The 113,631-nt window shown below is 37.0% G+C and overlaps 1 protein-coding gene across 1 annotated transcript; it reads right to left on the reverse strand.

Moving 5' to 3' along the window:
• Nucleotides 1-15,254: 15,254 nt before the first annotated feature.
• On the reverse strand, nt 15,255-91,044 carry LOC150078569 (uncharacterized). Its single transcript, XM_090384614.1, has 8 exons — nt 90,073-91,044; nt 81,134-81,289; nt 76,628-76,699; nt 72,848-72,976; nt 60,336-60,502; nt 44,862-45,163; nt 33,478-33,736; nt 15,255-15,603 (listed from the first exon to the last, which is right to left on the reverse strand). The coding sequence occupies exons 1-8, from the start codon at nt 91,042-91,044 to the stop codon at nt 15,255-15,257; spliced, it is 2,406 nt and encodes an 801-aa protein (XP_090240740.1).
• Nucleotides 91,045-113,631: the final 22,587 nt, after the last annotated feature.

Below are 113,631 nucleotides of genomic sequence, written 5' to 3' on the forward strand. Positions count from 1 at the left end.
CACTTAACATAGATGGGTTGACTATTGATGATCATGCTCAGGTAGCTGATAAAATGAATGAGTATCTTAAATCTACATCACGCATCACGAGTTATTCAATTAGGGGGATGTCAAACGTTTACAAAACTCTAAGAGGGAACAAAGTGATTTTGTAATAACTGAGAGCAAAGTGGAGTAGAAATTCTTAAAGTTAAGCATAAGGAATGATTTAGTCACAAAGGAACTGGATGCAAAGGATAACTTTGATATCATATGTTTGGATCTTAGAAAAACCTTTGATACTGTTGCACATGGAAGACTGCTGCACAAATTGGAGCAGTGTGCATTGGAGGCAAATTGCTGCTATGGATAAAGGAGTGGTTGAGAGGGCGAAGACAAAGAGTGGTAATCAATAGACACTGCTCATCGTGGAATAATGTTATTAGTGGAGTCCCTCAGGGTTCAGTGTTGGGTCCATTATTGTTTTCTGTATTTATAAATAATATTGATGATGGTATATCACGCTTAATGTCCAAGTTTGCAGACGACACGAAGGTTGGCAGGGTTGTTATTGACACTAATGACAGTACACTGCTGCAACAGGATCTAGGAAAGTTGAGCAGATGGGCTGAGAGGTGGACCATGAAGTTTAACATTGACAAATGTAAAGTACTACATACGGGACGCAGTAATCCCAGAGTAACGTATCAACTCTGTGGTACCACACTGACAGTGGTAGAGAATGAAAAAGACCTGGGGGTAAATGTGCAGGCAGATATGAAGTTTTCTGAGCAGTGTAGACGGACTGCAAGAGTAGCTCATGGTGTCTTGTCAATGATATACAGGAATTTTTCTAGCAGGGATAAGGAGGTGATTATTCCCTTGTATAAGGCAATGGTCAGGCCACACCTTGAAAACTGTATACAGGTCTGGAGGCCTCATTTTAAGAAGGATGTAGAGCTGTTGGAACGAGTACAGAGAAGGGCAACAAGATTAGTGAATGGAACAAAGGGTTGCTCTTACAAAGAAAGGCTTAAGTTTTGCAAATTACAGTGTCTGGAGACTAGTCACCTGCGAGGTGATCTGATTGAGGTGTATAAAACCTTGAATGGTTTGAGCATGCTCAATGCTGATGGGATTCCTCCTCTTGCTCAGAATAATCACCTGGGAGGGCCTAAATTCAAATTGAGGAAAGACGGATGTAGGATAGGTGTGCAGAAGTTTGCCTTTAGTCAGCAGGTGGTTGATTGCTGGAACAAACTCTATCAGTCGTTGTAGAAGTTGATAGCTTAAATAGATTCAAGGCAGAACTTGACAAACATTTGGAGCAAGTAGATGGGTGAAATAAGGGTGTTTTTTTTTTTTTTTTTTGGCTGATGGGATATAAGCTTGCTTTCTAGCATCATATGCCTTTGCTAATCCTAATGGTAATGTTAAAAAAGAAGGTACCTGGGTTGGACGGGATCTATCCAGTTATAATAAAGGAGGCAGCAAGGGAAGAAAGCAAACCCTTAAACCCTTAGCCTTAATTATGGAAGCCTCCTTGGACTCAGGGGAGGTCCCTATGGACTGGAGGTGTGCAAAAGTTTCACCAATTCGCAAAGGGGGTTCAAAAGGTGACACAAGTAACTATAGACCTGTTACCTTAACTTGTGTTCCAGGTAAAATAATGGAGTTACTGGGTAAAGAAGCATTTCAGGATCATCTAAACAAGACTGCAGTAATAGTTAAGACAGAATGGGTTTGTTAAAGGGAGGTCTTGTCTGCCAATGATTGGATACTATGATGTATTCACCGAGGAATTGAATGGCTAAAATAATTTTGATATCATATACTTGGTTTCAGGAAATATTTTAATACCCCTACAAGGAACTCCAGAATGTCGCAATACCTATAGGAAAATAGGAACACCAATAGGAAAATCAGAGTTCCTCGACCAACAGTAATACCAAACATAACAGCCGCCTTGTGTACTTGGTAGCAATACCCATCAGGAGGTGGAATCCCCACCCCAATCAGGTAGAAATAATATGAGCAATAATAATAATAATATGATGCAAGAGAGCAAGCTTATATAGCGTCAGCCAACAAAAAAAAATAAGCCTTTCCATTTCACCTATCCGTTCACTCCAAATGTGTCTCTAGTTCAGCCTTAAATTTATTTAAGCTATCAACTTCCACAACAACAACAGTTGGAAGTCTGGTCCAGCTATCAACAAACCGCTGGCGAAAGGCCCAACTATTCTACAACAATCGATTCTCCACACATCAATTCTACAACTGTCTTTCTTCAATTTGAATCTATGTCCCTTCAGGTTCTTAATGTGAGCAAGCGGGAGTATTCCATCAGCATTGAGCCTGCTTAAACCATCCAAGGCCTTATACACCTCAATCTGATCGCCTCGCAGGTACCTAATCTCCAGATGCTAGAACTTGCAGAAATTAAGCCTCTCTTGAGAAGACCACCCCTTTGTAGCTCTCACCAATCTTGTTGCCCTTCTCTGTACTTGTTCTAGCAACTCTAGATCCTTCCTAAAATGAGGCCCGCAGACCTGTACGCAGTACTCAAGGTGTGTCCTGACCATTTCCTTATACAAGGGGATTATTACCTCCTTGTCTCTGCTAGCAAAATTCCTATATATTATTGAAAAAACTCCATGACCTGCTCTGGCAGCCCGTCTGCATTACTCAGAGAACTTCACATCTGACTTCAGAATTGCCCCCAGGTCATTATCATTCTTCACCTCCCTGAGTGTAGTACCCATAGCTTGTACGTTTCTCTTGGGTTACTGCTACCCCATATACAGTACTTCGCATTTGTCAATGTTAAACTTTAGTTGCCACTTGTCATGCAATCTGCCTAACTTTTCTACATTCTGTTGCACTAGTATACTGTCTTTACTGTCATTAACAACCTTGCAACCTTTGTATCATCTGCAAACTTGGACATTAAGCCTATGCCTTCATCGATACATACACAAAACAACAATCAGCAAAGCACCGAACCATGGGAGACTCCACTAATAACATTAGTCCACGTAGAGCACTGTCCATTTATTACCACCCTGTGCAGTCTCCTACCAACCATCCCTTTATCCTTTGCAGCAAATTGCCCTTAATGCCATACTGCTCCAATCTGTACAGCAGTTTCCCACGTGCAACAGTATCAAAAGCTCTCTTGAAATCCAAGTATATGATATCACAATATTTTTTGTATCCAGTTCCTTTGTGACCTGTAGTATCCAATCAAATTGGTCAGACAAGACTTCTCCTTAACAAACCTATGCTGTCTGAACGATTAATGCTGTCTTCTCTATGTGATTCTGCATGGCTTCTTTAACCAGTGATTCCATTATTTTCCCCCGACCAGAAGTTAAACTAACAGGTCTATAATTATTTGTATCACCATTCGAACTTCCTTTGTCAATTGGGGATACATTTGCATATCTCCAATCCATGGGGACCTTCCTTGAATCTAACGGTTCTCTCATAATTATGGCTAAGGATTTGCTAACTTCCTTCGCTGCCTCCATTATAACTGCACAGATTCCGCCCACCTTAATTAAGAAATGTTAATTAAGAAAAACATAAAATCAAAGGAAGTGCACCCAGTTAATATAGATGAACAGTGCTCTGTTGAGTCAGTTTGGTGTGAGATAAGCACTGCGAAAGGAAAAATAAGAGTAGGAGTGTGTTATAGGCCTAATGACTTGAATGAGTACAATGAACAATTGTACAGAGAAATAGAGTGGGCCAGTAAATCAGAATGTCTTATAATGGGGGATTTTAACTTCCCAGATATTGATTGGAACTTGTGGGTTGGTCACTCACACACTAGTCAGACTTTTGTGGATTTATTGGATGATTGTTTTCTGCAGCAGCATGTTCGAGAGGCAACCAGAGAAAGTAACACTCTTGATCTGGTTATCAGCAGTGATCATTCGTGTATTAAGAATTTGCAGATAAAGGAACCACTAGGTGGCAGTGATCACAGTGTGCTGAAGTGGGATTTACTCAAAGAGGTAACTACCGTCAGGGGTAAAGGAAAGGGTTTTTGCTTCCGTAAAGGGGAGTACAGTGGTCTCAGACAGTTTTTAAATTCTGTACAGTGGGATCAACTGACGATGTTACAAACAGTAAATTCTAAGTGGGAAGCATTCAAGGAATTAATCGTGGAAGCTACTAGACTTTATATACCGATTAAGAAATATAGTTCAAGGTTTAGGCCTAAATGGTTATCAAATGAACTAATGAGACTCGTGACAGAGAAGAAAAATGCATGGGATGCATATAAATTATCAGGTGACGCAGAAGCCTGTGGCAGATATAAACTAGTCTGTAATCAGGTCACAAAGGAGGTTCGGCAGGCGCAGGTGGATTACGAGAAATCTTTGGCAAAAGATGCTAAGAAAAACAGCAAGGATTTCTTTACTTATATAAACTCTAAAAGGAAGGGAATGAATCTGATTGGTCCACTTGATATCGATGGTTCGACTGTTGATGATCCTGCTCAGAGAGCAAACAAACTGAATGAGTATTTTGCATCTACATTCACACATGAGGAGTTATTAAGGTTTGAAAATGCCACAAGGTTATCAAATTGTAACAGACTGCTTAATGATTTTGTAATAACTGAGAACAAAGTGGAGGAGAAATTGTTGAAGTTAAACATAAGAAAGGCACCTGGGGGTGTATGGGATCTATCCAGTTATATTAAAGGAGGTGGCAAAGGAACTAAGCAAACCCTTAGCCATAATTATGAGAGCATCCTTGGACTCAGGGGAGGTTCCCACGGACTGGAGACGTGCAAATGTGTCCCCAATTCACAAAGTTGTATCGAAGGGTGACACGAGTAATTACAGACCAGTTAGTTTAACTTCTGTTCCGGGGAAAATAATGGAGTCACTGGTTAAAGATGCATTGCAGGATCATCTAGACAAGACTGCAGCAATAATTCAAACACAGCATGGGTTTGTTAAGGGAAAGTCTTGTCTGACAAATTTGATTGGTTATTATGATGTGGTCACAAAGGAACTGGATGCAAAAAATAATTTTGATATCATATACTTGGATTTCAGGAAAGCTTTTGACACTGTTGCGCATGGAAGACTACTGTACAAATTGGAGCAGAATGGTATTAAGGGTAAGTTGCTACAATGGATAAAAGGATGGTTCAGTGGAAGAAGACAGAGGGTGGTAATCAATGGGTGCTGCTCTTCGTGGACTAATGTTATTAGTGGAGTCCCACAGAGTTCGGTGTTGGGTCCACTGTTGTTTTGTGTATTTATCAATGATATTGATGAAGGTATATCAGGCTTAATGTCGAAGTTTGCAGATGACACAAAGGTTGGCAGGGTTGTTAATGACAGTAATGGCAGTGTACTACTGCAACAGGATCTAGATAATTTGGGCAGATGGGCTAAGAAGTGGCAACTGAAGTTCAACCTTGACAAATGCAAAGTACTGCATATGGGTAGAAGTAACCCCAGAGAAACGTACCAACTATGTGGTACTACACTTAAGGTGGTAGAAAATGAAAAAGACCTGGGTGTAATTGTGCAGTCAGATATGAAGTTTTCTGAGCAATGCAGACAGGCTGCTAGGGCAGGTCATGGGGTTTTGTCAATGATATATAGGAATTTTGCTAGCAGGGAAAAGGAGGTGATTGTCCCTCTGTATAAGGCAATGGTCAGGCCACGCCTTGAGTACTGCGTACAGGTCTGGAGGCCTCATTTTAGGAAGGATGTAGATTTGCTTGAGCGTGTACAGAGAAGAGCAACACGATTGGTGAGGGGAATGAAGGGATTCTCTTACCAAGAGAGGCTTAAGTTCTGCAAATTGCAGTGGCTGGAGACTAGGCACCTGCGCGGTGATCTGATTGAGGTCTATAAGGCCTTGAATGGGTTGAGCACGCTGAATTCTGATGGGATCCTTCCACTTGTTCAGATTACGAACCTACGGGGACATAAGTTCAAATTAAGAAAGGACAGATGTAGAATAGATGTGCGGCAATTTGCCTTTAGCCAGCGGGTGGTTAATTGCTGGAACAAACTTCCATCTGTCGTTGTGGAAGTTGATAGGTTAAATAGGAGGAACTGGACAGGCATTTGGAGGGAATGGTGTGATTTTTTTTTTTTTTTTTTTGGCTGATGCTGCATAAGCTCCTACACTTGCTTTCTTGCATCATGTGCCACTACTACTACTACTACTACCTCAGGTGCCTTTTTTATATTTACTTTTAACAATTTCTCATCCACTTTACTCTCCGTTATTTCAAAATCATTTACACTGATTGATCTCTGAATTATGACCCCCCTATGAAAACTGAATGCGACCCGTTAAACACGTGAGGTACGAGTTGTGCAGTTAGTCGACTTACGTAGATAAGGTGTCAATGGTTCAGTAGGTAGTAAAATTCCGCGTGTGATGGGTAAAAAGATTTATTGGATAAAGGACTTTGTTAACTGTAAGAAAGTGTGCTGGTCAGATGAGTCACGTTATTTACCCCACACCATGAATGGGCGTGTACGGATTTGGCATCAAAAACATGAAGCTGTTGAGCTATCATGCATTGTATCAAAAGTGCAGACCGGTGGAGGTGGTTGGGGCATGTTTCACTGGCAGGAACTTGGATCCCTGGTGCATGTGGAACAACGTATCAGTGGTGTTCGCTATCATCAACTGCTTGATGACTGTGTACATCCCACCATGTTACACTTATTTTCCGAATGGCGATGGTATCTTGCAAGACGACAATGCACTGAGCCATCGGGCACTTGCGCATTAATGGTTTGAGGAACACAATTCTGACTTCCAGCATATCAATTTGCCTCCGAACTCCCCCGATATCAATCAAACAGGGCACTTGTGGAACACTGCAGCATAAGCCTCAGGCTTCCTAGCACCATATAGCTAATAATAATAAACTATCGAAAGGCATATCAGGCGTCTGGATACACCAATCACCTCCATACTTGCATTGCTGATGGTATTACACACCTTGGTTGGCCATACCTCCCGAACTGTTCAGACATCTTGTTGAATAGCTGCACCTCGGATAGCTGCTCTACTGAGAGCGAAAGGAGGACCTACGAAGTATTAGGTAGGTGTTCATAATTAAGTGATCACTCAGTGTAGATCCCTATTAGTTTAGTAAACTTGTCCTCCTCTTCCTTAGAGAATATCTTGTGTGAATGTATTCATTCAGTTTGTTAGCCATCTGAGCAGGATCAATGGTCGAATCACCAACATCGAGTGGACCAATCTGCTTCAATCCCTTCCTTATAGTTTACCTATGTAAAAAAGTCCGTTTTTCTTTGCATCCTTTGCAAAGGATTTCTCGTAATCAGCCTTCACTTTGTACCTTGATTACAGACTAGCTTATATCTGCCATAGGCTTCTGTCACCTGATAATTTGTATGCATCCCACACATTTGTTTTCTCTGCCACAAGCCTCATTAGTTCATCTGGCATCCATTTAGATATAAATCTTGAACAGTATTTCTTAGTTGGTATGAAAAGCCTAGTAGCTTCCAAGATTAATTCCTCGAATACTTCCCATTTACAATTCGCTGTTTTAAACATCATTTTATCCCCATATAGAATTTAAAAACTGTCTGAGACCCCTGTATTCCCCCTTTACGAAAACAAAATACCTTCTCTTTACTCTTGATGGTAGTTACATCTTTAAGTAAATTCCACATCAGTAGACTGTGATCAGTCACCTAGTGGTTCCTTTATCTGAAATTCTTAATGCATGAATAATCACTGAATTTTTGAGCACTGAGAAATTAACATGATTGTCCTATAATCAGTACAATTTGCTGCATTTTTCTTCTTTTATAATGGGATGATTATGGATTTGAGAAAGCCTTTGAGCCAGCTGCTACATTCATATTTTCTCGCAAATCCCGAATAATTCTTTCTTTGCCTCTGCTCCAAGTCCTTTTATAATTTCTCTGGTATATCATCCAGTCCAGCTGTTTTCCCTCTTTTTAATGTGCCCGCTGCCTTTTCAAATTCTTCTCTGATTAATTTTTTGCCAAGGTCTCTTCTTCAACATCTGCTGCCACGGGCCAGACCTTAGATTTATTTATTTTATCATATAGCTCCTCTATAGGAACTATATGATGGTCAGTGTACGTGAACAGACGAAGTTTTTACGGCTCCAGCTAATAGAGAAGTTTATGCTTTTTTATTGACTTAAATTGGCATAATTTATTTTTTTAGATTTGCTTTATATTCCTAGTAACAATACTTTAGTTTAATTTGAATTTAGATAGATTTTGTAGGTTATTACTTAGTATCGGTAAGGGTATCAAATCCACGTGTTAGGACAAGTTTTGCAGCTCCTGCGAGCATTTTTAATTATATTTAGCCACTTTGACTTAATTGTTACATTCTAGATCCTGTTGCAGGGCATACTGTCATTAATGTCATTAAGAACTCTGCCAACCTTCGTATCATCTGCAAACTTGAACATTAAGCCTACCATTATCAATATCATTATAAATACAGAAAACAACAATCGACCCAACACTAATGTTATTAGTGGAGTCCCCTGAGGGACTCCACTAATAACATTAGTCCACGAAGAGCAGTGTCCATTAATTACCACTCTGTCTCCTCCCACTCAACCATCCCTTTATCCATAGCAGCAATTTGCCTCCAATGCCGTACTGCTCCAATTTGTGCAGCAGTCTTCCATGTGCAACAGTAACAAAAGCCTTTCTAAGATCCAAATATATGATATCAAAGTTATTTTCTGCATCCAGTTGCTTTGTGACCATAACATAGTATACAATCAAATTGGTCAGATAAGGCTTTCCCTTAACAAACTCATGCTGTGTCCGAGCTTTATTCATAGAACAAAATCTTCCTCATGAGTATCTCTGATGTGGAGATCAGGTAGGCTTGTTATTCAGAAATATGTTTCCCATTGGCAAAATACTGTTGTGGAAGAACAAAAACATGCATTTTTAGTGAAATGGCATGGATAGTGAAAGAAGAGGTAGTGAGTGATGGCTCTGAAAAATGGCCATTTTCAGTTCTTACAGATTGCAGTAATCAAAGTAATTCCAAGCCATTTCCCATTGTGGCAACCTACTGTAATGAAAAATGCTGCGCCAGTTATGGTGGGCCTAAAAACTGGAATAGTGGAATATTAAAAGAGATCGAGCACAAGGCTGTCCAAGTAATAGCGGCATACCGTCCAAGTGAATGAATATTTGGTGGAAACTCACTATACTCTATAGTGAAATGCTAAATGGAAAGATAGATTTAAATAATTTCAGATGCTGCATGCCACTGAATTAAAGATTTTAATGTGTGTACATGCGTGTGTGTGTGCGCACGCACATTGACTCATTGGTTAACAGTGGCAACCTTTGACAAGTCTATTGAAAGAAGTGATGAGAAAAGCCATATGGGCACTGTTCAGAGTTACCAAATTGAAAAGTGCAACAGGCTATCACAAGCAAGCAGCACTGACTCATGTTCAAATCCAGTTCATGATCCAAAAGTTTTGAAAGAAGAGAAATCGATGAACTCAAGAAAAAGTTCTGGATCACGAACTTCTGGTGAAAGCAATTCTAAACAGACCAAGAAAGATGTTAATTCTAGACATATTATCCTCACTTTCAAAGAAAGTCTCTTCATGTTCCTGTCCTCCTAAATAAAACAATGTTTCTTTTCAACGTTATGCAGCATTTCAAATTAAAACATTGCTCTTCAATCCAGCATACCTTTCATCCATGTAATGTGGTCAGTACTTCTAGACATATTGAAGACTGTTACAAGCATATTATACCAGTTTTTAAATGTTCCATTTCCACAATGGTAGTTGATTACCACAGGGCCCAACAGCAGAAGGATGATTCTGACTTAGTCATAGGCATTTCATCTGCCCAGGTCATGGAACCTCTAAAACAAGAGGAGATTCTCGGAAGATTGTTTTGTTTAGTGAGCAAGTACTTTATTGCTGCATGTGACTACCAGGTGCACAAGTTCTGACTGAAAAATAGTATTCTTATGAATGCTGAGGCAGCATAAATTTTATTAATTGGCCATGCATCATTTTCAAATTTTAATTTTTTTTCTGGATAAGTTTCCAGTACTCCTTGGCATCAATTAAAGATAAAGAAATAGATGAAGCAATAAATGTTTTTCAGCATCAGTACTGTTTCAGTGTGAAAACCTATCAGATACTATTATGAAAGTTATGAGAGGTGCATGGCCCTTAGTTGGAGAACTGATAAACACAGAGGAAGCTTGTTTGTTTGGGGATTTATTAAGAGCATCAGCAACTATGGCCATAGTGCACCAAACACACAAGAAAGCCTAAAATATGTCAGATGAATTAATAAAACTCGAAGATAGAAGAAGAATGCCTGGGATGCATAAATTATCAGGTGATACAGAAGCCTACAGTTGATATAAACAAACCAGTCTGTAATCAAGTCAGGCAAGCAAAGGCAGATTATAACAAATCTTTGTGAAAGGATGCAAAGAAAAGCAGCAAAGGTGTCTTTACTTATGTAAACACTAGAAGGAAGTCTATAGATATTGATGCTTTGACTGTTGTTGATGATCCTGCTCAGGTTGCTGATACACTGAATGAATATTTTGCATCTATATTCACACAAGGAAATCTTTGTGGAAGGAAATGCCATAAGTTTATCAAACTCCTACAGGAAGCTAAATAACTCTGTGATAAACAAAAGGAAAATGGAAAAGAAATTAGAACATAGAAGCTGAACATAAAAAATGCACCTGGGATAGATGGGATCTATCCAATCATATTAAAGGAGGCAATAAGTGAGGCATGCAGAATTTAACCATAATAATGAGAACATATTTGGATTCAGGGGAGATTCCAGTAGACTGGAGATGTGTATATGTATCCCCAATTCATAAAGGGGGATTAAAAGGTGACATGAGTAATTAGAGACCTGTTAGTTTAACAACTGTTCCCAGATAGTTTTTTAAGGAGAAATCTTGTTTGACCAATTTGACTGGATACTACGATGTGGTCACAAAAGTCAAAAAATCAAAAAAAAAATCAAAAAATTATCAAAAAATAATTTTGATATCATATACTCGAATTTCAGGAACGCTTCTGATACTGTTGCACATAAAAGACTGCTCTACAAATTAGAGCAGTGTGGCATTAAGGGTAAGTAGCTGCTATGGATAAAGGAATGGTTGAGTGGGAGAAGTCAGTGGTAATCAATGGACATTGCTCTTCATGAAGTGGAGTCCCCCAAGGGTTAACTACTGTGCCCATTGTTATTTTCTATATTTATCAATGATATTGATGAAGGCATATCAGACTTAATGCCCAAGTTTGCAGATGATACAAAGGTTAGCAGGATGGTTAATGACTATAACAATATGCTACTGCAACAGGATCTAGAAAAGTTAGGCAAATGGGCTGAGAAATGGTAATTGCAGTTTAACATTGATAAATACAAAGTACTGAAAATGGGTAGCAGTAACCCCAGAGTAATGAACCAACTGTGTGGTACTACACTCAGGATACTGGAAAATGAAAAAGACCTTGGGGTAATTATGCAGTAAGTTCTTTGGGCAATGCAGGCATGCTGCTAGGACAGCTCACAGGTTTTGTCAATGATACACAGGAATTTTGCTAGCAGGGATAAGGAAGTGATTATCCCATTGTATAAGGTAATGGCCAGGCCACATCTTGAGTACTGCATACAGGTCTGAAGGCCACATTTTAGGAAGGATGTGGAGCTGCTGGAATGAGTACAGAGAATGGCAACAAGATTGATGAGGAGAACAAAGGGTTGCTCTTACCAAGAAAGGCTTCAGTTCTGCAAATTGTGGCATCTGAAGGCTAGGCACCTGCCAGGTCATCTTATTGAGGTAGCAAAATGATGGGATTCTTCTTGCTCAGACTACCTGCGAGGGGACACAAATTCAAATTGAGGAAGGACAGTTACAGAACAGAAGTGCAGAAGTTTGCCTTTAGCCAGCAGGTAGTTTATTGCTGGAACAAACTTCTATCTGTTGTTGTAGAAATTGATAGTTTAAAAAAATTCAGGGAGGAACTAAACAAATTATTGGAGGGAATGAACAGGTGAAATGGGAGGTTTTTTTTTGCGAGGGGACACAAATTCAAATTGAGGAAGGACAGTTACAGAACAGAAGTGCAGAAGTTTGCCTTTAGCCAGCAGGTAGTTTATTGCTGGAACAAACTTCTATCTGTTGTTGTAGAAATTGATAGTTTAAAAAAATTCAGGGAGGAACTAAACAAATTATTGGAGGGAATGAACAGGTGAAATGGGAGGTTTTTTTTTGGTTGATGCTGTATAAGCTTGCTTTCTTGCATCATTTGCCACTGCTAATGCTACAACAAATTATCCCAGCTCATTCTCGGCATTTGAACAATTTCTCACAGCAGGATTGAGTGTGAAAGCATATTCAGCAAGGTTAGAAAAACTAAAACTGAACAGATTTTCTCTTTCTGGTGAAGCTTTGGTAATATGCCTGACAGCCAAGTTTAGAGCAATACCACTGTTATGAACATTACTTTGACTCAGCATTTCTCAAAAGGGTAAAGGTCTGAAACAGTAAGTTTCTTGAAACAAATCAAAATCAGTTGATGACTAATAGAATATTCAAAAATAAATCTACAGACAGAAAAATACTAGTTAAGCTAACGTTTAAAAGAATATTGCACTAGTAAACAATCCTACAGCATATTTTGCAAAATATGCCATAATTTCTGGTGCATTACAGACTTTTTAAAACCACCATCTTTTTAAGAAAAAATCTCCTGTTTTTTGGGAAGAACCTTTGCTTTTGTTCAAAAAACCTCTTGCATTCCTCCTGCTTATAAATGATTGATCTCCAGATTTTTGAAAGTCAAAAGCAAACAGCTTATGGTTTTAAGAATAACGTAAATTTTAATAGCCTGCATATAATAATTGAAAAAAGCGAGTGCAGATAAGGGCTAAGGCAGGTTAAGGTGCTTCCAAAGGAGTAGGAAAAGGTTATCAAGAAGGAGGGTATTCACTGACAGAGAATTTTTAATAAGACAGGACTTTCTTGGAAGAGAATGGATTGGGGGGGGGGGTACTAGGCTTCAAAGTACCAAAGAACAGTTTCATGTATCTTCTTGACATGAAGGAAATCTATTGTTGGTGTTTCTTTGAGGCTTTAAAAGATTCAATGTAGCAACACACATGTGATTTGCAAATTTAATAAGCAGTATAACAAGGGCAAAATTTTCAGACTGCTTGACTGGCCACTTTTCACCTTTTGTCACATCAAATTTCTCCTGATATGATGTGATAAAAGGTGAATAATATTAAAATTGCTGCTTCAGCTTCCCAACTCCACCTCTATTTCCAAAGGTATATTCATTAGCTTAGGCGCTAGTACAACAATTCTTAATTGGCTCACAAAGTTTTATCTCCAGCCGAGCCTCAACACTCTGCTCTTGGTGATAGAAAATTGATGACTAAATTTAAGAATTTAAAACCTTTTTTGGTCTTCTTTTAATTTTATATTTTTTGTCATGACTTCTTAGGAATTATGAGTTCTTAAGGAGACTAAAGAGTGTATGATTATCTATGAGGAACTAAAATCATAAAGCAAAAACAAACTAAGGACTTCATTACAAAATATAAGGCCATTGTTAAAGTGACCATATATATATACACATACCAGTTTGATCAAGAAAATACCAGTTTTAGAGAACCTGTCCCCATGTCCCAAAGACTAAGTGAAATATTATGTTTGTACTGGTTCTGTGGTATGACGATAAAAGAACCTCTAATTTTTGTCATTTATTTGGATTTATAAAATTTTTTTTACCTGTAAACATAAAATAAAATGCTATTTTATAATGAATAATTTAAATAGGAGGAAAGTAAACCTAAGCAATGAATTTTGTCAGCTACTCTGTGAATTCACAGTGAAGCCCCCTTTGCTCATGCTCAGTAGCCATAAGTCAATACACTTAGTTTTTTTTAACTTAAGAGTAAGCGAGATTATAAATAAATTTCATTTATAGCTCCCAAAAAGTAGTATAAATTCAATACTCATTTACAGAAGACGTTAATGATGAACACAAAGTGCAATGCAATATCTGTGGAATGAAATTTTCAAATGCTCATGATGACAGCTGTTGATAATGACAAGTAACTGCTAAACTTGATATAATCCTATCTACTATCAAGGGTGCTTGCCCTCCAGATATGTTAGATCTTTTTCAGTTAAGATGCAGTTTTTTGGTATTAATAAACAAGGTTGCGCAATTTCTTTTTTCTTTTTTTTTTTTTCTTACCTGGTTGTTTTATGAGGTCTCGATTTTTTTTACTTTCAAAATTGGATACCATATTATAAAAAAGTATCCAGGTTTGGGTTGCAGAAAATCTCGTCACTTCAGCCATGGTGCAAAAATTCCGCAAAGCAGATCAAAATATTTTATTGTTTGCAATTCTGCACAGACAGAATGGGGAGGGGGATGTTATGTGATGAGAGTCTTCTGATTAACCTTTGTTTTGAAGAGCTCTGCAAGACTTATGAAGATAAATTTTTTCCAGAATTACTCTCCTTAACTGGTAGAAGAAATTTGTTTACTAAAGATTGAATTCATTTAAATAGAGGATGTACGGGGCAGAGGGTATTCACCTGCTAATGTCATAATTTTATTTATATTGTATGCAAAACTTTAAATGGATTGCTATATACAAATTCTGATCAAAAAACCAAAATTTTATCCAAATTTTCTAAATTTCCAGTGCTTTCAATACAACTGCATGTTAAGCCATGGTGCAAAAATTCCACAAGGTAGATCAAAATATTTTATTGTTTGCAATTCTGCACAGACAGAATGGGGAGGAGCCGCCGTAGCCTAGTGGTCAGGCGCGTGGGTGCATAAGTACACGTGCCTTGAGTGACCGGGGTTCAAGCCCGTGACTGCTGAATATGGTGCTGTTTCTTGTATTCTGTCTATCTTGTAAACTCCTCTGACAGTTTGTCGTCCCGGAGTATAAACAGAAAAATTTATTTATTTATTTATATGTTCAGATGATGTTCAGTTGTATTAACATGCAGATTTTCTGCATGTTAACACAACTGAACATCATCTCTCTCCCACTAAAGTTTACTATAAAAGATGTAATACACTCCAAATGTCACTATTTTTTATAATATTTAATACAGATAAGATAAAAAAAAATCAGTAATTTAAGCATTTATTTAATTTCTATCCAAAATATGTTTTCAGACTTTCTTATAAAGAACTACTGATAATTACAAACACTGTTATCAGTTATAATTTCATTCTGTAGTAACAAATGCCTTAGCATCTTGTATGGTTCCAATTTAATAATTACACAGTCTGATTCAAAGTAACTTAAACTCTTCTGAAATTGCTTTTCAATGTCCTGCAAATAGTGAAATGTTCCAGATGGTGACATGTGGTAGGATATCATTTGTTCGATTAAATTTCCAGCTTCTTTTTTAGCTAGTGATAAAAGTTTTATTTTCAGATTTAAACTTTCCTGTGAAAAGTATTTAGGAACTATTAATACATCATCTGGAAGAGCTTCATACAACCAGTGGATGAAAATCATAATCTGCATTTTTGTCCTAAGAACAGTCATAAGTTTTAATTAGCATTTTAAAATTATAGTGCAAAATTATGTGTATAAACATTTATAAAATATATATGTGTAACATCATTTATGACTGTTAGAAAGCACTGCCCAGATTATATTTTTAATTATTAATTATAAAATACAGGGTCATCAAGAAAGGTTATCTGTTTTGAATGCCTATATTTTTTGATTTATTGTAAATGGCCAGCGGTGATAAGCTTGATGTCCTTAAACATATAAGACATGGATTTTTTACTGGTTAGAGATCACTTCTGATGGAGAGGAGAGAATAAATGGGGTTGCAACAGTATTCAATAAACATCAGGGGAATGTGTGGAAGCAGTTGAATATATTAATGATAAGATAATGATAGACTGGTCGCAGAAAGGAGTCAATGTGAACGGAGAGTACCTAAACCATTTACGATTTGCAGATGACATTGTGGTTATAAGCCACTATCCCAAAGAATTAGAGGAAAATCTTAATCAGTTATGCACAGGTAGTAAGGATTTTGGACTAAAGATGAATATGGCTAAAACAAAAGTAATGATGAACAAGTATGCCACGGAAAGGGAAATAATGATTGAAGGAGCAGTAATTGAAAAGGTGGAGTCATATACTTATCTGGGACAAGTTATTAGCTGTAATAATGATAAATGGCTGGAAGTCAAGAGAAGAATAAATTTTGGATGGATAGCATTCAGGAAATATAGTCACATACTGAAGAGCAATATCCCAGTTTGTCTGAAACGTAAAATAATGAATCAATGTATACTCCCCACCATGACTTATGGAAACGAAACTTGGGCACTCACCAAAAGAATGGAAGAGAAGCTGAGAACTACACAGCGAAGAATGGAACGAATTATATTGGGAATCAGACTGTTAGATAAGAAGAGAAACACATGGATTAGGCAGCAAACTCAAGTAAAGGACATTCTTATCAAAACTAAAGAACTAAAATGGTCTTGGGCAGGACACATAGCTCGAAGACATGATGACAGATGGACTAAGAAAATAACAGAATGGTATCCAAGAGGAGCTAGAAGAAAACCTGGAAGACAAAGTCGGAGATGGATAGATGAAATTCATGAGTTTTTGGGTAGTAAATGGATGGCCAGTGCTCAAAACAGAAGGAACTGGAAAGTTGCTGGAGAGGCCTTCATCCTGCAGTGGATTGAAAATGGCTGATGATGATGATGATGATGATGAAGAGGACAAAAGCAAAAATCTAGAGATATGGTGGTAGTGGTGGAGGTATATGAGGTTTGGTTTGGTGCATGATTTTACTGGTTCATTAGCAGCAAGGACTATTATTATTATTATTATCAGCCATACGGTACAAGGAAGTCCGAGGCTTATTATGCTGCACCAGCCAAAAAAATTCCAAGTTACCCTGAGAGAGAGAGTCAGAGAGAGAGAGAGAGAGAGAGTCAGAAGTATACCCAGCTCAGGACCCTGGGTATACCAAGCCCATATTCACCAGATGTGAGCCCCTGGGGTTATGTGCCAAGGCAAGATTATAGCATTTAAAAATAGGTTCTGGTAACCTTTTAAAGAGGTTAGTGATCAAAAAATTATGCAAGTATTTGTTTAAAATATATTCTGAAAATATATGCTTTATTTTATAAATATGTAATATAAATTAATAACTCATAAAAATGTAAAAACAGCTGAAATTTGTCATTGTCAGATAAAATCTGACTGAGTGTATAATGCTCAGTCAGATGGTTAAAAGCAGTAAACTGTGTATCCTTAATTTTTGCACTCTATTAAAATATGTCTGTGAAATAAAAATGTGATGACTCACATAGGAAGGTCAGCAACCCTCACGGATATATATATATGACAACATCAAATTATGAAGAAGAAGAAATATATATAAGGTATAGAAGAACGGAAGAAATAATTAAAAGAGAGAAAAACAATTGTTACTGGTAGTAATGGGGGATTAGAATGCAGTGGAGGGGAAAAGTTTGGAATTGTGTGGGAAAGTATAGAGATTATTATTGTAATGGTAAAAAAATGGTGCAGACGTATACAGCATGAACAACAACAAAAAAAAACAAAAAAAAAAAAAAAACACCACCAACTTTGTTTGCTCAATCACTTCTAATAATTCATCCAATCCTATTTTAAATTTATTAAAAGTAACTACTTCCCCGAAACTTGGTTTTGGGGAAGTGGCTACTTTTAATAAATTGAAAATGAAATGAATGAAAGAAAAATTTACCCAGCAAACAATTGTGTGGATTAGTATTAATCATGGAAAATTAATGCAAGGATTTTTTTTTTTTTGTTAAGAGATGCAACTGAAGGAAAAGTGATGGGTAGCACACTAATGTTTGGTTGCTCTTTTGCTAATCTCACCATTTGAGTTGCCTGTCTTTGGACCCTTTCAACCCTTTGGACATTTGAAAAAAGCCCAATGTCTTTTTTTCAAATGAGGTCTCCATACTTTCACAGTATTCCAAATGTGGCCTTATACAGTGGGATTATGACCCCTCTAAAGGATAATGTTTGATAAATCATCGATAGGACACCGTGAGCTTTCCTAGCTGCTTGTTAACACTGCTCAGAAAATTTCATATCTGCCTGTATTGTAGCTCCCAGATTCCTCTTTTCCTCTACTGTTTTTAATTCAACCCCACCAAGTATATAATTTATTTTGAGGTTGCTATTCCTCAAGTGTAAGACTTATTTTAAAACTTAGCTGCCACTTTTCTGACTATTCCTGAATAATTTTTGAATAATAAACTTTTCTGACTATTCCTGAATAATAATAGTAACTGAATACAACCAACCACCCCATGGACTCGGTACCAGTACACGTCAGAGGGTGAAAAAAATGCCATAAAAGAGAAAAAAAGTCAATAATAATAATAACAGAAAAAGTGGAATTTGAAAAAAAAAAATAATGGAACAGAAAAGCCTGATAGTGAACAAAATTGGCAAAATTATTATAAAACTAAACAGTATAAATTAAATTCCACCAAAGAGACTACTATGTGAAATATCACAATGTTATACCACTGTATGAATGACAGTATTTGAATAGCTACTTTTCACTATCTTTACTATTGCCATAAACCATATTCTGGTGTATTTTTTTTTTTTACAGGTTTAATAGGTACACATTTGGTAATCCTATGCAATCTATCTCATATGTACAGAGTGATTGAAAAGTCTCTCCACCTGTAGTACTTGACACACAATATTCATCTTACTAGCAAATATTTTTGATATATTTACAAACACCCACAATGACTATTTTTAGTTAACCCACAATTCCCTTTTTATTTTTTATTTATTTTAAAATTTCAGTTTTATTATCCACAATTTTTGCTTACTTCTTGTGGCCATTGCTTCTGTTACCACTTCATTTCTTTTTTATCTCTTCCCCCTATTCTTTTTGCTCATGTTTTTTTCTATAATCTTTCCAATATCTCTTCCCACTGCAGCAGTTCCTCTGCACATTCTTATGCAGTCTGGTTAGCCATTGAACTTTGTAATCCTCTTTTGTTTTTACTTTATGTGATAATCTTTGCCATATTATTGCTCACTGCCACATTTTATATGGTGTCAATCACTTTAATTTTATGATATTTCACTTCCTTGGTACTAACAGCTAGTCTCTTAGGTGACTTATAAATTGTGCCTATCAAAATTTTCAGTTTCATGGTCTACTATGCTGTTTAATTTTTATGTATTTCCACTTTTATGTTATTGTTATTCTTTGTTTAATGGTATGTTTATATTCTGCCCATATTTGTCTCTGTCGCTTTGTGCAAGTCTGTATTAGCTATGTATTTCATACTTTATTTCTTCACAGTTTATTCATTCATTCCATTTTAATTTCTGCACGCACGCACGCACACACACACATGCACGTGTGATCAGAAAGTATGGAGACAACTAATATTTCAGAAATCATGAAGCTTACTGGCTAACCACATAGATATCATTTAAAGTAGTCTTCTGACACTATATGGCACATTATGGTCATGGTGCCGTTGTGCGTAAAGCCCACCACAAACAAACAAAAAACTGACATATATACCAATTCCACATTTCTGAAACTTTCCCAAGAATTCCTGATAGGCTTCTTTTGGAGGTGCTAATAGTTTGTGTTGTGTGTCTGATTCTGAATAATTTACTGAGTTGTTGCAAATCTGTGAACTGTCAAGGGGGCTTTAAGCTTGAGGAAGGGAGGAATCACAAGGAGCTAAATTCGGTGAGTATGGTAGATAGGACACAGTAATGGAGTACTTCACAAGAAATTCTTGAATGTAAAATGGAGGTAGAGTCCTTCATCATGTTGGGTACCCATGGTTTACTAACAGCGCAGGTTGTGGGCAGGGTCTTGAGAAATTTTGCGGTTTACAGGTCATGTGAAATTCAGTTATTGAATTTAAATAATTAATATATTAACTTATAAAGTAACTGTTTATATTAATTTTTCTACGTAACATTATTTACTAAATTATGACAGGTGAATTGTTTTTTTTTTTGTTTATGGTTTAAATTACATACAATGTTACTTGACTATGACATGTTCATAAATTGTATACATTTGAAAAGGTACAATTAGTTTTCTAGATTTAAAATTATATTTTTTATCCTCAACCTCAATATTGCTTTGCCAGACATGAAAAGAAGATGACAGCCTTTTTTGATTTCTGAATTATCTCTGATTATGATGGTTGGTTATCGTAGGGTTTTAGATGGATCAATAACTTAGGCCATATTGCACTGTATATAATATATGTCTGCATATTGCGTGCATGTTCTGTGGTCGACTTTCTGTTTGGTGGAAAAAAACCAAGTTTATGGAAGAAAAAACAATCATATCCTCCCCCTGAGACTGACTGACTTAGTCACAGTGTGAAAAAGACTCAGAGAAATTCCTCTCATTATGGACAGGTTTCAAACTCAAGTCTTTTCCACCAGGTGTGGGGGAAGGAAGGTGATTATACCAATTGTGCTACCCATGAGGGCTCTGAATATGATGTTACTGTATTGATATATTATACTGTTTCTGATTATGAACTTTGCACTCAGTGTTTCAGAATTAGAAATCAGATCAATAATAAAAATGAAATCTTTTAGCACAAAACTGAAAGAACATTATTAAAAGTTTCTTGAAAATTGCGAATATAAAGTATACTAACTTAGGATGGCATTCACCACGGTAAATTCAAAATTACTGTATAATTTAAGTTTATTGCCATTATTATACATACAAAATCATCTGGATTTAATTCTTGCCATCCCCTGCTACCGGTACCGAAAGGGTTTTCCACATTTGGATTTCTCATACAAGGAAGAAAAGACAGCTGAACTGAGGAACTGCTGATGTCCTGTTTCCGCACAGTAACTTACTAAAAATTGCAAATTATATTATGAATATGTTTCATTCTTTTTTTGTTTTAATTTATATATGTTTTGCTATTTTTATGTATTATATAAAATACAGTAAAATATTAAAATTATTGATTGTTTTATTTAATTTAAAGCTTACTACACATTATTTCACACATACTAATGTGTAAAAAATTTAATATATATTTTCTTAATATGTCTTTTTTTATGCAGTTTGCAAGTTAGGTTGCAGGTAAAACAAAGCAGGTAAGGTTCGAGCGTGGTTCCAGTTACTGCAGGTGTGGGTCCAATGCAGATGGGTACAAGATTCTTATGTGAGGTATGAATATGTTTGATTCTTTTCTTACTTATATATTTTTTGTTATTGTTATGTATCATACATATTACAATAAAATATTAATAATATTGATTGATATATTTTAATTTAAATGTAACCTATTGTATTATTACTGATGTGTAGAAAATTTAATACAAATTTTCTGATATGTCAGTGTTTTTTTTTTTTTTTTTTTTAATTTTTTAAAGTTGATGGCTGTCACGGATATCCATTCACAGTGCAATACAAAAAGAAACTGCACTTGCATGTGCACATCAGCACCAACACTGAACCACAGACATGTGGAAACTGGTCACTTGGTCTGATTAATTATGTTTCTATACTGATGTATACTACATCTACCATTGTAGGTGAAGAGGTTTTTAGATGGGAATACCAGAACTAATAATGGACATATCTGCATTTGGTGAAAGCAACAATGTCATGGCACCTGGTGCACCTGCTGGTGTTCAGCAGGCCGGAGGCAGTGGTGTTATGCTTCTCTGATTCCCTGGATTCTCTGATCATTGCTAATGAATGGCTCGATGAGAATGCCTATTTTTCTATCATCTCCAACCATCTCCATGCCCCTCATGATGACTTCAGAAGAAACATTCCATGCCACAATGACCCACAAGTTTCAGGTCAACTAGTTTCAGGATCATGGCAATGAATTCTCCATCCTCCAGTGGCCACTCAGTTCACCTGATCTCAACCCAATTTAGCATGTTTCGGACATTCGATGCTACAGCCATCCACCTGACAACGTGTGAGCATTACTGGGCATATTGTGCAACACATGAGTAGAGCTACTACAGGATACCAGTAATTGTTGCAGAGTCCATGCCAGGAAGTGTTTTTTATAGGTAAAAGGTGCCCCCCCATGACATTAGGTAGGTATTGCTAGTGCACAGCCAACTCAGTCTGTACTGCATCTACCATCACAGGTGAAGAAGTTTTTAGGGATGGGAATATCAGAATTATAACTTGTGTTGTTCTGGTATTGGGTAGATTCCTTAAGCACCTGGGGCTGAAGTAAACCTGAGGTAAGCAAACCTTTGGCCATAATTATTAGAGCATCTTTATTTTCAAGGGAGGACATTATAGATTGAAGGTGTGCAAATGTCTATTCTATTTATGAGTGGGAGATCAAAGAGTAAAGTGAGTAAATATAGTAAAGTATGAGTAAAGCGTAGATGGTAGATGACTTTCATCAACCGGTGAAATACCACCACTTTGCTTATTGGAGGCTTGAAGTGGTGAAACCCATGTTTAGTCTCTAGAGCAAAGTTTCCGGCATCCCCCTCCCCCCATACTTCTCCTTCAACTCATGCACGGTACTAAGTACTATAGGTTTTGATACCTTTCGTGTTTGGGGTTTTCATAAAAAAAAAAAAATTAAAAAAAAATATAGACTTGTAAGACTGACTTCTGTTTCAGGGAAAAAAATGGAGCCAAAAAATAATGGTGTTAAAAAGTACTGCAGGATCATCTTGAAAGGAATGCAATTATATAGAAATAAGAGAATGGATCTGTTAAGGTAAAATCTTGTCTGACCAATCTGATTAGTTAACATGATGTATTAACAAAGCAACAGGAGCAAAAATAATTTTAATATCATATACTTAGATTTCTGTAAAGCTTTTGATACTGTTCCACTTGAAAGACTGCTGTACAAATTGGAGCCAGTATGGTATTAAGGACAAGTTACTGCTATAGGTAAAGGAATAGTTGAATGGCAGAAATTTTTTTATTTATTTTGATGATGGCACCACGGCTGACATTAGTGTTTGTGGCACTTATCTTAATTCATATCATATCTTAATATGCACATATATGCAGTTGAGCATCTATCAGCACCTATTTTAGGCAGTGCCTCACTTGTGCACCCCTAGTGACAGATGTCAAACAGTCAAACTGATATGCACACCCCTAGCACCTGTCAAACTGATGTGACATGGATGGCACTTCAGTTTGAAAGGGTGGTTAATGATGAGAATCAAGGCAAACCATTAACTGCATCAAGACCGAAAAAAGGGTTTAACATTCACAAATGCAAGGTACTGCATATGGGCAGCAGTAATCCCAGAATAAACTACCAATTGAGTGGTTCCCACACTCAAGGGTGGTGCAGAATGAAAGCAAATAAGTAATTGTACAGTCCAACATGAAGCTCTCTGAGCAGTGCAGACAGGCTGCCAGAGCAGCTCATAGTGTTCTGTCAATGATACAGTCAGTCCTCGTATAGCACGATAGTTGGGTTCCTAGAAACCCTCGTGCAATGCAAAATCGTGCAATATAAACAACAGGCCCTATGGGAAAAATAGGGTTAGGTGTCGACCACCCAAGATTGAACACACATTTGTAACCAAAACATTACCAAACACAATAAATAATCGTAATAAAATACGTAAGTATTTTATTACGACTATTACGTAATAAAATATTGCTAATGCTTTTGCTTCTATCGTAAGCAAACTTGTTTTTTGTTTGATTTTCTATCCAAACAGATGACAGCCGTTCCATCTGTTCCAATTCTTTGGGCGGATTATGGCCTTAGCTGCCAATGCGCCATAAAAAATCAAATCAAATCAAATCCAATTCTTTGTGTCTTAATCTAATGGATTTTAATTACACTTTGAGCTGTTCCTGCTATGAAAGTTTTTATTTTCTCTGCATTCTTTGTAATTTTTGGCCACATGGTCTTTCATTTCGCTCAAAGCGTTTCACAATTTCATATTTTTTCTCTATCGACAGAGGCGGACTGGCCATAAGCCTTACTGGGGAAACCCCCGGAGGCCGGTGTGATTTTGGCCATAAACCATAGTATGAGGCCACTACAAATTTTCCCGGGTAAGAATTTTTGATCCAGTCTGCCTCTGTTTATCGATATTGCTTTTCTTTTTCTTTCTGAATCTGCAGAGTCTTCACCAGGACGCTTCCTTTTCACACCTTTTAAGTATTTTACTCATTTTTAGGGAATAAAGCACAATTACAAAACGAGGAGGTACGCTTGATACACATAAACAAAGCTGCGCGCATGTAGCAACTGAATAAACAACACCGTAAAGGCAGAGATACAATAAACAACACCGTAAAGGCAGAGATACACTATTAACACCTCACATTTTACTAAAGCACATTTCTAGGGGTTACTACCATAAAACAATAAAAACAATTTCCAGTTGTGTTTCTGCTAGTGGAATCTGTTATAAACTGGTAGTAAACTCAATCTAACTGCATTTGCGATAATACCGATAGCTGGAATTGTGTTGGTTTTTACGTTATTACGGTGAAATGTGTTTCCCCTTCACTGATATAAAACACTTAAATACATTTTCAGGGGCACCTCCGTAGCCAGGTGGGCAGGAGCAGCAGTGCTTAGCACACGCTTCTTGATTAGACCGGGGTTCGAGCCTGTGCCCACCAAATACGGAGGATGCGGAAAGTTCAGGGAATGACCACCACATATCCCCGGAGCAATATGGCCTTAGTTGCTAATGCTCCTAAAAACCAAATAACAAACAACAAACAAACATTTTCAGAATCTTCTCTTCATTCCTATCGTGTTGCATTCAGTTGGGGTGATTTCGTGTTCGACTGCCATTTCTTGTAAACACAAAGGCGAATCGTGCATAAGAGAATTCGGTTCATGTTATATAAGATATCGTTCCCCTATTTATAAACCGTGTATGATCGAATTCATGTAGTGTAAACACGTGTTATACGAGGACTGACTGTATATAGTAATTTTCCTAGCAGAGATAAGGAAGTGATTATCCCATTATATAAGTTAGTGGTTAGGCCACATCTTGAGTACTGTATACAGGAAGCCCATTTTCAGAAGGATGTGGATTTTTGGAACAGGTACAGAGAAGAGCAACAAGATTATTCAGGGGAAACTAAATGTACACTTACCAAGAAAGATTTCCGATCTTCAAATTGCATTGTTTGAAAACAACATCATGGAGACCTGACTAAAGTATTTAATGCTTTAAATGAATTGAGTAAACTAAATGATGATGCATCCTTACACTTTTTTTGGGGGGGGGGACATAAAAAAACACGAGGGGACAAACTGAAAATGGCTGAATACACGACAGATTTGCTTTCAGTCTGAGAACAAATGACTGTTGGATAAAACTTCCACCCAGTGTTGTGGAACTGAGTAGTCCAAATAAATTTTAAGGAAAAAGTATAAATGAAGGAAAAAGAAGGGGGTTGGATAAATGAGGCAAGTTTTTCTTTCTTTTTTTGTTGTTGTTGGCTGATGCTATATAAGTTTGCTTTCTTGCATTATTTAGCACTACTAATAGTAATAATTCACCTTTGTACAAATATTTCTTTCTTTTCTTTTGAAATTTATTTAAATGGATACCATTCACATATTGACCTTAATTAACAGGACATTAATGCAAGTTACTTATATGATGTTAGTTAACAAGCATACTTATAATAATAATAAGCAACAATCAATATTAGTGCTGTTCAGTTCTTATGATGGTTCAAAAAGTTAAAAGATATATTTCAACTCTCAGGTATAATAAAGAAAATTTCTACTCTCATTATTATATACCTATCAGACTAGCATAACTTTCTTCAACAAATAAGCAGTTAACACTTTTTTGTGACTTATAATATTAGAAAAATAGGCTAATCAACTACAGTAGACTCTCAATTTTCCGGGATAGATGGTAAAAAACAAATCCCGGATAATCGATTTCCCGGTTAATCCAAAAATACAGAAGTCCCCGACATACATAAGAGATATGTTCCAGGACTTCTTACATAAGTCGAGTTTTGCGTAGCTTGGTAATGACTAATAACATATTGCTACTAATTATTATTGATAAATCTGAATTCGGTGCGATACTTGTTAATGTTTGACCATTTTCATACATCGTTATTATTTTAATTTTCTGATCCGAATCGATCGCTTTCCTTTTGTTCATAGATTTACTTGTAGCGCTGTCGCTTATTCTCTTAGTCGGCACCATTATAACGGTCAAAATGAAATTTTCTGTAAAGAACTTTACAGGGTTAAGGCGAAAACTCACTATTATCACCACACACGAGCTCACTACAATAAAAACAGTTTGCGCTTTCCGGATTACTGGGCTTTTCTGTTAGTGCATCTAATTATAATTGGGTAGTAAACTCGATCTTATTTCATTTGTGATAATACCAATAGCTGGAATTCTGTGGGTTTTACGTTATTATAGTAAAATGTGTCTCCCCTTCACTGAAATCTTCAGTCACATAAAAAAACATAAATAAATTTAAAAAATTTCTTCTCTTTCCTATTTTTTTCCCTTGTTATTCTGTATCTCACTTGTGCAATTTGTGCGTGCTGTGATCATCGTTATTGATTCCTTTTTTTTTTGTATGTTTTAAATTTTACAATCCTATAAAAAAAAAAAAAAAGTCGGGGACTTAATGATTGAAAAATGTTCAGCAACTATGTAAAAAGTATGGCGATAAATAAAAAATGAAAAACTTACCACGCACTACTCGCGTGGTAAGTTTTGCTTCCCTTTATTTTTTACAATGTCGCGTATGGTTTGGTCACCAACATTATAATGGTTCTTTAGAGATTTAACGGATGCACCATTTTCAAACTTTTGAATAATTTTAAGTTTTTGTTTAACTGAAAGCGCAACTCTTTTGTGTTGCCCATCATTTTCGCGATTTCTAAACAAAAAAAATATTTACTATAAAAAAAAATCCGACATCCCTGACATAAATAACAAAACAAAATTTGTCTTTTTGCTGTGCAGCGGAACACAAGAATCGACGTGATGCACTAAAACAAACTAAACATTTCTTTTCTCTCTCTCTCTTTTTTTTTTTTTTTGAACAGCAGATGTGAAGACAGCGGGGGGGGGGGGGGGGGTTGCAAGATAATACGTACATTATCTCTCAATGACGACTTATAACGCCCCTTCTTGTCACGTATTTACGACTTGCAAAACTTCTGTTTATACCTATTCTGGTTATTACTTGAATTTTATGATTTCTGGTTGATTTTTTTTTTTTTTTTTTAAATTTGGAGTCTTGAACTGTCCTGGTTAATCCGATCCCAGTAAATCGAGAGTCTGCTGTACCTTAATCACTGAGCTTAAATTGCTGCTACTTCCATCTTGAATGTGTAAACATGAATAAATTTATTAATGAGTTTACCAATGGCATTGAAGGCGAAATTCCAGAGCACAAAACAAATTGAAAGAAAGTTTCTCCAAAGCACAGTTTAATGCAGAATTCACCCTTCTTAATGGTATTCACAGAGAACCATCTGACATGTATAGTATATGAACATTAACCAGTTATACTATGTAACTGATGATATATAAAACTTCAATAAAATGCAAAAAAAAATATAAACTCCTTACTTTCTGATGCCAAATGATCATAGAATCAAACTAAGACATTTTTGCCCATTTGAACGAAATTTCATTCACAAATTAACAAATTTGAGTATAACAGTAACACAAATCATTTTGTGTTACTGTTATACTCAAACTATTCAATGCCTGCATCCATTAGTGTTTCCTTCACGTATTGAAACCCAGCACTTACTCACTCCATTTCCATTTATCCTTTTATTTTAAATGTAGCACGCCTTTCTTTCTTGAAGTGGTTCCATGTTGAGGGGTGGCTATGAAATAGTTAATCCAACATATTCATATAAACAATTAAAGAAAATTGCATAATATTTAAGCACATTTTAATAAGTTAAAGAATAAGTTATCTTAATACAACACGTTTCAAAAAAAAAAATTCAAATTAGCACCCTATGCTTGCCATTCCAACTTTTCTACATTCATTTCTATGAGCCATTCTTTAACAACAATGGTGGTATGGCAAGAGACATTACTCAAATGAAACAAACATGGGTCTGCACCAAAGAACAGTTACAATGTAGGAAGCATAGAATTGTCCAAAATGTTAAGACTGGCAACAGTGTTCAGGGAACCATAAACACTGATGCCTATGAGAAAAAGAGCAAGAGAAGATAACTCCACCCTTCTGAACTTCATTGTTTCCACAATACAGATGTTCTCCACACATCCTCCATGCCCATACCTGTCCACCATCTTCTATTCCAATCAGATTGATTGGAACAGGGCAGCGTTTCCCAAACTGTGTTCCGCAGAACACATGTTCTGTGAAAAATCGTAATTAATAATTAAAAAATAAAATAAATGAAGTTTGCATATTTGTAGCATGCATCATTTTTTTTTTTTTTTGTTATTAATTTACTGGCATAGACACAGAACACTATTTTGGCAGGCTTTTGCATAGAGAAGTATGCATAGAGGTAATGACATCTACGAAAAAGTAGCAATGCAGTGATCTAATATGCCATTCGTATGCAATCTAGCCTGAGTACATGGGGTTGAAGGAGAGAGGAAGTGAACCGATATCATAACTAAACCCACTTCCTTGTATAAATTATTTTTTGATAATTATCAGTATTTTGAAATATTATTATTAAAATAAATGACCATGGATTTGTGGTTGAAAAAATTAACTTTAAAATGAGAAGCAAGTACTTCTAAGTATTGCAACTGTGGTTGATGAAAACAAATACAATTTTGTCACACTTTAAAGTGAGAGAGGAGATGGGGGAAGCCCCTGGTGCCGTCCGACAACTAACTTCAAAGTGAGGATAAACAATTGCAGCCTTTTGTTCCCCAAAAATCCAAAGTGAAAAAACAAGAGCAAACTAATAAAAGTATGATGAGAGTTATTTGAATTTCAGCTTTACATATGTTGGAAATTAGATAGTATGAACCAGAGCTGTAATGCTCAATACGTTCTACGTTGATATCGATATTTGTAAAATAATAAGAGAAGTTTACCTCAATATAGTACGTAGAACACTACCGTATGATACTCTGCAGAAATTAAAACGAAAAAAATCGAAAAACTTACATTAGAGTAACAAATAATTAAAAATCAATTTAATTGATTTTTAATTATTTTTTAATTAAAACTCAATTTAACACAATTAAAAATCAAAACCAACAAAACTCAATTTAACACAATTAAAAATCAATTTAACACAATTAAAAACTGCATTAAATTGATTTTAATTGGGTTAAATTGAGTTTTATTGGGTTAAATTGATTTTTAATTATTATTAAAATAATTAAAAATCAATTTAACGCAATTAAAAATTGCATTAAATTGAGTTTTATTGGGTTAAATTTATTTTTAATTATTTGTTACTGTAAGTTTTTCGATTTTTTCATTTTAATTTCTGGAGAGTATCATACGGAAGTGTTCTACGTACTACATTGAGGTAAACTTCTCTGATTATTTTACAAATGTTTTGGAAATAAAGATGCTCCTGATGCACAGTGCGTAATATGTAATAAAATATTAGCGAACAGTTCTTTTGCTCCTGCTAAACTTGTGTTTTGTGTGTTCCGTAAATATATTGTGAGATGAAAAGTGTTCCGTGACTAAAAAAGTTTGGGAAACGCTGGAATAGGGTAATTGTATGTATGCCAAATCTTAGGTCTGTGATAGTGAGATATGTCACTCTACAGAACCTATTTCCATTGCTCTAGGACCAATTACAGCATTCACTCCACCATGCAAGCTGAGACTGCAAGCTGATTGTGGTTGATGATGTTTCGCCTATGTACTGCCATCCTCCTATGAAACTGCAGCTGTGGAACTCCATACACATATGTTCATACTGTCCTATCCCATGTTGAATCTATAGGGTGGCCACTGAAAGACTGAAGGGTTTGAAAAAGTCATAACTTATTCATTTTTAATCTTTTTTATTTTCTTTTTTTTACAGATTATAGAGCATCCCTTGGAGATTAAAATGTGGCCAGTGAAAGACTGACCACCCTTTCAGAATCTTCTGAAGTGATGTTATGGCGATGCCTAGTTGAGCAGAGCGACGACAGGTAGAGGCAGATGGATCCTCAAGGACACTCTGCCGTATAGCTTCCACCGCTGCGTCAGTGTGCTCCGACTGATCCAGTTCTTTCAAACCGGGCGATTAGGTTCCAAATCATGTTATCACTAGGAGGACTTTAAAATGTTGCCGGTATTTTCTCTGAGTTTCAATAATTGATCTTTCACTGGAATAGAAAAACCCAACGAGTTTTACTCGTTGCTGGACATCATACGTAGCCATTTTAATCTCCAAGGGATGCTCTATAACCTGTAAAAAAAGAAAATAAAAAATTAAAAATGAACAAGTTATGACTTTTTCAAACCCTTCAAGTCTTTCAGTGGCCACCCTGTAGAACCCCCGGTTGATTATTTTAGAAGTCTGATGGGACTGTTGTACTACCATTCCGAGAATCCCTGGTCATATGGAGTGAGCTTCTATGGTTCTTTTGGATGATGCAGGCTGTCAGCAACTGCACAAACTAACAAGTCACCAATGCCTCCAACAATTACAGCCCCTCTCATATGTCTTCCTTATATACTGGTTTGAGTCACTTGTTTATCTTTATCTGGGAATGTTCAATAAACCAATAAAGTAGGGGGTCTGGATACATTTTACAGGACAGTGTGTACATAAAAAAACCACATAATTATGACAAAGTAATTCTGAACTGTCTTGTTAAGCAATACAATAACAAAAAAAAAAACATGGAAGTGAATAAGAGATCTGACTTGACTGTTTTTGCACTGTAGTTAATCAGTAATCAATCTCCTTGGTAATTTGCTGAATTTGAAAGAAACTCTGAAGATATTCCTAGGATTTCCAGTTTTAAACATCAATATTTCTATAATAACAATAGTAATAGATATTAAAAATTATTATATATTATATTATAATATACAAGCTTATATTATATTATTATATTATATTGTTAATAACAGTGATGATAGTATGCTGCTGCAACAGGATCTGGAAAAGTTGGGTAAATGGGTTGAGAAGTGGCAACTGAAGTTTAACATTAACAAATGCAAAGTACTGCATATGGGTAGCAGTAACCCCAGAGAAAAGTATCAACTATGTGGAGTTACACTCAGGGTAGTGGAGAATGAAAGAGACCTGGGGGTAATTGTGCAGTCAGATATGAAGTTTTCTGAGCAGTGCAGACAGGCTGCCAGAGTAGGTCATGGGGTCTTGTCAATGATATACAGCAATTCTGCGAGCAGAGATAAGGAGGTGATTATCCCCTTGTATAAGGCAATGGTCAGGCCACATCTTGAGTACTGCGTACAGTCTGGAAGCCTCATTTTAGGAAGGATGTAGAGTTGCTAGAATGAGTATAGAGAAGGGCAATAAGATTGGTTGAGGGAACAAAGGGTGCTCTTATGAAGATAGGCTTAAGTTCTACAAATTGAAGCTTCTGGAGACAGTATTAGTATTGGTCACGGTGCAAGGAAGTCTATGGCTTATGCTGCACTAGCAAAAAAAATAATTAAATAAAAAATAATAATAATAAAATAAAATAACAAAAAATACAGAAAATAAAATAATAAGAATAAAAACAAATTAATAATAATAAGAAGAAAATTTTAAAAAATAATAATAATAAAAATTCATAAAAGGAAATGGACAACCTATGCATTTCCCACCTCCCTTAGGTAATTATCCAGCTGACCTTTGAATTTCAGGACTGAGCCTCTACCACCCATGTAGGTAACTTATAACTCGCTGGCTAAAATAAAACTAGGCACCTGTGAGACGATCTGACTGAGGTGTATAAGGCCTTGAATGGATTGAGCAGGCTCAATGCTGATGGAATTCTTCCTCTTGCTCAGATTACAAACCTCAAGACCTGGGGAGAGGGCATTGATCCAAACTGAGGAAAGACAGTTGTAGAATAGATGTGCAGAAGTTTTCCTTCAGACAGCGGGTAGTTGATTGCTGGAACAAACATCCATCTGTTGTTGTGGGCGTTGATAGCTTAAATAAATTCAAGGTAGAACTAGACAAACATTTGGAATGAATGGATCAGTGAAATGGCAATTATTTTTTGGCTGATGTGTAAGCTTGCTCTTTTGCATCATGTGCCTCTACTAATGCTAATTAATAATAATAATTATTACTATGATATTATTTCTGCCTGATGGGGTGGGGGTTCCAATCCTAATCTTTTCTGTGTAGGTTTTCTGGAGGTTGACAGTGTTGGGCACCACTATGTCAATCAGATAGGTAGCCGTTTCCCTCTCAACGAGGGTTATGTCCGGTCTGTTGTGCGTGATCATCTTGTCGATTATCATGGTGCAGTGCCAGTACAGCTTGTGGGTTGGGGGTTCCTAGTACAGCCTGGGATTGTACTTGTAATATGGTACCTTTCTTTGATCAACTGGTGACCTGGTAGTGCCTATGAGTGTACTCCGTCTAGATGATCGCTCTGCATCTACAGTGATGTCTTGGATCGTTTCTGAGGTCAGGTGGTATCGTCAACACGTGTCATCTGTCACTCTGGGTGCTGATTAACTGGTCTTGGGATGGTGAGCATGAATCTTTAGTCTCGAGGAAGGGTGCCCCACTTGTAAGCCATGCATTGGAAGCAATTTTATCTAAGTGGTCTTGATGGAGGTCATTGTACTGCCCACCTTACTATCTTTGCTTCTTCCATCTGGGCAGGAGTGGTCTTCTTCCTTAGGTTGAGTGGGGTATGCTGCTTGTCTATCTTTCTTATGGCCTGGTAGAGTGGTGGTGCTGCGCTGTATTTCTGTTTTTTCTGGAAGTAATCCTTCAGGTTCTCAACTGCTTTCTTCTGTTGCTTGATGAGGTCTGCAAGTCACTTCCTTCTCCACGGATGACTATGCATGGTGTTGGTGGCTGGCTCTTGGTCATCATTGTCCGTGCCTTTCTCACAATCTCCTCTAGCTCACCATTAATCCATTATATGATTCTGAAAGAGTATGTTCACTTGGACTGCTTAGGTGCTTATAGCTTTAACTGTGTTCCCTCTATTCAGTTTTGCTTGGAGCAGGCTTCTTTAGGGGAGAATCTCTGATGGTATTTTTTTGGTCAGGCAGGCCTTGATTTCCTTGTGCTCTAACTGCTGAGCTGCATTATCCCCAGGTATTTATAGGGCTTCGATCTCTTTACCAGTCTGCATCTGGTAGTTTCGGCTAAATATTATTATAATAAATTTTTTTATAATAATAATATTATATGAATATTGTATTAATAATTATTAGTATACAGTATGATTTGCAATTTACCTGAAGAAAACTTCTATTTCCACAGAAGTAGGACGAGTAAAAACAATAGTGACATTTATTCCATAAAGAGGAGAAGTGTCTTTCAAAAACAACAGTATTCTAGAAGAGCAATAACTAGTAAGCACTGGTGGATCAGTCTGATGGGGCGAAATCAAAATGTGATATATGTTGATTAACTGAGTGTGCAATGATAAAATCTCCAATAAAATAGAATGTTGTTCAATCCTGAAAGACATTAGCTGTTGTGAAAGAGAGGTGTCTGAAATTTAAAAAAGAAAAGTTAAAACATATTGCAAAGTTTTCAATAAAATTATTCTGAATATTAAGAACAGATAATTATTAACATGCTTTAAATATTACAGAAAAATGGATGTTACTAAACAGTCCTCACTGTGCACAGCTACAATTAAAATGTATAATTTTTTTTTCCTGATAATAAATTTGATTTTATTCAGATAAAATAAAGTACAGGTACAGCAATCATTCGTGGAAGCATGGGCACCGGCAGCATGGTGCAAGGTGGTACAAATGCACAACCTTTGGATTTCAAAGTAATACACAATTTTTAATATTTTCATTAATTTATCGAAACATTAAAACAATACAAAGTCTACAAAAAAACCAACTAAAATATTAATTCAAATAATTTACCAAAACAAGAACAAAATTAAAATAACTCTTACAAAACAGAATTAGACCCCGTTAATTTCTGTCATTAAATAAAAAATGCAATATTCTCAGCTTCTCTGCGAATTTTGATATAGTTGCATTCATAAAATCTTCATTGCCATCAATTCTTTTTCTGTGTAAACCTGTCATACAAACTTGACTTAATTAAGATACTGCATGTATTCGAAAATTTTCTGAACAAAAACTTCATTCCCACATCCTGCCGGCTCCCATGAGTGGAAGGCATCATATGTTGGATTGCTGTAACTCAATATAATTTTCCATAACTGCAATGTTATACGAACTACTTTTGTTTTTGATAGAGAGGTCCAAAAAAAAGTGTACCAAATTTATCTAAATATTATAGGCTTATTTTTTACCACAAAATGTACCCTTGTTACAATTGGATCATTCCAATCAACAAAAGAAAGCTGAAAATGAAATAGAGTTTTACCACTCAATTTACAATGCCCTAGTTTGCATCTATAACCAATATGATACACCCATAACAATCATAACCAAATCTCTGCTTATATACCCATTCATTCTCTCACTTATATGTCTAATGAAACAGCTGACAATTACACATCATACTAACTGTAAAAGTAAACAAGATAAGGAATATATAAAAAAAAAAGAAGAAAGAAAATCAGATTGGCCGCTTTACATGGTTGTTGCAAGAAAGCCACTAAAAACTCATCCGATGAATTGAATGGGTAAGATCAATTTGCATTGATCTTAAAGCCTGTTCTGTGGTGGTGGTATGGTCCTCCCACAAGTGGTGGTAGTGTCATATTTCTCATAAAAAGCACCTGAGCACAAAAAGAGCTTTTTGATGAGTATGAAGTTACGTATGCCAGCATAGAATCTGTGTGGTACAAGTTAGTTGGAAGCAAAGATATAATCAGAGTGGACTACTATTCACAATCTGCCAATCTACAGATTGGCAGATTGTGAATAGTAGGTTGAGAGTCTCTACATGCAGATGGAATGGGCAAGCAAGAACAAATGTCTTATTATGGTCACTTCACTCTGCTCCAGACTGATCTGGAATAAGTGGGGGGAGAACTCACCAGGGGATAAAATTTTATTAAATAAACTAGATTATTATATGAACCAGTATGTTAGAGAAAATACTAGGGGTGAGATTATTCTTAACCTCATCATTACATGAATCAGATTACATTAGAGCTTAAAGTACAGGAACCATTGTCAGATAGTGATCATGCAATTGTCAGTTGGAAGAAGAAAAAAAGATGTTACAGGTAAAGGATGGATTTTAATTTCAAAAGAGGGAATTTGACAGTTTAAGGTGGTATGTGGCATCTATTAATTAGGCGAATTGCAGAGTGAGAGCAAATATATTTGAATTATGCAATACCGTTAAAGCAAAAATCACAGAAGCCTTGAACACATACATACTGTTAAGAAAATATTGCAGGAGGATGCCAAAATGGATGAATGCAGAGCTGGCCAGCCAAACAGAGCAGAAAAAGACAGGATAGGATAGTTAGAGAGTGACAAAAAGTACTGAAACCCACAACAGGTACAAACTGATTTGTAACAGTACCACAAATATGGTTATGAAGGTCAAGGCTGCATATGAGAAAACACTGGCTAAAAGAGCAAAGAATGGGGACAAGGAATTTTTCATATATGAATAAAAATAAGAAGAAAACGAATCAGAACAGATCCTTGTGCACTGGGTGCAGAAAGTCTTAGATAATCCAGCTGATGTTGCGGATGAATTGAATAGGTACTTTGCATTTGACAAAAGACCCTTCATGCTGAGAAGAGGCTGAACCATAAAATTAATGATTTCAAAATTACAAACTGTTTACTAGAAAATGTTTTGAGCATAAAGGCAAATAAGGCTCCTGGAGTTGATAGCACATGCCTAGTAATTTTGAGGGAGGCTGCCAGAGAGAGAGTAGTGAAACATTGAGGTTAATTATGAGGGCATCTTTGTCCTCAGGAAAGATTCCTTTGGATCGTAGAACTGCCAATGTATCACCACTACATACAGGCAGATCTAAGAAGTCAGTAACTACAGACCAATTAGCCTGCTTCAGTGGCAGGGAAAATCTTAGAGGCAATGATTAAGAGTGCAGTCCAGACATTTCGATAGATATGGCATTCTGAAGGACACACAACATAGTTTTGTTAAGAAAAATCATGCTTAACTAACTTAGTAGGCTATTTTGACACAGTTATTGAGCTGGATGTAGGGAACAATTTCAACAGTTTAAGTGGATTTTAGCAAAGCATTTAACCCAGTCCCTCATGAGAGGCTAGATTAGTAACGAATGGGCCTGGAGTACTGGGGTCCATAGCTACTGGTTTTGTACTTTATTTGTACTTTATCTGTTAATAAATAACTGGGTATAACTGTATATATCTGTATTAGAGGCTAGATTAAATGCTTTGCTAAATGCTATTCGCTGAAACATGTTGGGATTACTGGAAAGATTCTAAGATGGATTGCTAGGTGGCTGCAGGGCAGAAGGAAGAGGATTGTGATTAATGGATATTCTTCAGTTTGGTGTAACATCAGGAATGGGAACACCCAAGAATCAGTTCTTGGACCACTACTGCTTCTGATTTTCATAAATGACATTTACGATGGGATAGAAGGCACAATGCCAAAATTTACAGATGATTTAAAGGTTGGTAGAGTCAGAATTGATCAGTGCCAAGCACTGATCCTTCAGGATCAGCCAAGCACTCCTTCAGGATGACTTGAAAAAACTTTGAAAATGATCAGATAACTGGCACCATCTTTTAATGCAGCAAAATGCAAGGCTATTAATATCGAATTACTGTGGCACAGAGCGAAATGGAGGCAGAACAAGTTATGATAAGTTTGATAAAGGAAATATATACATATATACAAACTAACACCAGACGATATCTCCACCGCTCTCAGACTGTGCTTAACAGGCGGTGCAATCATGTTTAACGACTCCATCTACCAGCAAGTACATGGCACAGCAATGGGTTCCCCAGTTAGTTCGGTCACGGCAAACATCGCAATGGAGGAGTTAGAGGGTCGTGCATTTACAGACGTACCAGATCCCATTGCCTTTTGGTGTCGCCATGTGGATGATGTGTTTGTAGTTATCCCCAGAAATTCAGGTGACCGAATCTTAGCCCACCTCAACTCTCTGTCACCTTTCATAAAATTCACGATCGAGCTAGAGTCGAACAACACCATACCATACTTAGACACCCTTGTCCGGCGCGAGGGCACATGCTTGAAGATAACAGTCCATCGTAAACCTATGTGTGCTGGCCAATTTACCAACTTCCGGTCAGCACACGTGCGTAGCCATCTTCTTGCCACTGCACGAACCTTACTAACTCGCGCCTGGACACACTAGTTCTGTAAATGAGAGGCGCACAGAAATCGCTAAAGTCAAGGCAGACCTTACAAGGTGTGGCTATCCCATCAATACCCTTGACAGGTGTGACCTACAGGCACGCAACCACGTAGCGACCAACAGAAACATCCAAGGTGGTGACTCAACCACGAGCGCCTTTATCCCATACTACCCAAACCTATCACAACAGGTCTGTAGAATCTTAAAATCACATGGGATAAAGTGTGTGTAACTCCCAGGCAGGAAACTACGATCCCTCATCTCCAAAGTGAAAACACCTGTCCCCACCCTACTACAAAGCGGATTGGTCTACCGCATCTCTTGCCGTGACTGCACTAGTTGCTACTTCGGGGAAACTGGGAGACGGCTCGAAAAACGCCTTTCCGAACACAAAAGAGCGATCCGCTTAGCGGATGTGGAGCACTCAGCTATTGCCGAGCACGTCTGGGCAACCCACCACGACATTGACCCACACCGCGATGTCGTGATTGTGGATAAGTCAAGCCATTATCTGCGCCACGCCTGGTTGGAATCGTTAAACATCAAATGCTCCAATACCTCAGTGAACAGGAACAGTGGTTGTCAAGTCCACCCTATCACCGAAGCAACGATCCCGTCCATTGACAAGCGCTGGCCACGGTCCACATACATCATAACCACAGGCTTCAACCTCAAACAATTAGCCACGCGCTTCACGTACCAGATTGGCAGTACACGCCTCTATTCTAACTGTCATTTCATACCAACTGAAGAAGGTTAACTAGATAACCGAAAGCTTTATGTATCTAATCTAATATATGTATATTTCTTATTAAACCTGTTACAATCTACATTTTTGTATCCGTTTCGCTCTGAGCAACTGTAATTTTAATTTTAGTAATACATATATTAGATTAGATACTAATCTAATATATGTATGTATATTAGATTAATATCTGATATACATCTAATCAAGTATCTAATCTAATATATATGTATTTCCTTTATCAAACTTATCATAACTTGTTCTGTCTCCGTTTCGCTCTGTGCCACAGTAATTCGATATTAATAATGAATCCAGAGCGCACAGGCCTCTTTAATCATAAAATGCAAGGCTCTTACACTTGTTAGTAAAATGAATGAAGGCAGAATTTTCACTGTTATTGAGAATTCCAGAATTCAGGGGTAAAAATTCAAATTACAGTGAATTGTTGAAAATGTTTGTTTTAGCCAATGTGTCGTTATTTACTGGAACAAGTTGCCTTTGCAAGTAGTTGAGGCTGACAGTTTGACAAAATTCAAGGGGTCAACTGAATAGTTACTTACATGAGGAAGGAAGCACATAATTTATATTTTCTTATCTACTTTTCTTTTCTTTTTTTTTTTGGCCAGTGCAACAAAGGTCTCTGGCTTCCTTGCACTATACAGAAAATTCTATTACTACTCAGGTCATCACAAAAGAACTGGATGCTAAAAATTATTTTAACAACATACATTTAGATTTCGTTAAAGTTTGATAATGTACCACAGGTAAGACTGCTACATAAATTGGGGCAATGGGGCATTACGAGCAAGTTACTACTAAGGATAAAGGAATGGTTCAGTGGTAGTAGAAAAATAATGGTTATTACAGTCAGGACTGACACAAATCTGTCGGAATGGTGGTTAGTGACAGAAAGGAATAGCTAAGTGAGTATATTACTTCAAGAAGATCTAGATAAATTGGCAAATGAACTGAAAAATAGCATACAAGATTTAATATTGATAAAATTTGAAGCATGGTTGCAGAATAGATGATTGGAAGTTTTGCCCTTAGCCAGTGGGTGGTTGATTGCGGGAATAAATTTCCATCTGATGCTGTGGAAGTAGATAGCTTGAATAAATTGAAGGAAGAATTAGACAAGCTGCTGTATAGGGGTGAGATTGATAGGTGGAAGGGTTTTTTTTTTTTTTTTTTTTTGGCTGATGCTCCATTTGCCACTACTAATACTAAAATGCAAGGTAATGAGTAGGTAATGCATTTGGGTAGCCTGCAATAACATATATTTCTTTTTGAGCTACCTTAGTTTTGTGCTACTCAAGCACCAAATTAAGATAGTTAGGGGAAAAAAAAAACAACCTATGGGTAACTGTATAGTTCTGATATAAAGTTCTCCAAACAGAGTGTTCAAGCTGTGAGAACAGCTCATTGACCAATACTAATTGACCAATACAGCTCATTGACCAATACCAATACTAATACAAGAAACTGTTAAGAGAGACAAAAAGATAATTATCCCATTGTATAAGGCAATGGTTAGACCACATCCAGGCTTGGAAACCTCATTTAGGATGATCATAGATATGCTGGAAAGGGTGCAGCAAAGAGAAGAGTAACATGATTAACTGGAGCACAAAAGGATATTCATATCAAGAAAGATTGAAGTTTTGTGAATTGCAGTCTCTGCAAGATAACCAAATTAAGGTGTAACTGCAGACACTTGTAATAATGAAGAAACTAATAATGTAATTATTTTTATTAAAAAATAATTTTATTAAAAAAAGTTTTTATTTCATGTGTATTTTATTAAAAAATAAAATAAATTAAAATTTTAAAAAATAATTTTTTTTTGTATTACAAACTGGCCTACTGTATACAAAAGTAGTAGTAGTTCCAATATTAAATTATTTCAAAACAATTATATCCAAAATTCAAAATCATAATAAATGGACAGTGGTTTATGTTAAATATTGATGTTTGAGACCCTAAACAGTTAGATATATTCATTAAATGTAACTTAGTAACTTTTTCTATCAGTTATTTTTATTACTTTTCCAAGTTTAATTAAGAAGATTTAACTTGCTTTGCATATTTTCAGTTCATATGTTTCTGGGTTGTGAATAAAACTGCTTTATTTTATGAACTACAACTTAAAAAATATTTACTTATAATTATATCTATAATTCAGTTCGATAATTCAGATATCTCCCAACCCAGTCCAACCGAGTGACAATCTACTGTATGTGTATGCTTAGTATTCAATAGCATTAAATATTTAGAAAAATACAGTAAAATCTCAGTAATTCAGTCTAATAAGGGAAAGGGGCAGTTGAAATATAATCAACAGCAGATATTTTCACATTGTAGTTCATAAAAATGTATTAACAATCCAGCAAGATATGCTAATTTAGATATTATGACAAAAATATGATGAAAGTAGGTACCTACATGGTGATCTCATTGAGGTATAAGGCCTAGAATGGTTTGAGCAAGCTCAATGTTGATGGGATTCTTCCTCCTGCTCAGATTGCACACCTGAGGTGGCATAAATTCAAATTGAGGAAAGACAGTTATAGAATAGATGTGCAGAAATTTGCCTTTAGTCAGTGGGTTGATTGCTGGAACAAACTTCCATCTGTTGTTGTGGAAGTTGACAGCTTAAAGAAATTCAAGGAAGAACTGGACAAACTTTTAGAGCAAATGGATGGGTGAAATGGGAAGTTTTTTTTTTTTTTTTTTCTCTTGGCTGATGCTGTATAAGCTTGCTTTCTTGCATCATATGCCTCTAGTAATGCTAATGCTAAAATGAAAAAAAAAAAAAAAAAAAAACTTTCAATATGTTTATATGAAAAAAAAAAAATTTTGGCTAAGGTCAACACGAGAACCACGGGAAACTTCGGGAAAACTTACTGGCCAAAATCGTTTCCCGCTACCGCAGTTTCTCTCTGCATCCTTGGTAAACAGATGGTGCGTATTATCGGTAGTGGCAGTAGAAGTCGATAATGATATACTGATTAGTTTTTTCTCGTTATTAAAAGCAGCTTATCAAATTTCATGAATTTAATGCCTTCGTGGCTGAAATTCACTTACGGGTACACCCTCCAGACTGCCTGTCTTTGGGTGTTTATTCACCGTCTAAGAAGTTATACATCGTCTGTAGAAGTTATTTAACAAAATAACTTCAACAGATGGTGCATGTTATCAGTAGTGGCAGTAGAAGTCATTTTGCCCTAAGACTGAGGCAGTTTGGAGAGTGTACCTGTAAGTAAATTTCAGCCGTGAATGCGTTACACTCATCAACTCCGATAAGCTGCTTTTAATAATGAGAAAAAACAATCAATACATCATTATTGACTTCTATTGCCATTACCAATAACACGCGCATCTGTTTACCGAGAATGCAGGGAGAAACTGTGGTTGTAGGAAACGATTTTGCCCGGTAAGTTTCCCCAAAGTATTTCGTGGTTCTTGTGTTGGCTTTCTTTATCTTCGCCAAAATTTTAATATAAAGGTTCTAGAAATTATAGACCCTTCCCATTACAGAAGGGTCTGGAATTTCAGTCCTTTCCCATTACTACTGTAATGGGAAGGGACTGGAATTTTCTGTTGATAAAGATACTGTTGTATTACGGTTCATAATGTTGTTCTTCATTTCTCTTAAGGGATAAAAAAACTGTTTGAATTCCTCTTAAGAATTAGCAAATTTAATAGGTGCATCAAAGCAACTTCTGTCTTTGCATATTTAACTTTTAGTTCTTTACTTTCTTCTTCTTCTTTGTCTTTCCTACAAATCCTTTTTCCCTTGAATTGCTTGTGCCTATTTCTTCTTCTTCTTCTGTTACTATATGATAATCAGCTTCATCTTGGGCTAGATGAAGATGAAGAATCCTTTTTGCCATTGTTGTGCAATACATTTTGATACTCTCCATCTTTGATCCCATCTAAATCAATAAAAACATTGTCAATGTTTAATAGCTTTTCCAGCCAATTACTATTATACTTTGCTTACTTCTTTCCAACGTAAGCAAGTGAGACTCGTGGCAGAGAAGAAAAATGCATGGGATGCATATAAATTATCAGGCAACATAGAAGCCTATGATACATATAAGCTAGTCTGTAATCAAGTCACAAAGGAGGTTAGGCAGGTGAAGGCAGATTACGAGAAATCTTTGGCAAAGGATGCTAAGAAAAACAGCAAGGATTTCTTTACTTATATAAACTCTAAACGGAAGGGAATGAATCTGATTGGTCCACTTGATATCGATGGTTCGACTGTTGATGATCCTGCTCAGAGAGCAAACAAACTGAATGAGTATTTTGCATCTACATTCACACATGAGGAGTTATTAAGGTTTGAAAATGCCACAAGGTTATCAAATTGTAACAGACTGCTTAATGATTTTGTAATAACTGAGAACAAAGTGGAGGAGAAATTGTTGAAGTTAAACATAAGAAAGGCAACTGGGGTGGATGGGATCTATCCAGTTATATTAAAGGAGGTGGCAAAGGAACTAAGCAAACCCTTAGCCATAATTATGAGAGCATCCTTGGACTCAGGGGAGGTCCCCACGGACTGGAGTTGTGCAAATGTGTCCCCAATTCACAAATGGGGATCGAAGGGTGACATGAGTAATTACATACCAGTTAATTTAACTTCTGTTCCGGGTAAAATAATGGAGTCACTGGTTAAAGATGCATTGCAGGATCATCTAGACAAGACTGCAGCAATAATTCAGACACAGCATGGGTTTGTTAAGGGAAAGTCTTGTCTGACAAATCTGATAGTATATTATGATGTGGTTACAAAGGAACTGGATGCAAAAAAATAATTTTGATATCATATACTAGGATTTCAGGAAAGCTTTTGACACTGTTCCCATGGAAGACTATTGTACAAATTGGAGCAGAATGGTATTAAGGGTAAGTTGCTACAATGGATAAAAGGATGGTTGAGTGGGAGAAGACAGAGGGTGGTAATTAATGGGTGCTGCTCTTCATGGACTAATGTTATTAGTGGAGTCCCGCAAGGTTCGGTGTTGGGTCCACTGTTGTTTTGTATATTTACCAATGATATTGATGAAAGTATATCAGGCTTAGTGTCGAAGTTTGCAGATGATACAAAGGTTGGCAGGGTTGTTAATGACAGTAATGGCATTAACAACCCTGCAACAGGATCTAGAAAATTTGGGCAGATGGGCTGAGAAGTGGCAACTGAAGTTTAATATTGAAAAATGCAAAGTACTGCACATGGGTAGAAGTAACCCCAGAGAAACATACCAACTGTGTGGTACTACACTTAATGTGGTAAAAAATGAAAAAGACCTGGGAGTAATTGTGCAGCCAGATATGAAGTTTTCTGAGCAATGCAGACACACTGCCAGGGCAGGTCATGGGGTGATGTCAATGATATACAGGAATTTTGTTAGCAAGGAAAAGGAGGTGATTGTCCCTCTGTATAGGGCAATGGTCAGGCCACGCCTTGAGTACTGCGTACAGGTCTGGAGGCCTCATTTTAGGAAGGATGTAGATTTGCTTGAGCGTGTACAGAGAAGGGCAACAAGATTGGTGAGGGGAATGAAGGGATCCTCTTACCAGGAGAGGCTTAAGTTCTGCAAATTGCAGCAGCTGGAGACTAGGCATCTTTGAGGTGATCTCATTGAGGTGTATAAGGCCTTGAATGGGTTGAGCATGCTGAATTCTGATTGGATTCTTCCACTTGTTTAGATTACGAACCTAAGGGGGCATAAATTGAAATTGAGGAAGGACAGATGTAGAATAGATGTGCAGAAATTTGCCTTTAGCCAGCGGGCGGTTAATTGCTGGAACAAACTTCTATCTGTCGTTGTGGAAGTTGATAGGTTAAACAGATTTAAGGAGGAACTGGACAAATATTTAGAGAGGATTGTTTTGTAATTTTTTTTTTTGGCTGATGCTGCATAAGCTCAAACGCTTGCTTTCTTGCATCACATGCCACTACTACTACTACTTGCAGCCCAGTTACAAACAGCATTTTTTATGCTATAATTTTTAATACTGGCCACTGTATTTTTCTTCTTGTGTCCTGATGACTGTCAGAATCATCAAGAAAACAATACTCTTAAATCAATACAAACTTAAATCTTATTTTTTCTTTAATGCAAATGTTCAGAGCTAAGTATGACATCCTGACCTATAAACTGTACAGTATAAGGCCTATGGGATGTAATAAAAGGCACTTGATATTGCTTCCATTGACAAAATTTCAGAAGGAAATTGCATTATCTAGAAATAATAAACCATATTGTTTTATTTCATTTAATTGTTCCATTTGAATGGTTTTATTTCTTTTAAAGGGTGCATGGGAAACCACCTGGGAGAAGTTCTGAAGTGCATCATTAAATTCTAGTTTAGGGAAAACCGCCATTCTACATAATATATACACATAAAAGCAGTCCAAATATGTGAAGTTTTACTGTACTGCAAATGTTTCAGAGTATGTCAAAATTTTTACTTTCTTTTCTTAGTTCTCTGCGCTTGCTGAAAGCCAGAAAAAAATATATATATACATGAGAATAATATTAATTTGGTCCCTACACAGAGTTATAAAGCATACTTACCTTTTACATACCACTTATGTGTCTTCATGAGTTTTCCAAAATGTAAATTACAACATTTTGAAACCTGCTCTTTATGAGAGTTCCAACTAATAACAGAGCAAGTGCAAAGTACATCTGAAAGAAAGACTGGAACTGGCATGCTAATTACTAATAATACTGTATCTTCAGGCTCTATATTATTCTTTTCAAAATTTGAAGTTTTCACACACGGTTCACAGATATCAAACTGCCTAAACAGTTTACTTATAAACTGTAAAGGCTGTTCTTCGGTGGATGAATAGACTTGAAGGCTAGGCAGAGATCTGAAAGAAAAATTAAATTTGGTACAAATACTAATGGTTTTTTCTTTCTTTCTTTTTTTTTTTTTTTAGTTATCACAGAATAGAAACATAGTTATTATTATTATTATTGTTAGTGCATACTCATGATTAGGGTTAGGTATTTTTCATGGGCAAAAATCATGAAGAAGTAAAAAAAAACAAAACAAAACAATGCAATCATGAGAAATCATGAAAAAAGAAAAACATCACGAGGAGTCATGGAAATAATTTTAAAATTCACAGAAAAATCACAGCTGATTTTACAGCATCTTGGACGTGTATCTGATTTTGTAACAAAATTTTCAAATAAAAATGTCTATTGCTAGCCATGTTACAAATTTCCAAAAAAGTGGTGTCAAATTGAAATTTTTGAGACCACCTATACTTAAGCAAAAAAAATAAAAAAAATAAAAAAATGTACAACAAATTATATTTTGAAATAAGAAATATCATTCCTTCTTCAAGGCAAAACAAAACAGAATATATGCTGCGTGCATGTACATATGAGTGTAATTACCGCTACTATGAATATAAGAATGTTGTTGTCAGTTCATTTTTATATATGCCGACCGGGATAGCCAGGTGGGTAAAGTGCCTGCCTGGCAACCCAAAGGTTGCAGGTTCGAATCCCGCCTCGGGCTTGGATATCACGATGGTGCCACACCTCCAGTTATGGTTGGATTTCACAGCCACGATACATGAAGGAAGCAGGAAAAAACTGGTTCCTTCGTGTATTGCTCACATCATACGAAATAAATAAATAAATAAATTTTTATATATTAGTAAATCTTGATTGCAGTAGTGAAATAGTTACAAGATATATATTAAAACATTCCCTCCAAGGCCCAGGGGATCCACAAATAAAAAATTACGGAAAAAAAGAATGCCATAAGTTGATAGTACATTATTTATTCTAAATAAGAAGTTACTCGTTTTATTTAAAATAAATATTAATAAGATAGCCACAATGAAAATTTTTAAATTAAAATAACTATTGTCAATTAAAAGTAGAAATTTCAGCCATGAAAAGGAAACTATTTTCTGCAAAGTTATGCAGAAATAGAAAATCTCAGAATCATTAAAGTGTAGCTGAAAAATAAAATTTAGTTTCAGAAATTAACATCGTACTTATAAGGAATGTTGGGGGACAGGACCGGCTTTAGGTCTATCAGCACCCTGTGAAAGATTTTTTGTTGCACCCCAACTTTATTAAAATGTTTGAAAATTATATATAAAAAAAAATCCGGTAAGCAGTCATTTTATTAAAAATGTAGTGAAAATCTCACTACATTTTTAATGAAATGTAGTGAGATTTTCAATAAAATTTTAAATTTTTAATAAAATCCTCACATGCCTTCCTCGTGAGTCAGTAGATTAATTAAAATCAAACAATAATTTACTCCTGAGAAAAGTACATGAGGTACGCGTCACATTCTTGGCTATATTTTTAACTGACTCAGCATCCTAAAGAATTTTTTTTTTATTATCCAACTTATCTCATCAAACAAATCTTTCCTCTCATCTATTTTTAAAAAATTATATATCTTTGTTGTTAATGGAAAAATACTTACATTTTTTTATTAAAAAAAAATAAGGTTTCTTAAAAAAGCAAGAAACACGGAAATACGAGGGTCTTTCAAAATATATTATTTTAGAAATAAATAACTAACCAAATTATTTAATATAATAATGTTATCTATTATATAATTAGTATCAACAAAAATTGTATATAAACATTATTTAATTTAAACAAGAAAAAAATAAATAAAAAAAAAAACAACAGAAAGTTAAATTCTTTGGTATAAAAATCAAGTAAATACTCAAATACTACTAAATACTCAAAAATAGGACATCTACTAAATAAAAATACGAATATTATGAAAAATTTACTTATTCTCACTTTTTTACTAGCGAAAGTTTTAATTAATTCAGAAAAATCCATGTTTTGAGCCACATCATTTTCGATCAAAAGGGTCTCTAGTGAAGTTAACATTTCTTGCGACATAAATGAGCACATATATGTTTTTATTAGTTTTGATTTTGAGAAACTTCTCTCACCACTAGCTACAGAAACTGGTATGGTTAATAAGATTCTTAAACATACCCACACATTCGGATATAAATCTTACAGCTTCGTCTTTTTTATAAAATTTAATATAAAAAAGAAAAATGTTGCGGAACACTGCTTTATATGACAAATTTATCAGTTTGTCATAAAGCAGTGTTCCGCAACCTTTTTCTCTTTGCGGCACACCTTAAGTTATCCATGACACAACACAGCACATCAAAATCTTAATCTTCCAAAAAGCATAGTTTATGGCAATGTTAATATGAATATGCTATAAGTCACAATAGAATCAATTATTATTGTTCCTACAATCCAACTAAAATTGGCTCCTGCATATATTAACATTTTTGAACCCTAAATCACTATACAAAAGCAATGCCAAAAAAATAAAATAATAAAATAATAATAATAAAAATTCTATTAGTATTAAGCCAAATAACTACCCATATCTTCGATGTGCTACTTGTGCCTGCTTTACTGAACACAGACGGCTGATGCATGGCAGAATCGTTGACAATGCAAACCTCATTTCTTCATAAATGGATCTCAGTCTCTCCATCTTTGATGTTTTAATTTCAGTCAAGATTGAAAAACCCAGTTGAAAATGAAAATCTAGTTGAAAATGGTAAAAAAAGTAAAAGTAAAGTGCAGCCATTATCAACCCACTGCAGGATGCTCTCCTCAACAATTCATGTTGAGGGAAATGGACCATAATCTGCCACGCTGGTCCAGTGCGGGTTGGCAGATCGACCGTATTCAGCAGTCAAGGGCTTGAACCCCGGTCTACTCAAAGAGCGTGTGCTACTGCACTCCCGCTCCTGCCCACTCGGCTACGGAGGCCTTGAAAATGGTAATAACATATTAACTGCCATCTCGGAGCTAAATTCTTTCCCCAAACACAAAATGTGTCCAATTGCACTTCACAATGTTCTGTCCACCTTCAGATCTGTTAGTTCCTCTTGTACATTCATCGGAAGAGATTTTGTATCTGCAACAAATGGATCATGAATCCAGTCGACATCTTCAACTCTCTCTCCGAAATAATCCTTGAACTTCTGCTGCAAGTTATCTAAATGTTCTTTAATGAAATCCATCACCACATTATTACCAGCAGCAAGTTGGAAACATCTCAAACAATCCATTTCAATGCATTGTATCCACAAATCCAGCTTATTCTGAAAGCTGGAATCTTATCCATACTCGTAAAAAGATTTTCGTTCTTGCCTTGCATTTTTCAGTTCAGCTCATTCAAGTGAACGAAAATATTGGAAAGATATGCCAACTTAGTCACCCATTCATTATCTGCAAATAACTCTGCATACTCATGCCCCTCAACTGTTAAAAATGTCTGTACCTCCTCCTTATGTTCAAAAAGGCGCATTAACACTTTACCACACGACAACCACTGTACTTCTGTATGTGGCAAGAGTGTGGTGTGTTCAGATCCCATTTCCTAACACAAAATGGAAAAAAGCCACGAACTGAGGGTGGCCCCGATTTCATGAAATTAATGACTTTTACTACTTCGTCTAGCACAACTTTCAGAGCAGATGGCAAAGACTTGGCAACAATGGTTTTGCAGTGAATAAGACATCATGCACTTCGTGCACTTTAGCTGCAAAGCCTTTAACTTGACCTGTCATGGAAGCGGCTCCGTCTGTGCAAACACTAACATAATCCTTCCAATTTAATTCATTATGGAGCATATATTCATTAGTAATATGAAATATTTCTTCACTGGTGGATCGCTTGGGTAGTACTTTGCAAAAAAAAAAAATTTGTTGCAATTACATCTCCATCGATGAACCAAATGTTGGCAAGAAGTTGAGCGCGACCGCTAACATCTGTGGACTCGTCAATCTGAAGTGAGAACTTCTGACTGCTGTCGATTTCCTCCTCCATAATGTCTTCAATGTCACTGGACATATCACTGACTCGCCGACTGTGTCAGCTGAGAGTGGAATTTTTGAAATTTCATTAGCAGCTTCTGGACCCAGGACTATTTTCACCATCTCTTTACAAGCCAGCATTAACAAAGTTTCAGCTATTGTGTGTGTGGCTTCTTGGCCTTTATGATAAGTTTGGCTACTTTATAGTTAGCTTCCTGTACTTTTTCTGAAATACGTACCGACAAAGTCACAAACATTGCCTGTTTTTTGTTTTGTTGTAACAACCGTTGAAATTAATTGATATCTTTATGCCAGAGAAGAATGTTTTGCTGAGAAATGCTGTTTCAGTTTACCGGGAACCATAGCAGCATTGCTGTTTTTCTCCGCACATGAGACACTCGAGGGTTGGGCATGTTTTATCACCACACTAGAAAAATCCAAAAGACAAATAATTATCACTATACTGTCTACACACTAATTTTTGTTTCTTTTTTTTGGGCTCGGCACTTTCAGTACTTGCACTCTTGGATGGAATACTCCTTACCAGGAACTTCTCCATTGATAAAAAAAAAGAAAATCAACAGTGTTATGGCTCACGATCACAGTTTTTTGACTATTTCAGAGCGCAGCTGTGAGGAAACTGAAAGTAATAGATGCGGGACCAATACTCTTCAAAGAGAGGGAGGGGCACATCTATCGCTTCAAAATGTAGTCTTATAACAAAGGGTGGGTGCATCGGCACAGGAACTAAGTAATAAAGTTTGAGTAGCATGGATAAACAGAGACAAATATCAAAACAAGCCAATAAAATAGTACAAGACAGGGGATGCTTTGCTAATCCTTACACTTTTAAGGAACAGCACGTAACTATCTAACTTTAACAAGTGGCATCTTATTTCAGTCAGCGCAGCGACAAAACAAGAAATATTGGAAGAGCAAACACACAAATAACTTTAGAAAACGAGTGTTGAATACCCACACAAAAAATAATTTACTGTCCCTCACATACAACATTGTGTTTCAGTAAAAATGGCGTATTGTGAAAAATAACAATGAGTAGCATTACAAACATATATAAAAACTATAATTGGGAGTAAATAATGTACAGTTAATTTCTTACAATACGTAAAAATTCCCAGTTGTCAATTTCTAATCATAATACGTATAGTATTATTTATAGGTATCAGCGAAGTTCGCGGCACACCTGTCATCTTGTGGCGGCACACAGGTTGCAGAACTCTGACATAAACAACTGCCTTCAATATCATTATCTTCACCAACAGTTAATGTCAGTTGGAGATCAGAGCAGTGCTTTTCAAACTCCTCCCTCTTTGGTAGTTCTTTTATTTTGAAGAGGAAACCCCATGTTTCTGCATGCTTGTCAAGTTGCTCAAATCTTTCATGAACTGACATAAGCTTTTCAAGCTCCTCCCTCTTTGGTAGTTCTTTTATTTTGAAGAGGAAACCCCATGTTTCTGCATGCTTGTCAAGTTGCTCAAATCTTTCATGAACTGACATAATAGCTATGTCAAGCAATGTATTGAAAAATTCGATTTCGAATTGTTTCTCGGATATTTAATCTCATTTAATGCATCTTAATCATTTTGTTGATTTAAATTCAGGTTCAACATTGAGAAGGGTAGCAAGTTCACTAAGACTTAAAATAGCTCTTTCCAAATTGTTTTCTTTATATTCTTCCAAAAATTTCAACAACCCTTAGTTAATTCCACAGTACTACATACATCGATACTTTGACTCTGTTTCGATTTACTGATGACATTAATTTGGAAGAGTACGTCGTACCATATGACTAATGAAACCAGAAAACTGAAATCTTTCAGTCGACCACATAAAGTTGTAGCTTCATGTGCAGTTTCAGGCTCATGTTTTTCTGCTTTTTCAGCCGTGATGAGTGCATCATGGATATCACAAATCTGATATCTAACAGCTCTCACACTGGAAAACTTCGCCTCCCAGCGCATGTCGCTTAAGTAGCTCTAACATGAAAAGTTTAATGCGGTCAATTAAAATCGGCCAACGATTAACAGAAGCAGCAAATAGAGCGTATAATCTTCCTAAAATTCCAAATAGCAACACAGATTTGACAGAATATTTTGCAGCATCGCACAACACAAGGTTCAGATTAGCATTAGCATTAGCATTAGTAGAGGCATTTGATGCAAGAAAGCAAGCTTATGCAGCATCAGCCAAAAAAAAAAAAAAAAAAAAACCCACTTCCACTTCACCCCTCTGTTCGTTCAAAATACCTGTCCAGCTGAGCCTTAAACTTATTTAGGCTATCAACCTCCACCACAAGGGATGGAAGTCTGTTCCACCAACCAACCACCCGCTGGCTAAAGGCAAATTTCCGCACGTCTATCCTACATCTGTCTTTCCTCAATTTGAATTTATGCCCTCTCAGGTGATTTTTCTGAGCTAGAGGAAGAATCCCATCAGCATTGAGCATGCTTAAACCATTCAAGGCTTTATACACCTCTATCAGATCACCTCGCTGGTGCCTAGTCTCCAGACACTGTAATTTGCAAAACTTAAGCCTTTCTTCGTAAGAGCACCCCTTTGTTCCATTCACTAATCTTGTTGCCCTTCTCTGTACTCGTTCCAGCAGCTCTACATCCTTCTTGAAATGAGGCCTCCAGACCTGTATCCAGTACTCTAGGTGTGGCCTGACCATTGCCTTATACAATGGAATAATCACCTCCTTATCCCTGCTGGAAAAATTCCTGTATATCATTGACAATACTCCATGAGCTACTCTTGCAGCCCGTCTGCACTGCTCAGAGAACTTCATATCTGCCTGCACAACCACCCCCAAGTCCCTTTCATTCTCTACCAATGTCAGTGTAGTACCACAGAGTTGATACGTTGCTCTGGGGTTGCTGTTTCCCATGTGTAGTACTTTACATTTGTCAATGTTAAACTTCATTTGCCACCTCTCAGCCCATCTGCTCAACCTTTCCAGATCCTGTTGCAGCAGCATAGTGTCAGTAGTGTCCTTGACAACCCTGCCAACCTTTGTATCGTCTGCAAACTTGGACATTAAGCTTGATATACCATCATCAATATCATTTATAAATACAGAAAACAATAATGGACCCAACACTGAGCCCTGAGGGACTCCACTAATAACATTAGTCCACGACGAGCAGTGTCCATTGATTACCACTCTCTGTCTTCTCCCCTCAACCACCCCTTTATCCATAGCAGCAATTTGCCTCCAATGTCACACTGCTCCAATTTGTGTAGCAGTCTTCCATGTGCAACAGTATCAAAAGCCTTTCTAAGATCCAAGTATATAATATCAAAGTTATTCCCTGCATCCAGTTCTTTTGTGACTGCATCAGAGTATCCAATCAAGTTGGTCAGGCAAGACTTCCCCTTAACAAAACCATGCTGTGTCTGAGCTATAACTGAAGTCTTGTCTAAATGATCCTGCAGTGCTTCTTTAACCAGTGCCTCCATTAATTTTCCTGGAACAGAAGTTAAGCTCACAGGTCTATAATTACTTGTGTCAGCCTTTGATCCTCCTTTGTGAATTGGGGTCACATTTGCACATTTCCAGTCTATGGGTACCTCCCCTGAGTCTAAGGAAGCTCTCATAATTATGGCTAAGGGTTTGCTTACTTCCTTTGCTGCCTCCTTTAATATAACTGGATAGATCCCATCCACCCCGGGTGCCTTTCTTGTGTTTATCTTCAACAGTTTCTCCTCCACTTTACTCCCAGTTATTTCAAGATTCTGTAGCTTACTGCTAGAGTTGAATACACCTCTGGCATTCCCCTTGCTGAATAACTCCTCATGTGTGAATGTCGATGCAAAATATTCATTTAGTTTGTTAGCTACCTGAGCAGGATCATCAACAGTTGACCCATCAATATCAAGTGTACCAATCTGATTCATCCCCTTCCTTCTAGAGTTTACATAAGTAAAGAACTCTTTGCTGTTTTTCTTTGCATCCCTTGCCAAGGATTTCTCGTAATCTGCCTTCGCCTGCCTAACCTCCTTTGTAACTTGGTTGCATATCAACTTGTATCTATCATAGGCTTCTGTGTCATGTGTTAATTTGTAAGTATCCCATGCATTTTTCTTCTCTGCCATATGCCTCATTAGTTCATCTGACATCCATTTTGGCCTAAACCTTGAACAATATTTCTTAGTTGGTATGTAAATCCTAGTAGCTTCCAAGATAAGTTCTTTGAATGCTTCCCATTTTGAATTTGCTGTTGGTAACATCATCAGTTGGTCCCACTGTATAGAATTTAAATACTGTCTCAGTCCATCGTAGTCGCCTTTATGGAAGCAATAACCCTTCCCTTTACCCCTAATGGTAGTTACCTCTTTGAGTAAATCCCACTTCAGCACACTGTGATCACTGCCACCTAGTGGTTCATTTATCTGCAGATTCTTAATGCATGAAGAATCACTGCTGATAATCAAATCAAGAGTATTACTCCCTCTAGTTGCCTCCCGAACATGCTGATGTAGAAAACAATCATCCAATAAATCCACAAAAGCCCTGCTAGTGTGTGAGTAACCAGCCCCCAAATTCCAGTCAATATCTGGGAAATTAAAATCTCCCATTATAAGACTCTCTGATTTACTGGCCCACTCTATTTCCCTGTACAGTTCCTTATTATACTCATCAGAGTCATTAGGCCTATAGCACACTCCTACTCTCAATTTTGATCTCCCAATGCTTATGTCACACCAAACTGACTCAACACTGCACTGTCCAGCGATGTCGACTGGCTTCACTTCCTTGGTTTTTATGTGTTTCTTAACTAATAGCATAACCCCTCCCCCCCTTCCTATCCTGTCTATCCTTTCTGTAGACGTTATACTCCCCAAATTGCAGTTCTGCATCCCTTATATCTGTGTGACACCACGTCTCTGATATCCCAACAATATCTGCCTTTGATGTTTTGAGCAATACCTCAAATTCATCAAATTTATTTACTAAACTCCTAGCATTGGTGTACACGCAAGTATACCTGCACCTGTTTCTATTCTTAGCTACCCTAACACAACCCATGTGTTTACTTGTATTGCAATGGCTCCCAGCAGTCTCTGAAATACCATGCATCTTGTTTTTCAGGCTTCTGCTCATTCTAATAGAAGCAGTGCAAGAATCTCTTTCAGCTCTGCCAGTGGCTACTGTCAATCTATTGGTCTTTGTCTCCCCCCAAGCTAGCAGTTTTCCGACCCACCTAACAGTGCCTTGATAGCATCAGCAAATATTCTTGCACCCTTTCTATTTAAGTGTATCCCATCCCAAAGATTATAGCATCCACAGGGAATAAATAATGCCAATGGATTATAATTCAAGATTCTCTTTTGAACGTCACTATTTCTGCCTTACATACTGGCTCCATTGTTGTAACCCTGACCCCAACAATGTTTTAACTTGATTTTATTTTTTTCCAACAACTTCATTATATCATCCAATAGTCCTTTACCAGTGGAGTCCACTACAGTAGTAAATCCCAAGAATTGTTCACAGATCTCAACATCAGTATTGATTTAATCAACAAATGTATTGTCAAAGACAATTGTTCTATGTGACTAATATCTGGTGTACAGTCAGCTATTATAGAAAAATATTTTGCATTTTGTATGCTTAATATTATTCTAGTGTTCACTTCTTCAGCCATTAATTGAATAAGTTCATTTAAAACACTTCCTAGTTCATTCACAAATATAAGTGGTCTCAATTCTAATCTCAACGATGTCCATTTCTACTTGAAGCTGCCAAACCCTATGTACTTTTTCTGACAGAATCTCAGTTATCAGTTAATTCAACTACTGCTCATCTCAGTTGCCCAAATTATTCACTGTATGATTCCTTTCGCCTCAAAGGTGGTACTTGTGCATATGTCTGTTCTGATATTCCCTGTCAGAGAATTGGTAATTTGGAATCTCCTCTCTTCGATCTTCTCTGGCTTAAAATCTCTCTACCTCACTGTGTCAAATTCATCTGTTGTCTCTACCGTTCTTCCAATTCCACTAATCACTTGGAGCTCTTTGACTTCCTCTCTTCGCAACTTGACTTTCTCCAGTCCAACTTTCCTAACAGTGAGGTAATTTTCCTTGGTGATTTTAATGTTCACAACTCCAGCTGGCTTCCGTTTTCTAGTCACACTGACCCAGCTGGTCGAGATGCTGAGGCTTTTGCAATTTCTAATGATCTTGCACAGACTGTTCATTTACCTACAAGAATACCGGACAATCCTAACCATACAGCCAACACGCTTGATCTTTTTCTCACAAACAACCCTTCTAAGTACATGGACGAAGTGAGTGGTCCTTTATGTACCTCAGATCACAACTTTGTGATTGTCTCTTCACCAATAGAGCCTTTATCTCATGGCTATTTCCAACCACGTGTCGTTTGGCATTACAAAAATGCAAAATGGAATGACCTGCGAGATTTCCTTTCTTCTTTTCCTTGGTCGGATTACTGTTTCAAAACTTCTGATGTGAACATTTGCTCAGATCATGTCAGTGAAATTATTCTTGTAGGAATGGAATCCTTTATTCCACACTCCACTCTAAAATTTCGTCCTTTATCTAAACCTTGGTTTTCCAATAAATGTGCTAAAGCTATTCAAGAGAAGAATGTTGCATATCATAATTGGCTTGTTTCCAATTCTTCAGTTTCATTTTTTGCCTACACCAAAGCTCGCAACAAATGTAAAGCAGTTATTAATCAGTCCAAACTAGAGTTTGAACAGACTAAGAGTAGAAAACTTGCCGCTTGCCCTAATGGTAGCCAAGCATTCTGGTCCCTTGCCAAAGCTATTGGCCGCAACTTTTGTCCCTCTCTGCTCCCACCTCTGTCAAAATCAGATGGTTCTGTTGTCACTTCAGTCAAGGATAAAGCTGACCTGCTGGATTCCCATTTCTCTTCCAACTCATGTATTAATGATCTTGGTAAAACACCTCCCACCATTCCTAACACGCTCCATTCAATGCCTTCTGTGGTCTTCCGTCAGAAGGATTTTGACAAATCTCGATGGTAGGAAAGCTCCAGGTCCTGATGGTATTTCTCCACTTGTTCTCAAAACCTGTGCTCCTGAACTTAATCCTGCTCTTTGCCACCTTTTTTCACTTTCTTATTCCAAAGGTGTTTTTCTTTCTGCTTGGAAATTTGCCCATATCCAGCCAGTTCCTAAAAAGGGTGATAAGTCCCTCCCATCCAATTATCGTCCCATTGCAATTACTTCTACTCTTTCTAAAGTAATGGAGAAATCAATTAACCGCCAACTCTTAAACTACCTATAAACCTTCTGTCTGATCACTGATCGCCAGTATGAATTCCGTCAGTGTCGATCCACTGGTGATATTCTGGCTTATGTTACCCATTTATGTTCCATGTCCATCCTTGTAAACCATCTAAATTCCTTCATGATCGTGCACCCACATGGAAATGGACTCTTCCAGCAGGACAATGTGACTCCCCACAGGGCCGTGGTGATTAGAACATGGTTTGAAGAGCATTCCACAGATTTCACCACCATGGAATGGCCTCCCTGTTCACTGGACATGAACCCTGTGGAGCATCTTTGGGATGTTGTGGAAAGGTCCATTCAAGCTTTGGATCATCCACTGAGGAATGCGACGGAATTATGGACAGCAGTGAAGCAAGCATGGATGGAAATACCTGTACAACGCTTTAGTGAACTAGTGGATTCAATGCCTCACCATGTGACTGCCCTTATCAGGGCAAAAAAATTGGCCTACCCTACATTACTAGGTAGGTATCCCATGATTTCTGTCCATTCGGTGTGTGTGTGTGTGTGCGCGCGTGCGTGCGTGCGCGCGCGCCAATACCTCAGAACCAGAGGATATTAAGTCCATTTTTTATGGGAATTGACATTTTTGTTGAACCCTATATAAAATTTCTCACTCTTTTCATTGAAATTCAGTACTAAGTCCTGAGATTCTTACTTTTTTGAGGCAAATTTTTAAATTGTATTAAGTCCCGTTCTACAGAGTCATTGTGTTTTAGGTTACCCATGATATTTCTATCAATAATTTAAAGGTATTAAGTCCACTTTAATAGTATTCAGCAAATAGGACATTTGATGTTAAGTCTATTCAGTACTCTCTGTCTCTTTCAGAGACAGAGTACTGAATAGACAGGAGTACCTATGTTAAATGACTAGTATTAAGTCCAGTAGCACAGTACTGACACAACAGATGCACATGTTTGTACTTTATTATAAATACAAATAATTTATATTATTAAAGAGAAATCAGAAAAATTCTTCAAATAGGCCTCTGGGGTTGGGTATATTCATACTATGATTTTTAGCGTTTCTCACCAACCATTGAAGTAAAAACGAAAACCTAAATCTTAAAAAGCTTTATATTTAAATTTACAATAAATTTACAGTAAATCAAACAAAATAAATGTGATTATACAAATAAAATGTTACTGATAATAAAATAAAATACTGAATTAAGATAGAATAAAACAAATGTAGTTTACAGTGAATGTACAAATAGAATGATAATAAAATACTGAATTAAAATGCAATAAAATATTTTTTTTTTTTTTTTTTTATGTAAACCCCAAACACGAGCGGTATTAGAACCTATAGTACTTAGTACCGTGCTTGGGTTGAAATATACTAGATTAAAAGCACTAAAATAACTGAAGCTTTCAAAGGCTTCTGCCTTCTTTCTCAACAGTTTCTTTCACTTTTCCAATTTTTAAGCAGAACTCAAAAAAATTATGCAGTGTGTTAGATCATGAATTAATCAGTCTACACATGCCCAAATACATAACCTCAACTACTAACTTATTCAAAAATGTCAACTATGTTGATTTTTGTAGCAGGAATAAGTAATTATTACACTTGTAATGGTCATATCATTTTTCATATCATTTTTAAATAATATTTTAAGTTTAATTTTTTATAAGATTTTAAATCTGAATATTTTATAAGTGTCCAATAACTATAGTATTTCCCCCTGTGAGTATGTAGGAACTTCAAATCAATTCATGAAACTGTTTTCTAAGAAAGCAAAATTATTTAACTTTGACAATCTCAAATCTTGATTTTTTGTAATATATCATTTTAGAGGAAGATCCATCAAATGAAGAGACTGATTTCATTCATAGTGATGTTATATCTTTGAATATAGAAAACATGCCTATTATTTTTTTTTTTGGGTGAAAACTGAAACAACAAATATACAGACACAAATAGTAGTATAATCTACGAAGAAAATATGCAAGAGGACACTATAACCAAAATATGTCCAATGGCTGCATTCTCAGTTGAATCTGACAAACTAATGAACAAAGTGAAAATACCTCTTGGCGAAGGTAAAGAAAGCCAACACAAGAACCATGGGAAACTTCAGGAAAACTTATCAGCCAAAATCATTTCCCGCTACTGCAGTTTCTCCCTCCATTCTCGGTAAACAGATGGTGCATGCTATCGGTAGTAGCAGTAGAAGTCGATAACAATGTATTGATTAGTTTTTTCTTATTATTAAAACCAGCTTAGCTCATGAGGCTGAAATTTCCCACTGTTTTAACCCGATAGCAAAATGAATTCTACTGCCACTATCGATAACATGTACCATCTGTAAAAGTCGTTTTCGTATTGGGTTAAAACAGCAGAAAGGGGGGAATAAACACACTAAGACTAAGGCAGTCCGCAGGATGTACACTGTAAGTAAATTTCAGCCCACTCATGAACTCCGATAATCTGCTTTAAATCATGAGAAAAAAACTGATCAATACATTGTTATCAACTTCTACTGCCACTACCGATAACACGCAACATCTTTTACCGAGAATGCAAGGAGAAACTGTGGTAGTGGGAAACGATTTGGCCCAGTAAGTTTTCCCGAAGTTTCCTATAGTTCTCATGTTAGCTTTCTGTCACATGCTGATGATATTGTGTGTTACTTGCCAAGCCCACCTCTTTTCTAGAGGATAATGTTGAAATATCAAATGAAGACAAAGATTATATTCCTCCAAAAAATGATAGCTCAAATGACGATAGTTTGGACCACATGACTGAAGGAGAAAATAGTGATAAAGAAAGTTTTAGAAACCAACAGAACCAAGACTTGGAAATTGTGAAAGTCAAATCTAGGATATGAAGATACTTGGAAGAAGAATATCAGAAAAGAGAAGAGGGCTGGTAAGTAGTATTTAACAAGCAGAAAAATTTAATCAATAAAAAAATGAGAGGTAAAAGATTCCTGTCTTGAAAAACGTAGGATTAATTGTTTAAAAATTATATTTGAGAAAAAAAGAAGAGAAATACACACTCAATACTGGAAAAGTAACAATTCAGTAAACCAATACATCTTTGGAAATTTATACAAAGTGGAAATTCATAGCATCAGCAATAGAAGTACCCATTCAGTGCATTCGAGAAAGAACAGGAACAAGACATGGAACTCAGTCCAAATCACACACCTCCTTACCTTACTTAGATTCTATGGAATATCCGGCAATATACTCACACTCCTCAAAAGTCTGCTATCTAGGAGAATGCTTCACTTTACATGTAATAACACATGTCTGTAAAAGTGTAGGTGTAGGTATCCCAAAGGTAGTTCCCTCTCTGCCCTGCTATTCGCTGCAGTATTCGTGCCATTTATGGATTAAGTTCCAGCATTCATGTGTGTGTGTTACTTGCCATGCCAACACTAGTCGTTCATCCACAAGCATTTTATAAAATATGGTAAGCTTAGCCCAAAATCTAACATCTTGCATCATAATAACTAATGACATTACATACCTAACTGAGTGATTTAATGACTCTGATGCAGCAAAACCTGGGTAATAAATTCTGAGAGTAAAAGTGAAGTGCAATTTAAACTGCACACTTCAACTTCATTTTAAAATTTTTCAAATTGGTTTTATAATTTGTTATTTTTTTCACATCAGGAGCATGCTACGAACAAGAAGCACAGATGCCATAAAAGGTCTGTGTGTTGCCAATTGGCTACTCCTGGTTTAAAGAAAAAATAACACAAGGAAAAGCAACTAATGATATCAACATAAATCCAGGAACACTGTATGTCATAAATTGGGAACTGGATGTACTGAAACAATGCAGTTTATATAAGATTTTAAATGAAAAGAAGAAGAAACACCTACAACTTACTGCAATCATAAGATATTCAGTTCAAAATATAAACAGCTCACCTAGTGGAGATATTTTTCACCATCCATCCAATGATCCACTTTTCCTGTGTTATCATCTGCCAATTATCTAAAACATGCAAAACATTTTCAAGTTTAGGCTGCATCAGAATATTCTTTGATGTCAAAACAGCACTGTCTTCATTTGGAATTAAGTCAGTAAGAAATAACTGCAGGAAAGTGTAAGATAAACAGTAATTTAATAAATCTGAATTACTTAACTGTCATTTGTGAAACTTTTATTATGAAACTACTTATTTATTTATGATCAACTCAACTGAAATTCTTCAGCAATGGGAAAATTAATAACATTATATTTACAGCAGATTTCTGCCATAACATAATGACAGAAGTTATGCACCTTACCAAGTTCTTTCCATTTTGTCTGACTTATGGAAATCAATATATGAAGTAACTATGTGGCTTATAAAATATGTATTACAGCCAAAACCAGAAATTAATTATTATAAAAAAAAAAAAAAAAAAGAAAAAAAGAAATGGGTCAGTTGAAGTTACATATCAAAATGAAAAATATTTGATTTCAGTTGCTACATAGCCAATATCAATAAAGGACACCAAGTCAATATTGTTTTCGCACGTTAGAAATACAATGGTTGTTATGTGGTCAAGCTCTCTAACACCAAGTAGCCATTACTATTATAATGAAAAATATAGTATACTAAGATTTCTATCTTAGCATTAGTAGAGGCATATGATGCAAGAAATCAAGCTTATACAGCGTCGGAATTTCCCTCAATGCTTATGCAGCATTCACAACTATGCGCACTGAATTTGATTGAAACAAAAAAGAAATGTTCGATGAACATGTAAATAGAATTATTTATTAAATTTTTTTATCTCATGCACAGGAAAAATTACAAAAGTGTACAAAATTACAAAAATTTCAAAATTATAAAATTACAAAAAGAGAGGGGAGACAGGTATAATGTCAGCAAGTTTTACCTTTCAAGCATCATTGCCAGGATTAACTTTCCAGCTGATTAGCATGCTTCTGTGGAAGTTGAGGAATGTGGAGATTTAGAAGAGGTTTTATCCAACACATCACAAAATTTCTCTGCAGCTGCAGAATCGGCACTGGCGACTTCGCCGCATACCTTAATGTTTTGGAAATCAGCACGATGTTTGAATCTATAAAACCACCTGTTGCTTGCCATGAACTTGGCTCGGGGTTTGCCATACTTAACCTTAATATCTTCATAAATACTTCTTGCTTTTGCTTGAATGGCCATTGGACTCCGGGAGCACTTGCTTCTGAATCTGATTTTCCATCCATATTATTAATAGCTTTTCCATCTTCGATATAGCACCTGAACGCTGTTTTGTGATCACTGTTGATCTTAAATGCATTGATCCTTTAACATGTTCTTTTATATGTGCACTGTTTCTTAAAATAGTATTCACTGTTGAAGCAGCAAGACCTAATTCCATGCAAACAGATGACAAACTTTGTCCTGCTTCATACTTGTTAATTAATCATCTTCATTTCTAAATCAATTTTGTTTCGTTTCCTAGCACTGCCAGCACTTGCACTTTCCATTGGTCCCTTTCCCTTCATCACTGTAATAAATAAATAGAAATGAAGAGAAGATTCTGAAAATTTATTTGTTTTTTTTATATGGTTGAAGATTTCAGTGAAGGGGAACTCACTTCACCATAATACCGTAACGTAAAAACCCATAGAATTCCAGTTATCGGTATTATCGTAAATGCAATAAGATCGAGTTTACTACCCTGTTTATAATAGATTGAGCTAACAGAAAAGCCCAATAAATCTGAAAATATTGTTTTTATTGTTTTATGGTAGTGACCATCAGAAATGTGTTTCAGAAAAATATCACAAAGGGAACATATGATAACATGAAAGTGTAGTGCAATTTCCATTATAAAAATGACCTTTTAGAGATATAAATAGCTTAGCTATATAGTGAAAATTTCAACTTCCGAGGTCTTGGAGCGAATTACCAAAAAAAAAAAACCAATGTGTTATTGGGTTCACATTATAATATTTTCATGATACATCCATTTATTCCTAAGGGATGCAAAATACGTTTCCACGATTTTTTTTTAAGCTTGCACCGGCCGGCAAAAACTTACATAAAGTCGAATTTCCGCAAGTCGAGTATTACATAAGCCGGGGTGTGTCTGTATCTGATATCAAAATTATTCTTTGCATCCAGTTCCTTTGTAACCACAACATAGTATCCAATCAAATTGGTCAGAGAAGACGTCCCCTTAACAAACCCATGCTGTGTCCGAACTATAACTGAAGTCTTGTCTAGATAATCCTGCAGTGCTTCTTTAACCAGTGCCTCCATTAATTTCTGTGGTACAGAAGTTAAACTAACAGATCTGTAATTACTTTTGTCACCCTTTGATCCTCCTTTGTGATTTGAGATCACATTTGCATCTCCAGTCCACAGGTACCTCCCCTGAGTCCAAAGAAGTTTCAACATATGAACAGAACTGTAATATACATTTTTTTCATATTAAATTATATTTTTAATTATTTTTTGAAAATGAAACTTCCTCTAGAGCAGGCCCGGGCAAACTATGGCCCGTGGGCCACATGCGGCCCACAGCACATTTTTTTGTGGCCCGCGAGCTTTAATTGTATTTTCGAAAAAAGTTTACTTATTTTATGCCTTTTGTGATGCCTTTTTGAGAAATAAATTTGTATATGTAATACATTATAGAATTTGTCAACTTGTAAATTGTTTTATCATCTCTGTATTGTTCAAACTGAGATAGAATTTGAAACTGTGCACAAACCGGAGCAAGCCAAGGGGCGCTTTTATAACGGTATAATTTGTGATTGTAAACTAACCGTGCAAAACTACGGTAACAAACAACTGGTGATGATGACAACGAGCTTTGCTGCGGTGGCGGAGTAATAGGAAGTTCCAATCCGTTTTCTCTGATGGTCATCCTGCAGTTAGTTTTTTTTTGCGTTATCTTCGGTGCCAGTAGCGATAAAAATAATATTTACGCCCTTTTAAAAATGAATAAAAAACGAAAAATTCAACAAGAGCATCGTGTCTTCAATGAAGAGTGGAACACAAAATATTTTTTTGCTAACATAAATAATGAGACTATTTGTCTCATCTGAATTCATCTCATCTAAACTCATCTCATCAAATCTCATCTAAACATTCCGAATATGGTGCCAATTTAACTCCGGAAGCAAGAAAGAAAACTGCTGATGGATTGATTCAAAATTTATCTAGACAACAAAATGTGTTTACGCGGCTAACTAAGGAACAAGAAGCTACTGTAGAGGCATGTTTTGTTATTTCTCATATAATTGCAAAAAGCAATGAACCTTTTTCTGATGGAGACTATATTAAAGAATGTATGACTTGTGGAATTATATGTCCTGACATTAAACACAAATTTGAGAATATAAGTTTATCTCGGTGAACCGTAGTAAGATGAATTGAATGTATCGATACAAATTTGAATGAGCAATTATTATCAGTATTAGAATCCATAACATGATATTCGATTGCTCTCGACGAAAGTAACGACCAAAAGAATACTGCGCAGTTATTAATTTTCATACGTGGATGTACCTTTAATTTTGAAATTATTGAAGAGCTTCTTTCAATGGAATCTCTTAAAGACCAAACAATGGGAGCTGATATATTTGAAAAATGCTTAACAAGATATAATTTACAATGGAACAAAATGGTAAGCGTAACAACTGACGGAGCACCAAGTTTGACAGGTAAAAATGTTGGAGCGTTAAAGAAAATTCAGGATAAAATTTGTGAAAATTATCCTGATTATAATTTAATTACAATTCATTGTATTATACATCCACAAGTATTATGTAAAAATGTGTTAAAAGTTGAACATGTCACATCTTGTATTATTAAACTAGTAAATTTAATACAATCGGGGGGCCTGAAACACAGACAATTCGCTAATTTTCTTCAAGATATTAAACCGAGTACACAGATATTCCATATCATAGCCAAATTCGATGGCTTAGCTTAGGAAAAGTTCTTCGGCGAGTATGGGATCTTAAAGATGACATCATTCTATTTTTAAAACTGAAAAATATTATGGACTTTCTCGAATTAACTGATAATAACTGGATTTGTGAATTTGAATTTACCCTGGACATCGTGACACACTTAAATACTTTCAACACCGTGTTGCAAGGGAAAAATTTATACGCCCATGATATGGTAAAAAGTTTGAATGGATTTCAATTAAAACTCCAGTTGTTCCTTCGACATTTATTGATTAACAAGGTAGACCACTTTCCAACCATGAAGTTGCTGAAGATTCCAGAAAGTAAATTTGAAAAATATTGTGAAATTATCAATGCTTTGAATGACGACTTTTCACAAAGATTTGGCGACTTCCGAAAAATTGAGACAAGTTTGGCAATAGTGCGCGACCCATTTTCAATAGAAATTGACAGTGCACCGAGTGAACCACAACTTCAGATTATAGATCTGCAGTGTGATACCGATTTAAGGGAATTTCACCGTCGTGAGGAAATCTGTAAATTTTACAATACTCTTAATTCAGACAAATTCGACAAACTTAAAGATTTTTCCCGAAAAATGTTGGTTATTTTTGGATCAATATGTGAACAAACATTTTCCATCATGAATCTAAATAAAAATTATTTACGATCAAGCATCACCGATGAACATTTACAAGCAGTTTTAAGAATCTCAACTACAAAATTAATACCCAAAATTAAAAAAATGTTAAAAGATGTAAAACAGTTCCATTCATCTCATTAAATTCTTGGTTGTTAGAGAATAATTTTTTTTATGTTATATTTCTTCTTTGTGATAACAAATAATACATATCTAAAAATAGTATTTTATGTGGGGCCCACCTTCTTTTTGAATTCCTAATGTGGTCCTTCAAGCCAAAAAGTTTGCCCAGGCCTGCTCTAGAGTGATACAGACATTTTTCCATCACCTCGCTTATCAAAATAGTTGTAAATATTATCTTCCAAATAACCTTAACTAACAACCAGCAAAATGACACTCAAAAATCTGATAGGCTTCAATAACTGTATGCTAGCCAAGCTCTTCCATGATGTGAAGTGTAACGTGTGGAGATATGTTACACTCTCTGGAGATAATGCCATAAAATGTAGGGAACATGTTCACACTTCAATAATTGGATAAAAGAAATGCCATTAATTTTAACTCCATGTTTTTCAGCACATGCCTATAATTATTGACAACAGATGTAACTTGTTCCTGTATTTTTCCGGTTTGCATGATAATGGTCATCAACACAAATGGGAAAAACCTTGTGCAACCTTTTCACCAACTTTCCTTCAATAAGCTCTTCCCCGGGTATTGTTTTTTTTTATTTAACTGCTTCATCAAATTGAAGTTGGGTAATTTTTGGTTGTGTTTCTATTGTGCTTTGCATTCAAATAGGCAGAATGTGCTTGTTATATATATAACCAGGATATGATTGCCAGGTGCAAAATTTGTGACATTATAAAGCAGACATCATCTTTTAAGGGAACAAAAGGTGATATTATTGAAACAGTGGCACTAATGACATTAAGAGCAGAGTAAGGAGATCTGCGGACTTACTTAAGAAGTACAGATCAATGTTTAAAAAAAAAAAAGGCAGGGGTTAGGGTTAACTTTGAAAGTGTGCAATTCTACCCAGACACAATAGAAGGGAGTATATGATGAGAGACCTGTTAATCAATTTGACCCTGAAGAGACTGTGGAAAGTTCATCGAGTAGAATTTTTCTCAATGTGGTCTGTTCTTGTTAACAGGAGAGACATCTTCTACAGGGATGGGTTATACTTATATATAGAAAGGGTGCAAGAATATTTGTTGATGCTAACGAGGCAGTGTGAGGTGAGTCAGAAAACTGCTAGCTGGGGGATACACAGACTAAATTTAAATAGCTGCGGGCAAAGGTAAAAGTGATTTCTGCACTGCTTCTATTGTAATGAGCAACAGTCTTGAAAGCAAGGAGCAGGGGATTTCAAGAAGTCATGAAACAAGCAAATACATGCGCTGTGTTAGCATAAATAATAGTAAGAACAGCTGCATATATAGTTGCATGTACGCCAAGGCGAGGAGTGTACACAAAAAAATTTCATGAATTCGAAGAGCAGGTCCAGACGTCAAATGCAGACATTGTTGGGGATTTCAGAAACATCGTGTCACTCAGATATAAGGGATGTAGAATTTAAATGTGGGAGTACAATTTACACAGAAAGGACACGCAGGATAGAATGGGAGATCATGCTGTTAGTTAAGATACACAAAATCTAAGGCAGTGCATCCAGTTGACATGGGTGGACAGTGCAATGTTGAGTTAGTCTGTTGTGATGTAAGTACTGAGAAGGCAAAAATGACAGTAAGAGTGTCTTATAGGTCTAGTGATACTGATGAGTATAATGAACTTTAAAGAGAAATAGAGCAATCCAGAAAATCAAAAATGTCTTATAATGGAGGATTTTAACTTTCCAAATATTTACTGGAACTTGTGGGTTGGTCACTAACAGGCTAACAAGACTTTTGTGGATTTATTGGATGACTCATTTCTACAGCAGCATGTTAGAGAAGCAACAAGAGTCATACTCTCAATCTGATCACACTGAACAACAAATTTTGGGTCATATCTTGTTACAACCATGAAAGTAAGTTTACTTTAGAGATTTTGGGGTACTAAACATGGAAATAGTGTTAAAAATGGCAGATTGGCTCTTTTATAATGTATTTTTTATTTATCTATATGGCAGTAAGATGTAGCTGCGAACATAACTGTATCGCACACAGGACCTTGCACCTTTCGCTTGTATTCAGCTTTGGGAGCATTCCTTTTCACCATCCGACAATAATCGGCTAACATGGTGGCACTCCATTTGCTTTTATATCTTTGTTCCATCGCTGTGATGTCTAGATGAAAGTGCTCACCATGTTCGTTGCTGATGGCACCCCAGTTTGGCAGGAACAAATCCGAGTGTAGTACAGGTAAAAAGTTCTCTGGTAGGGGTAAACCCCGGACTGCAAGGGACAAGGGAGAGCTTGCCAGGGAGGGCTCTAGGGAGAGAAAAACGCTAAAGGGAAAAACATGAAATGGGGTGACAGGGAAGAGGGAGAGAACAGATTAAGAAGATTAAGGTGGACAATAGGAAGGCTGTCTTCCTGGAAGGAGGAAATCAAAGGGATAGAGGGGCATCCCTGTGGAAGGAGCATATCCTCACATGGGGGGGGACTGTTAAGGAAAAGTAGTTTGTGGTGGTAGGATCCATCAGGCAAAACGTTGGGATGGGAGGGGGTGGAAGGGGAGATGAGAGTGTGTGTGTGGGGGGGAAGAAAGTCATAGGATCAGAGTGCGCTATGTGTCCACTCTGTAGATATGCAGTGCAACTCTGCATGAAATCCCGCAGCAGCCAGTGTCAGCAGTTCCCATCATGCCTTAAAAGGAGGATGCATGGCATCAGCAAAGCAGGCGTGGTTCCCTGTGGATTATCCCCACTGCAGTCCAAGCAGGGGAAGGGGGGGGCCTGCCAAAATGCTACACGCACTCTATATGTGCTTAAACCTTCCACTCTTACAGATACATGCTCTTATTATTATTATTATTATTACTCATTTACCGGCAGACCAGTAGGTAACAATGCACAACAATCACTCACTTGTGTGCCTCTTTTCATACATTCAGAGACAGGGCACCACCTAAATAAACACAACTATCAAGACAACAACACTTTTTTTTTTTGACTTGTCACAGTGACATTCACTCGGCCACCACACAGGTGATTTTACTTGCATTCACATTTGTACATCTAAACCTGGAAAATACTTTTTTATATATATAAAAATTAAATTAAATAAATGAAACAAATGCCAGTAGCATGACAAACCAGTAGAGTGAAAAGTAAAAATAAACCCATACATGATAAAACAAAGGGGGGGGGGAGGAAATCAAGATAAAGGGTATTGCAGAAGGAATGCTCATAAAATAATTTAGAATAAGCCAATTTATACAATACCACATAACAGAAATTTTAGAATATGTCAATTAGTTGAAATTTAGAGGCACCCAGAAGATAGCATCAGGTCCAAATTGTGCAGAATATCATTAAAAACGAAGACAAAAAAGAAACCAACTACAACACTTGACTAACAAAAAGAAAATAAATTAAGTAGACTGACCATTGTCCCATCTCGATGGACAACCCCAAAGCCAATAATGGTCAGGGAACCACTGCATTTCAAAAATTAGACAAATCCATGCATCGTCAAACTGATAAGCTGATTGAACCACAAATGCAATGGATTTGAATGATGGTGACTGTTATGCAGTGAAAAATTATAATAGAATAGATCCTAGTACTCACATGGCAACACCATACCACTGACAAAGTCACTATTAAATTAGAATATATATGGAAAAAAAATCAGGCTATAGATTTGTCTAATGTTTCGTCTAACGTATTCATTTTTATGCCATACTTCATGCATTGGCTTCTTCTTCTTCTTCTTCCCTACTGGGTGGTCACTAGTGCAGTTGCACAGGAAGCACTTCCAGTAGGTTGGTCTGAATGGGCTTGTCCTACAGTTGTGGTAGGACAAGCCATAGGGAACACAGTGCTACTCGCTCCACTGTCATTTGCTGGAGACTCCAACTTTTTGAAATGACTCCTCTGCCTAATGCCTGAATGCGAGTGACTTTATCCTGCACCACACTTGATATAGTATGCTCAATATTTCTCTTCTCACCTTCATCCAGCTAAGGAACTGGACCTGTTTTGGCTTTGACATCCAGTGGTGGGTGGTAGTTGTGAGAGTGACACCAGATGGTGCCAATTTCTGCCTCAGCCTTCAACCTTTGGGAGGATATGTCCAGTGAAGTGACTTTTGTGATTTTTTTTTTTCCTGCAGTAGGATTTGAACCCAGGTCCATGACATTAGTAGTCTGGCATCATAACCACTGGGCTAATCACGCTCCTTTATTATCTATTATTATTATTATTATTATTATTGACAGCAAATGATGTATATCAGAACAATAGCAATATTCCAATCTACATAAATGACCACCTAACAACTTACCTCAAGCAATTGTTTTGGGAAACAAAGCAATTAGTAAAAACTCACAGTTACAAATTTTTATGGTTGAAACATGGAAGGATCTATGTGAAGAAGAATGAATCTTCAACAGCCATTAGAATTCTGAGTTCAAAGGATCTGCAGTATATAAAATAGACTGTTTAATTGTGAATAATTGTAATTTTCTGAAATCTAGACCTAAGGTAAAATTAAGACATCAGGTATGCTTTTTGAGGAATCACAGACTTTCAATTCAACTTTATATTTTTTAAATAATCCTAGTATTCAAGTGCTTATAATTGATAAAAATCAGTTCTTTATGGTAGCTCTGAATATCAGATAATTAAGAAAAAATTTGTTTAACTTCTTACAATATATTAATGCAATGAAAGAATATATTTCATGTATAGTCTTAACAGAGGTTAACATAAAAAGTGATGAAATTTCAAATTATAACATATAAGGTTATGACAGTCTATATTTTGAGAGATTTGAGAAGGGGTGGAGGAATAATAATATACTATAGAACATGCTTTAAGGCAATACAGGTCAACCACTTAACTCAGTCTTGTGAAAACTGATTTGTGTGTTTTATAGGCCACCATTAGATTCAATAATAGAATTCCTAATAGAATTAGATAACATACAGACTGAAAATACCATACTAGTAGGAGATTTCAATATCAATTTACTAACAGATGAAACGGATAATGTGCTTCTCAATACTCTGTTATTTTAAACAACTATGGATTTGAACATACCTTATTTGGAATAACTAGGCAACAAAGGATGGAGGGAGATAGAACAGTAAGCTCTTGTTTAGATCACTTTATAATAAACATCAAGTTAAAGTATGCTAATTCATACATACTATTAAATAAACTTTCAGATCACAGAATATGTATACTAATAGTAGATATGTATTCAAAACAACACCCACGTGAAGAAAAAAAATTAACAAATGCTACAGAGAAAAATTATTTATCAACAGGGAAACTGAAACAGAACATAGAAAACTTGTTAATACAAGAGCAAGCATCATACACAACAAATGTAAATGTCTTTTCAAATAAGATAATACAAATGATAAACAATTCGAGGTTTAATATCGAGAGAAAAGTAAACCACTCAGCCTGCAACATAAACACTAGGAGTAGCAGGATCAAGCTTAAGAAACCTTGGATGACTAATGAAATAGAAGAATTAATGGTACAAAGGAATAAATATTTCAGACAGTATAGAAATTGTCCATCAAAGACAGAACACTATCACAATTATAAAACACTCAGAAATAAATTGACAGGTATGATAAGAAAACAAAAAAACACTAATTACAATCAACTTTTTATGGATAAGCAGATAACACAAAAGAAAAATGGAACGTTATAAATAACCTGTTAAATACAAGGAAGAAAAAAACAAGGGGAAGCCATATTAAAACACTATTAGAACAGACAGATGGTACAAACAAACAATATGAGGCTGCAAATAGGTTTGCCAAAGCTGTATTAGATCTCAACAGATATAATTTACATTATTGACAAGCTTCCTTTACTAAACAAGATAGTCTTCCTCAGATAGTAAACTCTTGTGTAGTCTTAGCTCCACAATATACTGAGATTCTTAAGATTATAGAACAGTTAAAGAACAAGAAATCTTATGGAAAGGACAGTATTACAGTAACTGAAGTAAAGAGAAACAAAGAGCAGTTCTCCGTTCTCTTGGTGGAGCTTATAGCACGGATGTTAGAGTCGGGAAGCTATCCTACAAATTTACTTTCTTTTAAGCTAATTCCTATATATAAAAAGGGACCACCTGATGACTTTTGCAATTACAGACCAATAACAATACAGTCAGTTATTAATAAGATAATAGAAAATTATATATTTTCCCATATAATTACATAAACCTACATCAATATGGGCTGTTAAACAACTCTCTATTTTCATATCAGAAGGGCAAGAGAACACAGACATTATTAGAGAACTTAGCATACTCTTTTAACTTACATTTAAACAACAATAACTTCATAATGATTTTATTTATAGATTTGACCAAAGCATATGACTTAATCGATATCCCAATATTGCATCAGAAATTACAGAAATATGGTATTAGGGGAAGAATCAATCAACTCTTAGCAAGTTATTTAACCAATAGAAAAATAACAGTTGAAGTAGAAAATACAAAGGGAAAATCATACAATGTAAAGAGAGGAGTACCACAGGGCACTCATGTTGGGCCAATCACGTTCAACATCTTTACAAATGACATATTCGAAGTAATAAAGAACTCCTTTATAAAAATTTATGCAGATGATATACTCTTATATAGAATTGGAAAGAACCTGACAAAAATGGCAAAAGATTTACAGCAGTATGTAATACATTTACAAACTTGGTTGCATGATAATAAATTAGCACTCAGCTTTGAAAAGACAAAATTTTTGGTAATTAGACCTCCTCATCAAACCTTGGACATTCATCCCTCTATTAAATTACATAAACATGAATGCCTACATGATCAGAATTTCCAGAATTGCAAATGTCTAACTGTGGAAGAAGTTTCAAATCATTGTTACCTTGGGTTATGGATTGACTACAGTCTAAGTTGGGCAATACATATAACAAATCTGTACAAAAAAATGAGATTTTATGTGTACTTTTTTTTACTACATTAAGAATAAGTTAAATCTTAGAACAAAAGTTACCTTATGTTATGCATTAGTGGACTCTCAACTCAATTATTTAGTAAATGTATGGGCACGAGCAAATATAACAGAAATAAGGGTAATAAACAACTTAATTAACAGGATTTTGAAACTTTTAATGGGGGCAAACTCTTGGAATGACCTGAATAAGAGAAGGCAATTTTTGTTAAAATACAAAATACTGTATTCAATTCAAAAACTGCAGTTAAATTTATTCTTGAAAAATCTTAACACTATTTATGAAGAATCAAAACTGCAATCGAATGGCACACATAATTTAAGGAACCCAAAAGCAATTACTTTGCCTCACCCTAGGGTATTAAATAGATTTGGAGATAGGCACACACAATGAATATAATAAACAACTTGCTGGCTAGTGTTGATTTCAGGCTCAGAAGAAGTTATCCCATCTTCAAATTAAAAATTTCTAATAAGAAAATTCTTGATACTCAATGATACAGTGGATTAAAATTGCTATACAGATAAATTACTATCTCTGTTTACAGTGTGGAATGTACTGAGTAGTGACTTCATTATCTTTTCTGGTAGTAAAAGAATTTGTATACAAAATTGTTGTAAATGAAGAATTTCAACTTGTTGTCAAGAAATTCACTTTTCTTAACAAGTTCGTTTATTGTAAACATAATCTCTTGATAAATAAATTGTATTGTATTATTACAAGATAATAAAAGTGATAGATTGTAAAAAACAACTTACATTTAATCTGGCGGAATTTTTTTTCTCCATTCCAAGGGATATCCCAAGTAAAGAATTCAAGGCATCACTAATAACCAAATACTTTTTTTCAACACGACGTTTAGCATATTCTAGTGCTGCCCGACCCACCTAAGGATACATAACAAATTTAAAAATTTCAAAGACAAATTATATAAATATAATCTGTGAAATTTTTACTTATTATTATTATTATTATAATTGATAATTATATAACTAGACCGTATGTATAGCTTAGCTTAATTTATAAAATTAATAATTATTATTAAATTATTATTAATTATAATTGATAATTGTATACCATAAACCAGGACAACTTTGTGGCAGGTATTACTTTGTGACACCTACGCCGCATGATTTAATTTTGATTTTACCGGGCATTCTGCAATCCGTCCGAGGGCAAAATTACCCCCAGCACTTTTACAGTTATTGTTTCCATCTGTTGGAACTATTAAAACTACTAGCACAACCTTCAAGCAGCCTAGTGTACCCATTGTGTGTGTGTGTGTGTGTGTGTGTGTGTGTGTGTGTGTGTGTGTGTGTGTGTGTGTGTGTGTGTGTGTGTGTGTGTGTGTGTCGCTTGTGAATATCATTTTCAGGAAGCTGTTGAAACTTTGTTTTGATACAGAAAAACTCCAAGTGCAGTGGATTTGAAAATAAGTTTATTTTAATATATTATGTTTTGTGATAATTTTGTAAAAAGTAAATTTTAAATAAGTGTTTATTTACTTTATTTTTTGTGAAAATAAGTAGAACGTAAACGTATGGAGTACAACATTGTGACAGTTAATGGCGATGCGATGCACCATGATAATTCAACACTTTTATTTTATTTTACTATATTTATAACAATTTATCTGTTTTAAAGTATAAAATGCCTGGAAAATGCAGAAGGAAAGTTGGGTCACGTCATTATCGAAATTATACTGATGCTACGCTGACAGAGGCCCTTAATGAAATTAAATCAAATAAAATATCCTTACAAAAAGCAGCTGAAAAGTAAGTTTCAAGTAGTTTGTATCAGTATTCTGTTTTAAAATTAGAAAAATAATTTAATACTACCGTTATTAATAATTTTACACTACGTAATTAATAATTTTATGCTAATTAATAATTTTATACTAATAAATAATTTTATTTTTTAGGTATGGGATACATAGAAACACCCTATGGTTAAAGCTGAAAGGGAAACATGATGCCACCCCAGGACATCCAACTGTTTTTAGTGAAACTGAGGAACAGGCTTTCGTTTCTCATTGTATTGTGATGTCAAATTATGGTTTTCCTCTGACAAGATTTGACCCGAGGTGCATAGTGAAATCCTATCTGGACCGCGTGGGCCGTACAGTGCTGATTTCAATCCTAAAACTCAGTTCTGTCTTATATCTCGCAAAAAGGATTCTTCTGCGCCTATGCTTATCTTTGTTGACACTCCAATTTCTTTTGGGAATTACAATGACTTCTACTCTCTCTCTCTCTCTCTCTCTCTCTCTCTCTGCACAAGCACATTACAAATATTGCTTCCTCTGTATCTAAAAAACTTGGTTTTCCTCTTTCGCTCTCAGCATTACTTTTCTTCCAAACAGTTATTCACTCTGTACAAATTGCAAATCCGCCCTACCATAGAATACTGTTCTCGCATCTGGGCAGTATCCCCAAAACCTCTCTCAGGCTTCTAGATTCCATTCAGAAGAGGACAGTTAGGTTAATTAACGATTCATCTCTAACAGAGTCTCTCCACTCTCTGTCTCATAGACAGAGAGTGGAGAGACTGCTGCAAGCCTTTTCTACAGATACTTCCATGGGCACTGTTCTTCTGAATTGGTTTCTATAATTCCCGCTCTCTCTCTCTCTCTCTCTCTCTCTTTCAAAACAGTCTGAACATGTGCCGCTACAACCAGCAGACATCCATTTAGTGTCCAAATTCAAACTCATAGAACAAACTTTTCATCTTCCTCATTTATTCATTCAACTGCTGTTTTCTGGAATAACCTTCTTTCATACACATTTCCTGAAAATTACAATCTATAGAACAATATAGAAGTTCACATCTAATGTCAACAAATATCTTCTTTCATCTTCTCAACCCCAAACCCATGCACGGTACCAAGTACAACAGGTTCTAATACTTCTCGTGTTTGGAGTTTCCAAAAAAAAAAAAAAAAAAAAAAATCCATCTTAAAATCTTACCAGTAATTCCAACGTTTTCAAGCTTATACAGGAGCCTCCCATGAGGGACCAAATCAAATGCTTTACTAAAATACAAATAAACTATGTCAAAATTACTCCCTAAATCCAGTTCATGAGTAATTGTGTCAAAATTGCCTACTAAGTTATTTAAGCAAGATTTACCCTTAACAAAGCCACGTTGTGTGTCCTACAGAATACCATATCTATCTAAATGTCCCTGGATTGCACTCTTAATCACTGCCTCTAAGATTTTTCCTACCACTGAAGTCAGACTAACCAATCTGTAGTTACTAACTTCTCTCTTAGAACCACTTTATGCTTGGAGATACATTGGCACTTCTCCAATCCAAAGGAATCTCCCCTGAGTCCAAAGATGCCCTCATAATTAAACTCAATGGTTCAATACACACTGTCACACTCTCCCTCAAAACTACAAAGTATAATGCCATCAACTCTAGGGGCTTTACTTGCCTTTATGCTCAAAAGTTTTTCTAATAAACAATCATCTGTAGTAATTATGACATCACTAATTTCATATGACTCAGCCTCTTCTCAGCATAAAGGGTTTTTTGTCAGTAAAGACGGATGCAAAGTAGTTGTTGAATTCATCCACAACATCAGCTGGGTTGTCTAAACTTTCCCCACAACCAGTGCACATGGGTCCAATCTGCCCAATTCTGCCCATCTCTCTTGGCACAAGCACATTACAAATATTGCTTACTCTGCATCTAAAAAACTTGGTTTTCTCTTTCGCTCTCGACGTTACTTTTCTTCCAAACAGCTGTTCACTCTGTATAAATCACAAATCCGCCCTGCCATGGAATATTGTTCCCACATCTGGGGTGGTGCCCCCAAAACCTCTCTCAGGCTTCTTGATTCCATTCAGAAGAGGGCCGTTAGGTTAATTAATGATTCATCTCTAACAGAGTCTCTCCACTGTCTCATAGATGTACTGTTTCTGCTGCATGCCTCTTCTACAGATACTTCCATGGGCACTGTTCTTCTGAATTGGCTTCAATAATTCCCGCTCTCTCTTTCAAAAGAGTCCGAACACGTGCCGCCAGCAGCCAACATCCATTTAATGTCCAACTTCAAACTCACAGAACCAACTTTTCATCTTCCTCATTTATTCATTCAACTGCCGTTTTTCTGGAACAACCTTCCTTCACACATATTTCCTGAAAATTACAGTCTACAGAAGTTCAAGTCCAATATCAACAAATATCTTCTTTCGTCTTCTGAACCTCCAACCCAAGCACGGTACTGAGTACTATAGGTTCTAATACCTCTCGTGTTTAGGGTTTACATAAAAAAAAAAAAAAAAAAAATGTTAACTTCAGTTGCCACTTCTCAGCCCATCTGCCTAACTTTTCTAAATCATGTGAGCATGTGTTGCAAGCAAACATGCATGCCATTCTATACTAATTTATGAAACTACTTTAAATATAAAAACTGCTACTATTACTTGTAAACAAATAGCACATATATTAAATACAATAATTATCTAATAAATACAATTATAAATATTAAAAAATTAATAGATCCAAAATAAATGAAAGAAATGAAACTCACAATAACTCTCTTTCTTAAGCCAAAAACTGTAGTCTGTTTTTTCTCGAATACTTCATCACTGATTAACACCTTCTGTAAAAGTGAATAACAGTAAGTTTATAATACCTTTATAAAATAAATATAAGCAAGCAGTCCCCACATTTTTCCACTGTTATACACTATATTTCTTATTTTCCTATTTTTGTGCATGCACATTTCACACTATTTCTGAATTCATCATCAGCCATTTTCAATCCACTGCAGGATGAAGGCCTCTCCAGCAACTTTCCAGTTCCTTCTGTTTTATGCAATGGCCATCCATTTACTAACCACAAACTCATTAATTTCATCTGTCCATCTCCATTGTTGTCTTCCAGGTTTTCTCTTAGCTCCTCTTGGGTACCATTCTGTTATTTTCTTAGTCCATCTGTGATCATGTCTTCGAGCTATGTGTCCTGCCCAAGACCATTTCAGTTCTTTAGTTTTGATAAGAATGTCCTTTACTTGAGTTTGCTGATTAATCCATGTGTTTCTCTTCTTATCTAACAGTCTGATTCCCAATATAATTTGTTCCATTCTTCGCTGTGTAGTTCTCAGTGTCTCTTCCATTCTTTTGGTTAGTGCCCAAGTTTCACTTCCATAAGTCATGGTGGGGAGTATATATTGGTTCATTATTTTACATTTCAGACAAATTGGGATATTGCTCCTCAGTATGTGACTATATTTCCTGAATGCTATCCATCCAAAATTTATTCTTCTCTTGACTTCCCTCCATTTATCAGTCACAGATAATGACTTGTCCCAGATAAGTATATGACTCAACCTTTTCAATTACTGCTCCTTCAATCATTATATCCCTTTCTGTGGCATACTTTTTCATCATTACTTTTGTTTTAGTCATCTTTAGGTTCATCTTTAGTCCAAAATCCTTACTAACTCTGCATAACTGATTATGATTGTCCTCTAATTCTTTGGGATCATGGCTTCTGACCACAATGTCATCTGAAAATCGTAAATGGTTTAGGTACTCTCCATTCACATTGACTCCTTTCTGTGACCAGTCTAATCTTCTGAAAGCTTCCTCAAGGGCAGCAGTAAACAACTTCGGAGATATTGTCTCCTTGTCGAACTCCTTTCTCAATTTTAAATTTACTATTCTCTTTGTCTAGTCTAATGAAGGAGGTAGCATTCTCATATAATAGGAGTAGAGTAGCATTCTCACATAGCACTCTCTTCAAAATCATAATATATGGGGAATCTATGCCTTGTCTTTCCAGTGCCCGAAACATTGCCTTATGCTGTATGGAGTCAAATGCCTTTTCATAATCCACAAATGCCAGGCATAATGGTGTTTTATATTCATTTGCCTTCTCCATTAGCTGTGAAGGTGATCCATAGTTGAGAATCCTGTCCTAAAGCCAGCAGCCAGCTTGCTTTTTCGGTTGAGTCTCATCAAGTATTCTTTCTAATCGGTTAGTAATGACCCTTGTGAACAACTTGTAGATGTGGGATAACAAGCTAATTGGTCTATAATTTCCAATTTCTGATTTATCTCCTTTCTTATGCAGCAAAACTATGATTGCATTATTCCACTCCTTAGGTGCCACACCTTTTCTGATGTATTTTGTGAAGAGTCTTGCCAGTTTTTGTGTGATGTCTCTTCTTCCCAATTTTAACAACTCTACAGTAACTTCATCTTCCCCCGGAGCTTTCTGATTCTTCAACGCATGTTCTACTTCATCAGGAAGGATATCAGGTATGTTGTATGTGTTGCTACTTTGCAATCCATTTTCCTCACTGCTGGCATCATTCCCTCACTCCTTGTAAAACTCTTTATGGTAGTCTTCTGCTATTTGAATTATGCCTTCTCTGCTATTCTTCAGTTTCAGTATCATTTGTCTTTCTGTATTACCGCTCATGACTGCTGATTTAAATCCTTTGTTTTCCCTTAATGCTTGTTCTACTTTCTTGTGTTAAATTTTCTTATGTCCTCTCTGAGTGGCTTTGCATAACTCAGTATACTCAATTTTCTCCCTGTCAGTGTTTTTCGTGCTCTTCATTTGTCGTCTTCGGTTCATCATGACAAGTGTTTCTTGACTGATTTTTTCTTCTTTGGATTTCTTTTTACCTATAGGTTTCTTGGGCTTTATCGCTTTCAGAAAGTTGTAATATTCCTCATCGATATCTTGGTCCTGAACAGTCTGCAGAAGCTCAAACTTGTTCTTAAGTTCCAGAACATACTGCTTTTTCTCCTCTTCTGTTATCTCAAAGACCTTTGTTTTATTTACTCGAGTCAGTTTTTTCCTTTCTTTTCTTACATCTATATCAAGTGTGCATCTTACCATTCTGTGATCACTTCCAACATTCAGGGCAGTAACATCATTCACGATATATCTTCTGTTAGTGAGGATGAAGTCGATTTCATTAGTTGTTAATCCATTTGGACTCTTCCATGTCCACTTTATGTTCACCCTTTTCTTGAAAAAAAGTGTTCATTATTGACATTCCTCTAGATTCTGCAAATTCCACAAGTCTTTCACCAATTACAAAATTTCCTATAGTTCCCCTTTCTGCGCTGTTTTGTCTCTTTCCAACCTTAGCATTGAAGTCCCCCATAATGATAGTGTAGTGAGTTTTCTGTTCATCTAGAAGACTCTCAATTTCGGTGTACATTTCTTCAACCTCTTCATCATCATGGCTCGATATTGGTGCATAAATCATTATAACCTTTAGCTTATACCTCTTAGAAATCCTGAGTAGTAGTCTTAACATCCTTTTGAATTCCAAAATGTTGTTTTTTTATATCTTTATGGATCAGAAAGCCAACTCCACCTTCACTCCTTTCACTGTTTCCATTGGTGTAAAGCAGATTTCCACTTGATAAACTTATAAGTGATTCATTTCTTCTTCTTGTTTCAACCAAACTGATGATATTCCAATTTACATTTTCTAATTCCTTTTCCAGCTCTAGTATCCTGTCTTCACTGATGAGGGATCTTACGTGTAACAGGCCAAGTTCAGTTTCCGTGCATGGCAGCCTGATCGTACCCAGAGATTCTTAGCACCCTCTGCTTCCACTCTGATCCTCTCACTGCCATAAGAGGGGGAGTGAAAGCTGCTGGGGACTGAGGGCCATTTGTTTTGTTGTGCTGTCATGTGCTGGAGGGTTTGGTCTTTTCCTCTTCACACTGACCAGGCATCTTGAAGAGAACCACTCTACATATTCATTGCCACCTAAGTGACGTAACAGGGCTCACCATCAAGGTGTGCATGAGTGGATTTTAGGGAGGTAGGCCAACCGGACTTCTCCTAAATCTTCTGAAATAGAAAGATATTGGATCTATCAGTGTTTTAGACTGAGTGTCTGATAACACACAGAATGTCCCCCTCTAAGCCCCTGAATTTCTGAATTATTGTATTTAAACTTCACCTAGATATTTGGGCATTTTTTATGTGCTGAAATTAGGGGAGAAAAGATGCCTTTTTTTTAAATTTATCTGGATGTTTATTTTATTTGTTATAAGTCTTGATTACCTTAATTAATACTCTTATTAATCTAGAATTTCATGATGGCTCTCCTTAATTCACTGGAATCCAGCAAAAAGGTAATGATACAATATCCAAATCTGCCACTGGTTATCCACTCTGTCCAAACTAGTAAAGACAGATTCCTGCTAAAATTCATAACTTTGATTCTTGAAATGCTAGCTGATTCGGACTGTTTTTCAAGTAAGAATAATAAATTTGTGATGGTTATTTGAGTCAGTTATTTCAAAATTTCTTGCTTTCTGTGTGAATTGGACATGTAGTAAATCTGATTAAAAATTAATTGTCCAAAAAGGACTAATTTCACATCTGGAAGCCAAAATGTCACCAATAAGCCACGTGTCTGTGGCAGCAGCAGCACTTCCCAAAACTGGAACTAAGGAATTTTGTTATGATCATATGTAAAAGAAAGGCTGTTTTAAAGATAGATATTCTTGAAATAGATGATGCTGCTGTTTTTAATGGATCACAAATCACAGAGCCGCTTCAATATGATAATTTGATAATTTCCAAACTTCAATGTCTCAGAAATAAGTTGAGACTTGGAATTCAAATGAGGCAATGTTAGCAGACTACTAGTGTTTGAAAAGAAATTTATATGATTAAAAACAAGTGTCAAAATAAACAGTTTATCCATGTAAAAAAAAAATATAAATAAATAAATGTGTGCTGAACCAATAAATAAAGTACTGAATTCAATGAGATGAAAGACAGCCTGTGTACAGTATTGTTTGTTCTTAAATATCTGTAATGAAACTGTGTGCTGAATGTTCATAATACACATATAGTTTGCTAGAGACAGTACATTTTTTTCTATTTTGTGAAAAAAGATTGAAGTGATATATGTTTATAGAGTAAAATTAATTACAGATTTGGAATCAGCATTTAAAACTGTAACATTCACACCTATTTCCATTAAAAAATAAAATATTCATTAAAATTTAATACCTACATAATGCCATAATGGTGCTAGTTACTTACAGGGTAACAGACAGTGAAACAATCAGTAATTAAATAGGACTGAAGTAGAAATACTGCATCCTGATCAACTTCATTTACTAAAAGCAATTGTGGAGATCCCTTTCCAACTATATCACCAGCAGTAACAGCCAAAATATTCTCCCAAATCTGGAAGCACTAAAAAGTGGTATATACAATATAAGTATATATGATATCGGTGTTTAGATACACCATAAATAACTCTTAAGAAACTACAAAGTAGTTTCTTAAGAGTTATCTATGGTGTATCTAAACACCGATATCATATATAGATACCAAACTCTTAAAGTATTATGCCTTGTGCATTTATTTATTTTAAATACAATATAAGATAAAAAGTTTAAAAATTTCATGAAGTTATATCTAAAAGATTAAAATAAAAAAACACATTTATATTTGATAACTTCAAATTTCAATTCCAAAATGGCTAAAACTATATACTTTCCTCAGTCTAATATAAATATAATTACTTAGTATGAATCAGAGCTGTAATACTCAATATGTTCTACGTTGATAATAATATTAGTAAAATAATAAGAGGAGTTTACCTCAATATAGTACGTAGAACACTTCCGTATGATACCCTCCAGAAATTAAAACGGAAAAACCGAAAAAAATCAACAACTTACCGGTACATTAGAGTAAAATATAAATAATTAAATAATCAATTTAACACAATTCAAATCAATTTAAAACAATTAAAAATCAAATTAACGCAATTAAAAGAATCTAACGAAAATATTCAAAATGATTTTCCTTCCTTTTTTTGTTTATTCGAATATCGAGATTTTAAGGCAAGCTTAACAATATTACGCAATGTCCCCAGTGTTAGTTGTTTTATGCCTGAAATTTTTTGATTTAAATTCACCCCGGCAAACTTCGGAACGATGTTGTTTTGAAGGCAATATTTTAGAAAAGAAATATGGTAACTTTGGGCCGAGTACCTTAGTGCAGATGTAATGTAATTTTGCACCAAGCCATTCAAAAAATCTCCCATAATTGTGTGTATCAATTGTTTACTACTGGAGAGACAGGAAGTGAATGAAATAGTCAATTGTGTTAATTTGATTTTTAATTGTTTTAAATTGATTTGAATTGTGTTAAATTGATTATTTAATTATTTATATTTTACTCTAATGTACCGGTAAGTTGTCGATTTTTTTCGGTTTTTCCGTTTTAATTTCTGGAGGGTATCATACGGAAGTGTTCTACGTACTATATTGAGGTAAACTCCTCTTATTTTACTAAATATAATTACTAAAAGATTAATAATGTAAAGTAGTGCAACATGGTTTAGAAATGAAGATCCTGGGTTTGTGGACCAGATCAGCTAGTGGATTGGATTGTCTGTCATTCAATAAATGACAGACAATCTAATATTGTTTTAAATGTTTGATCTGCACTTTATGAATATTTCGTGTCTTTCCCCCTTTGTCATTTTATTGGGTGAATATGAATGCTTGAAGAAAAGGATCATTGCCCGTGAAGGAAAGAATCAATCAAGAGATTCATCAAGTACTCAAATGCTCATCTTAAAGTTGGAGCTCATACTTATGCTGCAAGACAGAATACATGGATAACTACCTCCTGTGAGAACAGTGTAAGATGCACTGGTCGTACACAGGGGCAAGCACTTTGGCTAAAAATGCAAAGAAAAGCAATTCATTGGGTATGTCAACATTAGAAGGAAAGAGATGAATCAGCATTAATCCACTGGATATAAATAGCATAACTACTGATGATCCCATAAAAAGAAGGTAAACTGCAGCATTATCAATCCACTGCAGGATGGAAGCCTCCTCAACAATTCATGTTGAGGGAAATGGACTGTAATCTACCATGCTCGTCCAGTGCGGGTTGGCAAATCGACTGTATTTACTCAAAGTGTGCGCTACTGCACTCCCGCTCCTGACCACTTGGTTACAGAGACCTGCTGACCCCATACAGACTGCTAGTGAACCAATAATATTTGGCATATGTGTTCATACATGAAGTTTTTAATACAGGATTAGAATAATTCGGAACTTAATACAGAATGGAAGTTTAAATGATTTTAAAACAATAGAAAAGCAGATAAAAGAGAAATTACCACAGCTAAAAGTGAACAAAACACCTGGGGCTGATGGAATCCATCTGGTTACCTTAAAGAATGGCTGCAAAACCTTTAGCCATAATAATAAGTGTATCCTTAGACCATGAGAAATTTCTAGAGAAGAATGGTTCAAAAGATGAAGTAGGCATGGGGGGGTTCCTCGTTATCCGAGGATAATTGGTTCCAGAATTCCACTTAAAACAGGGACCAAATTTTCGTAATGTGTATTATGTACTTGAACATAGTAAAAAATGGATTGAAGGAACTGAAAATTGAAGCAATTATTTTATTAGAAATTTTTTATTGTATGTTAAGTAAAGCACTATTTTTCAGTTTTACGAATAAAGAATGAATCCAGAGTTGTTTTGGTTTTTTTTTGCAGTATTTTTTTCAGGTAAAATTGTGTTGTAGCATTTAGTTGTGTCTTGAACTTCATGCTTAACTTTTGCTGCGCAATCATGAAGAGGCTCATTCTTAGAAAAATATTCAAGTGCTTGGTCAATTTTCTCAAGGGCTTCCTTTAATTTTCAAATCCTCATAACTAAGAGGACTCAGATAATGAATACTCAGGACCCCCAGTATTTACACATCTGTAAGTTTGACTTCTGTGCTGAGGAAAACACAATGGGATCGATAGTTAAAGTGGAGCCATAAGGTAAACATAGCACAGATTTGCTAAGGGCAGATCGTGCCTGACCAATCTGATTAACTGCTAAGAGCTCATCACAATGGAACTGGATACAAAGACCAATTCTGACATCAGAGATTTCAGTAAAGCCTTTGATACTGCACCATATATAAGATTGTTTTATACATTAGAACAACGTGGCATTAAGGACAAGTTACTACTATGGATGAACGGCTGGCTAAATGGCAGGAAACAGAGTTGTTATAAATTCACTCCTCTTCACAGACTGATGAGTTAAGTACCAGAGGATTCAACATTGGGCCTCTTATTGTTTTTAATATTGATTAATGATGCAGTGTGTATATGTTTAACGACTACATTAATGACAGTAATCAAATTATACTATTTCAAAATATAGATAAACTAGCAGATAGGCTAAAAAAGTAGCAACTAAGGTTTAACATTTATTAAGGCAGGACACTGCCTTTGGATCGTATAAATCTCAGAATAACATAACATTTAGGTAGCACAAATTCAGGGAAATTCATAAGGAAAAAGACCTAGAGTTAAAAAGAACAGTCCAATATTAAACTGTCTGAGCTGGACAAACAGGCTAAACTTGAAGAGCCCATGGAGTTCTGTCAATCATATAGAGGAAATTTGCCAGAAGGAATAAAGAGGCAATTATTTCACTGCATAAAGAAATGGTTAGGCCACATCTAGATTACTGAATAGTTTCTGAAATTTCATTTTAGAAAGGACATAAATCTGTTGGAAAGGGTGCAGAGAAGAGCAATATGATTAACTGGGAATACAAAGGGATGTTCTTGCCAAGATTTGGGTTCTATAAATTGTAATATCTGAACATGCATCTGTGTGATAACCCAAGTGAAATTATACTTTTAAAGGGTTAAGTAAAATAAATGCTGATGGCATCTTTACTCTTTCTCAGATGACACACTCAAGTGGGAGGCATAAATTTCAGTAGAAATTGTATCTTTGTAGAACAGATATCTGGAAATTTATACTCAACAACAGAGTACCTGACTGGTGGAATAAACTTACATTTAGTCTTGTAGAAGTGAGTAGTTTAAATAAATTATCCACAGAAATGAACAAATGAAATATGCTTTTTACTTTTTTGGCTGGTGCTGTATAAAGTTCACTTCCCTGCATCATTTGCCAAAATTAATAATAAATAGTTTTTTATTCATGATGGATAATACCAGTTATTTGTGATATGACGAGGCAATAAGAGGTTTATTCTTATTGTGTTCAGTACACAATAAGAATAAACTTTCTGATGAATCCTCAAAAACAAAATGAACAATCCTTGAAATAACAGGAAAATGACATATTTTAATCTAAGAAATTTGAATGCAAAGATATTCAGACTAATGGTTTCCAAACTTTTGCTACAGCCCTAAATTATTCTCTTTAACAGAGAATTGCTAGCAGGAAGAAAGATTAGTCTTGGCAATATGATGTCTTATATACAGCACCAGCCAGAAAAGAAAAAAAAAAAAAAAAAAAAAAAAATCGAGTTCATTCACCCATTGCTTCCAATAATTTTTTCCATATCTTCCTTAAATTTATTCAACTCCTCACCTCCACAACACTAGGTGAAAATTTATTCCAACAGCTGACATTAGTCTTTGGCTGGATGCAAATTTTCACACATCCCTTCTCCAGCCAACCCTTTCCAATATATTTTGAAGGCACTGATTAAAGAAGCACTGCAGGATCATCTAGACAAGACTTCAGTTATAGCTCGGACACAGCATGATTTTGTTAAGGTGAAGTCTTGCCTGACCAATTTGATTGGATTCTATGATGCAGTCACAAAAGAACTGGATGCAGGGAATAACTTTGATATTATATACTTGGATCTTAGAAAGGCTTTTGATACTGTTGCACATGGAAGACTGCTGCACAAATTGGAGCAGTGTGGCATTGGAGGCAAATTGCTGCTATGGATAAAGGGGTGGTTGAGGGGGAGAAGACAGAGAGTGGTAATCAATGGACACTGCTCATCGTGGACTAATGTTATCAGTGAAGTCCCTCAGGGTTCAGTGTTGGGTCCATTATTGTTTTCTGTATTTATAAATAATATTGATGATGGTATATCACACTTAATGTCCAAGTTTGCAGATGATACAAAGGTTGGCAGGGTTGTTAAGGACACTACTGACACTATGCTGCTGCAACAGAATCTGGAAAGGTTGAGCAGATGGGCTGAGAGGTGGCAAATGAAGTTTAACACTGACAAATTTAAAGTACTACATATGGGAAACAGCAACCCCAGAGCAACGTATCAACTCTGTGGTACTACACTGACAGTGGTAGAGAATGAAAAGGACCTGGGGGTAATTGTGCAGGCAGATATGAAGTTCTCTGAGCAGTGCAGACAGGCTGCAAGAGTAGCTCATGGTGTCTTATCAATGATATACAGGAATTTTTCTAGCAGGAATAAGGAGGTGATTATTCCCTTGTATAAGGCGATGGTCAGGCCACACCTTGAGTACTGTATACAGGTCTGGAGGCCTTATTTCAAGAAGGATGTAGAGCTGCTGGAACAAGTACAGAGAAGAGCAACAAGATTAGTGAATGGAACAAAGGGTTGCTCTTACGAAGAAAGGCTTAAGTTTTGCAAATTACAGTGTCTGGAGACTAGGCACCGGCGAGGTGATCTGATTGAGGTGTATAAAGCCTTGAATGGTTTGAGCATGCTCAATGCTGATGGGATTCTGCCTCTTGCTCAGAATAATCACCTGAGAGGGCATAAATTCAAATTGAGGAAAGACAGATGTAGGATAGATGTGCGGAAATTTGCCTTTAGCCAGCGGGTAGTTGGTTGGCGGAACAGACTTCCATTCCTTGTTGTGGAAGTTGATAGCCTAAATAAATTTAAGGCTCAGCTGGACAGGTATTTCGAACGAACGGAGGGGTGAAGTGAAAGTTTTTTTTTTTTTTTTTTTGGCTGATGCTGCATAAGCTTGCTTTCTTGCATCAAATGTCTCTACTAATGCTAATACTAATGTCTCCTTCTGCACTTCATTGCAGAAAGAATAAAGATGTCATTAGTATCCAGTTTACTCTTTTCCTTATACATTTCAATTGGTCCACCCTGCAGACGCCTAGTTTCCTTTCTCATGCTAATTTCACATTAATCATGCTATTTTCTGATTGAATAAAAGCAGTTACCAATCATTAAGATCCAGTTTTGAATCCAAAACTGAATCCTGTGTGTGTGTGTGTGTGTGTGTGTGTGTGTGTGTGTTATAACACTGATGTTTGCATGAATTTATTATATATATAATATCGGTGTAGATACTACCCATAAATTTAACTACATACAGTGTAAAGGCATCACTTAATTTTATCTCATATTGTGGCTACCTTCACAACGAGATACCAGGTATTGCACTACTTCGAATAAATAACGCTCCTCTAGTAGAGGAGACTTATTTATTCTCAAGTGGGCATCACCACCCAGACGGCACCGTTTGAAAAATGGTATGGGATAATATACTCTTTTATCCTCATACTGTCCCAATTAGACTTAGTACAGCAAAAAAGGTGTACGGAAGTGATAGTAGGAGAGGAAGGAAAGCCATTGAAAGAGGAAAGGGACAGTTACTCCTGATACTCACACCACTCAAAAACTCCTCGAATAGGCAACGCTTCCTCATTGGGGAAGACAGTTGTTACCTATTCTTGGAAACTCTGTGATTACCAAGCTCCCTCTGGTAGCACCTTTTCAAAGATGTTGGCCTATCATCAGTGGGTGGGCAGGTATTCTGATAATGCAAACATGCCATCACAGTTGCAAAGTTGATCCACAATATGAGAGATGCCAAATGATGTACAGAATGATACAGTAGTTGAAGATTAAATGCACAAGGCATAATATGATATGTTTAAATTAACTATACAGTACTGTATAATATCAGTGTAGATACACCATAGTTTACCCATAAATTTAACTACATACGTAATTGTAAAGGCATCATTTAATTTTATCTCATATTGTGGCGGCCTTCGCAGTGAGATACCACTACTTTGAATAAATAACACTCCTCTAGTAGAAGAAACTACTGTTATTTATTCTCAAGTGGGCACCACCACCCAGATGGCGCCGTTTCGAAGTTAGTTGGCTTCATCGTCGGTTGGTGGGCAGGTACCCTGATAATGCAAACATGCCATCACAGCTGCAAATTTGTTCCACAATATGAGAGATGCCAAATGGTGTACAGAATGATCAGCCCCACCCACTGATGATGAAGCCAACTAGCTTCAAAATGGTGCCGTCTGGGTGGTGGTGCCACTTGAGAATAAATAACAGTAGTCTCCTCTACTAGAGGAGCGTTATTTATTCAAAGTAGTGGTATCTCATTGTGAAGGCCACAACAATATGAGATAAAATTAAATTAAATTAAAATTTTATTTTAATTATTAAATTAAATTAAATTTCATTAAATTAAAATAAAATTAAACAATGCCTTTAACTACATATGTAGTTAAATTTATTTGTAAACTATGGTGTATCTACACCAATATTATATAGTTAATTTAACCCATATCATATTATGCCTCATGCATTTAATCTTCAAATAATGAATTTATTATATATATGAATACTATATATAAAAAATATATATATATATATATATATATATATAATACATTGGATAGTATGAACCAGAGATCTAATGCTCAATATGTTCTAAGTTGATATCAATATTTGTAAAAAAATAAGAGAAGTTTACCTCAATATGAGACATAGAACACTTCTGTATGATACTCTCCAGAAATTAAAACCAAACAATTAAAAAAATGTAAGTTTTTCTATTTTTTTTAATTGTTTGCATTTTAATTCCTGGAGAGTATCATAAGGAACTTCCATATGATACTCTCAGGAAAAAATCAGGTAAACTTCTCTAATTCTTTTACAAATATATAAAATACAAATTTTATTATATTACTTGTATTATACATATGCACACGCACATACTACTGGTCACTTTATTAGACCATGAGCTAATATCAAATACACAATGGCTCAAAACACTGCTGTGACATAACATGACTGTATTTAATGGCATTAGTTGCATTGGTGGCTTCAAATGTAAGATGCATTGGAAAAGTAACACAAAGAAGTTTGGGCTGTTCATATAACAAAACTATAATCAATTCTGGCATGCCACAAGCAGAGCATTAGGCTAAAGAATATACCTTTCCATTTCATCCCAAAGATGCTCAATGGGATTGAAATCAAGAAATTTGACTGGCCAGTGCAGATGTCTTCATTGTGTTCCTCAAACCATTCTTTCACATATTTTATGTAGCACAAGGTAGCATTGCCAGGTGCGATTGAGACATGATGTTGTTCAGATATGGTCTGGCATTCACAGTGCCCTCTGGTCAGATTGTGGAATCATGAGTATGCCACAAAAACATTACTCACGCTATTACATCTTCTCCAGCAACCAGTGCTGTGGGCACATAACAGGATGGTTGCAGTACTTGATGTGGTTTCGTCTCTACTGGGTTGAAAAGCATAAATCAGGCACTTTTATTGGATTGCTAACTTTAATGAAGCCAAATGGCTTCTGTGAAAGTCTCTCCTGTAATGCATTCTTTGTAGGGTTCTTCTTGCAGTGCAAGTACTGTTGGTTTGTGATGTTTCTGCATAATAACCTTCATCACTTGTCAAATGATTCATCACCTAGCAATAAAAATGCTTAACAAAATACTCCAGACATAAAATACCTCACTCCATCATCTTACATGTGCAGCCACCAATGCAACTATTCACAGATATTATCCAAGCTTTCATCTGGTTAAAGAGTGAAATGACATTTCAAGCATTCAACTAGTGCAGATGTCCTCTCTCTCTCTCTGCTGTAGCACTTACACACAATGGCAATCATAATTCTCTGAAAGTCCATAAGATACTGCCTCATTTATGGTGAATTGATTTGGGTGTTAGTTGAGTCCCATGGCTTTATTGGCACTTTCCTGCACAAATCATACACCATGTGACCTATTAAATTTACATGTTTTTGCACAAATTGTAATTCACAGCATAGCCTAGCTCATAGTCCTAATAAAGTGGTCCAACAGTTTACATGTATCTGAATAATTACAGTTTACATGTATCTAAATAATTACAATGGGGAAGTAGAGGCAGAACAATACCTGAATTGATTCAGAATGTTTCACTTTTCCCACAACACATGCACCTCTTGACGACTGTAAAATAAACTGCATTCCATAAAATGGAAAACCAACAAACCGGAAAATCCTGTATATGTCAACAAATGGAACAACACATACGTATCTTAAACAACCATTTTTAAATAGCATACACTGCTTCCTTGAAGTACACATGACTGTTGTATTTTCAGTGATGCAGTTACTTCTCAAATTATCAAACGATCTTTTTTTACTATTACAGCAGACTTCAATGTGTAAGGCAGTTACCACTGAATCATATTGTTTTGGAAAAAATTTACTCTGTGGAAGCACAGTTGAGTTTGTGTGCGATAAGTCACCTTTTTGTTCTTCTTTTATCAAAAGGATTTTGGTCTCACAAGTATTAACACAGATTTTGAACACTAAAAGTAATATACTGTTATGTTGTGATGTTGATTGTTCAAATAAATTGAACTGAAGTATTGATTTTATTTTGTGCAGTTTCTCTGAGTGAACCAAGTGGAGTTCGTGGCGTTTTGAAATATGATCGAAACAATATAACCATAAATCGCTCTGAGCTTTCATTAACAATCGTGGGCCTGCTGTTCCCCATATATTAGGCAGATCAAAATTTAAACGGATGTCAACAACACAAGAACCTAACTCAACAAATTCTATTTTGGTATTTGCAGTAACAACTGAATAAACTTCCAGCAGCGTGGGAGTTTCCCCATATATCACGGCTAAACACGGAAAGCTACAACAAGAAATGCAGTTATCACAAAGAAACACACCAAGGAACTTTATATTGTTATTCAAACAAGCCTTTCTTCTCTTCAAAGAAAGCTTTGCTGATCCAACGTTCACAAATGTGTCACATACCGAACTGAATTCGAAAATATCTATATCTATACCATTTTTTTCATATTTCGGAATGATTACTTTTCGTTTATACAAAAGAAGCGGAAAAAGCATAACCCTATTAACTTTCCAAACATGCGGTATTATCCACTCTAGTATCGACACACTAGTACTATACAGGCATTACTTATTTCAAGCATGTGAAACAAATATCCACTGCCATCTGATGAGTGATTTATCTACTAATTCATCCTGTAAATTGCATGTGTTCCGTTGTTGATTTGCAGTTTTCTGGGGGACAAACTCGAGTATCCGAACGAAAAAATATACATGCTAAGCTAACTCGGACTGACTAACTCAGCCACGTTGTGAAAAATCCACATAAAAATTCCTCACGTCATTCGAACTAAGTCTTCTCCACGCGCTATACAAGCAACCAACTGTGCTACCTCCGAAAAAGTTTTCTCTGGGAATTTCATTGGATGATATGCAGTATGTAAGGATTACCCATCCATGCGATAGCGACTTCTGGCTACCCACTGCTTCTTCGTGATTGGCCATTTGCTTTTTAATGCGTTTCATTGGCTGTAATAATATCTCGGGTTTTTTTTTTTTTTTTTTTTTTTTTGGTGTTAGGACGTGTGTTTTATAGGTTATTTAGCACTCATTCGCTATCGGTTGCCGCGCTTTTTGCTCATGATGTTTTATTTCGCAAAAGCGAAAAAAATGTTTTTTTCTCTTGAATCCTTCCCGAAAGTCATACATAACAGAAACCTTTTTCCTTCTTCCTTTTTTTAGTGCAGTATATTTAAGTTTACGATTAACCCACGACTGAGTGAAAAAGTTTAGGTTACTTTGTACTACGTATTATTATTATTATTATTATTATTATTATTATTATTATTAGCGATATATGGTGCAAGGAAGCTTGAGGCTTATGCTGCACCAAGCAAAAAATAAAAAAATAATAATAATAATTCCTGAGTTACCCCGAGAGAGAAGTAGAGGAATCACCAAGAAAGAGAACAATGATGATATCCAGCTCAGAACCCTAGGTGTGCAACTCATCCTCACGAAGTGATCCCCTGCGGTCTGAATGGATTGAAGCAAAAACAAGTGTGTTTTTTTTTTTTTTTTTTTGCTTGAATCCATTCCCAAAGTTATATAAAATAACCTAACTTTTTTATTTATTTATGTTATTATTATTATTTTTTTTTTTACTACAGTATACTAAAGATTGACTTGATTAATAAGCAAAAACGGAAGAAACACTGCTGGCTGAAGTCGTTCTCGCCACAACAGAAAATTGGGGTGATTAGCAGCCAACCACCGAAAAAGATTGCGGAGCTGCAAATCGCTATCGCACAGATCCATGGGTAAACCTCACATACTGGAGCATTTCATTCAATAGCAACCCATAGAAAATGTCACTGAATATATTAATTCTCACATTTTTGTCGCTGCAAGCAGGACCGTGCATAGGACCTACGCACAAACAGGGTTAAAGGGCCTCGTTTATCTATGTTGAAACTTCGATGGCTCTCTCGAATTGGGCCCTCTATATCCGGGACCTGGGGCAGCGCAGCCAGTGCACCCCCATTTACACGGCCCTGGCTGCAAGTATGTACTGTAGAAATAACGGAACATTCGCACTAACGGCACATTGACAGGGTGTATGTCTTGCAGTGCCGAAAAAAAAAAAAAAAGAAAACGACTAGTCACGTGATCACTGTATTTGTTTATGTTTGCTATTTTGAAATGAATGCTGTACTGATATCACAGATTATACCACTGTTTTACATTTATTTTAAATTAAAAACCCTTTACTATGGCTCCTAAAGTAAATAAACCTCATACGGATAAGAAAGGAAGAATAACATTAAAGCTTAGTGACAAATTTAACCCCAGGGGCTCACATCTGGCGAGTATGGGCTTGGCACACCCAGAGTCCTGAGCTGGGTATCATCATTCTTCTTTTTCTTGGTGATTCTCTCTCTCTCTCTCTCTCTCTCTCTCTCTCTCTCTCTCTCTCTCTCTCTCTCTCTCTCTCTCTCTCGGGGTAATTCAGAAAAATTTTTTTTGGCTGGTGCAGCATAAGCCTCAGGCTTCCTTGCACCATATGGATAATAATAACTTGATATAATTCTAATTATTACATTAGGGTCACCCGGAAAGTTAATTCATATACCCATGTATATTGTGTCTGTAAATTGCGTGTTCTCTGGTCGATTTGCCTGTTTTGCTGGACGAAACACCCCAGTTTATGGGGGGAAAACTTGCTATCTACGCCTGAGACCGACTAACTCAGCCACGGAGTGAAAAAAAGCCCATTAAATTTACTCGCGTCATCGACGGGATTCGAACCCGGGCCTTTTCCATCCGGTGTGGGGAGGGTGGTGACGATACCACTGTGCTACACGTGCAGACAAAACGTGATATAATAAAGAAAATAGAACGGGGTGTAGGCAGGAGTGTATTAATGGCAGAATGTAACGTTAGATCGTCAACATGTTTATGTTATTTATGTGGAGTTAATAAAATTATATTCTTAATCTATTTCTTATTTAATTAAATATATAAACATTCGAAATAACGGCACCTTGAATCCTCGAAGGTGCCGTTATTCTGAAAGTCTACTGTACTGCCTCTCATCATCATCAAACCACAATGACATTGTATAAAAACATTATGGAAATCCTGTTGTCTCGAAACTTTAGTAGACTTGTTGGAATGAGGACTCAGATTCTCTACAAGAGAAAATCACAATAGTATAACATCTGTCCGATTTTACGAATATTAGCTGGTCTCGATCACATAAGTTGTTTTTCCAACACAATAAAACCCACTCGATATCACGCTATCTGCTGCTGTAATGAAGAATGCACGAAACTAAAAATAAAGCCTGAAATCTTGTTTCGCAGATATAGAACTATTTCAAACATTATAAATTATAAGAAACGTAGGGCAAAAAAAAAAAAAAAAAAAAAAAACATTACTGGATCTGTTTGGTTTCAACCACTAACAAAGATTCCGACCTTAAGTTAGTGTGGAAAAGATCACGTAAATTAATGGCAAATTTCCACCAGCTGTAGCCCTATCAATTCCTAGAATGGAAAAGAATTGTCTTCTACTTCAGATATTGCTCTCGCCCAGATAGAAAGAAAGAAAATGTCATTGAATATACAGCGTGATTCACTGTAGGGGGCACAAAGACGAATCGGAATCACATAGCATTGCAGGGTCCGAAATGCCTTCGTCATGCGGTAGAGGACGTTGAACGGGAGGTCGCGTGAACAGCGATCCCGCTGGAAGTCAGCATTTGCGAACCGGTTCCCGAGGCAGTAGGATGGACGAGTATTCAAACGTTGAACTGGCCGACATGCACCTCGCGTATGGAGCTACGGACTGTAACGGGCGCACCGCTCTGCGTTTGTACCAGGAACGGTTCCCGCACAGGCGTGCTCCTCATCATACGATTTTCGCACGTGTGCACAGAAGGTTACGTGAGACTGGTTGTTTCACGAGAGGTACCATGAATCGAGAGCGAACGACGAGGACGCCAGACAATGAGAATGTCCTACGTCTTGCAGAAGGCAATCCGAGTATGAGTACGAGTACTCGAGCGATAGGCCAACGATTGGGTATTTCACAATCCACTGTATTGGATGGATACTGTCAACAAACCAAATGAGTTCATACCATCTGCAACGCGGTCCAATCATTGGAGCCTGCGGATTATCCACTCCGGAGGACTTTTGCTACTCCGTTTCTTCAACAGGAACGGTTCGCAAATGCTGACTTCCAGCGGGATCGCTGTTCACGCGACCTCCCGTTCAACGTCCTCTACCGCATGACGAAGGCATTTCGGACCCTGCAATGCTATGTGATTCCGATTCGTCTTTGTGCCCCCTACACCTCCTGCAAGTTTGTCGCACTGGTAGTGAATCACCCTGTACATTACTTCTCACATTTTTATTATAGCCAGTTTTACTGGACGAAAAATCCGAGTTTCCGCATGGGGGGGGAGGAAACAAAATTTTTGTGCATTAGGGAAAGTTATTATGTGAAATCCTTCGATGGTATAGAATTTAAAAAGTACGATATTTTTTTGGGAATAATTGAGTTATTATTAGCAATGTTATAATTTGCAATCTACGTTTTGGATTTTTTTTTGAATGGGAGTAACAAACAACCTTTTGAGGTAAGTGGGATAAACAGTCTCTTGAATGGATTTATTAAAAATGTGGTGTATGCAGGTATTACACTGGTGTGTAAAACGTAAGGGCCAGCACTATTTCTAAAGATTACAACCACAAAATCTTTACTTAAGGTGCTCTTTACTGATGAGAGTAAATTAAATCTCAGCAGCGATTCTGAAAGTCAGCTAATCTGGCGAGAGGTTGGCAAACGGTACACCCAGCAAACATCAATGAAAGGGGTCGAAATGGCGGTCGAGGTATTCTCGTCTGGGCAGGCGTTATCTTGGATGGATGTGCACAACTCCAGACACTTGAAGGCGGTACTGTAACCGGAGCACGTTACTGTACTGAGGTAATCCTTCCCCATGAGCGTCTGTTCCGAGGTGCCATTGGCCCCTAATTCGTGTTTATGGATGACAACGCCACACCCCATTGCGCAGCAGCTGCTCATATGCTTTTAGAAAGTGAAGACATTGTTCGTATGGATTTGCCTGCCCGTTCCAGCGATCTAAATCCCATGTGACACTCTCGGGAGGCAACTAGCGACACGTTGATAAGTTCTCGACAAGAACTGATCAAAACATTGTTCTAAGTATGGACAGGCGGTGTAAAGACTGCATCGACGTTAGGGGTGGCCATATCTCCTACTGAGGATCATCTCTTCCCTTTGTTCCATCTTTGGCAGTGATGCATCTGTATCGTGACAGCTAGAGCTATGTTGCCATTTTTGAATAAAGTCCGTCTGCACCGTTTTGTTTCTGTTGTTGTGTCGGTGTTGTTTCTTTTATCATTTGTGTGCCTCACGAGGTTCCTTTGATATGCTTTTCCCATTCCAGACCACTCCTATGTGAAGCTACAGGTGAAAACCTGACTGGTCCTAAAGTTATACACACCAGTGTATCATACAATGATATTGGTAAAACAAGATCGCGCCTTAAAAAAGCAATACTTTGACTGCTTGTCCTGCATGACGTCTTTAAACAGAGACTACATTATTTTCTTCCAAAACAGAAGTTATGCTAACAGGTCTGTAATTACTCCTGTCAACTTTTGAACTCCTTTGTGAATTTTGGTTATATCTGCACATCTTCAGTTGAAAGGTACCTCTCCTAAATTCATATATGTTCCGATAATTATAGCTAAGGCCTTCCTTGCCTTGTTTGCTGCTGTCCCTTAATAAAATTGGATAGATCCCATCGCACTGGACACAACCGGTTTATTGTTAGCCATATCCGACGAAGCTGGTCAAAACCAGGTGGTGCTTCTGAAATACTCTGCAGCTGAGTAGATGAGAGCAAGAAATGTCAAGTGTAAGGTCGAAGCACAGGAGCCCGTTGTTGTACCTCAAACCTAGGCATGGTATGACATCGTGCAGGGGAGTTTTGTAACAACTCTTGCGTCCAGAAGGTTGAAGTCGGCTTGTTGTTTTTGCCCTCAGGATTGGTGGATGTCTGGAATGCAGCCTTTTTATTCCTAGTCTCTTATGTCGAGAATCATTGGAGTTCAGGATTGTCTATTATTTTTCTGTATTCTCTGGTGAGAACACATTTTCTTCGGAGATCTGTTGGGGATGTGGCTCAAGACGGGTAGACAAAAGGTAGGAGTGGATCTAATTGGTTACTATAAAGCCAAACTGGAGCACAGTATGCTGCAGCTGAGTAGAGGAGACCAAGAATTGTCAAGTGTAAGGTCAAAGCACAAGAGCCCGTTGTACCTCATAACCTTTGCAGAATGTTATTAGCATTAGCAACAGAGGAATATGATGCAACAAAGCAAGCTCATGCAGCATCGGCCAAAACAAAAAAAAAAAAGAGAGAACCGCTCCCATTTTAGCCCTCCATTCGTTCCAAATACCTGTCCAGGTCAAATTTAAATTTATTTAGACTATCAGCTTCCACAGCAAAGGATGGAAGTCTGTTCCACCAAACAACTACCCGCTGGCTAAAGCAAACTTCCGCACATCTATCCTACATCTGTCTTTCCTCAATTTGAGTTTATGCCCTCTCAGGTGATTATTCTGAGCAAGAGGAAAAATCCCACCAGCATTGAGCATGCTCAAACCACTCAAGGCTTTATACACCTCAATAAGATCACCTCGCACGTGCCTAGTCTCAAGACATTGTAATTTGAAAAATTTAAGCCTTTCTTCGTAAGAGCACCCTTTGTTGCATTCACTAATCTTGTTGCCCTTCTCTGTACTCGTTCCAACAGCTCTACATCATTCTTAAAATGAGGCCTAGAGACCTGTATACAGTACTCAAGGTGTGGCCTGACCATTGCCTCATACAAGGGAATGATCACCTCCTTATCCCTTCTAGAAAAATTCCTGTATACCATTGACAAGACACCATCAGCTACCCTTGCACACCACCTGCACTGCTCAGAAAACTTCATATCTGCCTGCACAATTACCCCCAGGTCCTTTTCGTTCTCTACCACTGAAAAGACAAGGCTGCAAAAACACCTGAAACACCAAAAACACCAAAAACAGTTTGGCAGGAGCGTTGGGCCAACTCAAATAAGGGAAATATCACCAGGAAATTCATTCCGAACATCGACAGGATGTACCTCAGTCCCCCAACTTGGTATCAACCTGGCTTATACACCACCTATTTATTGACTGGTCACGGGGCCTTTAAAGCCAAGCTGGCAGCGCTGGGGATTGAGGTGGATCCGAGATGTGCCTGTGGGGAGCTTGAGTGCTGGGAGCACATTATGTATGATTGCACCCATTATGAGGACCTCAGGTGCAGACTGATCACTGCAATACACTACCTCCCCAAGAACTTGGAATCACACTTATTGGACTCACTTGAGGAATACAGGGAGCTAAAGGAATATGCCCAAAAACTATTTGGTAGGCGTAAAACACTGATAGCCATCTACAGAAGAAGATAAAAAAAAAAAAAAAAAAAAAGGAGACACAGAACACGCGTGGAGAGGACTCAAGGAGAACCTCGCCCAGGAACCTGCTTACTACTAATCATCTAAAACCAGCGATCGCAAGAATAACCCCATGGAGCTGCGGATCTTCCCATGATGAAGAGAACCACAGCCATAGCTAACAGACCAACAATGGACCTGACTAGTGTTCATAGCTGAGGAAAAATATGGCTATCAATGACAGAGAAGACCAACGAACATAGAGAAACTCCAAGTTGCTGCCTCAACGGAGCCATATTGGCTCTATGCTCTGCACTCTCTTGTGCAGTGCAATTCTTTTACTCCCACTCCCGGCAGGGGAGAGAGGTGACGGCTTGCTGTCGCCTCTCTTCCCTGCCACACCATTTCTTCCCTCTGGTGGGGCATGGGCATGCCTCACTGAAAAATTGGGGGTCACCTACCCTATCGACCCTCTTCTTCCTATTTCACCCCCCAGCCTTCACTCTCCCCTCCCAGCACTTTTTCGTGCACAGCGCATAGCCCTACACGTCCAAATTTAAAATACACCAAAAAATTTCGCCCAACCTTTTAGGCACTTTAGAAACAGGCTTTCAGCGTCAAACCACATATTAGTGCTTTAATGTAAGTGATTTAAAATCAACCGCGGTCGTTCCAATTTTATTTTAGGTCCTAGCCACTAAAATCCCAGGAAAGTAAGTGGCAGGACCTGCCAGAGTACAATTGACTCAATGGTAACACCCGGCTAGCCTCCACGTGGCGAGGTATGGGCAACGTCTGGTCCCATTAGGGGCCTGGCGGCCAATAAGCCGGATAAACAATGGGCACAACATATAACACTACTCATGACCCACACACTTCTAAATCTCTGGCTTTGACAGGGTACTGTCACCGATACATAGAACATTCGCGGAGATGGGAGAAATCCCAGGAGCCGCTAGACCCTCAATACCTCATACCTCATACCTCTGTCAGTGTAGTACAACAGAGTTGATACGTCTCTCTGGGGTTATTGCTTTCCATAAGGAGTACTTTACATTTGTCAAAGTTAAACTTCATATGCAACCTCTCAGCCCATCTGCTCAACCTTTCTAGATTCTGTTGCAGCAGTGTTCTGCACAAGTGTCCTTAACGGGATTCGAACCCGGGTCTTTTCCACCCGATGTAGGGAGGACGGTGATGATATCGTTGTGCTGTTTCTGTTATTTTTAGGCCACCCGAATAATTAAATTCATCTGCCGTGCTGTGTCTTATCTATCTGTTAATTGCGTGTGTTCTTTGACCGATTTGTCTGTTTTGTTGGAAGAAAAACCTTGCTATCTACGCCTGAGACCGAGTAACTCAGCCAAGGAGAAAAAAAAAAAGCCCATTAAATTTGCGGGCTTCATCGACGGGATTCGAACCGAGGCCTTTTCCACCCGGTGTGGAGAGGCGGTGACGATACCACTGTGCTTATTATTATTATTATTATTATTATTATTATTATTATTATTATTATTGTTGTTGTTGTTGTTGTTGTTGTTGTTGTTGTTGTTGTTGTTGTTGTTGTTGTCTAAGGTGGCACCTAGACTTCCGTCTATCTCCACCTGATAAAGTTGACTTTGTGCAGAACCTCTGCAAAATAGACCTGTATGGAAGGTCTCTTCGCCATCAGGGAGAAGTTGTCACCTGCACAGCCGCTCTCCGGTGGCGAAGAGACCCTAATGGCCGCCCATATTCACTTGGTGCTGGGCCTGGTCTTCTATTTTAAGTGCCTCATGCAGAAAAATCCCGGACCCACCTGAAGTAGTGCTCTACCGGTGGGTGCCAGCAATCCCGCTCCCAGGCTGCCCACACCTGAGAGCCAGCAAAAAAAAAAATAAATAAAAAATAAATAAATAAAATAAAAAACATATATACACACATAATATAAACAAACTAAAAAAAATCAATAAATAATCAAAATGTATATAACCAAATCTTAATTAGTAATCATTAGATTATTCCAATGCCTTCTCCGTTGAAAAACAGTTATACAGAACTCTTGCAGTGCTTGAAATTTATCCTGATTAGCAATAAGATCACTTTCACAGCCTCTAACTAAATTACCAATCTTCACTTTTAGCCTTTCTCTAAGTTGAACATACAAACTACAATCATATAATAAATGACTCCAAGTCTCAGGTTGACCGCAAGTGCATAAAGGAGAGCTGACTAGACCAAAGTAATGTAGTTTAAAATTCAATGACCCATGGCCAGTTAAAATAAACGATGTTACCATAGAAGGAAAAAACCATTTGTTGTTACTATCATAAGTAAATTTAACTGTTGGAATAAACAATCTAGTCACCTCCCCAGTTACACTAAGATCCCATCTCTGTTGCCACATACCAATCAACTGTGTTAGAACATTTTTCTTAGCTTTATTTTTATTTTTATTATTTTTTTTTATTAAAACGTGAGCAGTAGATACATTTTCAACAACAACTATTTACATTCTATGTACAAAGCAAAAAAGAAAGATAAAGAAAACTTTTTAGAAAGAAATACAAAGGTTTCAATATTTTAATTTCAGGAAATAAGAAAAAAAACAGTTTCTTGGGGTTGGGTCGTTCTCATGTTAAGTGTCACACGTTGAAGGTGATGGACTGTTCAGTGATGGTGAAGAGGTGACCGCCACTGTTCCATTCGCTGGTAAGATGATCCACAGTTTCTGGTTTTTGCTGTGGAATTCGAGTAGAAGTCTGCTCTGCAACTTCCTCCGTAGGCTCCACTTCAGATGTTGCGCCGATGTGTCGACAGGAGGCACGTCGTCACTGCTTCCTGTGTGCTTCAAGTAGAAGTTGTAAATGACGGCCTTGGCCGCAATGAATAGGAAGTTGCAGGTGGTGTGTGCTGTCTGCTCAGAGTGAAGTAGGTACCAGTAGTCCTCCGGAGTGTGGGCGTGGTTGCAGGCAAGCTTTGCTGCATCCAAAGCGTATTTGACGAGTTCCTTGTTCACAGGGCATGCCAGGTATATGTGTTCCAGGGTACCTGGGGTGGCGCAGAAGAGGCAGTAGTTTGAGGAGCGTAACCCGAAGATTTGTAACTTGACTGGGGTGGGAAGGATGTTGTGCCACAGTCTCCACTGGATGTCTGCGTCCGATTTGGAACATTTCGTCCTGTACGGAAGGTTCCACTGAAAGTTTGATGGTGGCTTGTGGTGAGTGGAGAGGGGTGCAGGGACAGCTTGGCAGGTGGATGACGGGAAAATCGTGGTTCCATGGCGAGACATGATTAGCTGATAGACTTTTTTGGAAGGTGCAGGAGACAGAGGTACCGTGTCTTCTGGTGATGTGATGACGAAGGTTGGTGTAAGCGAGGATCCAGTGACATTTCCAATCCCTTTAGTTGTAGTGATGTCTGGAAGAGCTTGTGTGATCGCTGATTTTAGATGTATGTGTTGCTGCTTTGCATTAATGGTTTTAATGGGCAAATCTTCTGATCCTTTCCATTCAAGGCTTGGTGTCAGGAGGTCGCCTATGGTTCTTTTTCCTGCCCAGTTCCACGTAGGGAAGAAGAGAATATCATCATTTGCAGGGTCTATTATTCTTTTATTGCAGAAGAGCGGTTCTGAAAGTATTCCGGGAAATGATGTTCTCTCAAGATTATGGTGAAGGTTTAGCTTTTTCCAGCGGTATAGTGCGTCTTTATAAAACGGCGGTAGTTTGAGTGGTACTGGTGCCATGTCCATTCTCAATATTGTTGAAAGGGATAGTCTTCTAGTGGCTGTTGCTAGTAGTTTATCCGTAGTGTTGGAATGTGCGTATTTTGTTTGCAGCGTCTTAAGAAGAAAGGTGATCCGGAATGCTGTGATTTTGTCGTCAAAAGAGACCAACCCTTGACCCCCGTGAGTAAGTGGTTGGCTAAGTTTGGAGTAGGACATCCAGTTGGTTTTGTTCCAAAGGAAGCTTCAGACAGATGCCTGGATTTGATGGAGGAAGTCAGCAGGTGGAGTGAGAATTTTGAAGGTGTGCCAGAGAACGCTTGCCGCCATATGATTGACCACAAGCACTCTCCCTCTCAGCGAAGATGTGGCGCACACGCTTCTCCATCTCCCGAGTACTTTGTTGAAACTACTCAGCAATTCGGGCCAGTTCTTCTGGGAGAAAAGGAGGGTATTGCTGAAGTACACACCTAGGTATTTCTGTCCCTCGCTGGACCATGTGCCTTGGATGGGGGAGTGGGTTCTAGTTTTCCAGTTGCCAGCCCACAGGCCGCTGGTCTTACAGTGGTTGAGTTTTGCGCCTGATGCTTGAGCATGAAGATCATGAGCCTTTTGAATGACTTCAAATTCACTCTCGTGTCGTATTGCAATTGTGACGTCATCTGCGTATGCTGAATAGGTTATATTTAGGTGGGGTTCTGGTAGCAGCGTTCGTCGGGATTGTATACTGGAGGCAAAATTATTAAGGAATGGTTCTATGGCAATTGCATAGAGTTGTCCAGAGAGTGGGCAGCCCTGTTTTATTCCTCCGGAATACGGAAAGTGGCAGGTGAGCTGGTTGTTGAGTTTCAGGCAGAATTTGGCTTCCTTGTATAGCAGATGGATTGTTCCGATGATGTAAGGTCCATATCCAAAGGCTTTCAAGGTTTGAAATAGGTAGCTGTGTTCTACGCTGTCGAATGCCTTTTTCTGGTCAAGGCTAATTAGTGCTAGGAATTCTCTTTGGCTGTTTGCAGTGGAGAGGAGGTCTCGGATCAGATGTAGATTGTCGTGAATCGATCTTCCAGGTACAGAGCATGTTTGTTGGTGATCGATGATATCAGGGAGAGTGGCTTTTAATCTATTGGCGATGGCTTTGGAAATGATTTTACAGTCCGTATTCATTAAGGAAATCGGGCGCCAGTTTTGTAAATTGGTGCGATCTCCTTTCTTGGGAATCAGTCGAGCGACAGAGGTGGTGACCAAAGCTAGTAGTCCATGGAACTGAGCTTCTTCAAGCATTTCAAAGAGTAGCACTCCGAGTTGATCCCAAAACGTTTGGAAGAATTCAGAAGTCAGTCCGTCCAGACCTGGTGATTTATTTTTGAAAAGGGCTTTGCATTCTGCTGTTAGTTCTTGTAGGGTGATTTGTTTCTCCATACTGCATTGGGCCGTATGGGAGATTTTTTTAAGTCCTGAAAGGATTTCCTCCGTTGCCTTTGTAGAGGTTTATTGAGAACTGTAAATTTCTCTATAAAATCTTGTTACTTCAGAGAAGATTTCCTCTGGGTCTTCAGTGATGTGTCTGTTTTTCAGCTGAATGGCAGTGATGGTGGTTGATTTCTGATGTCTGCTTTCTAATGAGAAAAAGTATTTGGTCGGGGCATCAGATAGATTTATGTGGGTGTATCTTGATCTGAGCAGGGCGCCTTTTGCAGAGTGTTCTAAGTGGGTTTGTATGGCTTGTAGTGTTGACTGATAGGTCTGACTATCAGATGGGAGATTTTTCAGCCTTTGCTCAAGTTGATAGAGGTTATTACGCTTTTGTTGACTTTTCTGATGGCTGTAGGTTTGCGAGAATGATTTCAGTTTATTTTAAATCTAGACCACCACGTGTTCATGGGCTCCAATCTGTCTTTGGATTGGGCAAGGTTGGATATCAGGTCTTGCAGCTTAGAAATGTATTCCTTGTCTTGAAGAAGGCTATTGTTGAACATCCAATAAGCACCTCCACTTTTGTAGTGATTGGGTGAGAAAGAGAGCTGTAATTTGATAAAGGAGTGATCTGAGATATAAGATGGCAAATGTATGATGCTTCTGACCAGGGGCATGGTGTGTTTTGGGATGTAGTATCTGTCCAGTCGGGCTTGGTAAGGTAGTCTTTCAGATGCTGTATTTGCTGATCTCCAGGTGTAGGACTTTTCTTCTGGGTGCTGGTGTCTAAATACGTCGACCAGTTCATTGTTGTTTATCAAGGCCTGCAGGTTATTGATTAATGTTGTGCTGTGCTCAGTGCATCGTGCTCTGTCCATTTTTGGATCACGAGTGCAGTTGAAGTCGCCAGCAAGAATGATGTGTTCTTGATCTATAGTACAGATGTGGCTTTGTATGAATTTGGTTATTTGAATAGCAAGTCTGTCTTGCTGTGGCATGTAGATGTTAAAAAGGTGCAGGGTTTTCTTCTGGGGTGTATCCAGGTGGGCGTAAATTGCGTAGCCAGCGATCTCTGCTATCACATTGAGCTTGCAGGCGGACTTTTGATGAAGGCCGACACTCACTCCTGCCACATGATGTTGTTGTGTTGGAGAATGATGAAATACATATGACCAATCTGTCCATTTCAAGGATGGCCTTGTGTCTGTTTTAATATTTGTTTCTTGTAGGAAGAGTATGTCGGCATGGTGTCGTTGGACCTGGTGAAGGATCAGCTTATTGCGCAATGCAGAGGAGCATCCTCTTGCATTAAGTGATAGCATGCTAAGAGTCAGCATTATCTGCAGGAATAAAGATAAGGGTTTTGCAAGTTTTGGGGCGGTTAACATCCTGATTGATGATATAGTGACATAGTGACATAGTGTTTTTTGACAAGCGGCACCGGTGCTTTCGCACAACTCCGCATTTGAATCTCTTGTGAAGTAAGACAGTACAGTACTGTCAAGGCCAGATATCATATGTTAGTGTATGTTCATGTTTGCTTAGTGCGGGTTATGTTGTTCATCTGGCCGCTTAGCCTAGGGTCTGTGGAACACCACAGACTGCTAGTTATCGTCACTGGCACTGGGAGCCGGACCAGGTATGTGGAAAGAGAACTCTGGCTGGCCGACCCTGGGGTTAGCCTGAGCTTCCCAGGGAGGGCCGAAAAAAAAAAAAATAAAATAAAAATAATAATAATAAAAAAAAATAAAATAAATAAAAAATAAATAAATAAATAAATAAAAATAAATAATATAAAATAAAAAAAAAATAATAATAATAAAAAAAAATAAAATAAAAAAAAAATAAAAAATTAAAAAATAATAAAAATAAAAAAAAATAATAAAAAAATAATAATAAAATATATATATAAAATAAAAAAAAATAAAAATAAAAAAATAATATAAAAAAATAATAAAAAAAATAAAAAATAAAATATAAAAAAAATAAAAATAAATAAATATAAAAAAAAATATAAAAAAAATAAAATAAAATAAATAAAAATAAAAAATTAATAAATAAATAAAAAAAAATATATATATATTTTTTTTGAAATAGGAGAAGGGGTGAGAGATTGAGGAGAAGAAAGAAGGTAAGCAGAAGAGAGAGGGTGAGGTAGGGTGGGCTCCCCCAGGGGAAGAAGAGAAAAGGTTGTGAGGTCAAGTGACCCACAAAGTCAGATTGCCTAATAGCATGATCCTGCATTTGATAAGTCAAATGCCAGTCCCACTCCCAGAGGAGTATTTATATGAGTTTCTGCACAAGTAGGAAAATCAGTTATTGTCATACACCTTGAAGAGAAGAGGTGCCAGCAAGTGAGTGGGTCCCACGATGGGCAAGGGGCCCAGTGTCAAGCAATTTAATCTTCTTCATCCAAGGGTGACTTGTAGGCAATGAGCAGTGTCCCACACTGGGACTTGGATAATCTTCTCTTAGGGGATGAGAGGAGGCACATGGATTCATGAAGCTCAAGGATTGCTTGGAGTTCTTGTGGCTATTGTAGAAAAGTCCTTTTTGGGTTCCTGATTGATGATATTGCTGTTCAAGCCCGTTAATCAAGTAGTACAGGCGTTTGGATCTATTCACATCTGCTCTGTCTTTCTTTCCTTTTAGTTTGGAACGCAGACCCGTAAGTTGTGAGATCAGCTCGGGTATGTTAGAGGTGAACTTCAGAGCTGTCACCAGCTTCTGTGAGGAGCCGTGTACTTCCCGTAGAAAGGATCGTAGTTTCTCCACAGTTAAAGGACCTTTAGTGTAGGGAAACTCGTTTTCCTCGTCTTCTGAAGCACTTGAATCGTGAGAATCACAGTTGGTCTCTTGTTCAGTGCCCAGAAATTCGGGTTCTTCTTCATTTGGATCGTGAATGGTTTGTAGCTGTTTATTTATTTCCATACTTGGTGGTATGATGGACTTATTTGAGATCTCACCGTTTATCTTCTGTGGTGTTCTGTATTTATTTTCGTCGCCCCTGTTGTTTTTGTTAGCGGTTTGCTCTTTTCCTGCCGCCGTGTGTGTTGTCTTCTTCTGTTGTGTGGCTTTGGACGTGGTCTGCCTTGGGGGTTGATTCCGAGATAAAACTCTTGTTTCGGTTGGTCGGTCTCCTGAAGAGATTGCGTCCTGGTCTTCTGTGGTCTTTGAATTTTCTTTTTCTGAAGAGTTTGTTGTGGGAAGCATCTCAGACTGTTTGACAGTTTCTTCAGCATCCCCATTATCTCCAACAGTCAGCTCGCTTTGTGCATCTGGCCTGACCCAGGTTGGTGCCGCCTGCTATCTCTATAGTGACATCAGATGTAATATTCATGAAAGAAACCACTATGCCTTTTTTTAAGTAATAACAAAGGGCCCGATACACAATGTACAAGTCTAGAGGCAAATACCCGGCCAAAACCTGCATAGCATTCGTTGAGACTGTTCTGCACAAATTAGAAATAACATAAAGCATTGAGCGCTGAATCGATAACAATTTCTGTTTAAATTTAAAGTTAATAACTCTGAAGTACCATGCTGATGCTCCGTACGCAAGTATGGGTAAGAAGACTGCCTTGTAGTATAAATTTAAAACTTTCCTTTTCAACCACCAATCTGACCTAGTTAATCGAATTATTGCTGCACTAAATTTTTTAATTTTTTCGTGTAAGTAATTTAAATGTGGGAAAAACGATAATCTATCATCATTTCTTATACCTAGATATTTCACCTCAGATACTAGGGGAATCTGCCTCCCCTTAATTAATGCTTTTGGCGGTCGCGCATAATTTAGTTTCCCCTTAAGAAGCATCATAACAGTTTTAGTTGTAGATATCAATAGTTTATGCAGATCAGCCCATGACACTAGATACCACTGTGCTACATGCGCAGACCGAATGAGGTAGGTATCACATTCTTCTGCCCAGTTAACAAGCGCTGCACCATTAGGATCATTCTTTCTATATCGCCATTGTGCATGATGACTGTTGAAGTCACAAAGCTAGACAGTTCGACGAGGGTGCGGCTGGAGAATGTGTGGTAGAGATAGCTTATCGGGGAGTTTATAGATGTTATTCACAGTTAATTCTCCTAATTTAATAATTACTTCCTGGATGTTATTGGCGATGGAAGCAGAGAACAAGTACACATTTTCGATTTTTGCCCATACATATGTTACAACACCATAGGCCTGATGGTGAAAAAAGGCAAACTGCAGCCATTATCGACCCACTGTAGGATGCCAGCCTCCTCAACAATTCATGCTGAGGGAAATGGACCATAATCTGCCACGCTGGTTCTGTGCGGGTTGGCAGATTGACAGTATTTAGCAGTCAGGGAACTTGAACCCCAGTCTACTCAAAGAGTGTGTGCTACTGCACTCCCACTCCTGACCACTCGGCTACGTAGGCCGTGTTGGCCTGATGGTACGTTGCCCCCCCCCCCCCCATTAAATCGTAGTTTAATCCGTGTGGCTTTCCTGAATAGTGATCACGTCAATATCGTTATCTCTTAATATTTATCATTAAAACCGGTATTTAGTTCTACTAATGCCTTGTGGCAAATTCGAATACGAGGTCCGAATTATCTAGTCAATTGGATCTGAAAAAAAGCCTTTACTATCACTAGTCGTCATCACAGAAAGAAACTCATGTGTATGTAGCCAGCAGATCACTAGAATTATTTGGCAGAGTGAAAAAAAATTATGGAAGTCCTAAAGTCTTGAAACTTTATTAGACAGTTGGACAGACAACTTGACTAGTCGAACCCGCTAATTTTCGTAAAGTCGGATAAATGCTACCAATTTATTGTGATTTTTCCTTGTCGTGGATATGCGTTCTCATTACGGATTTAAAATAAACTTTGTGGGTTTTTCCAAAATGAATAGTATAGGCAATTTTAAGAATATTAAATTTTAGAAATATTATATTTAAGGCAGAAGAATTTTCTTGCTTGGGGTTTTCTTCATTAACGGCTGGATCCGGTGAGATGTAATTCGAAAGGTGTGCAAACAGCGCATATCTAATAGGCGTACGAAGCAAAACTTTTGTTCAGTGTAATGATGTGGGATTTACTTAAAGATATAATTACCATCAGGTGTAAAGGAAAGGGTTTTTGCTTCCGTAAAGGTGACTACAGTGCTCTCAGACAGTTTTCAAATTCTGTACAGTGGGATCAACTGATGATGTTACCAACAGAAAATTCTAAGTGGGAAGCATTCAAGGAATTAATCGCGGAAGCTACTAAAAGTTTCATACTTCTTAAGAAATATATTTCAAGGTTTACGCCTAAATAGTTGTCAAATGAACTAATGACACTCGTAGCAGGGAAGAAAATGAAAAGGCAGGGCGAAGGCAGATTACGAGAAACCTTTGGCAAAGGATGCTAAGAAACACAGCAAAGGATTTCTTTACTTATATAAACTCTAAAAGGAAGGGGATGAATCTGATTGATCCACTTGATATCGATGGTTCGACTGTTGATGATCCTGCTCAGAGAGCAAACAAACTGAATGAGTATTTTGCATCTACATTCACACATGAGCAGTTATTAAGGTTTGAAAATTCCAGAAGGTTAACAGATTGTAGCAGGGCGCTTAAAGATTTGGTAATAACTGAGAACAAAGTGGAGGAGAAATTGTTGAAATTAAACATAAGAAAGGCACCTGGGGTGGATGGGATCTATCCAGTTATATTAGGGAGGTGGCAAAGGTAGTAAGTAAACTCTTAGCCATAAGTATCAGAGCATCCTTGGATTCATTGGAGGTCCCCACGGACTGGAGATGTGCAAATGTATCCCCAATTCACAAAGGGGGAGCGAAGGGTGACACGAGTAATTCCAGACCAGCTAGTTTAACTTCTGTTTCGGGTAAAATAATGGAGTCACTGATTAAAGAAGGATTGCAGGATCATCTAGACAAGACTGCAGCAATAATTCAAACACAGCATGGGTTTGTTAAGGGAAAGTCTTGTCTGACAAATTTGATTGGGTATTATGATGTGGTTACAAAGGAACTGGATGCAATAACAATTTTGATATCATAAACTTGGATTTCAAGAAAAGCTTTTGACACTGTTGCGCATGGAAGACTACTGTACAAATTGGAGCAGAATGGTATTAAGGGTAAGTTGCTACTATGCATAAAAGGATGGTCGAGTGGGAGAAGACAGAGGGTGGTAATGAATGGCTGCTGCTCTTTGTGGACTTACGTTATTAGTGGAGTCCCACAGTGTTCGGTGTTGGGTCCGCTGTTGTTTTGTTTATTTATCAAAGATATTGATGACGGTATATCAGGCTTAGTGTCAAAGTTTGTAGATGATACAAAGGTTGGCAGGGTTGTTAATGACAGTAATGGCAGTGTGTTACTGCAAACGGATCTAGAAAATTTGGGCTGAGAAGTGTCAACTGAATTTCAACATTGACAAATGCAAAGTACTGCATATGATTTGAAGTAACCGTAGAGAAACGTGCCAACTGTGTGGTACTACACTTAAAGAGGCAGAAAATAATAAAGTTTTGGGAGTAATTGTGCAATCACACATGAAGTTTTCTGAGCAAAGCAGCAGGCTGCTAGGGAAGGTCATGGGGTTTTGTCAATGATATATAGGAATTTTACTACCAGGGAAAAGGAGGTGATTGTCCCTCTGTGTAAGGCAATGGTCAGGCCACGCGTTGAGTACTGTGTACACGTCTGGAGGCCTCATTTTAGGAAGGGAGTAGATTTCTTTGTGCGTGTACAAAGAATGGCAACAAGATTAGTTATGGGAATGAAGGGATCCTGTTACCAAGAGAGACTTAAGTTCTGCAAATGGGAGCGGCTGGAGACTAGACACCTGCGAGGTGATCTGATTGAGGTGCACTGCTTCTATTGGAATGAGCAAAAACAAGATGCAGGATATTTCCGAGACTGCTGGGATTCATTGCGGTACAAGTAAACACATGGGTTGTGTTAGGGTAGCTAAAAATAGGAACAGGTGTATGTATACTTGCATGTACACCAATCCTAGGAGTTTGGTGAATAAATTTGAGGTATTGCTCAAAACATCAAATGTAGATATATTGGTGGGACATCAGAGACGTGGTGTCATACAGATATAAGGATTGCAGAACTGGAATTTGCGGAACTCAATGTGTACAGAAAGGGTAGACAGCATAGGAAGGGAGGAGGGATTATGCTATTAGTTAAGAAACGCATAAAATCCAACGAAGTGAAGCCAGTCGACATAGCTGGATAGTGTAGTGCCGAGTCAGTTTGGCGTGACATAAGATCAAAATTGAGAGTAGAAGTGTTCGGTAGGCCTAATGACTCTGATGAGTATAATAAGAAATTGTACAGGGAAATAGAGTAGGCCAGAAATCAGAGAGTCTTATAATGGGGGATTTTAATTTTCCTGATATTGATTGGAATATGTGGGTTGGTCACTCACACACTAGCAAGGCTTTTGTGGAATTATTGGATGATTGTTTCTTCAGGAGCATGTTCGTGAGGAAACTAGTGGGAGTAATACTCTTGATCTGATTATCAGTAGTGATTCTTCATGCATTAAAAATCTGCATTAAAAGGAACCACGAGGTGGCAATGATCATAGTGTGCTGAAGTGGGATTTACACAAAGAGGTAACTACCATCAGGTGTTAAGGAAAGGGTTTTTGCTTTCGTAAAGGGGACTACGATTGTCTGAGACAGTATTTAAATTCTATACAGTGGGACAAACTGATGATGTTACCAACAGCAAATTCAAAATGGGAAGAATTCAAAGACTTATCTTGGAAGCTACTAGGCTTTACATACCAACTAAGAAATATTATTCATGGTTTAGGCCGAAATGGATGTCAATTGAACTAATGAGACATATGGCAGAGAAGAAAAATGCATAGGATACATATAAGTTAACATATGACACAGAAGCCTATGATAGATATAAGCTGGCCTGTAACCAAGTCACAAAGTACGTTAGGCAGGCGAAAGCGGATTACGAGAAATCTTTGGCAAAGGATGCAAAGAAAAACAACAAAGAGTTCTTTACTTATGTAAACTCTAGAAGGAAGGGGATGAATCAGATTGGTCCACTTGATATCGATGGTTTAACTTTTGATGATCCTGCTTAGGCAGCTAGCAAACTAAATGAATAATTTGATCGACATTCACACATGAGGAGTTATTCAGCGAGGGGAATGCCAGTGGTGTATTCAACTCTGTAGTACGCTAGATAATCTTGTAATAACTGAGAGTAAAGTGGAGGAATTGTTGAAGATAAACATAAGAAAGGCACCTGGGGTGAATAGGATCTATCCAGTTATATTAAAGGAGGCAGAAAGGAAGTAACAAACCCTTAGCCATAATTTTGAGATCTTCCTTGGGCTCAGGGGTAGTATCCATAGACTGGAGATGTGCAAATGTGACCCCAATTCACAAAGGAGGATCAAAGGTTGACACAAATAATTATAGACCTGTGAGTTTAACTTCTGTTCCAGGAAAATTAATGGAGGCACTGGTTAAAGAAGCACTACAAGATCATCTAGACAAGACTTCAGTTATAGCTCGGAAACAGCATGGTTTTGTTAAGGGAAAGTCTTCCCTGACCAATTTGATTGGATACTATGATGCAGTCACAAAAGAACTGGATGCACGAAATAACTTTGATATTATATATTTGGATCATAAAAAGGCTTTTGATACTGTTGCACATGAAAGACTTCTGCCCAAATTGGAGCAGTGTGGCATTGGAGGCAAATTGCAGCTATGGATAAAGGAGTAGTTGAGGAGGAGAAGACAGAGAGTGGTAATCAATGGACACTGCTCGTCGTGGACTAATGTTATTAGTGGAGTCCCTCAGGGTTCAGTGTTGGGTTCCTTATTGTTTTCTGTATTTATAAATGATATTGATAATGGTATATCAAGCTTAATGGCCAAGTTTGCAGACAATACAAAGGTTAGCAGCGTTGTTAAAGACACTACTGACGGTATGCTGCTGCAACAGGATCTGGAAAGGTTGAGCAGATGGGCTGAGAGGTGTCAAATGAAGTTTAACGTTGACAAATGTAAAGTATTACATTTGGGAAACAGCAACCCCAGAACAACGTATCGACTCTGTGGTATTACACTGACAGTTGTAGAGAATGAATAGGACCTGGGATTAATTGTGCAGGCAGATATGAAATTCTCTGATCAGTGCAGTCTCAAGTGTAGCTCATTTTGTCTTGTCAATGATATACAGGAATCTTTCTAGGAGGAATAAGGAGGTGATTATTCCCATGTATAAGGCAATTGTTAGGACACACCTTGAGTACTGTATACAGGTCTGGAGGCCTCATTTTAAGTAGGATGTAGAGCTACTGGAACGAGTACAGAGAAGGGCAACAAGATTAGTGAATGGAACAAAGGGTTGCTTTTACGAAGAAAGGCTTAATTTTTGTAAATTAGTGTCTGGAGACTAGGCACCGGCGAGGTGTTATGAAATAGGTGTATAAAGCCTTGAATGGTTTCAGCATGCTCAATGCATTTGGGATTCTTCTTCTTGCTCAGAATAATCACCTGAGAGGGCATAAATTTTGATTGAGGAAAGACAGATGTGGGATAGGTGTGCTGAAATTTGCATTTAGCCAGCGGGTAGTTTGTTGGTTGAAAAGACTTCCAACCGTTGTTGTGGAAGTTGATGGCCTAAACAAATTTAAGGCTCAGCTGGACAGGTATATCGAAAGAAAGAAGGGGTGAAATGGAAGTGTTTTTTTTTTTTTTTTTTTGGCTCATGCTGCATAAGCTTGCTTTCTTGCATCATATGCCTCTACTAAAGCTAATGCTAATGCTAATACTATAAGGCCTTGAATGTGGTGAGCACGCCGAATTCTGATGGGATTCTTCCAATTGTTTAGATTACGAACCAAAGGGGGTATAAATTCAAATTGAGGAAGGACAGATGTAGAATAGATGTGCAAAAATTTGCCTTTAGCCAGCGGGTGGTTAATTGCTAGAACAAACTTTACTCTGTCGTTGTGGAAGTTCATTGTTTAAATAATTTTAAGGAGGAACTGGACAAACATTTAGAGGAAATGTTTGTAAATTATTATTTGTATTTTTATTTTTTTTTTGGCTGATGCTGCATAGGCTCATACACTTCATTTCTTACATCACATGCCACTACTACTAGCCTTGCATGGGGAGTTATTATAAGTATAACGGTTGATGAAGTCCTGAAGCGTGATGGGGGTTTTTCTTTAATACAATCTTCAAAGGAGGGTGAATACGTGTTGTAGGCTGTCTTTTATAGCCCGGGCACGTTCAATGGTCGTATTTCAAAAGCGTGGTGGGGATATTTGGGTAGAGGTGAAAAGAGGAGAAGTAGGAAGGAAGAAAATTTTTCCCACTCTATCATATTGCACTTATAGTTTGAGCTTTTGAAAATTGTAGATTTTGAACAGCCTTACAATTTTTTTTGCGAAAAAAAAGGAAGCAAGAAGGAAAGGAAAAGAAATGTTTCACTCAGAAATCCGAGTGCGTGAC

This window comes from Mastigoproctus giganteus, chromosome 11 (genome assembly GCF_048544385.1).
Source record: "Mastigoproctus giganteus isolate SK-2022 chromosome 11, ASM4854438v1, whole genome shotgun sequence".
NCBI classification, from domain to species: domain Eukaryota; kingdom Metazoa; phylum Arthropoda; class Arachnida; order Uropygi; family Thelyphonidae; genus Mastigoproctus; species Mastigoproctus giganteus.

Bases quoted from the DNA above. Each gene is read 5' to 3' on its own strand.
- LOC150078569 (XM_090384614.1), bottom strand. From the start codon at position 91,044: ATGCTTTTTCCGCTTCTTTTGTATAAACGAAAAGTAATCATTCCGAAA. The intron at 76,700-81,133 runs GTAAGTAACTAG...TCACTTTTACAG, and splicing joins GTTTCACTGTCTGTTACCCT to AAGGTGTTAATCAGTGATGA. The intron at 72,977-76,627 runs GTGAGTTTCATT...ATGTATCCTTAG, and splicing joins GCTTAAGAAAGAGAGTTATT to GTGGGTCGGGCAGCACTAGA.